This window comes from Spea bombifrons, chromosome 3 (genome assembly GCF_027358695.1).
Source record: "Spea bombifrons isolate aSpeBom1 chromosome 3, aSpeBom1.2.pri, whole genome shotgun sequence".
Lineage (NCBI taxonomy): Eukaryota > Metazoa > Chordata > Amphibia > Anura > Pelobatidae > Spea > Spea bombifrons.
Window position 1 is genome coordinate 46,737,572 of NC_071089.1, and position 144,179 is coordinate 46,881,750.

A 144,179-nucleotide genomic window follows, 5' to 3' on the forward strand; every position below is an offset into this window, starting at 1 on the left:
TGCTGCACTAATTCTACCATCAGCTTTTGTCAAACTTTATGGTAGTAATTTCAGAGGCCGGTTTATACCTAATAACAATAGCTAAAACAAGTTAAACATCTTATCAGTATTAACAATACAATTATGTTTTGTGTTTTTCATAGTGTAGAAAGTGAGTTACGTGGCAGTCCACATCACCTGGGGGGGGATAGTGCCATCTTGTTTACTTAACATGTGAGTTCTCTGTGGAGCTGGGATGCTGTGGTGTCTCGCAGATCTCAGTCTGGCCAGGTATAACATAGTGAATATGGTTTTGGCAACACGTTATTTGCAGACTGGGGTGATATTTCTTTGTTTTCCAGCCATCAAAGCTGAGTAATCTTGAAAGATGATGACTTTGTTCATATTTCAGGTCCGGGAATTTCTGATATGCCTGGAATATTTTAACTTTGTCCACAGAGTTTAGCAACTTGATAACTTGCTTTGGTCTACTGGTTGTTGTTGGTTGATGTGATGCACCCTCTCTATTTGCAATGACCAGGTTCAGATGAAGAGCAGTTGAGAGCCATTTCTGGAGCATAGGAAATAGTGTTTGTTATTTTACTTACTCAAGGATTCCCACAACGCTTAGGTTATGCCTCCGGCTTGCTGTGTCAGTAAGCTCTTCTGTGAAGAGGTCTTCTTTTGGAGAGGAGAACCGTGAGTCATCACTTGGTGGCTTTGAGAATGAAAGGATTTTTGTAGCATTTCTTTAGTGGTGGCTTAGCTGATGATTTTTTTTAAAATGTTCTGCCAATATTTATCCATGCTTATTTGAGTGTTGGATTCCATAGTAGGTATTTGGGTAGTATTTGTTTAACTTTTTATTTTTGATGTGTAGTAGAGACCGTGTGCACAAGATTCTCCTGGGGATGTTTGTGTTGATGTCCACTGTGTAATCCTGGTGTCAGCAGGTAAGTTCTTTTTTTGTGTATTGTGTTGGTACCATGGAGTAGCGATTGTCTGTTCAACACCCCACTAAAGGGCTTTACAACCTACTATCAGGACCATATATTGTAAGAGAATAATAGCAGTATTGTCGTCTTCTCACCCCACGATAAGGCTGTATGGCAAACCCATTGGGTCTTGGACTGTATTTGTTCAGTGGAGTTTCTCCTTCAGAGTTTAGTCGATTGGTTATAAAGTAAGGATAATACATCATTTGAGCAGACTTAGTGAAGAATGTGTGCACACGAGTCTCCTAGAGACTTGGGTAGTAATGAGTATTCAGATCAACGTCCATTGTATAATCCCAGAGTCAGCAAGTAAGTTGTTGTCTATTTTGTATATTGCACTAGTGCAGGTATTAGCCATAACTGCCCCTAAATTAACCCTAAAGACCCCATTAGCCATAACTACCACTAAATTAACCCTAAACACTCCATTAACCATAACTGCCCCTAAATTAACCCTAAAGACCCCATTAACCATACCTGCCCCAAAATTAACACTAAAGACCCCATCAACCATAACTGCCCCTAAATTAACCCTAAAGACCCCATTAACCATAACTGCCCCTAAATGAACTCTAAACACTTCATTAACCATAACTGTCCCTAAATTAACCCTAAACACTCCATTAACCATACCTGCCCCAAAATTAACACTAAAGACCCCATCAACCATACTGATTTATTAGGTAATTTATCTAGAGTACATGCAATTAATTTAGGGGCTGTTATGGTTAATGGGGTCTTTATGGTTAATTTAGGGGCAGTTATGGTTAATGGGGTTTTTATGGTTAATTTAGGGGCAGTTATAGTTAATGGGGTCTTTAGGGTTAATTTAGGGGCAGTTATGGTTAATGAGGTCTTTAGGGTTAATTTAATGCTGAGGACTGAGGGTTAATTTAATTAATTTAATCAAGTTAACTTAAGGTGCAGTTAGAGGTAAAGGGGGGCAAACTAAGGGGAATCTAAATCCTGGGGTCAGTGAAGATTAATCCTCTGAGGTTCTCTGACTCATTCTCTGAACGATTCTCTGAATCATTCTCTGAACAAATTGAATCCCTGAAGGATTCTCTGAACAACTCTCTGCCTTCAGTGACATCACCAGAGTAGTCAGGCAGGAGGATTCATAGATTCTAATGAAAGGGGCGGGGCCAATCATCAGTGACTGCAGGGAGGGACTGGGAAGTGGCAACTCCTGTGAGTCACACTGAGTGATCTGAAGAATTGGATCATGAATCGGATCATTTTTTTAACGACTCAAAATGATCCGATTCACTTTACTGATCCAAACTTCCCATCACTACACATCAACTTTGAGGACGCAATTTTTCACTTGCTGCCTAATATATCTCACCCACTGACAGGTGCCATGATAACAAGATTATCAGTGTTATTCACTTCAGTCAGTCCACAGTCAGTGGTCATTATGTTAGGGCTGATGGTGTTCAGAGGCATATAAGAGATGTTCCATCAGACAGACACTCATTTCCCCAGTCACTTTAGCAATAGAAAACAGGCAGGGAGTGTAAATGCTAAGCAAAACAAATATGAGACACTCAACCAAGAACAGGCAGCCCCTTCATAGCCTGTCCCACGGTGCGTCCTCGCCTGGGGGCATCTCAAGTTTTAATTGTCTTGTGCAATTAAAAAAAAGAAAAAATCTCCATCATCATATCAGTCTGATGATATTAAATATGGTAAAACTACGCTTCTTGTCATATCCAGCCAGTTAGTTAGGACACTTACTTCAAAACCATTAGGAGCTCTAGAGTTTAGAAAAATCTGTAATCCCAAAAGGGAAAGAAAGAGAAAGATGGTTCTGTTAAAAATTATTTAATACAAAAAGAGAAACAACTTCAAAAGTGCATATCTTCATTTCCATAAACGTGTGTGGAAGAAAATAGCAATTTTATACAAAGAAAATGTATAACACATTACATAGAGTAATGAATATGAAAATCAATGTATTGAAGGTTGAACAGCATGACCGAGGCATGCATGATAATTCTTTTGACTTGTATATCTTTTTAACTTCAGGTGGGGAAACGATCAAGCCTTGTACCTGTAATAGAAAAAAGAATGTGGCTGAATATTGTCTGAAAAAAAATTTGCTGGAGTTTTACTTGAAAACATACCCCTCAACCTAGGTACCAATTTTTCACATTTGATAATAAACACCTTGAACATGCATGAATATTACAAAATTCATATTTTAATTGATTAAAGTCTTAATGCTCAAATCCTGCCGCCTCCATCTGAAAAACATCTCCCGAATCCGCCCTTTCCTCACACAAGAAACCACCAAGTTACTAATTCACTCCCTTGGGATATCCCGCCTGGATTATTGCAACTCCCTACTAACCGGTCTCCCCTTCTCCTGCCTTCCACCGCTTCAATCCATCCCCAACACTGCAGCTAGATACATTTTTCTCTGCCGCCGTTCCTCGTCCGCTGCTCCACTATGCCAATCACTTCATTGGCTCCCCATACTCTTCAGAATAAAATGTAAACTTCTGACCCTGGCCTATAGAGCCCTCAACTACTCTGCACCCCCTTACATGTCTATCCTCCTATCCAAATACACCCCTACCCACCCCCTTCGCTCCTCTCACCTCCTGCAGCTATCTTCTACTGTTGTTACCTCTTCCCACTCCCATATTCAGGATTCAGCAAATGGACATCAAAATAAACACCAGTAAACCCAAAAGTACTTACAATACTGACTGCACCACATAATAAACTTCTGTTGTGGCAAACACCAGTTGGAGCTTTTCCCTTAATATTATAAGATAATAACCACTAACAGCTCAAATGCAAGAGACCATTTTGTTTTCAATTAGTCCCATGAGAGTTGAATTGCTTGCTTGAGAGTAAGATTTTAGTGCGTATTTTTTTCCTTTAAAACTAAATCTGCATTTTTAGATGGGTCACTGAATTGATACGTGGATATTGAGAACTTTATTAGCCTAAATTACTGGTCATACCGCAGGTCCCTGTACAGCCTTGGTGTCATGGAAATGTATTCCCACATACATTGAAGCGTACTAATATCAATTTATATGGTGCCATCATATCACGCCGTGCTGTACAATGGGCATTAATAATATTCGTAAAAAGTAGTGCATCACCTAACAATTTAGGCTTAATATTTCTTTTGTTAATATTCAGGTACTTGATGTTTTTTGATTCAGTACAGTAAGTGCTAAGCTGGTAGCTTTTACTAGAAGTCAGTAGTACATTATGTTTTACATTACATCAATCAATAAATTCAATTAAATTCAATCAAATTACCTCTTGAATATATGTATTGTAAGAAGCACTGCATAAATTGTTGGCACTGTATAAAGAAAATATAATAATAATTCTAGCCCTAACCAAAAGTATTTAAAGCATTCATTGTTCCTGATTATGTTACTCTAGTCTAGGACATTGACTTGACTTGAATCTGTATGTATTAAATCCTTGCACAAAAAAACACTGTGATAGTATAGACAGTCATCTCCAAAATCACCAGGCCTACATATAGTACATCAAGAAACACTTCTCTTTTGTTTGTGGAGTGATGTTTGATCATATTCTAACGCTATTGCCCAGACAGAGTTTGCACCTGTACAACAAAAAGTGCTCTAAGTTAACCTAAAAAAATCAATATTGTGGCAAAATACACTAATACAACCATTTTCTCTTGTTCATTTATTAAAATGCTGCACAGCAACCTAATCTGCAGAACTCACACACGTCATTATAAAGAGGCTTTCAGGCATAGCAATGCTATGTTTTTACCGATCCAGTTTTTTGAGACACCTTTATATTATGCACTTCTAGGATGTTTCCTGGTTTACTAGCTGGGTGTTTTTTAATACCGCTGCTTGAAAGCAAGGTATCAATTAGAGATGTTTCTGATGAAAAAAATACCAACTATTATGAAATGCTAGTAATTTGAGGAGTCTGAGGATCTTCTCATTCAGAAAGGTCACTGTTATGATCTCATGGGTAAACAGTGTATAGATTTAGGACGTGTTACAGATAAACATACCATCCATTCATCATTGTCATGCTTTGAACACCTAACATTTATTTGTATTTGTCGAACACGTTCGTTAAAAGAATTCCCTTTTTTTTTGGACCACTGGAAAGTGTTCATGGCATCGGTGAAAGTAAGGTTGTTGTACTTTTTAGGGCTCTTGATGATGAAAGGCCAAGAACTGCAAAACAACACAAAAGTTTATATTTGATTTATGAAACAAAGAATATAAAAAAAACTTTAAAGATTTATAATTAAAAGTGAGTAAACATTTATATCAATATATTACTGAGTTGTAAATAAGCTAAAAACTTTAATATATGGGTTAAACTGAGGGATATTCAATCAAAAAGGGACGTTGTCAAGCTTATGCTGGCCCTAATTGCAGACCATACAGAATTGTATCTTAATTCTAGGAAAGGGCAGTCTCAGGCCTACTGTATGCACCCCATGGTTCTCCAGGTATCTCCACCTGTAATGGCCTTTCGACCTGCATTTTTATGGGTTGATGGGGCCCAAGCTGCTCAATATCACCAAAGATGGGTGCCAAAGTAGAAACACAGGAACCTCTCTACCTCTTATTGGTTGCCTGTTTAAAGAAAACTGCCAATGAAAGTGCAAGGAATAAACAAGCAATTAGTATCTAATGTGATATGACAGCTATAAATAGGAAGTGCCTCGCAGAGCTTTGAACCCCCTTTCTCTGGCTCTTATTATTTCTTGTAAAAACTTACGTGACAGGCCTGTAAATCTCCTTCACACCAATGAAATTAAGTTGCTCATTAATTTCAGGAATGCTTTCACATCGTGCAAGATTAATTCTTGGATAATACATTAAATAAGAGAGACACATTTCATCTCTGGTGCTCAGTCCACCCTGAAGAAATATATTACAAATAATTAAAATTTGTATTTATTATGACTTATCCCTGCCTAAATAATATTCAATAATTATTGTGTAATCAACTCCACTGGGTAACAAAATAGATCACTGCATTTTTTTTGGTTATTTTCTCTATTGTTTTCTTTACCATATATAACTTTTGGAAGGTAAAAAAAAGCATGGTAAACATAACACAATATAGAATTTGTAAGTGTGCTAGTGCTTACCCATGTCATTGTAGTTCGTTCTTTTGTGTTGTATTGGCATTCTGTAATTAAATTGTCTCCCTGGATAGATAAGTAAAATGTTAGTTAAGTTTTCAGCGTGAAATGGCAGCAGTGGCGACTCTAGAAACAATATATAGGGGGGGGCACACAAGATATCACAGTCAAACTGGGGGGGCATTCATAATTTCCAAAAGTAATGTGCTATGGAATTATACTTTTGTTATTGGGCTAAAATAATACTTGATCATTCAACATGGGAAGCCTGAAGCCACAATTGAGTGTGACTAATCCTTGAAATAAATATTATAACACAATAAATAACTTTTCCACTAAATGATTTCAGGGCCTTGAACGTTTTGTCCCCTGAAGTCACTACAACTTCAAGAGGGCATTTTATCTCTGGATAAATATAAATTAAATAATTCCTACTGTAAGTTAAGTGCCAGGAACAGATGACCAAACACACACACCAACACAGGCTCTGTCACACCAACACCCAGACACACACACCAACACAGGCTCTGTCACACCAACACTCAGACACACACACCAGGACAGGCTCTGCGACACCGACAACCAAACATACACACACACATCAGGACATGCTCTGCCACACAGACACCCACACACATCAGGACAGGCTCTGCCACACCCACATCCAAACACACACACACACCAGGACAGGCTCTGCCACACAGACACCCACACACATCAGGACAGGCTTTGCCACATCCAAACACACACACACCAGGACAGGATCTGCCACTCAGACACCCACACACACCAGGACAGGCTCTGCCACACTGACAACTGAACACACACATCAGGACAGGCTCTTCCACACCCACATCCAAACACACACGCACGGACAGGCTCTGACACACTGACACCCAAACACACACCCTAGGACAGGCTCTGACACACTGACAACTGAACACACACACCAGGACAGGCTCTGCCACACCAACACCCAAACACACACTAGGACAGGCTCTGCCACACCAACACCTATACACACACACCCGAGGACAGGCTCTGCTACACTGATAACCAAAAACACACAAACAGCAGGACACAATCCACGTCACAGACGTCTGCATCAGGATGGATTTTTCACACTGCATTGTCGTTTATACCCCCCTTAGTGTTTTTGCCCCTGCTGCCCATATATATTAATATTAGCCCCAGTTGCCGATAGCAGGTATAGATCAACACATTAACACACAAAACAAGCTTTGCATGGTTAGATCAACTGAAATTCACTTGTGATCTCAGCACTGAAGGTATATATCAAGTAAACAGAATCAGACATACAAATCCTGTATTTGCAGGTATACAATAGTATATGAAACGTAGCATTGCAGGTATAGATCAAATAAATACATGGAAGCAGCATTGCAGGTATTAATCAACTGAATAAGACATACAAACACTGTATTTGCAGGTATACATAAATAATGTATGGAAATATATAGATATGGATCTACAGAATAACACAAAAACCCAGCTTTGCAGGTAAAGAGCAATTGGAATTCACATAAAAACACATCATTAAAAGGTAAATTTAAAACCCCCTAAATTACAGGCATAGATCACAGGTTGCACACCCCAAAGCCAGCCCTGCCGTCCACACTGCCCACACAGCAATCACACTCCTATCATACCCAGGCAACCAGTAAATGCTGGTAGCTAGGCATGATGGGACTGTGCTTGCTGTCAGCAATCACACTCCTATCATGCCAGGTCAGCCAGTACATGCTGGTACAGGGTGGCTGTAAGTGATGTGTAGACCCCATACTGCTGGCAGCATCAATACACAAGGGGGGCAGCTAGCTAGGTTTTAGCATGTACTGGCTGACTTGGCATGATAGGAGTGTGATTGCTAACAGCAATCAAAGTCCCATCATGCCTAGGTTCCAGCACTTACAAATCCAACCAGTAAATGCTGGAACCTAGACATGATGGGACTGTAATTGCTGTTAGCAATCACACTCCTATCATGCCAAGTCAGCCAGTGTATGCTGGTACAGGGTGGCTGTAAGTGATGGGCAGACCCCATACTGCTGGCAGCATCCATAGACAAGGGGGGCAGGTAGCTAGGTTTCAGCATGTACTGGCTGACTTGGCATGATAGGAGTTTGATTGCTAACAGCAATCAAAGTCCCATCATGCCTAGGTTCCAGCACTTGCACATCCAACCAGTAAATGCTGAAACCTAGGCATGATGGGACTGTGATTGCTGTTAGCAATCACACTCCTATCATGCCAAGTCAGCCAGTACATGCTGGTACAGGGTGGCTGTAAGTGATGGGCAGACCCCATACTGCTGGCAGCATCCATAGACAAGGGGGGCAGGTAGCTAGGTTTCAGCATGTACTGGCTGACTTGGCATGATAGGAGTTTGATTGCTAACAGCAATCAAAGTCCCATCATTCCTAGGTTCCAGCACTTACACATCCAACCAGTAAATACTGAAACCTAGGCATCATGGGACTGTGATTGCTGTTAGCAATCACACTCCTATCATGCCAAGTCAGCCAGTACATGCTGGTACAGGATGGCTGTAAGTGATGTGCAGACCCCATACTGCTGGCACCATCCATAGACAAGGGGGGCAGCTAGCTAGGTTTCAGCATGTACTGGCTGACTTGGCATGATAGGAGTGTAATTGCTAACAGCAATCACAGTCTCATCATGCCTAGGTTCCAGCACTTACACATCCATGCTATCACACACACACTCATTCATTCATATACTCATTAATTCACAGATTCATTCCCTCAATCACACATTCTCATTCAAACTCCCTCCCCACCCCTTACCTGCACTGCAGCTCCTGGACGCCGCTCACAGACTTCAGCAGAGGGCGCGGCCTCCCTCTGCGTTCTCTGGTAAAGCACAGAGGAAGCGGGACTGGAGCAGAGTCATGTGATGTCACGTGAACTCTGCTAGGTTCCACTTCCTCTATGCAGTACAGAAGACCCTCCCACAGGTAAGTAGCAGGGCTCGAGGTGCGGCCCGCGTAAGATCGGTTGCCTTGGCTGCCGATCTTACTCGGGCCGCACCTCTCTCTCCTCTGAGTTAAAAAAATAAATAATAATAAAAAAAGACGGGATCCAAATTCGGCAGGGGGGCAACAGGGGGGGCAAGGATTAACCTGGGGGGCAATTGCCCCCCCTTGCCCCCCTGTAGCGACGCCACTGAATGGCAGGATTCTGCATTACTGTAAAGTGACATGATTAGATCCTTACAGGTAGAATGACTCTTTCTTCTTTTAAGTACTGGAACTCCTGAAAGTTGAAGTCAAACTCATTATCATAAGCAAGTAGTTCCAGCTCCTCTCCGTCCCTGAAATGGCGTGCCTGGATAGCTTTTCCTGCAATGTGTGCATGTAGAAGAACTGCAAAGACATGGATCCCAGTTGGCTTTTCGTCGTTCAAAGCCTGAAATGATTTAAGTAGGTTGTCATTGTATAACTATTATATAATGTTATTATTTTAACGTTGTGCTGCAAAGTAAATTCTGGCACAAAGCAATATACTGTTGTACTGCATTCAAATTAGTTACATGTACTTTATCCACATAATTTCCAGTTAACATTTATTCTTTTGTATAGAAAATATGCTCAAATGACTTGTGTCATGTGTAAAGTAACCAAAATTACTTTTCTCCCTTACAAAAATAATGCTAAAATATTTAAGCAAAGTAAAAATTAGGCTCCTTGTGCTACTATTAGGACTTGTGGGATTATGGGAAATGAAGGAAACATTACATGAAATGCCATGACCTTGTCTTTGGTGGATGAAGATGTCAGGAGTAGAAAACAAATCTGAATGATTTATAAATGGTGAATTCCAAAACAGTAATGCCAGTACAGATGGTGTGATGGGGATATGGTAGTTGCAGTCTGAGGGCCTTGTAACTAACTAAAGGAGTAAGGACATTGAGAAGGTACGACAGAAGAGTTTGTATTGTTTATAAAGGAGGCACTGCTCCATATGATTGAGGACTATAAACTGCTCCATACCTTTGCAGGATTAAAAATGCAATTATTCCATCTTTCTTGGCTTAATCCTTCTATGTCGAGACAACAGCATTTTACAAGTCCAATTATATTCAATGTAATAAAGACAAGCTTTAATATTAGGGCCTTGCAGGGTGCAGAAGCAGAGTTCACCACAATGGGATTAGTGTCCTAGTGATTTTCCCCTTGTACCTGAAAACTGGCCACTGGGCCCCTTCTTACCGCCGCTGCTGATTGTATGCGTCCTGTGTGATTGGTTGTTTGTATATAACGCTATCATATTCTCGGCCCATTAAGTTTCTAATTTGATGCTTTTGTTTATATCTGATCTTTGTATTCTCTACGGGCCGTTACAGATATCTCTGTATTTATTTATATATTGATGTGATATGAATAAAATATCTTATTGAAAAAAAAACAAACAGAAACTGATACAGTCCAATACTCTGAAAGCCAGATGGCCAAAAGGTGATTGGGAAAAGGTAGACAATGCATTAAGCAAATAACCTATAATAATTAATTATTACATTTCGTTTAGAAAATGTTAATGTTCATACCTCTTCCAAACATTCCTTAGTGCAGTGGCCCTCGGAGGTGAACAGAGACATTCCTGGAGGGATCATGTGATAAAGACTAACCCAGATGCCAGTCTCTAAAACACCTGCGTCATATTTTCTTATATTTGGAGTGTAATACATCCGTATTCCTGAATTATCCCTTAAACCTACAAAGAAAATCACCGCACGTTGAATAATAAAAATACATTTATATAAGTATAAGTCTGATCAGTAAAAAATAAAACACAATACAGTATTCCAGGGTTTAACATCCCACCTAAAGAGGGGCTGTCTGTCTTCTTCTCTTTTACCCACCAGCTCCAACAGATTCTATAACATTATTACAATTAACAATATCAACAAACAACGTGAACGGATATACAGGCCCTTCCTCTTGTGAGCCTACATTCTATTAGAATATTGAACTTCATAACTGGGTTTTATTGGGTTTTTGTTAATGGATAAACATTCAGGAAATAAAGCGAATTCCTTTGCTACCAATTGGATTTCTTTTGTCCCCCACTCCCCCGAAACTCTCACACAAGCCAGCACAGCAGTTGGCTGGCGTTAAGAAGACTACACTTATTTACTAGGAATCAGAAGAGCTTTTTGTTCAGGGGCTGGGACATTATAGTGTATATACTAATAATTAATATTATTAAACTGAAGATTACAAAGTTGAAAGGTACAAAGCAGTAAACTTGTGCACGACAAGCAGCATTTTTGTTTTTGCCGCATTCGTTTTCAGGCTACACATTTTGTCTCTGGGCTGTTCGGCTCACATGAAATTCAGGGCCATTTTTTGAGTTGTACTTGACATTCGGAGAGCATTACCAAAGGGAGAGGTACCTGACACTTTCTTGACTCACCTTCCACCTACAACAGCACCATCTCCAGGTTAAGGAAAAGATCCACACTCTGTTTTACACTGCAGGAACAGCTGCACTGCACCAATGGATACGCACAACTAGAAGCATGCAGTGCGACTCAATTTATCCAAAAATTTGACTAGTGTGATTACTTGATCCCTCAGAGTAAAGAAGGTGATATGACAGCAGTAGTAACAGGTCACTGCAGTAGGACACTGGCACATATCCAGCCCCACCGTACAGGACACTGAACTTCCCTCAATATTAGAAAAATATTTTTAGGGATGCACCGAAATGAAAATTCTGGACGGAAAGCGAAAATGAAAATTCAGGATTCAGTTGGTCGAGACCGAAAACGACCCCCCACCTTTATTTAAAAAAATAACTGCACTTAAAAAATAACTGCACTTAACAGCAATCACACTCCTATCATGCCCAGGTTCTAGCATGTACTGGTTGCCTGGGCATGATAGAGTGTGATTGCTGTTAACAATTATTTATATATATATATATATATATATATATATATATATATATATATATATATATATATATATGTACATATATATATATATATATATATATATATATATATATGTACACATATATATATATATATATATATATATATATATATATATATATATATATATATATATATTGTTATTTAATTATTCTGTCCAATATTGGTGTGTCACTTACTTTTTGGTTTACACACCAAAATTGGACAAAAAAAACAAAAACAACAAACAAACAAAAAAAAAAATATATATATATATATACGCTAACAGCAATCACACTCCTATCATGCCCAGGCAGCCAGTACATGCTAGAACCTGGCCATGATAGGAGTGTGATTACAGGTTCCCTATGCCATGCTATCACACACACTCATTCACAAACATTTGTTCACTCAATCATATACTCATTCATTCCCTCAATCACGCATACTTACTCATGCACCCTCCCCCAGCCCCTTACCTGAACTGCATATCTCTCACTCGCAGACTTCTGCAGGGACCCTGCTGCTTCCCTCTGTGTTGCTGTGCGAGCAACTTCTCTTGTCTCGTCCTCAGGGGAAGAATGAAAGGAGCAGAGTCATGTGGTGTGCATTCACGTGACTCCGCTGGGTTCCTGCTTCTCCTTGCCAGTACAAGAGACGCACTAATGCACAGGTAAGCAGCCTGGCCTGTGAGGACGATTATTTTCAGCTGGTTTTTTTACGGAGCTGGCTAGTCCGACCCACTACCTCCGCTGACTTGTGCTCCCTTAGCCTGGAACACCACACTTTCCCCGGTTTCCCAGTCACTAGCCGAGACTCAGTGTAGGGTATAAACCAAAACGAAGACTAATTTATTTCTCACACACAGGACTGGATATATCCAGCAAAACACACATTAACATAAAACAAGATATTGGGATACAAACTGCCCCCTTAATCTGCCTCCTAGAGACAACAGGGGCAGTAACGGGATTAACAATACAATAGGGTCCCAATCTCCACTATCTATTGCTGGCCAGGGATGGCCGGGGTAAATGTCTGTAGTAGTGGAAATGGGGGGAAGGGGGGGCAACATAATAATGCACCATGTGGTGGACTGGTCTGATATTAAATAAAAACAATGGCGGTCACTCCCTGCTTGCAGATCTTGGCTGTCTGCTGGAGATAATCCCCTCAGCAAGTGATGGGATAATATACTGCTGGGGGTAGCCACAGAAGCCTTTACAAACCCAGGGCCCATAGTCAATAGGGAGGATGCTGGCAGTCAGGCCTCTCCAGTGGTCCCAGTGATGGAGGCTTCCGTCACAATGCCCTTTTCGGCCGATATATTTCGGCCACCAATATATCGGTGCATCCCTAAAATGTATCCCTCAGAGTAAGGGAGTAAAGAAGGAAACTGAGCTGCAGCAGCACAGGCAGAGCAGGACACAGGGCAGGCACAGACAGACTGAACCCCCCAGTAAGGAATGGCATTGAGGCACAGGGCATGGAACAGAGCAGGACAGGATAAGCACTGGCAGACAGTCACATCTAGCCCCAAGACTGATTCTCCCTCCATATTGGAAAAAATAAGAATTGATCCGCTAGTGTAAGGAAGGTAAATGAGGATCAGCAGCAATAGTAGTAGAGCACTGGGCCTGGGCAGGCAGTGAGAGATAATAGGCACACACAGTCCTTCGGAGCAGGACTGAATTTCCCCAATATTTTAGATATGTAAAGAAAAGGTTCCCCCAAGAGTAAGGATGGTGAAACAGAAGCAGCAGTAGTAGGGCACTGACCCTGGGCAGACAGGAACTGGCAGATGAGCCAGGACTGAATTATAGTTATAGTGTCTGGTTTTATCTCCAGTATTTATTTATCAATGAAGAATAATATATGATATGATAGAAAGAAAATTAAAAAAGTGTAACTTGTTCACAAATTAGAGGTTTGGCTGGTAGCATAAATGGGCAACTATCTTAATCAACTAAGGAAATAACAGGAACAGAGCAGTATTTAATAAACAACTGAAATGCACCATGAGCAAGCAATCAAATGCCTAATTGTGTCACAATTATATTATTTTTGGTGTTGACTGATATGTGAACACAAGGACTGTCTGATACAGTCACTATAAAAGTGGTATCTATAAATTATATACATACACTACTACAGTAGTACACCACAGATTCTCCAATGCACCGCACACCACTCAATTTTCTGCACTAATAACGTGTAGTATGGTAGGTGAGCAATGAGCATTAACCTCAGCCTCTGCTAAGCTAACTGTCACTCTCTCACACGTAAAGTCTCCTCAGTTACAAAAACGCACCAAAATGGCTTCTAATTTTTTTCAGGACAGTACATTGGACAAGAGTACATAACATAAATGGAGCTATTTAGTATATATACACATGCCATCACAGCAGTGTTTTCTGGGTATGTTAGCATATGTATCTCGGTATGTTAGTGTGTGCATGTGTCTGGGTATGTTAGTGTGTGAATATTTTATGTGTGATTGGGTATGTTGGTGTGTATGTCTGTATTTTAGTGTGTGTGTGAGTCTGGATATTTTAGTGTGTGTGAGACTGGGTATATCAGTGTTTATGTATGTGTCTGGATATGTTAGTGTGTATTAGTGTGAGTGTATGTGCATGTGTTACTGTGTGTTAGTGTTGAATGTCTAGGTGTATTAGTGTCTGGATGTGTTTGTTAGTGTCTGAGTGCATTAATGTATGTGCATGGGTGTGTGTATTAGTGTATGTGTGTTAATGTGAATGTCTGGATGTTTGTTAATATGAATGCCCCTCCCAATGCCAAGCTCTGGATCTACCCCTGGACTTACCGTCTTGATGCGATGGGTTATCGTAATGAATTTCCATTAGAACATATGTAGGATCAGTAGGTAAGCCTATTGATAAACCAACATGAGGTGGATATGTGAATCCCTGCAAATGAATAATCAATAAAAAAAATCAACATGTGCATTTTTAACCCCTTAAGGACCGGGCTCATTTTTCGTTTTCTACCCTGTGGGACCGAGGCTGTTTTGACACTTTTGTGGTGCTTGTGTTCAGGTGTAATTTTCTCCTCACCCATTTAGTGTACCCACATAAGTTATATATTGTTTTTTTCAGGACAAGATGGGCTTTCTTCAGATACCATTATTTTGATCGTATCATCTTATTTACTATAAAAAAAATAAAAAAAACATGGTGAAAAATTGAAAAAAAAGACATTTTATGACTTTTATTTGAAAAATCTTTTACTCACCTAAAAAAGCAAGTAAAAAAACTAGCTAAATAGATTCTACTACTTGTCCTGAGTTTAGAGATACCCAATGTTTTTATGTTTTTTTGCTGTTTTTTGTACGTTATAGGGCAATAAGTACAAGCAGCGTTTTATGATTTCCAAATCTTTTTTAACAAATCTGGTCAGTCTGCCTCCATCTCCTCTTTGGAACATCTTTGAAGCCGGTTAACTCAATTTAACCCCCTCAAACCATATATTTTTGAAAACTAGACACCCCAGGGTATTCCAAATGCTGTTATTTTAACCCTTTCCATGCACCAATTATACAACTACACTTTGTCAAACTTTGTAATAGTAATTTTTTTATTTTTTTTTCCACACAAATTGTACTTTAGTTATAGATATACAGGTTCTGGTATATGTCACTATCAAACAACCCCCCAATATGTGTTCAGGAACATCTCCTGAGTACAGCGATACCCCACATGCATGGGTTTGTCAGATTGTTTGGCTGGTAAAAGGCTACTTTTGGGGCATGCGTAATCCAGGTGGTCATTTGGTCATTCTGCCTCCATCTCCTCTTTGGAATATCTTTGAAGCCGGTTAACTCAATTTAACCCCCTCAAACCATATATTTTGGAAAACTAGACACCCCAGGGTATTCCGAATGCTGTTATTTTAACCCTTTCCATGCACCAATTATAGAACTACACTTTGTCAAACTTTGTAATAGTAATTTTTTTTCACACAAATTGTACTTTAGTTATAGATATACAGGTTCTGGTATATGTCACTGTCAAACAACCCCAATATGTGTTCAGGAACATCTCCTGAGTGCAGTGATACCCGACATGCATGGGTTTGTCGGGTTGTTTCATATTTAAAATGCCACATTTGGGAAGTGCGCTTTTTTTCTCCATTTTGGTCAGTCTGTACCTATGCCCTATCTGTGAGCTAGGCCACTCCAATTTACCCCATCAGCCATTTTTTTTATATATTAGACACCCCTTGGGTATTTGAAGTGCTTTTATTTTAACTCTGAGATTTTTGAGAAATTTTAGCACTTGCTCAAAATAATAAACTTTATTTTTTTATTTTTTTTATTTTTTTAATACTTTTTTTATATTTTTTTTTACACATTGTGCTGGTACTGGATGGTTCATCTAGTGACATCACTGCATAATTATTTTTAAATGTTAGCACATTTTTTTTTTTCCATTTTTTTTTTTTTTATTTTTTTTTTGAATATTTTACTAATCACATAGTGATTAGAAAGCTGGGCTCCATTGACTTGCATGGTTGAATGCAGTACCTGTATTCAACCAGCAAGTGGAGCCAGTTCTCTAGAGGGTCTGGAGACCCTCTAGCGAACTTTTTCGTCTTTATTGTTGTAGTTCCCGGGCCGCCGCCATCTTACTTGATGGCGAAGATCACCGGCAGCTGCGGCTGTGACCGCTCTCCGGAGCGGTCACAGCCCACCTAAAGGTAAGTGTTTGGTGTCGCTGGATGCCTCCTGATCGAGGCATTCCAGCGACACCATTTAAGTTTAGGAGGCGATCGTTGATCGCCTCCTAAACGCTTTTAAAACGGGCGTCCGCCGCCATACACTGTATGGCGGCTGTTGACGCCGCGGGGAGGGGCCAGACATGGCCCCCGATGCCGATCTCGGCCTTGCTGAATGCCTCGACATCGAGGCATTGCAGCAAGGCCGTTTAAGCGAAGAAAGTGATCCTTGATCACTTTCTAAGCTTATTTAACTTTTTGACGGTTCAGGACCGTCAAAGGTCATTTAGTGACCTTCTTGTCATGACGGTCCTGAACCGGCAAAGGTCGCGAAGGGGTTAAAAAAAACTTCTTCTAAAGCGCTATAAAATGTTGAGACAAGCAGAAAGGGAAAGACAAGCTCACTTTTTTTATTCATTAGCCACTGTTACATGGGATCCCCCATTTGCATAAGTCTGATATTTATACTCAACATATAATATAAATCTTACAATACACATGGAATCATCAAGTATTTCATGATCTAGCATCGCTATATTAGTGCAACATCATAAATGTAGAGTGTGTAAATGTATGATATTTTCATTCATGCTACTAAAGTTTCCTTTGAAGGCGTTAGAGTTGATCTTTGGCCAAGATCTTATGAGACAAATATAATCTGCTTTTGTTTTGTACACATCAATGTCACTTAGTATGCTAAACAAAGCTTGAATTATAAAAGTTTTTCTTACTCCCGGGTGCCAACAGAACTAACTTAATTGATTGCTCTAAGTAAGAAGTGATAGGCATTACGTCATATAACTGCCTAAATAACAAATAATCTGAAATCTTTCTTACCATATGGCATTTCAAAATATGAAAGTTACACCATAGAAGATTCCTTAATAATTAAATTGTTTTAGCTTGATAGATCCTGCCTTGTATACTTTTTTTTTTTATATGTATGATTGTTCTACTGTTTAAATATTTAACTCCCTAAGTGCTCCCACCAATTACTGTTTCACTTAGTATGGTGCCTATGCCTGATTCTTGTATCAAAACTTAATAATTAATAATAATTAATAATAATAATATGTCCCCGAAAGGAATAGAAGTTCTGTTGTAGACCTGGAGTAGGGCGTGAAGCATATGACATTCACAATTGCCCAACCAGAATGTATTGCAGCTACAACACACATAAGAAAGTCTGAACTTACCTCTCCACCAATCGCCCATGCAAAAAGCACAGTTTCACATGTAAGAAAGATGTCTGGCATGTTAGGATGGTAACATTCGTGCCCATAGTCTAGCACTGCATTGCTGGCATTTCTATCACATTCATACAGTAAAATGTGATGTACTAAGTTCTCATGACCCTTTTGGATCAGTGGTTCAACCTGATAAGAAATAAGCATTTCATTCAATTACACTGAAAAGCTTTTACTACAGACAAAAAAATATTATATTGCCTGCAAAGTATAGAAGAAAATAAGTCAATTAATGCATTTCAGACAGTCATATATTATTTGGTTATAATCAAAATATTTGTGAATTTGATCTATTTAGGTATATAGTTGTACCGTGTTAGCCACAGGAAGAGAGAAAGCTTTCTAGGTCTCTTCTTGAGGCATCTTATAATATGGTAAAGTAGGCATAATATACCTAAAGAAGAGACCTAGTTAGTCTTTAAAGGCCACAATCCATTATACTTCAGTTAGCGAATAAAAGGTATCATCATCATTGTCTGTATAGTAGTCAAAATTGTTTAAGAATCACTGGGAGATATGGTGTATATTACGGTAATATGTTTGAGCGCGATAACAAATCTACAATGTGTTTTTGAAGAGAGTATCTCATATTTTCATGTGATAACACTGAATAAATGACACTCTGCTACAATGTAAAGTAGTGAGTATACAGCCTGTATAACAGTGTAGATTTGCTGTACCCTCAAAATAACTCAACACACAGCCATTAATATCTAACATCTAGGCAACAAAAGTGAGTACAGCCCTAAGTGGAAATGTCCAAATTGGGCCCAAAGTGTCAATATTTTGTGTGGCCACCATTATTTTCCAGGATTGCCTTAACCCTCTTGGGCATGGAGTTCACCAGAGTTTCACAGGTTGCCACTGGAGTCCTCTTCCATTCCTCCATGATGACATCACGGAGCTGGTGGATGTTAGAGACCCTGCGCTCCCCCTCCTTCCATTTGAGGATGCCCCGCAGATGCTCAATAGGGTTTAGGTCTGGAGACATGCTTGGCCTTCTCTGACAGCCGGGGAAGGTCTGCACGATGGACGCAGACGACCCCCGCTGCTAACCGCACCTCCTTCCGGTTAGCATTGGGGGTTGTCTGCGTCCATCGCGCAGACGTTCCCCAGCTGTTAGTGATCAGAGTTCCCCTCACTGGGGAATTCTATCTGACAGCCGGGGAAGGTCTGCACGATTGACGCAGACAACCCCCGCTGCTAACCGCACCTCCTTCCGGCTGCAGCGGAAGTTGCCTACGCGAATCGCGTAGACGTCTACACGCTACCCGGACAACGCACCGGTCAGAAGCACCGTTTTTTTGGGGGGAGGGTTAAATGGGGAAGGCGTTTCTGTAGGCAGAGTGCTCTATGGTTAAAAGGCATATCATGGGTCACAGTGGCATATAGGGGGTTTAAGTAAGGCATTTATGGGGCAGAGTGACAAGCCTGGGTGCAGATGTGCAGAACTGGGGGGCAGGTTGGAAAATATATCATAGCTTTTATTAAAAAAAAATTTACATAGTTTACATGAATTAACAATTACTGGTAAAACTTTTTTCCTATATTCAGGCTTTTTCTTTTTTTCCTAAATTAATATTCAGATTTTGGGGGGTCGTCTTATAATCAGGGTCATCTTAAAATCAAGCAAATATGGTAAATACCTTCATTCTATAATAGATGTAAAATTTGCAGACATAAATAAAAATGAATCACCACAAGTGGGAAGAAATATAAGCAATACATTCACCCAAAAAACATTCTTTAATAGACAACTAAACACAAAAGAACCAGTGAATTTATGTGGCATAGATGATTAAGGATTTTATGATGATATGCTGTTGGCATAGTGAGTACATGAACAGCTGCACCAAGTATACGCTAAAACCTGCCAAGTCCATATGGGAGATTACACAGAAGGTTGGAGAATAGCAAGGGTAAGATCCTGTGGGACTTCCAGATATAGACAGCCAATCAATGTGACATTGTGGTGGTAGACAAGGACCAGAAGACAGTGGTGGTGATAGATGTAGCGGTGCCAAGTAACAGCAATGTCAGAAAGAAGGAGTGTAAGATGCTGGAGAAGTAACAGAGCCTGAAGGATGAACTAGAGAAGAGGTGAAGGCCAAATTGTTCCTAGTGGTCATAGGAGCACTCGGGGATGTGACCCCTAAGATGAAAGAGTAGCCCCAACAGATTCCAAGAACAACATCAGAACACTTTGTCCATAAGAGTGCAGTGCCAGGAACAGCTAAGATACTGCACAGAACCCTTAAACTCCCAGGCTTCTGGCAGATGACCCAATAGGGGTGAGAAGGGAATATATATATATATATATATATATATATATATATATATATATATATATATATATATATATACACATATACACAGCAAAACATGCAAAATGTTGCATGTTAAAATACCTTTATTTGAAATGGAAGATAAGATAAACTCTGTATTTACACATACAACAAGCACAAGCAACTTTGGTCCTTAACTTGTCATCAACTTAAAACCAGACATATGATCTATAGAAAAGGAACAGAGACAAAGGATAGAAAATGAAGAGTTTGGTATTTTTCTTCTAAATCATGCCCTTTTTGTGAACTATAATTATATATTCAAGAACTATAGAGAAGCAATAGGATACTGCAATGGGTAAAACACAAATCCTTTAATAATGTTGCTTGAAAAAACACCACCCACCAAAAACAGAGGCACCTTTGTTTCATAGCCATTGATGTCTTTCAGTATTCACCTCCCTAATATCTGCACGTGAATTCATGTTCTAATGATAATGGCCAAATCAAAGCGTTTGGCTATCTTTTTCATCCTATTCATGTTTCTTTCAACTTTTTAAAACGTTATTTGTTCCCTTTTAAGGCTCGAGGGTTAACTCTTTGAAAGCCAAAAAAGCAATGTAAAGTAAAACAAAGCATTTACCCAAATAACACACATTCTCCTGAAGGAGGCCAGCTGCCTTCACCTGTGCAGCTGCTTTCACCCCTCTAGGAAGTACAGACATCTCGTTTTCCACTGGACATGACAATCAGGACACCTACTGTAAGACTAATTACTCAAATCATGCTATCTCTGATTCATTATTGTCTCTTGGAATCTAAGCATTGGGACACCATATAGTTAAGGTCAATAATTCAAATTAGAATTTTATTTAAATTCTTAACACTGAAGGATTGCTAGCAAATTAGATTTTTTTATTTGGCATTTGGCCTACAATGCCGGATTTGACACTTTACCTGCAACATTTACATATTGCATAGCTGAACTGGAGAACAAAATCGTTCCTAGAACTTTAAGGTTGGTATATATATAGACATACGGTACATTCTAACTATACACTCTAATATTCTCACATCACAGGAGCTGCACAAATTCTGCCAGGAAATGGGCTCTGCTCAGCCTAGTTAAATTAGTAGGAAGGGGAAACATTTCAATCACAAAACATTTGCAAAAATCAAAATGTTACTTGTACTCTCTAGTATTTTACACAAAAAACTATTAGCAGACACATTTATTTTTTCTCGCATCTGATGATTTAATCACATACAATGAATGTAATAAATAAAGTATTAAAGGAACAATAAATGCATTTATTAGGATAATCTGACTGCCCATGTGTAAGAAGATTCATTCATTTGTTAAAAATTCAACATTATATGTTTAACATTTTTTTACTTCCTTTACCATTCATGCCTACATTATTTTGGTGAGTGTTCAATGGAAGATGTTGTCCTATATTTATCAAGACAAAATAGGAGCAATTTTAATGCACAAAAGAACAAAAACATTACCTTGGCTTTTATGGTGATAGCTCCATACATACCATTTGCTCTAGAGCTTACTTGATAAATAGCCCGGGTATATTACACAGTTCTAACCAGGCTTCGCTGCTTCATTAACAGCGTGTGGTGATATTTAAAACTGGTGTTATTTCGTTATATTTACTAGAATATTATAATAAGAGAATTGATGCAGTCCATGATTTGATTGACATTTGGGCAAAGTATTTCTAAAGAAAGCTACATAGTATTAACATATTTCAGAGATGAATGGGGTGCATTATTCAGATAATAGATGGCTCTTTCCTGATTGTGACTCATAAACTATGAATTCTTTATGACTGCCTAAACAAGAACAGTATTTCATCCAAGAAAACCATCTATATATCACTTGCTCTGACTTCCTGTATGGTCCTGCATGTTGTGAGATCCCATTATCCAATTTTAAAGAAATATATATTCACACAGATTTTATTTTAGAACTGCTTATACATAGTCTGAATAAAGAAAAGAAGATTATGATCCATAAAAAGAGTGAACACCATGAATCCAAGCAGTAACACAGCCCAATTTGGAGTTTTGTTAACCAATGTCCCGTGTGTGTCCATTTATATTCCCCAGTAATTTTCCTCTCTTTTTGCCAGGTATCAAGTTACATAACAGTTTTATGGATAGACAAGTCTCTTCATTTTTTATACCTTGCTTCTTTCCTTGACCCCATGCCTCCTTTCATCCTTGTCCCTGCTAGTCCCTACTTTGACCTCTAACCTATGTAGTCATCTAGTGTCAACCCTCTGGCATATTCTTCTCTTCCTTAAAGACAGCAATTGTTAAAGTAACTCTCATAAATAATATCTCTATCTTTAATAGTTACCCATTGAACCCACGCCTAAGGCATCTAGTTTGCTCTAAAAGCATATCAATTACCATTTACCACAATCTGCTTGTTACTTAAATTACCCATTGTGGTGTTAAAACACAATCCCATAGCTCAGCACTGAACTTACCATGGAAATTATGTTTTTAAATGAGGATGCCATTAATTTATTTTGCCCTTTTGAATATTTTTTCCCCTATACATTGACGGATTTGGGAAAAACAATGATACATTTTTCTTAGTTAAGGAATTTGGGCCAATTTTCAACTAATTTTTGCTGCAAGCTTTATGAGGATTTGTATTGAATTGTGTTTCATAGAGTCACCTCTGCCATTGAATCCAATTTAATATATCCTGGCAACTAGAGAAACAGGGTTGAGGAATAAAATTATTAGGACAGCAATTTGCAGGAGTAATCTGATTTGGAACATTGTTGATACCCTAGGCCTGACCCAGGACATTGCTTCAGCCTCTCCAGGACTCACCTCCATGACTGCTGTCTTTTATTGACACATGCTCCTGCCTCTTAAGGACCTGGCTCCATATACAGTATACTATGGAGGCTGTGTTGGCTAGGTTCAGTTCTAGAGTTTAGAGAGAGTAGCAGTACACCAGTGTAGCAGTACACCAGTACAGCAGTAATTATTATTATTTATTGTTTTATACAGCACCATCATATTCTGGAGTGCTGTACAATGGGTAGACAGGACATAACAAGTAGTACATAACATAACGATTTGACTTAAAGAAACAACAGATGAGGAGGGTCATGCTCAATCGAGCTTGCAATCTAGAGCTACTGCCCCCAAGGCATGCCGCCCTTAGCCATAGAAACATAGAATCTGATGACAAATAAGTATCATTCCGAATTCATAGAAGATGATGGAAGATAAGAAAAGTAAGAGATGGGGAGAAAGGGGTGTAAGGGTTGTGTATATGTGTGTGTTTGTAAGCTAGCTTGTGTGTATGGGCAGTGTGTGTGGATGGGTAGTGTATGTGTATATACGTGTTTATGGGCACATGTGTGTAAGGGCAGTGTGTGTGAATAAATATGTGTGTGTTTGTAAGCTGGTGTGTATGGGTTGTGTATTGGCAGTGTGTGTGTGTGTGTAAGAGCATTATATGTATTTGGATGTTTGTAAGCTGGTGTGTGTGTATTTGTGTGTGTGTAAAGGCAGGGTTGTGTAATGGCAGTGTATGTGTATATGTGTGTTTAGGGCAGGTGTGTGTAAGGGCAGTGTATGCGTATATGCGTGTTAATGGGTAGGTGTGTGTAAAGGAAGCGTGTATGTGTAAATGTGTGTAAAGGCAGTGTGTAAGGGCAGTGTAAATAAAATCCCCTCTGTAAAAATAATAGGCGAGGGGCACAATTTTCTATTCTTGCTTCAGGCGCAAAAGGGGCTAGCTACGCCTCTGAGTGTGAGACAGTCAGTGACATTGACAGTGTTACATTCAGCTCATTCAAGTCCATCTATCTACCACACTGCAAGTGTAGTGTAGTGCAGGAAATTCTTTAAAGTGGGGTGGATTCGAGAAGCTTTATAACTACATTTTAGAAAGTTTTTTCCCGCTCTTTTTTATAATAATAGGTTCATTTATTTGTGGGCTGTTTTTCCATGTTAAAATACATTTAGAAGCCAATTCTCCAAATATTTTCCCATTAAGATGTGCCTTAGTAATACACTTATCCTACTAGCAAAGCATTTTATTTTTGGATGACACAAAACAGTAAGCTCTATTGGTGACAAATTAAGCAGGGCAGGGGACTGTGCAATATTTGCAGTGTTTGGACAACACAAATAATAAATCAGAAAATACATTGGTGGCAAATTAGGCAGGGCTTGGGACTTAATTCCATCTTCACTTGTGTTTACAATCAATTTGGAAGTGTCTGTGAGATGGAAAGATTCCAGTTTTTAGTGGATTGGGCAGAGGCGACGGCAGGTGTGTACTATAAAGTAGTCAGATGACCCCTGGTATACCTGTCCAGGTAGGCTGAAGACTTCTTGCCAAGAGTGAGCAATACAACCAGCTGGCAAACATCCTGGCTGTAGTAGTGGTAAAATATTCTCCACCCCACCTACTAATGTGAGGCACATTTTAGCCACTACCAAGAACTCACAGAGGGGTACTTTTTAGATGTCTTTGCGGGATCAAAAGCAAAGATTTCTTGTAAGCTATTCTATGGTGAACTTGGAACAAAACAACTAGGACCACTGCAACCGTCATATCTCATACGAATAAGAACATTTTTTTGTATATTATCTATTGTGTATAATAATTGCCATTATTACACTTCCATATAATATAAAGCTGTATTAAGCATATGTATATCTTATATATGTTTTGTCAGGAGTGATTATACACTGTATTTGATAAATGGGTAATATTTTTTTTTAGTTAACCGTTTCATTTCTGGTCAACCACTCTACATTATTCCTCACACAAGAGCACATTTGAAGGGTGAATAATGGAGAAATGTGTACAAATTTGCTAAATCACATGATTAAGCTTATTATAATAATTAACAAACCTTCAGACGGAGCCCTACATCACATTTTTAGCTCATAGCATTTAAGTTTACATTTTATTTATTAGTTAGGATTTCTATTTTCAGCTTTGTTATAATAAGGAACATCTTTTTTTTTGGAGAGTTTTAACCCATGGAAGTAAATTGTAGTGATTGTCTATAAAAGTTTATAGAAAGACAAAGAAAGGATAATTTTTTGCTTACGATTATTTGTTTTGATCACTTTACGTTCACAATTATTTTGATCAATTAGTACTCTTCTTCATATTTACTAAAAGATGGCACTAACTTATATTAATATTTTTATATTGAATTTATATTAATTTTATTTATTTTGAAGGAATTAAACAATTTTATTGTGATACTTATCTGTGTACCTATTTTATGTATTGTAAACATATACTAAGAAATTAACGTTTTAAATCACCTTTTAATGTAAACATACAGCAGATCTGGAATATATAAATAAAATTTAGGAAAGTATTTAATTATAATTAGTGGATTGCTTCAGTTATAAATATGTTATTTCAATACTGAGTTTCCATATGGAAAAAGTTGATAAGCATCAATAAGCATGAGGAAAAAAGCCCTTATTGTGTGTGCAGTCATTGACTGTCCTGTCCTCTGGAATAGCCAGTAGCTGGCATTATTCAAGTTTGTTGAGCTATAGTCCATTTGACTTTTATAGCATACTGTAACTTTCCAAATACTGACACATACTTGTCTACATTCTTGTCTAATAAGCTCCCATCTCCCTAAGGAACAATATGTATGCTAGTAACAGACTTGTAATTATAGATCACATTACACTGGAGTGCAACACTAGGACATGGATAAGTATTGGAATCAGTTTTTTTTTTTAGAAAAAAAAATCAGAAACTAATTTTGCAGAAGATTTGTAGTAAGAATTTGTGTATCAAGTAAACAATTATTCTAAATACATTGTACACCAAGAAATGAAATGTTTAACAAAATATTATTTGAAATACTTAGACAGCCAGGTCCTACCTCCTGTATAATCTGACATACCAGTCTGTTCAGAGAGTTAGCATTACTATAACAGTTTGCTATGGCAAAGTATAAGGAACGTTGTATACAAATAGATAAGCATGAACATAGTATTTTACATATTAAACATACACTGATGCTTGTTTATTAGTATGCTAACTACATTCCTACCTTTTCAAAACACTTATCAAAAAATGCCCTATTGATGTAACCTTTGAGAAATTATGGTCACAAAGTGTCATAAAATGTATTTAACAAACATTGGTTTACCAATGATACAAAATAAATGCAAATATTATACAAAAGGGCGCTTTAGTAATATGTCATAATATATTCATACCTTAATAATGTGGTGCTTCTTGTTCATTGGTGGCATCTTAAACATTTGGCACCAATACGTTGTGTCTTTATGTGGAACAGGCACCTGTCTTGAAAAAATATGCATATCTTCAATAAATTTGATTATGGTAGAGTTGGTGATTCTGGTATAAAGTATTACTTGAAAACATTGCACTTCCCATAATGCAGTATTTCTACAGTGATCCTCCATTGTACACGTGTGAAATATCCAAAGTAAAGGCTGATTTACAGGGGAAGGGCAACCTCCAAGATTGTAGCCGAAAGCCTGGGCACAGGTTAAATAAACTCAGATATTCTTCCCAGGATTCAAAGTGTCGCGGTCCCCAATATTTCCTTAATGACATCACAGGTTTAATGAATAAGCCCAAAAAAATGTACAAGAACAAATTGTTAAGTCTACATGTACACACATACATCTCAATTATCCCTTTTTAAGAAGAACAGTCCCTTTTTGGACCAAAATTCTTCTATTCTCCCCTAATGTGCCTTTTTTCTAGGTGCTTAGGACCTTAGGATGTCTGGTGGGTGTGTCACAATGGTCTACAGCCCTAAATGTTACAATAATTTATATTTAATCAGTATACGTCTTTATTTTAATGTATAAGATTTTGCTTAAAAAAATATAGTCTGTTACAAAAATAATGATCAGTAGGTTACAATGTCACATATCAAAATTATTGGCAAAGCCCTGCTCACTACCCCTGCCTCTAACCACATCCTCGCAACATGCTTGGGAACTCTTGAGGTTTGAACCATTACTGCTTCCCCCTGATATCCAGGTTATTTTTCCTAGTTTTCCAGGTAGGGAAATAATTTTTGACCTCTCCTACTCCCCACCCACTTAGGTGCTTTCCTATAATTAGGCTTGCCCTCTAGCTCACCCCACCTATCACAAAGATACTCTGTTGGAGGAGTTAGCTTTCCAGGTACCCTACCACAGGAAGGTCCCAGGCATGGCTATAAAACATGTGTCTCTCTTTGGCCCTTTAAACAAATGTGAGATATTCCACCAGTGGTTTTTAACAGTAGACATCTGGCATGCCAAATTAATTTAAGTAAGACTATAGCCTGCCAATTTGATACTACCGGTATTATACTAGCAATTTTACAGTGTACCCTTAACCAAAGCTTCCTATTGTTATGTGATCTTCAACATTTAAAAACTTGTTCAACCAAAATAATTATTTGTATTGTTGTGTTCAGGTAATAATGGATCTGAAATTTGTAAGTGTATCAAAAAAAAAACCCCTGCTTATTATTCAGTAGAAAGGATGGTGTCTACAGTAAAAACTTACGTCTGCATTTGTGAAATTAAAAAATGGGGTTTCCACAGACACAAAGTTGCTTTTCTCAGGGTTCAGTAAGCGCAAGCTCTTGCGACCGCAATTTGATCCATGGTATGTAGGTCCAGTAAGTCCGATGTCATTTCCATGATAAGCCCATATTACTCTCACGGTGCTTTCCTATAATTCAAAAAAATATCGATTTGTCACAAGAATAAAACATTTTAAATGTACTATATGACAAAAATATGTGGACATCTCTCCCAATTAATGCGTTTAAGTGTTTCGGACAAAACGCATTGCTAAAAGGTGTATAAGATCAAGCACAGTCGAATGGATCATAGTAAGAAGCTCAGTCACTTTAAACATGTTGGAATCATAGGATGCTAGCTTTGACACAAGTGAGTTCATGGAATTTGTGACCTGCTAGATCTGCCCTGCCTCTTGTAAGTGGGGCCTCCAACCTCTGAAGCAGTCCATACTGCCTCTGGAAGTAACATCAGCACAATCACTGGAACTGAAATTGGTTTTCATGACCAAGCAGCTGCACACAGGCATCTACAGCATACAAAGACAATTTAGACAATTGTATGCTTCCAACTTTGTGGCACCAGTTTGGGGAAGGTTCTTTCCTGTTCCAGCATGATCCCTCTGCGATGGTCCATAAGGACCTAGCTTCACAAGTTTGTTGTGGAGGAACTTGAGTGACAAGGCCCTGACCTTAATCCCACTGCATACGATTGGGATGAACTGAAACAACAATTGCAAGCCAGGCTTTTTTTATCCAACATCAGTGCCTGACCTTGCAAATGCTCTTTTGGCTTAATGGTCACAAATTCCCACAGTCCAAAATCTTGTGGAAAGCTGTTATAGCAGCAAACTGGGGGCCAACTCAATATTCACGCCATGGTTTTGGAATGAGATGTCCACCAAGCTCATATGTGTGGGATGGTCAGGTGTCCACATACTTGTCATATAGTTTACATTTCCCTTTATGTCTCTGGTTTGATCAATATGTTTTATTAGAAAGAAACCTACTGTTATTGTTTTGTCATTAAGGTCACATGTATGCAGAGCTCTGCTGAATTTTACAATAGTATGAGTGCCATTTTCCATTGCGTATTCAAGGTTATAATCCTGCTGTGAATCTTTATGAAGAATTCTGTTACCATCTGTAAAATAGTCCTAATAAAAAAAAAAAAACAGAAAGAAATTTGCGTTAAGAAAGTGCAAGAACAAAACAATAATAATAAGCATTGCTATAAACCCCTTATACATTTTGACATGTCAAATTCTAACATTTTACTGTGTATTTTAATGCGAAGGTGAACCAGGAAGATAAGCAGCATGATGAGATGATGCAAAAATTTACACCATATGGACAAATGTTTAGGAGACACCTGACCATTACACTAATAGGGACTTTTATGATATTGCATTCTAAATACATAGACATTAATATATAGTTTACAGCTATAACAGCTTCCACTTCAGCATACCAAGACAATTGTGGACAATACTATACATTTCCAACTTTGTGGGTGTTTGAGTTTGGTGTGGAAGAACTTGACTGGCCCGCAGAAAGCCTTGGCTTAATCCTATCGAACACCTTTGATATGAACTGGTACGGAGATTGCAAGCCAGGCCTTCTCATCCAACGCCAGTGCCTGACCTCACAAATGCTCTACTGGATGAATGGGCAAAATTCCCACAGAAACACTCCAAGGTCTTGTGGGAAGCCTTCCCAGAAGAATGGAAGCTGTTATGGCTGCAAAGGGGGGGACCAACTATATATTATAGTCTATGTGTTTAGAATGTGACCAGCCTAGAAAGAGAATTTGAAGCTATTGTAGTGACTTGATTGCAGAACTAGAAAGCTTCAAGTCACCACCCGAATGAAAAAAATGGGAGGAGGAACTAAATTCGGATAATTTACTAATTGCAGGAGATAAGTGGATAAGGGCTTGGAACCAAGTAACGAGGAATACAAACTGTTTAAATTATTTCAAAATAATAAATAGATGGTATATGGTGCCACAAAATAAACCTTTTAGTGAAAAGTACCGTATTTGATCGATTATAAGACGACCCTGAATATAAGACGACCCCCCCCAAAATCTGAATATTAATTTATGAAAAAAAGAAAAAGCCTGGATATAAGATGACCCTATAGGAAAAATGTTTTACCAGTAAATGTTAATTCATGTATACTATGTGAACAAATATTTTTAATAAAAGCTATGATTGAGAAGAATATTTTGTTTTTATTTCCTTTTTTTTAACCTGCCCCCCCAGTTATGCACATCTGCCCCCTGGCTTGCCACTCTGCCCCAGAAATGCCTTATACCCCCTATATGCCACTGTGCCCCACGATATGTCTTTTAACCGTCTTAATGCCACTGTGCCCCATGATATGCCTTTTGACCCCCTATGTGCCACTCTGCCTCCAGAATTGCCTTATACCCCTATATGCCACTTTGGCATTTAGGGGGTTAAAAGCCATATTATGGGGCAGAGTGGCATATAGGGAGGTATAAGGCATTTCAGGAGGCAGAGTGGCGTATAGAGGGTTAAAAGGCATTTCTGGAGGCAGAGTGGCATTACGGGGGTTAAAAGGCATTTCACAGAGCACTCTGCCTCCAGAAATGCCTTATGCCCCCCATTTAACACCCCCTCCCTCCTCCAAACTTACTGGAGCTTCTGAGTCCCCGGTGCGTAGTCCGGGCAGCGTGTAGAGCTCTATGCGATTCGCGTAGACAACTTCCGCTTGAAGCCGGGAGAAGGTGCGGTTAGCAGCGGGGGTTGTCTGCGTCCATCGTGCAGACGTTCCCCGGCTGTCAGAGATCACGGGGAACTCAGATCTCTGACAGCTGGGGAAGATCTGTGCGATGGATGCAGACAACCCCCGCAGCTAACCGCACCTCCTCCCGGCTGCAGCGAAGTTGTCTACGTGAGTCGCATAGAGCTCTACACACTGCCCGGACTAAGCACCGGGGACTCAGAAGTACCGATAAGTTGGGGGGGGCAGGAGGATCCAGGTCCCCTGCATCGCTGTGGGGGATCTGGATCTTAGTCTCATAGTCAGACCTAGTTGAGGTCTGATTATAAGACGACCCTGATTATAAGACGAGGGGTATTTTTCAGACCATTTGCTCTCGAAAAAACCTTGTCTTATAATCGAGCAAATACGGTATATGTTGGAAATGCGGAGAACGAGATGGATCTTGGAAACATATTTGTATAAAATGTAGCAAAGTAGATGAATTGTTAACAGCAATCACACTCCTGTAATGCCCAAGCAACCAGTACATGCTGGAATCTGGGTATGCCTGGGCATGATAGTAGTGTGATTCCTGTTTACAATTATATAAATATATTAATATTGTTCATTATTTATTTTTTGTCCAATTTTGGCGTGTTTTGGGGTTTTTTAAAGGCGTGTGTGGGGGGGGTCATTTTCGGTTTCGGTCAAGCGAATCCTGAATTGTCGGTTCAGAATTTTCATTTCGGTGCATCCTACATTGCAACTCACAGTAATTAATCAAGGATTTATCCACAGTTACACAAAGTAACTTCTCTGGTCAGAGGATGCCCTCCATACAAACCGACCTGGAAACGCTCCATTCCTATCATGGTCATAAAAGCAGAGATACTGCGTCTTGTGCTGCTACAGTGATATACATATAGACACAAAAAGTCATAAACATACATACACACATATGCAGCCACATGAATTCAGAATTGTAAAAAAAAAAAAAAATCGTATGGAGTAATGATGGACTTCCATGCAGCTAGTATTAAGATTTGGGAGCTAGGCGATCCCTTGCCATTCTATCAGTGACTCACTGCTAACAAACTTTTACTTGATGAGCCATGTTGCATGAATGAGGTTGTAAAAGTAAATAAATCACTGCAAAGGTGTTAAAAATAATAAATGGGGGGGATGTGAACACCCTTAGCTTAAAACAAAAAAGCTCCATATAAATGAAAAGAAACAGAAACAAAAACAGAAAGGTGATTTGATCTCATTTACAGATGCGTAATGTCTGTATAAGAGAACGGTGGATTAGACACATTTCACTGCTGCCTCTCATATGATTACTTTCACCCCAGCTATTCCTCCATCCTAAATCATTACATGCCAATAGGAAAGATGAAACATAGAATAACCAAAAAAATGTTTTTTATTGTTTTGACAAGGGGATGCCCAACACTTAGTGCCACCCATGAGTTTTTTGCACCGGTCTTTTATCCAGAATATATCTCATAGTTATAGTTGTTAATCTCTAAATGCCTGGGAGAGAAGATTAGTGAATGACTATGTTATAAAGATTATAATAGTAAATGGCCATTAGGTGCAACCAGTCATCTCCTCCTGCAAGAAAAGCTTACTTGGCTTGTATAATGCAAAAAACATCAAGACTATTTAAAAGTCACCTTGCTGATTAAAGCTGTACCCTTCTTGCAGGAGACTTTTAGTCAATTTTTATAGTAACCACATACCTGTCTCTTCTGAGTCACCATAATACCAGTGCCAAGATTTTCTACCTTGTTTTTGTAAGAGGTGTTGTTATTGGCAATTGTTCCCTCACCACAGCTACAAGACATTAAAACAATACAATATTTTTTATACTACATACTAGAGACCAGTGATTTCTCCACAGTATTGTCTGAACACGTTTAGATTTTGTTAATGTATAAGCAACCACATTGAAAAAACTGTGCCTCTGGACTATACCGCCTTCATCTTGCTATCAACCCAAAATCAAATGTTACAGACAGGCAACAAAGGCATATACACCTAAACTGCATTGACCAATCATATCATCACTGCTCATCATCTAAATCAATCATCATGACCTCCTCCATCATCCCTTCGATTTCTATTTTCGTCCTACTATCCAATCCATTAGAAACTATGATTTCCTAGCCACTTTTCTCTATACCATAATCTTAGCACAAATCATCATGTCCCAAAGTATTTACAGGTTCTGTCATATATCTCTTGTTAAGATCTCACATTACTGCTAGTTTTAGTTGATATCTGTTCCATTTGTAGTATTCCTGTTTTTACCATAGGGCTAACAAAGTCTGAGTTTCATGGCCATGAGACCACATATCTCTAATTGACTTGGAAGTCATGTCCTGGGTCTCAAGTAGCTTCATTGCTGGGAGATATATAGTATCCTAGAACAAAGTAAATATAAGGCAGGCTTCATGCAACATCAAACACTGGCGCACGTCTGTCCAGCAGTCTTCAGTCAAGATTTCTTTACGGTTGCAAGCATAATCCTGCAATATAGCTGTATATTACCAGAGCCACATTCTGAACTAATTTACTCTCTGGCCTAGTAAGGGTAGATGATTAAGGGTCTGGATACAAGAAGAAGCAGCCAGGGGTCACAAAGCAAAACATTTTGCAAAATCTGTCCACATGGAGTTGGATTTGCCACCATACACCTTTAATCCTTGGGACAGGCCACTACACATGAAGGACACTTTTTGGCACTGCTATGAAGGACCAGTAAGCAAGTCTGTGTTAGTAGGGAAGAGCGTTAGGGATGTCTCCATGGGCTTCCTGAAACACTAGAAGACCTTAATTAACGTTGATTGATATGTTTTAGCCTGTTGACTGCCCCTATTTTTCAAATTTTTGCATTATTTCTAGCAGTACATTTTAATCCATTGTAAGTACATGGAAATATCCTAATGTTTAATATCACATGTTGCACATTCATGTTTTATGTGTTGGGTCAAGTGTGCCCTTCTAAAGCCTCACTCATACTGAAGTCATGTCCTCTCTGTCCCTGAAGCCCAAATCGATGAAAGTACACTACCAAGAAATGAACCAAAATCTAAATTCAACAATGGAAAGCTAAAATGTTCACTCAATGAGTTGGCTGCTTTTGGGCAAGAATGCAAAGGTGTTGAAGAAAAAAATATAGTTCCTATTACTCCTTACTAATCTTGGCACTGAATATGTAATTAGATATAGGTTGGAATATCCTTTAAAATAATAATAATTACAGTAAGTGAATAAAGTGTGAGAGAAACTAGTTGTAGAACACGTATTTATAAATGGACGTCTACTAAAACATGTCATTGAATGAAAGTTATTTAGTATAGTTAACATAGATAAAGAAGAGGCTAAAGGCAAAATTACATTATTTATTATTTTACTCCTATCAGTGTATATTCAGCCAGACCACAATATCATGTCAAAGTCATTCAGCTCTTTGCTAAGACTAATCTTGCAAGTAAATAAAATATAGGCACATTGTTTTTTGCATTTTATCTTGTCATTGCTTTCCATATCTTTTTTTCCAGTTAATTGTACATTTAAGTAATTTTTTTAACATACTTAGCAGATATTAGCCTACACAGATTTAATTATTCAAGTAACAGATTTTGAAACTGGAGATTTGTAATTTAACAATAATAAATAAAGCACTGTTCCTAGATGTGATCCTGAATGAGTATATAATTTTTTTTAAGTTGCTCTTTACTTCATTTTTCTTGAACTGTGAATGCATAGTTATTTACCACAGCACTTCCCATTCAATTAAATTGCTCTCTATGGGAAATATGCTTCCATTCCAGAAACAGCTGTACTAGCTCTTTAGCCTTCATATGAATTTACTTTCATGTTTCCGCATGTTTCCTTTTATCTCTGAGATCTTAGAGAACATCATGGGGAAGCAAATAATGTTACTTGTCATCCCAGTCCAGATGCCCGTTGCTCCCTTTTCCGAGACAAGAAGAAAGCATTTTGATAGTATTATCCCCAGGAATACAAAGAAGTAAACTGCCAAAGGGAACTAAAACACATGACAAAGAAATACAAGTACAGTGTTCATACAAACAAAGCCTAAGAGGATATATATTGGGAGCTGCATTTTCTAACAAATTAACTATTAACCCCTTTGCGACAATGGTTGATTTTATATTTTGTACACTTCGTGATAATGGCTGTTTTAACATTGCTGCGGTGCTTGCATTTAGCTGTAATGTTCTTCTTTCTCATTTACTATACCCACACAAGTTACATATTTTTTTTCAAAAAGAAGGGCTTTCTTTAGATGCCATTATTTTGATTGTATCATCTAATTTACTATAAAAAAAAATGTATAAAATATGGTGAAAAAAAATGAGAAAAGGGACTTTTTTCTGACTTTTACTTGAAAAATCTTTTACGCATCTACAAAAGCTAATGAAAAAAATTCTAAATAGATTCTACTATTAGTCCTGAAATTACAAGTACCCATTGTTTTTCGCATATTGCTATTTTGTCATACTGCCTCCATGTGCAATTTGGGACATCTTTAAGGCGGGCCACTTCAACTTACCCCATCAAACTATGTCTGAAAACTAGACACCCCATGGTATTTAAAATGGTAGCATTTAAACTCTTTCCATGCACTAATCCTACTACCAGCATTTGTCAAACTTTGTGGTAGTAATTATTTTGCGTTTTTTACACCTACATTTTACTTCAGTTGTTAATTTACAGCTATACAGGTATATGTCACTGTCAAACAACACCCCAATACGTGTTCCCCCCGACTAACCAGTGCTTCTGACTCCCTGGTGTCTAGTGGAGGCCAGCGTTAGTTCCACCTGGGCTCCTATGACTGAGCACTGGAAGGTCATGTGACGTCAGTGCTCAGTCATAGAAGCCCCGGCGGGCAGAAGTGCCAGCAGTAGCGTCCATTGCTGCGGGGAATTCTCCTCTCTGGAAGCCGGGGAAGGTCTGCGCAATGCGCGTAGACAACCTCCACTGCTGCCGGCGCTTTCTCGGGGCTCGGTGATAGAAGCCCTGATGGAAGTGCCAGCAGCAGCTGAAGTTACCAGACAGAAGGATCCGGGTCCCCTGCAGCACTGCGGGGGATCTGGATCTTAGTCTCATAGTTAGAACTCTATTTGAGGTCTGGTTATTAGACTACCTCGATTATAAGACGAGGGATATTTTTCAGAGCATTTGCTTTGAAAAAACCTCGTCTTATAATCGAGCAAATACGGTATTTAATTTGTGGTGGTATATAAACATATATATTTATAATCTACAATGTATCCATACCTATTATGTAACTCAATATTCTACTACATTACCTTGTATTTTATACACGTCTATTTACTATATGGAGACATAAATGGCATTCTGGTATGGAATATTTTGCATTTTCTTTTTTTTTAAAAAAAAAAGCTCCAGGATTTAGGCTATAAAATGCTCTTAGTAAAGAATTGGGTTAATAGCTGCATAATCTTCTGAATTAGAAATCTTGGCTATACTCATATATTTCCTATATATATTTGATGGTTATCAAACTATTGTTTCCTTTTTCACCATTATCCTGCATGCGGTCCTGATTTAATAATAAATATCCATAACCTCTATAATTTTAGAACAGAAGCCATGTGGTGTTTGCTCGTCTGCACAATTAATACTTACAGCTGCAAATATAAAATACATACTTGAAAATAAAATCAGTAGTATGTGTCTAGAAATATTAGGGTCAATGACAATTAGTTCACTATTAAACAGCTCCATGTGTTTTTTTTTTTCCCTAAGGAAATTCTAAAAAAAAGCCTAAAAAAAAAAAAAAACAGATGAAAGTTATCTCATAAAAAGAGTAGAAAACAATGGAAATATGCAGTATCCAAATCAAGCGAAAACCAAATGAAGCTTCTAAAATTCCAAATCACAAGACCTTGAAAAATGTAGTGAAATTTCGAGGGAATGGAGCATCTAATAAAATACGTATTGAATTTTACATTAATGTTGGGATAATTTCACAACAGAATAAACAAATTGTTGTTTGGGAAGTGAATGGAGAACAGTGGGTGTGAGTTATCATTTTAGATATTTTCTGTCCTTACCCTGCCTTTTTATTTTCTTAAGACCCCTTAAATCCTTAGGAAATATTTTATATATACCTGGAAACTCTCTGGGTTTGACCCGGAGTCTCAAGGTGAAGCCCTGCTAGGTGTCCAGGTCAGTTTCTTATTTCTCTGGGCAGCAGAGTGGTGTTTGGCCATGCAAGAAGGACATCATTGTGTCACCATATATGAGATACGCAGGGACCATTTTACAACCACATATTCCATACATGCTTCACACCAAAATAGTTAAACCTCTTCCTGGATATGATCCTCATCCTTATTATCCTACACACTCCCATGTAAATTTGCATGAGAGGAGGCATCACAAGCCCCATTTTTGCATAAGGGTATCTGAATTATGATTCCTGGATTGTATAATGTTTTTTTAAAACAATTTAGTAAGTAGTGAGAAGTTCATATGGGTGAAAATGCCTTTTATTTTACAAAACCTCATTTTGTTTAGTAATCATATTGAGTGAATTTATCAGTTTTCCTTCCGGTTTCATTGTTGCTTCAGCAGATACCATATTACGGTACATGGTAAATTCCTGAACCCAGTAGTTGATTTGTATATGCTTTTGGAATTCAATAAAATAATAAACATACATTAGCAGATTTTGCTCACTGCAAATGAAGCTGCCAGGGTAACGGTCCCAATCTCAACACTCTCTTTACCCACTGTACAGCGCTGAGTAAGATGATGACGCTATATGAAACAACAAATAGTAAGTTGTCACAACAGTGATGAAAAGTGGTAAAACATCACGTCTCTATACTTAATTAAAACTTAAAAATGCACATCCAAGAAAATAGGACAATGATTGAAAAATCTTGAAAAAATTTAAAGCTGAGCACATATTAAAGTAAAGCCAGTTTTCTTCTCCACAAAATCTCTGGGTGCTATTGTACTGCTGCTTTTGAACCTAGAACTGTGTACTAGACCTCTTGCTTGACATTGTTCTTGCTTTATCCCTGGATCCTGATGCCTTGAGTAGTCTGCCTTGACTACGATCCTGTTATTACTTTGCTGTCAGTGGCGCCTCCAGCTTTCATATTTAGGGGGGCACAAGGGGGGACAGGGACCAAAGTAGGGGGGGGCAATTATAAAACGCTACATATACACTATATATACACTGTATATATGTGTGTAATTATATATATATATATAATGTATATATACACATTAGACATGCATTTTTAACTACATAATATGTACTTATCTCTTTGAAGTCAATACTATGATTGAAATATGATTTCAAAATAGCAGCTGAACTGGCAGTTAGTTTTTATTCTTTAATATGAGCCCCTGCTGCCAATAGATATTAATATTAGCTAGGGATGCACCAAAATGAAAATTCTGGACCGAAACCGAACCCCCCCCCCCACAAAACCACAATTTTATTAAAAGTAAGTAACACACCCAAATTGGACACTTTTATGATTGTTTACAGCAATCACACTCCTATCATGCCCAGGTTGTACTGGTATGCCTGGGCATGATAGGAGTGTCATTGCTGTTAGCAATCATATATATATATATATATATATATATATATATATTATTTTTTTAAATATTAATATAAAAGTGTGGTTAACACACCAAAATTGGACCCAAATTGGGCCCAAAGTGTCAATATTTTGTGTGGCCACCATTATTTTCCAGCACTGCCTTAACCCTCTTGGCCATGGAGTTCACCAGAGCTTCACAGGTTGCCAGTGGAGTCCTCTTTCACTCCTCCATGACGTCATCACGGAGCTGGTGGATGCCTTCTCCTCCCCCAACCTTCCGTTTGAGGATGCCACATAGATGCTCAATAGGGTTTAGGTCTAGAGACATGCTTGGCCAGTCCATCACCTTTACCCTCAGCTTCTTTAGCAAGGCAGTGGTCATCTTGGAGGTGTGCTTGGGGTCGTTATGTTGGAATACTGCCCTGCAGCCCAGTCTACGAATTCATTGGAATTCATGGTTCCCTCAATGAACTGTAGCTCCCCAGTGCCGGCAGAACTCATGCAGGCCAAGACCATGACACTCCTACCACCATGCTTGACTGTAGGCAAGACATACTTGTCTTTGTACTTTTGTGAGATACTGTATATAATTGCTAACAGCAATCACACACCTACATGCTGGAACCTGGGCATGATAGGAGTGTGATTACAGCCTCCCAATTCTTACCCCCCCCCACAAACACATTCACAAACATTCATTGACTCATATGCTTTCCCTTAATCACGGATACTTGCTCATTCACCATATCCCACTGTCACTAATGGCTGGCCAGGAGGTGAATCCACGCTGCAGTACTAGGAAAGGCGCCCCCAAGCGGTGATGAGAGGCAACGCAAGGCAGACTTCAGATAGACGAAATGGCAACCAGGGGTCCCAAATAATGCAGGAACATGGTAACAGATACAAGGATCAGGCAAACGGATAGTCGGGGTCACAAGCAAAGGTCAGGGCAGACGGCAAACAACGGGTAGTCAGGAACAAGCAGAGTTCATATAACCAATAGACAAAATACAATATAGAACACTAGTGAAGGCAAACTAAGCACTATCACAGGCAAGGGATGGCTGTAAACTGAGGGTTTAAATATCCCTCCACTCCTAGATCCTCCTACACACCTAATTAAGGGGGAGGAGGAAAAAAAAATAAAGGTCCCTTTAAGACCTGGCATGAATATTCATGAGATATTGAGGCGCGCGTCCCGTCTAGATCTCTCGATCCACACGGGGGCGCGCATCTAGCGGCAGGAGGAACCTCGCAGCGTTTCCAGCGAGCGGGACGAGCAGGGGGCTGCCCGCGCGAGCTGCGTCTCGGCTCCCTTGCTCGAGGACACAGCGGATCCGTCGGCAAGGTAACACCCAGATCTCAACTGCAGATCTCTCACTCGCAGACTTCCGCAGGGACCCTGCTGCTTCCCTCTGTGTTGCTCGCACTCTGTGCAAACAACTTCTCTTGTCCAGCACAGGGGACAAAGGAACGGAGCAGGGTCATGTGACTCTACTGGGTTCCTGCTTCTCCTGGCCGGTACAAGATACAATTATATACAGTATATTTTATATTGAAAACAAATTGGACCACAGGAAAGCATTACCTTGGGCTCCACGCTCCCTAGCATGCAATCACTCCCTCTGCTACCACACCAAAAAAAAGAAATTGACATACAGTATTCCCTCTTTCTGACCCTACCGTGACATTGATAGGTCCTCTCCCAGAGTCTTTGTCTCCTCATTCACTAAACCACACATCTCTTTTACATACTCCCTGTAGTTCAGGTATAGATCAAATAAACAAATGTAAACAGCACATGCATGTATAGATCATCTGAATAAGACATAAAACTCTGTATTTGCAGGTACACATAAATAATGTATGGAAACATAGCATTGCAGGTATAGATCAACAGAACACACAAAACCAGCACTGGAGGTATAGATCAATTGGAATTCACATAAAAACTCAGCATTAAAGGTATAGAAACCCCCCTGAATTACAGGCATAGATCACAGGTTGCACAACCCAAAGGTCAGCCCTGGCATCCACACTGACCAGCACCCAAAATATACATAGAACGTGACATATTTGTCCCCAAACAGCCCAGCATGAGTCAACTTTGTCACCAAACAGCCCAGCGTACGACATCTTTGTCCCAAACAGCCCACCCTGTGCCATCTTTATCCCATAAACACGCTACCTGTGCTACATTGTTCCCTTGTCACTCACTAATTCACCCAATAATTTATTCTCGCACACAAATGAATGCATTCTCACAAATTAATTCTCACTCATTTACACAATTCATAGACACATTAATTCATACTCTCATTCACACATTAATTAATTTATTCTCTCAATCATTTACACAATGCATCCACACATTAATTAATTGTCTCACTCATTCTGACTCTTTATTTCAATTTCCCTCCTTTCTCACCATCTATCCCGTCCCCCCTTTGGAGTTCACTTACCTTGCAGAGGCTTGTGGTGGGAGCACAAGGCCTCTGTCTCACTGCTCTGTCACGGTGCACACTGCTTTAGTGGTGAGTGCCGGAATAGGACATCATATTCCGGCGCTCAGCATGAATGCCTGCACTGCGACTAGGACAGAGGGCTCGCGGAGGAGAGTGAGGAGGCGCCGAGCTTTTGCTGAAAACTTATTCCTGAGCGACCACCTGGCGCCCCTCTCTCTCCTCCACATCAATCAGTGATCCCTCGTGGCTGCAAAAAAAAAAAACGGCGTTTCAATTGGGGGGGCACATGGTGGAGCACAGCAGGATGTAGGGGGGCCATGGCCCCCTCCTCCCGAAGCTACTGTGTACTAGGTTATACCAACTCTGCATTGTGGGCCCTAATCATGACACCTAAACCTGGAGTAACAACCCCCTAAAGCCCCTTATGCCTTCTGTTCTCTGTAAGTTAATCGTTGTTTGGTGCCACTGATTTTCCAGTCACCTTTCTTTTTAAAAATTCTAATTTTCACTTCTCCGTTCTATGTACACATAGTATTATTTTTCACCCTTCCCTGAGTGTCTTTCACCTGGATTTCACTCATCTTCCCTAAATGAGTCCTTAAACTCTCATACATACTTAAATGCACAAATTCGCTCATGCTCACACATTTACATTTCATCACATTCATTATATAAATAATAATTCACCCTGAATGTACTTTAAATCTCCAGAAGATTTTGTATATTTTTAAAAATAATAAAACGCATGCATATAAAATGCAGCATTTTCCCCTTTTTTAATTGGCACGAGATAGATCAAGTTATTCAAATAATTAGGACATTTTATAAGATATGCCCGAGGGTCTGAAAGTAGAACTAATCCTTCCGTGGGAAAATACAAGTAACGTTTTTGGTTTTCGGTTTTCAATTTAATTCATAACATCAAAATATTGCTCCATAGTTTCAGGGATTCAGCAGCAGATAGGAATCTCGACTACCCATTTCCCTGTCTGCAGCAAAACCTCAGTGCAAATTTATGTACAAGGCATGTCTTTAACACACAGCTACAGAACAAGTATAAATGCCTAACCACTCCATCTAGGTCACCATATACTTTAACAAATTCCTTCATCCAAATCATATACAAAAGGTATTATGAGATGTGCTGGTTAAGCTTTGTATGCATTGTCAGACATTTTTGTCCCTTAAGTCTGCTCTAAATTGCTTGCTATGTTTTTGGGGTATTTTAAAATGTCAATAAGCAAACCTTATGTATATTAAGGTAACCATTTTGTAAACCTTACTTTTAAGGAATTACAGTAAGGTGAGAATGCAACAGTACTTGTCAGGCTCATCATATCTCAGCCCTTACTGGATGTTGGAGTCCAGTGCGCAGGAGTGTAAGAACACGCACAGTAATATACACAAACGAAACAAAAGCTGAATGTTTGAATATAGTTATATTAAGCTAAGCAGATACATCTCACCAAAAGATGAGGAGGCATATCAAGTTTACAGACTGCTTAGGAGTACAAAGTTAGAATAGTCCAGTTAAGAATCCAAAAGGGTTTGAGATAGGTAGCAAGCAAAAGGGGTAAATCCTATAGGCAGTCCAGGTAAAAAAAAAAGGTAACAGGCTGGCAAAAGGGTAAATCCAAGAGATAGATCCAGAGTCTGGCATGAACTATAGCTCCAAAGTACCTTAATGAACTCACACCTCTGTTACTGAGAGGCAGGGAAATAAAGCATGTCTACTAGGCCAGGTGTGGTAATGACATATGGCTTCAGGTGAGGCTTCATAGCAAAACCAACACAGCTGAACATAACTACACACAAAGGACAGGGAACAAGGCAAAGAACACAGGGGATGGAGTGAGGAGCCGAGATCCTCAGACACTTCTCCTTTAAGCAAGGATAGGATATCGCAAACGGGACATAGGGAGAGGAGGGAGGAACTGAGATCCTCAGATGTATAAGGGGATGAGGTCAAAGGTACTTAAAATACAGATACACAAACAAAACAGCAAACTGTGGAGAGGAGATCAACTCCAGGCAGACATCTTAAAGGGGCGTCCAAGCCTGGCAGTTTGTAGGGCTGGGGCCGAATCCTGACAGTACTTTTTGGATTTAATGAGCTCCTGTGTAGTCAAAATGGTAAGCATCGGGAACTTGGGTAGGGGGACTCTTCCCTTAACTAAGTACTTGTTTTCTTTTCTTTTAATGGTTTTTAAACAATGCATATGAAAGCACTTACATTAGTTGTTTGGAGGGCCTGGTGCACTGTGGTTAAGCAGAGGTGCAAAATTAACTTAATACGACTACTTTTATAGAAGGCTGAAAGGAGGGAAGAGCAGCATGAGGAAATGTTCTCACTTTTGTTCCCAATTTTAGTTTCTGCAAACTACATGCATAAGAGCTCAGTGCACATGAGACATCAATGAATAAATCTGAAATCTAAGCAATGCTGAATGCTAATATCACCCCTAACATCATCAACATTACAGTTTTCAACCTGGAATCTCTCCCTAATGGGCTTCCGGTAAGTATCTTAATTCTCTGGGTAAGGGAGCCATGTATGGCCCCCTCACTCACCACCATGGCCCTGACCCACACAGGTCTTGTCCTACCCAGCCAGATCCTGCCAATTCGCTATCCCTTTAAAGTCAAACTGTGACTAACCATGCCCTGCTCACTTTCCACAGCCATACCCCTTCATATCCTCTATAACATCCAGGAGTAGGCAGCTAACCCTGGGATTTTCCCAAAGATGATGAACACTATTTTGTTAAATAATTTATTTGTGTGGATGCTCTGAAAGCTATCAATGCTATCTAGCATGTGGTAGAACCAAATATGTAAGACATCTAATCTCATGTTGCCAGGGAGAAGAAAACAACTGTTTGAAATAAAAATCATAGAACAAGTGTTTAAAAAAACAAACAAAAGCATATGACATGCTGTGTGGTCTAGCATTTAACCCCTTAAGCACCAGGGTTATTTTACAGTAGGGGACCAGAGCTATTTTTGTGGTTTTTATGTCCTTCAAATTAGTCTACCCACATAAAATTATATTATTTATGAATACAATTTTAAAAATGCAGAAGTAAATTGTACACAGCTAGTGCAAAAAAAATATCTGTCGTAACTCGCTTGTAACTTGCCCTGATTTGGAAACCACCCTATATGCCAATATGATTTTCATTTATTTAAAGTTTTTTTTGTTTTATTTTTGGGGGCAGATCTGCTGTAGACAAACTGCTCAGGTTATGGTGTGGTTAGCAACAACGGTGTACCTCTGATCACAGTGATGTGGTTGCTGTTTAAACCAGTGATGTACCATTTTTTTACGACGTACCTGGTACGTCATTAGTTGCAATGAGGCTAAGAACCCTGATGGTTTTTAAAAACGACATGCTACATGGGGTTATAAAAGTTAATTTAATGTTTTAAAGTGCTGTTGTTACCATAGAAACTATATGAATATGCTGATTGGACCATTTTCAAAATGTCATACTAGAATCTCTTATAGAATCCAGTTCTGTTTTTCTCTTTTATATTGTTTTATTGTTTGACTTTGGTGTTTTTTTGGTTTTAAAAGCATATATGAATGCATCTTATTCAGTCACATATTCAGGGTAGATCTACTAAAAATGTATCCCTTTATTTGGACTATCCATTATGATGCAAGACATATCTTTAATTGTACATCTATATTTAGATTAATTATGACACAAATACTACGTCATAACATATAACTAGCATATAGAAAGTAATAAAGTAGTTGTCTGTTTAAAATTGTCAGTTGATCTAAAATAGTAACCTAATATCAGAATGTGTCTTCATCAAAGGGTATTAGATTAGAACTATTGTGACAAGAGACAAAAGAGTCAATAGATTTTCTGCTGTGTAAATACTTGACTCTTTGGATAGTGTTCCCATTGCTAGACTTTTTGTTAAACTTGCAGACACTTTCATTTTGTACAGGCTTTTTGTTAAATCTTAATTTGTATTATTTTATTTCTTCATTGACAAATAGCTGAGCAAGGATCGATGGTTTTCATTGAATTACTTCTTTGTTAACTACTTATGCATTATCTCTTTATACAACACCGTAAGCAGATGGTGGGTGTTAATTTAAACAGTGAGATGGTAATAATTCAGATACTTAAAGATGTACTTCAGGCTTCTATGTCTTGCAATGGAAGCGCAACACCTTGGAAAGCATATAAAAGCCTCTGTTTTCTTGTTGACCAAGTACAGTAGTGAATTAAATTGCTGGTATGCAACATCACATTTTAGCACTATTTGTTACGCATTAGAAAAGAAAATGCACGATCAACATCATTATAGGGGTGGACCTCATGTCCACTAAGGCCCCTTACTGAGAACTTATTTAAGAGGAGCAAGAGTACATGTCGCAACCCCCCCAACTATGGCATTATTAAGCCCCCTGACAAATTCCCACTGTTTGCAATGATTTTGTGGCCTTTGCGAAGGAGAATCAGAGAAAGATTTCCATTTGTCTGGTCAAAAGGAAAACAGAAACCCAGTTCTGTGACATATGATATTTATTAATATGATCAAAACGCGCATTTCCTCGATAGTCAATGGCTAAGATATGTAAGTTAATAGTCTCACCTGCAAGTATGGCTTGCCTTTTTCCACTCCACCGATTACTATGTCAGAACTAGCCATGGCACCGTTTGGAGAGAAGCCAAACCCTACATAACCTAAAGTCTCCACCTGCAGTAAGAAGGTTATTGTCTCCCCTTGGTAACTCCAATGTATGTTGTATTTGCCTTGCCCATCCAGGACAGCACTGTGACTGTAAGAACGCAGATCTAGACTTAGAGCTTCAGCAGCCAAAGAAAGGACAAGCAGTAACACAGGCATCTTCTTCTAATGTTTCCTCTGTAATAGAGAGATAACAGACTGGAAATATTTTTTTCTTCAATTCAGTCCTTTCCCTCCCACAGAACTTAACTATACCCAGCACCTCTAGTCCAATAGTATGAACTCTGGAGAACAGGGGAGGAGTGAAATGTGAAGAGTACCGTGTTGCTGTGGGGCTTCTTTGTGGAGCATATCCCTAACAGGAAGAAATAAGCATGGCTCTGAGGTTTAGCTAGTAAACTAAACTCTTTAATACCCTGAGGGGAAGCTGCCTTGACGCGCAGTGCATATGGCATGCTGTTACAAGTGGGTACTACTCATCTTTGTGCAATAGATTTTTTTGTCTTTGTATTATTCCTGTTTGCCAAATATAAAGAGTTCACTCAGACCTCTGGAGCTGCACAAACTGAGCTTGCTTTATTCACATTTTAAGTACATTAAAGTACATTACTACTGTCTTACCCCCTCTTGTGGTTGAAAGGAAAAAAGCAACCAACTATGTTAAGAGATAAGGATTGTAATAGAGTTCCACAAAAAACCTTGAAAGAAAATTAGATTGGAATATGACTGATATATATATTTTTTTTGTTTGGCTGCTGCTATATACTAACAATATTAATTCCAAAGCTAAACCTCTGGTCATTCCTGCACATTCCAGGATGTGCATTTGATTGCTTGCTCTTAGGAACATTTCGACCAAAGTTGGCAAGTTCCTCCACTATAATGTACATTTCAGTGGATAAAGAGACTTTAGAGAAAAGTCACTGATATAATTTTACATCGTAGAGGATCAGTATAGCTTTTCCTACAGCAGAAATTTGTTCTGGGTTGGGCCCTCACAAAGCACAGTAAAGTGAGTTATTATTTATTATTTTATTGCACTTGGCGCCAGCCTGGCCAGGCATAACTTACTTTACAGTGAGTTTTAAGTGAGTTTGTTTTTTGTATTGCTTATTGATTGTCCTTATTTTAGTTTTGGATTTATTTTTGGATATACAAATCCCAGTATTTATATCTTTATTGTTTGTCTATATTGTTTTTTGTTTTAAATGTATGTTTAATATTTTTTTTTTGCTTTTTAATATCTTTTTTCTATAATAAAATATATATATATTTCTATATTCATATATTGCTTGAGCGCTGTCTTCTTTTAGTTAATTCTTTGTCAGCACAGGTTTTCCCTAACCAAGTGGAACACCATACCCCTTCAGGACTAGCTGCTTTGTTTGCAAATATCTACATATCGAATACTATCTACTATTTTTCTTCTTCACACTACTTCCACTGATACAGATAAGATTGGTAATTATCACTGGATGTTACTACTAAGAGTCCTATTTTTGAATAATAGTTGGGTTTTTTTACACTTGATTGGCATTCTTTATATACACATATATATATATATATATATATATATATATATATATATAATATTTTTTCTATTGTATTTAGAGCCATCATATTTCATAGAGTTATACAACAGTTGAAATTACAACTCTCCTGTGAGCTCCCTTTATGGAAGAGACCAAAAAAAACTATAGACATTATTTTATTATATTTTATTTACAGAAACATATTCCAACCAGACGGTCCTGTTGTCCTCCAATGTTTGTATGTTTTCTGTATTTCTCAAATTTCAGAGGAAGTCTGGTTTGGCAGAGCTCCTCTCTCTGTTCTCTCTTTGATTCCCCTCCCCACACCGTAGACATTTTTGTTTATTGTTTTAATTTTAAAAATTAACTCCTAGTGAAGAGACAAGTGCTGTGTGATACTAAAATTTTAAGAATATAACCTGTATTTATTTGAGAAATTCAGTAGCATATGGATGCTCAGAGGACCAAATGGTGCTGCCTGAAAGAAATAAATTGCTGTTCTTTAGCAAATCAAAAACTGATTTACTAATGCAACAATCTAAAAAAAATCCTGGGCATTTAGAGCCCTTAAAATTGTAATGTTCCTTCTGGCAAGATCCAGGCACTAAAAAGGGTAAGGCCAGTTACACAAATTCATCTTGACCATGAAATACTTGGTTTTGGAAATGTGACAGGTTAATTACGTAGCTTTGGTAAGTAAAGTTATCCTAGGTTTGATTTTCTTATTTGTTCCTAAACGTGATCCCTAACAGCAGGAGCTCAACTAGTGCAACATCTAAAAGTGGAAATTCTAACCTTTATGCATTTTCATGTTTGGATGTAATGCTGCTATTTTGGATGTGTGTTAATTTTGTTGGCTTTTTGGGTGCAAAAACCCAACAAACATTTAACCTCCAACCCCTGGTGTGTTCTTATCCCCCTTCAAACATGGTCTCAACCCTCCCATTTTAAACAAGTCTTCCCTAGACCCCACATTGCTCACCAAATCCTGTCACCTTCACTGGTGAAATGGCTCTCAAATGTGTGCTTTAACCACACAGGAGTGTACTAAAATGTTAAACAGTTCCCTTTGTCATATCCCACCTGGATTATTGCAATTCCCTACTACCCCACCTCCACCTTTCCCCCCCCCTCATTCACCACTCCAATCCACCCTGAATACTTCTGCCAGACTTCTTCTGGTGTCCAATGTGCCAGTTCCATTGGCTCGACATACAGTCTAGAATTCAAGTTAAACTCTTCACCTACAGAGCCCTTAACAACTTGTATCTCCAAATGTTTTAACTACAGTAGAACCTGCACCTCTTCTATTGCTCTCACCTCTTCCAGATGCATTTCCAGGATTTTATATGTGCTGTAATATTTTCTGTAAATCTACACCCCATTCTGACGGACTCTTTTCTACTTACTTTAATTTTAAATTACCACTAGAAACCCACATAATCCGAGAAGAATACAAGCTACACTCAACCTGCATCCTGATGGAACATCATGTACCTCGATACTACTGACTTCTTCACATCACCACTACAATCAAATCATCACAGGCTTTCCTCCTCAGCCCCCTAATAGATTGTAAGCTCCAAAGAGCAGTTCTCTCTTTGCCGACTACGTCTAAACATTGTATTTTGTCAATGTTTATTTTCACTGACCCTCTATTATAAAAAGTGCTGTGGAATATACTGGGGTTCTATAATATGAAATTTATTGTAATAAAAATGCATTCATAGATCTATTGTTTGACATGACGTTTGTTTCATTTCCACACCTACAGTGTAATACAATGCACTACCTGTAATACAATTATGATTTTTTATAAAATGTCTCAACTTTTTTTCTTCATAGTTTTAATATTGGCTTAGTTACAGTTCGTTTACATTCTACCATATGTACATATTTTTTAATGGGGGAAAAAAATCTACAAGCTCAACAACAACCTTTTTCACATATCAATTTTCTGCATAAAATACACATTTTGTGTGCTTTACACTTTGTATTATTCTCTGATAATATCGTCATAGAATAAGCGCAAACATAGGATAAACATGGCACATATATTTTATAAATCTTTTATAACTCCATCACACACAGTGTTTTGCACAGTCACAGTTGGATGGGTTAATAAACTAGCAATAGCCATAGATTTTAGGTTTCTTAGCCCCGTGTTAAACTGATAATTTACTTGACTTGTTGTATCAGCGGAATTCAGGCATGTAATTCATAGTCATACAGTCCCCGGTGGGGGTCGCACAGCTAAATGTGGTTACTTTACATGTCATAGCTAATTATATATTTTTACAAAATGGCATTTGATGGCTGAATTGGCAAAAATCATTCCGTCAGTATAGGCATCATATCAAATTTCAAACAATACAAAAAAATCATTCTTGGATTACCTAGTTTCTGTTGGCTGCATGCATACTATAATCGGCTAATTCGCTTTACAGGTGAATTTCGTAATTAAGAGAAAGTAAAATTAAAAAGCGAGAGAAAAAACCCCTGTAAGAGGGTCAAATTAGCAGAGTATTTACATTTCATGAATGTTCTAATAAAATTGTATAGGTCTTATTTTGTGTCAACACTTAGTACCTAAAGAGACTTCTGTTGTGATGTTACACTGACACTTAGTGGACAAATCAACACTATGTAGCCATTTATTGGATACTGGGAAAAAAAAAACTTGTAGTTATATATACTTTTTCTTCTTTTTTGTATATTAAAATAAATGTTTTATACTTCCTGTTTCATAAAGAAAGCCACCAATCACACTCTCTAGAATGTTAAGCAAATAAACCTTGGCAGATGGCACTAAGGGGTAAGATGTGGAAAGATGCGATAGATACATATAGAAACATATAATACAACATACAGGATGGAAGTTTATTGAAATACAGGATAAATGATCGAACAAGAGGTCATAATCTAAAACTAGAGGGTCAGAGGCTTAGATGTAACGGAAGGCACCTTACTGAGCGGGTGGTAGATAATTGGAACAGCCTCCAAGCAGAATTTAAACATGCAAGGTATACCCATATGATCGGGTGCTACAGTGTGTGGGCACCAGCTGGATATGCCAGGGCCACCTCATCATCCTCAGTCTGGCCCTGTAATACTCTAGAGAGGGAGGTTTATCAATAGCCATTGCATGGAAGGACATGAAAAATAAGTGAATTTTATGCTAAGATTTAATTGCATAAAAATAGAAACATTCAATGCTTGCTTTTGTGTCATATGGCAACTGATTGAAGAATTATTTATGGAAACGTTTTGGTCGTTTAACAGTCCTATGAATAATGTTTCTAATTTTGTTATACAAGAGTTACATTTGGGAGCGTTGGCGGAACAGCAACTTTAACACTCAGGTCAGCATAATCCAATGTTAAACACCATTGCATGCTACATCTAACTAAATCTGCTCCTGAATTTAAAAGGAACAAAGATCATTACTGGTATTTGTAAAAAAGTTAGAAACAGTGCTTCAAGGAAATCAAGACTTCCGATAATTTGCCAGGGATTGCTGAATACAGGTTGTGCTTAGCAGTGGCTGCATTTCACAGTTTGCACTTTAACTTACTTTACTGTCCGAAGAGGATCATATATAACTACATACAGCATAATAATAAACCCTAAATCAAATTAATCATGTCAAGGATAGGTCCCAATGGAATGAAAAAAAAGTTTAAAATACACACGGAAATATTAGTTTAGCCCTCTGTAACAACTTATGACATCTGAAACCATCAAAGCTTGAATGAGTCTATACCCAACATCCCTAAAGATATCATTTTTACCAACGACTAAATCTTCTATTGATCCAAAGCAAGCTATACCCATTTTTTGCATCCATCACTAAATGATTCCTCCTGGAATAATCATATTCTGACAGTGTCCAAGATTGTGCTTATAATCTATAAACCCATCTATATCTATGGAGGGCTGGCACCTCCTGGCCCCTGGGGGGGGCATATAACGAACTAACACACATCTACTTGAACTATGGGGTCATGTTGCTCTACGTCAGGCTGGACCTATGGGGAATCAGCACCCACCTGGGTATATGTCCCTGTGTAAACCACACATCAATACAAGCAAATGCGTGAAAAAGGGGGGAAAGAAGGAGTGTGGAAAACCAATAACACAATTTATAGTTACGGCTGAAGTCAACTGTAAATATAAATTTAAATAACCCTATGGGCAAAATCATAATAGATCATTGCTCAATAGCAGACTGGTGTATTGGGTGTATACTGAAGTACAATAAACGATATATCATTTATATATATATATGAAATAGCAGTTACATAAATGGTTTACATAAAACAAATTAAGAATCAGTATGTACTAGCAGAAAGCCCCAACTGGAAGACAACACACAGGTATTTGTGAATAAACCAAATTACGAAGCTTTATCTGCTGCCTATTCAATACTTCACATCAGATGGTTTTAGTGGCACTAAAAAATGTTGGACTCCTAAAATCCTGGAAAATCCTGTCGTGCAAGGGGTCCCAGGTTAGGTATACGTCAACCAGATTAACAACGTTCACCTTTTTGGCCTCTATAACCACTTTTTACAGTTTTTAGACGAGATCAGGACATTTTTTGTGTATTTCAAGTAAGGTTTCTAGATTTTCTTCCTCTTTGTTTTGGTACGAAACGTGTCTACTTGTCTATGTTTGGTTCCACTTTGTCCCATAACCGTGAAGATATTATTAGGCAGTACAGACACAGCTGACTTCTAAATGGTCAAGAGACCGGCTTCTGCTGAGAACATCAGGGACAAGGCAGCAGACGGAGACAAGCAGCAGCTTTTTATATAAACTAGTCTATGCAATTTCTTCTTTTACTTGGGTATGGCTCTTTAAGTGTCAACACAAAAAAAGGTATATAAACCCCTTTAGTTTTGTGTATTCTATGAGATGTTTCAGTCAATTTCCACCTTTACAGTCACATACCTATTTGTTCGGAGTAACTTTTGCAAGCAAGAAATGTTGTTGCTAAACCACATTTTTGACTGTTCTTTCTTGTTTTTGGCTTACTACCAGGTCCTGGTCAACACATTTACAGAAACGGGCTGAACAGAAGATAAAATAGGTCAGAGGAAGGTCTGGTCAAAAGGTAAATGCAGCCTAAAGTGATTGTAACTATATGTGGAGTGGAAGGCAAAGTGCATGAAAAAGCCCTAAAGTAATGCCCTAAAAACTTTAAATCAGAGTCACACTTGTAATTGTGGCTGTCTGCACTCCCCTGGTAACCGTATCTGCCTCCATATTTAATTTAAATATTTAATCCCAATAATGCAAAACATGTAGCCATGTACATTTATTCCCGTCAGACTAAAATGTATGGGGCATTCTGCTATGTTTAAAACAGGTTGAAAGATTAAGATTAAGTGATCGCATGCCTTTGCATTTGAAAAATAAGACTGGGTATTTGCTGTGTGTCCTGTAAGCTAGCCCAGGCCGTTTTATATATATATATATACATGACACTGACCAGTAGCTAAATCAAAGCAACTCATTCACAACCAAGATGTACGTGATTTCTTTTTTTTGCCTTCATCGATTTGAAAGAATGGGAGCCTCTAATTTCTTGTTAAGTGTTGTACAAATATCTGGACAGTATTAGATGACTATTATTTAGTGGCTCCCCAGATAATCAGTCCAATAACCGTTGCCAGCACAAGCAGTACTGCAATGATGATGCAGATCTTCCGCCTTGACTTGCGCTATAACAGAAAAGAAAAATAATTTTTATGAATGAAATTCCATGTGCAGCTAAGAATGTAACATACTTCTCCTACCCAATGTATTTGTGCTATGGCTAACCAGCATAATATTAAATCTTTACGGAAAACAAGAGGGATATGGGGGATTGTAAGAACAAAGTTCTCCCTCAAACATTAAAGTTTGCATGATAATAATAAACTAAATTCTTTAGGTCTAACACCAGATGGGAGGGACTGGGTGGAGATCCAAGTGGGTGGGGAATAAGTAGATGGGAAAGATGAACTTAAAAAAATAAATAAAAAAAAGAAGGTCAGTGTAATTGTGACCAAATGACTGTAGACACAACCTGCCAAGCCCACATGTGATTTTGTCCTCATTGGTTGTTTAATTGCCCTGCCCCTTCACTGCCATTGGCTAATTTACATAACTGTTCCATTAGTTACTATGTGTTCAACCCCCATATTCGGACTGATCAGTTGTTCTCAAGTTCTTTTTGTCATATTCATCCTGTTAGTTTGTGATGACATAGTGTTTCATTATTTGTATACATGATTTTGCACAATGAATCAGTTTTTCTGTTTGAATCTTCTTTAACCAAGTGTCAGTGAGTTCATGAGTTGGTCACATGTTCTCAAAAGACTACATAGTCATGTTCTCAAAAGACTACATTATTTGCACCATTTATCTCACAGTACAAATCTTAATATTATCATGTAGTTAAGAAAGCAAAATGGAAAGAATAAAGTGTACGTTATAATTACCTGGTACTCTGCTGCCCTGGCCAGTTGCTGGTTTGCTTGCTGGACGTGCACATCTGCATTTTCCACATTGGCCTCTATGCTATCTGAATGGTTAATGATCACATTAAGAGATTGTTATTTGGATTTGAGAACTCTGGGCTTTAATAGTAAGTAATACGATGAAACATAATAGTATTATGCGGTTTATTTATATAAAATTTAAAAAAATGAAAAGTCTTGGTGTGCTTTGTCACCATAACCACCCAAGGGGATGATCCAACCAGCAAGAATATTGTTGGTCATTATGGTGTCCCTGTTGTCGGTCCATATAGCATTAAGGACATTTTTCAAACTTTGTACCAAAATTAGTTTTCACATGACTCCCAACAGCATTTATATTAGGAGATAAATCTTTAGGGCTAGCTAAAATACAACACTAATGATTAATGTATATTTGGACAGGATGGATTAGTTGGCACTATATAAATAAGGGAAATAACAGTGATAATAATAATATAATAATTATAATAATAACAGAGGGATGCTAGGCTTGGTGGTGCCTTGTCAGACATATTGCAGTTCTCTATTTAATATGCAGCTTTTCGTTCAAGAGGATACCTTTTCTCGGGCCAACAGATAAAACGACTGCATTTGCAGAAGAGATCACTAAAGTTCTAACAGAGTTACATTGCCCATGTTAGCCCAAAACACGTATCTCCGGCTGAAGACTCCAACTTCTCTTTGACTAATATGGCTATAGCCGTTTTTCATATTATATATACACACAATCAAGTACTCTTAATAAATAAGAATATAATCAATCACCAAAAGACACAGCCACTGGAAAATTTATTCAGGCTATTTTTATTTTTTCCTATAATTGGATCCATATTATAGGCCACAGTAAAACAAAACAGAAAATATAAAACTAAAGAAGATCAGTAGAAGACACTATTTTCTGAATGCTGCAATGGAACTTCCTATGTAATTACAAAACTTACCTATCATATCTCCCTGTTCATGGACCATCATACCCAAGTCTTTAAATATTTCATTTATGCCTCTGATATCCTCCTGCAAGAATAATTACATTACGTTCAGATCTGAAAAAATACAACAATCCATTAGAAATGCATGGATATTTCACACAACCAGTTTGTTTTCTCCAGTCGATATCAAGGCATTACAGCAACACCGTTTGAGAGAAGAAAGTGATCTAAGACCGCTCTCTATACCCGTTTAACCCTATGAAGTGACCGGCGCGTCAATTGTGGTTAAGGGAATGCTGAAGTGTTACCACAGGTCTAGGACGCCAAAATGCTAATACTAATATACAATCCCATCAAAAAACCCACCTCAAGCTGTTCTATAGCAGATTCTCTTTCCTCTATAATACGAAGGTCTTCTTCTGTTATTTCTTCTTCTTGCATTGTTGCCTGCGATAGACCCTCACTGACAAAGTAAGAAAACGTTTTAGTCAAGGCAAGTATTCTTTACAGACATTCAACGTGACTTGAGCTGGATAGCAAGACTATTAACCATACTTAAGATAGAAAAAATATTAGACAAACTGTTTTCAGAGGGAAAATCCTGCAAAATACTCAGCCATGTAAGTATCAGGATTCAGACTATATGATGTTCACATGTATATTCTGCCCTAGCAGCTGGGTTCTAGAATGAACCTAGCCAAAATCTGTCTATGGCATTGGCACACTCGCAGCCATTGTTTTACCATCCTGAGGTTTCAGTATATGCCATTAAGTACATAAGCTATCCTAAAACGGCACAAGCAGAAACTGTTAAAAATCAGAACAAATACACTACTTGGAAAAAACAAAAAACAAATGGCTTACTTTTCCCAGTTGACCAATGTTCCTTCCTTGTGACCTTCATCTGGTAAACCTCCCTAGAATTTGGCAGATGAAATTAAACAATTACTTGTGTGTTTTTACACTCACACCATCATTTTCCAATGTTTAAAAGCAATTAAAAGGTATGTTACTGAATGTTTACTGTGAGGATGTTTAAAATATCAAATAAAATATTTATTTAGTTAAACTATACACTATTTGCAAACCGATGACTATCCACCAACGTCTTATCTTTTTTCTGCTTACGGAAGAACATTATAATTTACAGCATACTTTCAGACATGGTAGGCGAGTGATATACTTTATTAAGCCATAGCCACAGTTAATATACATTATTAATATGTACACTATATAACCAAAAGAATGCAGACAACTAACAATCACACCCATACGTGAGCTTGTTGTACAACAAACTCCAAAGCCATGGGCATTAATATGGAGCTGGAACCCCCTTCGGGGCTATAAGAGGATCCACTCTCCTGGGAAGCCTTTGAACAAGATCTTGCAGTGGGTCTATGGGAATTTGTGCCTATTCAGCCAAAAGAGTATTTGATGTTGTATAGGAAGACCTGCCACAAAACTGGAAGCATACATTTGTGGCTGAAACCCAAACGCAATTGGGGGGAGTCTACATACTTTTGGTCATATAATCCATCTTACTGCTCCATACCTTGTAAGATTTGAAACACCCAAAAAAACAGATGTGGTTGGGGGCGGGCGTCCAAGTACTTTTGGTCATATAATGTATCTGACTTCTCCATACCTTGTAAGATTTGAAAAAAATGTGGCTGGGGGCGGGGCAAAACTTTGCCGGGCCTTTCTATGTGACTTTATTGAGTAAAGCGTTTTATAACGTGTTTTATTCACAGAATGTAGTACATAAATGGATAATAAAGAGGTTCCTGTTAAGATACATATTTGTGAATTTTTGATCTTAGGTACAGAGTGATGACATCCATTTCGACGAAAGACTAATTCCTGTACTTGAGTCCCAAAGAGGGCCTCTCTCTCCTAATCAGTGACACTAGGGATGCATGTGTTTAGTACCTCGATTTATCTTAAAATTATAGATCAAGGAATAAACATCAACTTACAGATATTCGGGACCCTGCGCGAACTCTGGCTACAAATTCTTTTTCCTTTTCAGCAGCCCTTCTTTGAATTTTCTGAAAATTTGTCAGTGTTGCAGTAAATTCATTCACAAGTCGATCTTTCTGCAATTTTCTCTGCCTCTTTAAAGAAAAATGAAATAAATAGCATTAGCGTGTAGATTATTATCTTTTATTTATATAGCGCCAACAGTTTACGCAGCGCTTAATACAATACATATATTCAAGGGGTATGACAAGACAAGAATTGACAGACTAAGACAAACCGATACATTAGGTGGAGGAGGGCCCTGCTCGCAAGCTTACAATCTTGAGGGAACTACCGTATTGGTCCGAATATAGGCCGCACTTTTTCCCCCCACTTTAAGTCTTTTTTTGGGGGGTCTAGCGCCCGACGCCCGGGACATGCAGTTCCGGGCGCCGGGCAGGCAGCAGGGTTAGGATACAGATCCCCCGCAGGTGCAGGGGACCTGTATCCTACTCTCCGATGCGCTCTGACAGCCTCCCCTGTCGGCACTTTTCACGGGGGGAGTGCCGTCACGGGAGATTGTCTAGGCGCATCATGCAGACGTTCACCGGCAGCGGCGATGCGCGCGTAAACAACCTCCGCTGTCGGCACTTCTGCTCGATGTGCTTTAACAATCTCCCCACGGGGGGAGTCCCAGCAAGGGAGATTGTTAAAGCACATCGTGCAGACATGCCAGCAGCGGAGGTCGTTTACGCGCATCACCGCAGCTGGTGAACGTCTGCACGATGCGCTTAGACAATCTCCCGTGCCGGCACCGGAAGTTGTCTACGCGTATTGCGTAGGTGTCCCCTGCCGGCCCCGCAAGACACACGGGAGTCTGCTTTGGTAGGTCGTGTGTGTGGGGGGCTGGTCACATCTCGGAGGGGGGGGGCAGAGTGGCAGTATATATCGGGTGGAGTAGCAGTATATATCAGGCGGAGGGCAGAGCGGCAGCATATCTCGGGGGGGGCAGAGTGGCAGCATATCTATTCTACTTTTTTTTTAAACTAAGAAAAAAATTTCCTTAAAAAAAAAAAAAAAAATCACCTAACTTTAAGGGTGCGGCCTATATTCGGGTGCGGCCTATATTCGGGTGTGGCCTATATCCGAGCCAATACGGTAATTAAAAAATGACCTAAGATAATAGTCCAGGAACAATAACATCCTGGAATTCAAGGTGGGTTACTTGGAGTTGATTTTACATTTTGCTTTAAATACACAATCTGACATTTTACATACCGTATATTCCGGTGTATAAGACGACTGGGCGTATAAGACGACCCCCAACTTTTACAGTCCAAATATAGAGTTTGGACTATACTCGCCGTATAAGACTACCCCTCTACCCAGCGTACAACAACCAGCCAATCAAGGCAAGCGATGTACCTTATCGGTGATTTGATGACATATACATACATGCATTGCCCTTACACACACATATATAATATATATATCTATATATATATATATATATATATATATATATCTACACATATGCCGGTCCACACATACACCTTTATACACTGCCCTCACCACACACCCCTGCCTTTACACACACATGTATATGTATATTATATATATATATATATATATATACACACACACACACACACGTATGTGTATATATATATATATATATATATATATATATATATATATATATATATATATATATATATATATATATATATATATATATATATTAGGGCTGAAACAACTAATCGATAAAATCGATAATAATCGATTATGAAAATCGTTGTCAACGAATTTCATCATCGATTAATCGGATCGATTTTTATCGATTATAAAAATAGTTTTTTTTCAGAGCAAATGCTCTGAAAAACTCCTCTCTTTATATAATCCGACCTCAAACAGAGATCGGATTATAACACCGGAATCCAGATCCCCCGCTACGCTGCAGGGGACCTGGATTCCCCTCACTGTCGGCCGGTCTCTCACTTCCGTCTCTCTCCCCCTCCCATCTGCCTCCTCCCCCTCCCATACACCGCTCTGCCTCTCTACCCGGCAACGTTATTGCAGCTGCATAGAAGCCACAGTGTAAGTGAAGGGCAGTAACGGAGTCTGTCTGTGCGATGCAGACCCCCACCGGCTGACAGAGAATCATCCTCTCTGATAGCCGGTGAGGGTCTGCATCGCACAGACAGACTCCGTTACTGCCCTTCACTTACACTGTGGCTTCTATGAAGCTGCAATGAAAGTGCCTTCAGTAACGGAGCCGTGTAGAGAGGCAGAGCGGTGTATGGGAGGGGGGAGGAGTCAGAGCGGTGTATGGGAGCCACCCTCCAATACTCTGCCTCTCTACCCGGCTCCCTGGTGTCTTGTCAGAAACGGAGGTTCACAGGAGGCAGAGTGGAGTATGGGAGGGGGGAGGAGGCAAAGTGATGTATGGGAGGGGGAGGAGCCAACGTGATGTATGGGAGCAGGCAGAGTGGAGTATGGGAGGGGGAGGAGCTAGAGTGGTGTATGGGAGGAGGCAGAGTGGAGTATGGGAGGGGGAGGAGCCAAAGTGATGTATGGGAGGGGAGGAGGCAGAGTGGTATATGGGAGGGGGGGAGGCAAAGTGATGTATGGGAGGGGAGGAGCCAAAGTGATGTATGGGCGGGGGAGGAGCCAGAGTGGTGTATGGGAGGGGAGGGGGAGGAGCCAGAGTGGTGTATGGGTGAGTTATAGTGGTGTATGGGGGGTATTATGAATTTTTAGGGCATATAGGGGGTATAAGGCATATGGATATTAGGCATATCAGGGGGCATAAACATATCTGGGGGTAAAAGGTATATCGGGGGGCTCAGTGGCATATAGGGGGTATAAGACATCGATATTAGGCATATCAGGGGGGCATAAAACAAATCTGGGGGTAAAAGATATATCAGGGGGCTCAGTTGCATATCACTGGCATATAAGGAGTATAAGGCATATCAGGGGCACAGTGGCATATCAGGGGGCACAGTGGAATCTGGCATATAAGAGGTATAAGGCATATATGGGGGCAGAGTGGCAAGCTGGGGGTCAGATGTGCATAACTGGGGGCAGTTTGGTAAATAAAAAAAAATATGAAAAATAGTTAACATATGAATTAATATTTACTAATAACTTTGTATTAAAACCTAGTTTGAGAAACACCGTGTTTGGGTTCTTGTAGCTTTTATTATTATGTCAGTAAAATAAGAAGGTGAATAGAGAGAGGCCATTGCAATAAAGAGATGAAAGTGTAAATTGTACGTTTTTTATTGCAATTTTTCTTCAATTTAAAATAATGTATTTTTTTATCCGATTAATCGAAAAAAATAATCGGCCAACTAATCGATTATTAAAATAATCGTTAGTTGCAGCCCTAATATATATATATATATATATATATATATATATATATATATACACATATATATATATATATACATACACACACACACACACACCAGTGTGTATATATATATATATCCCCATCTCTTACCTTATCTTCTGTCTTCTTTCTTCCATCCAGTTGTGAGAGCCCGAGGTCTGGCACTTCAGACCTCGGCTTCCTTGCTCTCTAATCACTACGCGCCGTCTATTGATGCCGAGCGCCGGGACATGACATCATCCCTGCGCTCGGCATCAATAGCCGGCGCCTAGTGATTAGAGAGCAGGGAAGCCGAGGTCTGAAGTGCCAGACCTCGGGCTTCCCTGCTCCCTCATCACTACGCGCCGGCAATTGATGCCGGGCGCCGGGACATGACGGCATCCCTGCGCTCGGCATCAATAGCCGGCGCGTAGTGATTAGAGAGATTGGTGGCTTCGTGGGAACCTCCGGCTTGGTAAGTACCCGGCGTATAAGACGACCCCCCACTTTTAAGAAGATTTTTTGGGGTTAAAAAGTTGTCTTATACGCCGGAATATACAGTATTTTGCTTATGTTTCTGAAGCGTTTTTGTAAAACTGATTATTGAGGCTCAGTTTCAAACCAAGTAGCAGGGATGATAACGGGAGGCAAACAGACTTGAGTTTGACATGCAGCAAATAACAAAGATTGGGACTTAACTTAAAGGGGAACACTCATTATTTTGTTACTACTAGTATCAAATTAAAATATGTTTTCAAAAACAATGTGACTTTGAAACAGTTCTAGTTTTTGCATAACGTTAAGGTTTTTATTACCTGTATTATCTACTACACAACCACTCTGATGCCTTTTCATATTGCCTGTGTTTAACTATAGAATGGCTCGTTGTTGATGACCCAGCTGGACACTCAGACTAATGAAAGTCTATGGAGGGACAGACTTTAACAATCAGCTCAGTGCGGTGTTTAAGCAGGGAAATATCACATGATGGCAGTCCCCAGGAGTGCAGATTAAGGAAGTTTATTGGAACAAAATGAAATAAAACCAGGTTCTGTCAAATCTAGCCTACATTATAATGATCATCTTTTATGTATTAAGCACCAAATTACGCAGGGCTGTACACACATAAATATACATTGATACATACAGGCACACCAGGAGATTTTCCCTTTAAGAATACCATCAATATAATATGAAACTCTGCTCGGAGATATTGTGGTTTCCTGATATGGTAACTCAAAGGGGGAACTTTTCCTCAGTTTTCAGCACAAGTAAGTTACTGAAATTATCTACAGCCTGTGCCTTTTCTTTATATAGTCATAAAACAAACAGTTTATGAGAGATATTTAGTTTAAAAGTCAAACAGATTGCCAGAACCCCGTGGCAGAGCCAATGTTATGAAATCAATTTCCTGCCCTGATGTTCCCTCCCTTTTCTTCAGCCCATTCTTGAAAAGGCTGTATGAACCGATCAATAACAATTAGCAAGTTAACAAGGCAGAGATAAGTTAATGAGGAGGAATAATCATGAAGACCCAGAGAATGTAAGAATGTTAAGATTCCTTCACCCATAGTAAATGCATAATGTAAAAACACCATTACATAGGTTTATAGGTTTACATAGGCCACAACCACAAGGAATTCTGGGTAGGCAAATGCAAATAAGGTCAACAATGGTCACCTTTTGCCTCTATATCCACTTTATACATGGATCCCTTGAAGGTAAATGCCTTTAGACAAAACCCGGGTAAAAGCCGATCATTGTTGACCTTATTTGCATGCGCCTACCCAGAATCCCCATGTGGTTGTGGCAGCACCATGGGATTTCTTCTGGCCTGTCTGGTAGATGTGGATGAGTGTTCAATAATACTTCTACTACCATATAAAAAATTGGCTACCATACAATTTAGACATAGTGAATCAGTTACTTTAAAAATATCTATATATGTCAGGAAGGGTAAACACCAAAGTAACATTATCGCAATTTGGAAAAACACATTTTTTTTCTCCCAACAGAAATAATAAGAATACAAACATAATACATTTTAAAAAAATCAGTTATCTACCTGATCACTTTCTGCAGGCAGAGAAGCAAAATCTTTCAAGCATTGGTCTGTTTCTTTAGCGATCTTGTTTATGTACTGTATTTTCTGTTGTCTAAAAAGAAAACAGAGGTCTTTGAGAACAAAAATATGATCTTATCACAGTCTGACTTCATTAAAGCAATTCTGCTGCCCGTAGTAAGAAAATGTCATTGTTTACCTAAGAGTTTTTAAGATATAAACGGATGACAGCATATTGGAAAATGAGCAGCTAGTCAATAAAATGAGGTAAAATGCACCTTGTGAAATCTCAAAATAAAAAGAACCATAACAGATGTCATTTTTAACCCTGGTTTATGTAAAGGCAAAATCTATTACTATGTTCTATATATGAGAAAGAAATAGGATTCAGGATAGTCTGCCCCCTTTGCAATGAATCAGACACATGAAATGATCTAGACAAAATGCAAAGTCACATCGCTATTATGGTACATAACAGATACACCATTGTATTCTTTCCTCAAATGAAAAAGTTTTATTCACAAAACACAAAAACATTTGCATATTTTTTTCTGGTGCTACAGCAATACACACCTATGCCATATTGGAGAGTACTTTTGGAGTAACAACAACAACAACTACTACAGGATAAAAACTATTTCTAGGTACAGATTTCTAGGCTCAATAATATTTTACGTAGCAGAGGGTGCTCTGATCTATCACCGCGTTTTTGAAAGATAGCATTCGCTACATTCTCGTAGCGAATGATACATTTGAAGCACGCGTCGGGGTTTATTTATTTGATTTCCTTTTTTCCCCCCTCTTTCTGATGACCGATAGATCAGGGCACGCTCTACACAATACGGGGAATATTATTATTATATTATGAGTAACTAGTTTCATTAGAAGCAGGCAGGCTAAGATGTAGGAAGAAGCAATAGGATGGTTATTCATACATAGTGTCTGTTGCCAGGAATCTTTGGTTGAGCAGTGACTGCCACAGGATTGATACTTTGTATTCATTTTATATGGCATAGATACTATTAAAAGTTACGTTTTATGGCAGGATTTTAGACACTTGTTTGAGGTAGGTTCTTATAAATCTGTACCTAGAAATAGTTCTTATCCTGGTATTTGTTGTTGCGTTGAGGTAGGTTAATATTATGGTTTGATTGCCCTTTAGAATCCTGCATTTATTTGGTTTAGTTTTGAGCCCTTTCTTTATGGTATACAGATTTATAAGAAAGAAAGAAAAAACAAACAAACAAAAAAAAAAACGTTACATTCTAGCATTAATAGAACCAACACTTACAGTTGATTCCTTAGTTCTGGAGTGTCTTGTGCTGTTCCAAGTTGATTCACTATTCTCTGGATTTCAGAAGCTAAAATTAAGAAAGGAATTGGAATTTTATGAAATGTTTAGTTCATAAGAAACACAACTGTGTCTGACCTCTTGCGGGTAGATATGTTTGAAATAGCACTCAACTCATGACCCAGCTTGCTTTTACGCACTAGCTTAACAAAACAAAGGAGAACTTGTCCATCCTTATTCTCCTTCCAATTATTACTTGTTTAATGATGAAACCCGACTCGGTAGCTTTTGTTACTTGACTACCCTTGTCATATGATATTATACCACCAACTTTCCTTAAGGAATAAACCAAGGAAATACAGTCCATGGGTTTGTCTTGAATGGTTTCTTTAATAAGTATAGGGTTCCTAGAATGGATATATAAATGTTTTCACAAAAGCTGGCGTTTGCAGGAGAACTCAACATTTCACAGGAGTACAATGTGCATTGTAAGGGGCTACTGCCAACCCGTGTCTCCTACAAGAAGGGCTGAGCATACCAGGGTCATCTCCTCATCCCGTCTTGTAGAAGAAACTTACTGGGATTAGCCCGTCATCATGGGTAGTGAAGGTGGTGAGATTTAGGAATTAGCACCAACATTTTAAACTAATATCACAAGTTCTTTTACACACACATTTTACAAGGATATAACCTACAGTTCTGTGTTATCTTCTGGATGTTTGTCGATATCGTCTGAGCAAGCTGCCCTGCATCTCGTCCAGAATTGTAAGACATAGCTGCAAAATTGGAACTTTGTTCTTATTAGAAATGGCCAGGCCGATTATACCGACTGCCGTCCCACACGTACCTGCGGAGAGAGCAAACGTTTAAAACTCAAGCAACACCTTTAGAGAGGGTGGTTTCTAAAATCTCACATCAACAGTTCAAGTACCTTCTGGATCGAAAAAGCTTTCTTTTGGAAACTTGAAATACTTGAAAAACGGTCTGCCCACACTCAAGTCGTTCCTACACTATTCTTACACTCAATGTTATATGTCACTTTAATCTTGTGGGATTTTATATGTAATTTACATCAAACTTTATAGTGGACACCTCTGGTTAGCTTTAGAGCTACATACCTTTCAATGTGGAAACCTTGGATTTGGAATTTGGGTACCTAATACAGCTCAAAATCATTATCACAGAATCAGATAGTAGACGGCATTACAAAAACTTTGAGGAATTTTAGAAAAAGATTTAAATTAGATGATAAAAAAAAAGTTCCTACAGAAGTTTTATTACTTACTTTATTTGAGTTATTAGTAAATGGCCCCCACTAAAGGTAGTATTATAAAGTTGCATTGGGAAATTTTTTTTTTATCAATATTCACGGGGAAAACTAAAACTAGAGATCTTAAATAGATAAGAAAAAGAAAGATAACTATAGAGGAGAGGAAACAATCAATACTGGGGGTAAGAACGTATATTCATAAAGTAAATTTATGGGAAACTCAAATGGTATTATACTTGGGATGTTATATCCAAATGTAATCATTCCCAAAGCAGTTTATGTTGGATATGTCATTTAGCAAAAGGGACTATTTCACATATGATTTTCTGAGATTTTCTGGATTTTGTAATATGCCAATATAGCTACGGACTTTGATATAGGGTATTATAAAGCTTTCCTTAAGTAGACATTATAAGTTATATTTGCAATCTAAGGTATCCTCTGCAAATAAAGCCCTTTGGTATTAATATAATTGGCGCAACTGGATTTTTTGGCACGGTGATAGAATTCAAGGGGGATCCCGAGAATAGCTGAGATAATTAACCACGTTGATTTGCAAGCGGTCATGGAAATCAACGATTCTAACATAACAAATCAAACATTTAAATATCATTGTATATGGGACCCATGGAAAATTTGGAAAGAGCAGCGTCCATTGTCACTATAATTTTGTTGGCAGCCTTATTCTAAACACTAGGTTAGGTCGGACAGCATTTCTTTTTGTATGATTAGTTTGTCTATTATGTATGAAAATAATTTTAAAAATTATATATTCCTGTGGATATCTCTATTACACACTGCTGTCCATAATCTTTGTGTTTTAGTACATGCAAAATTACAGAGGAAACAAACACATGAAGCTGTACGTATTCTGTAAGAAAAGGCAGTAAATATCAGTGGTGATTGTGTCATTAGTTACTATAATTAACCATAAACCCAACCAAGTAGAACAGAGTTAACACAGTTCTGCTTTCATGCACCTGCTGAACAAAGTCAATGAAGCAAAAGCATATAACGTTAAAAATAACCAGTTTCTTTAAGTTTGATGTATAACAAACAATTAATGAACTTGCACACATATATATATATATATATATATATATATTATATATATGCGTGTGTGTCTCTACACGCATATATATGGATCTATGAACAATTTTGCTTGAGATAGATATATTTGCATGTTTTATATGTTTACAGCAGTGCTATTATTCAGCATCCAGGTATTTTTCGATTGCAGCCACCTAATTCTGCTTTCTACGTTGAGCAAACTTTTCCAGATTTTACATATGGGGGTACAAAGTTTTAAAGGCTGCTTTATCGCCGTGGCAACCAAAGGAGAGGTCCAATCAGCAGCACCATTGCACTGGTTGCTATAGTTCTTATAGCGGTTAACTAGGCCCGTATATGAACTGAAGCCAGATCCGTAAAAACGTACAGTAAGTTTATAAAACTGAAAAATATAGTATTCAAGTAACATTTCTGCTGAAAGGCCTTGGCTCGTGGCATCTAGAATGAGCTGGTAGTCCGCAGGGTCACACCAACGATAACCTTGTTCTTGCAGGGCCAGGTTCGGTACTTTTTGTAACGCATTTAGCAAATTCCTATAATTCAAACAATTATGCACGGTATACGTGATCCTGAAGCTGAATTTAAAAAGTGGGTTTATCACCATTAGCAACTACAAAAAAAATGAGAAGATTCCATTGGTTGTCATGGTGATATAACCACGTTTGCCCCAGAATCACTTTTTATCCATACAGCCCAGTGCACTATTACATCACATCTTGACTTAGCAATTAAATTCACGTTACGGGGGGGGGGAGTTCACTTTTATTTACAGAGTGCATGACTAATATAATGGTTAACAGGGTCAGGCAGGATGAGGATGATGGGCGTTGCTGTGCACAGCAGTCGACTACAGGTTACTACGCCCTAATGGGAAGTGAAACCACGGAGTTCTAAACTAGGCTGTAACGATTTGAGAGCGTAGTAAATATTTTTAATAGGTAACCTGCCGTCCTGCAGGACACTCATTCTAGTCTTATAAGTCAGTATTCACTACAGTGAGCGGGTGACTGGGTGTCGCGTATTCCATTAACAAGCTGCCCCTCCTGTCCATCACATGACTGGAGTTCAGCCTTGTTATCACATGGGAGGCTCCCGACGCGATTTATACAAGGAAACGCAAATATATAACATGAGCAATAGATTCCGTGCGCTGGTAACGAGACAGGAGCATTAAGTGCATTTTAATTCGAATTAAAATGTCATCAATTCAGAATCAGCACCGAGAAGGGCCGACCAGGCTATTGTTTTCAGACTGTACAGTGTGTAGAAAGTGGGACTGAGAGAAAGAATGCGAGCCGGGTGTCTTCCACGGACAAAGTTACAATCACATAGGTGGGATCCCCGAGCACCTGCTATTACGACGGGGAAGTCAGTGTTTTTGCGCACATCTTATTCTCTCGGATTGGACGGGGCTAAAACGCGGGATGTGAGGGTTTGGCATCGCTGACAAGAAGCAAGAGCATTAATCCCAATAAAACCCACCCAGCAGCCTGCGTGCCCCGCCGCTGCTGTCTCATACCTGAGTGCGGTGGCTTCCAGTCTCTCCAGCGGCCTCAGTCGCTTCCTCCCAGCCTGACAGTTCTGCACATACTCAGTTCTCAAGCAGGGAGGAGCCTGTGACCAGCTGATTCCTCACCCTCAGAACGCCTTCATTACTAAGCGGCTGCATAACATCTATCTATCTATCTATCTATCTTCCTTCCTTCCTTCCTTCCTTCCTTCCTTCCTTCCTTCCTTCCTTCCTTCCTTCCTTCCTTCCTTCCTATCTTCCTTCCTTCCTTCCTTCCTTCCTTCCTTCCTTCATTCATTGTTTTCTTTTTTGTGCCACCAATATTGGTGGACCACCTTTGATGATTCTGATATTTTGGATACATTCTACAGTTTACTTCCCCTTTTTGTTTTAAATATGGTTTGCCTTATAAAGAAAAAGGATCCTAAGGAACTACAACTCCCACTTTTTTAAGAACTTAGGCCTTAACACCGTTGCTCCCATATTCCATAAACTCATCTTTCCTAGTCCTTTTTCTGCAATCCTTACACTAGTGTGGCTGGTCCATCCCAAACAATGGCACTTTTATCTCTTGTGTTATACACCCACAACCCTCTAGATTGTAAGCTCATTTGAGTAGGACCCTCCTCGCCTGTTGTTTCTGTAAGTCATCTTAAGTTATATTATATACTACTTGTTATGTCCTGTCTGCCCTTTGTACAGGGCTGCAGAATCTGATGGTGCTATATCAATGAATAAATAGTAATATACTAAAAGAGTCTGAAAGTTATGATGGCTATATTAAAAAGCAGTTGGAATACCATAGATTGCTTGTCACTCATGCTACACATAAACTTGCAAAACTGGTCCACTGCTAGACATGTGTTAAGGGTAAACAATACACACAAACCGAGCAATAACAAATAACTACTACTAGACTTGGGCACCAGGGGGCTCTTCGTCTTCGTGCGCGTATTCCGCAAATATTCGCCCGTTCCTGTCTTCTCTTTGGGCGAATTTTTGTGAACATTCTTCTTGCTCGTTTTTTCTTCGTTTTTTCCGGTTAAGGGGTTAATACGGGGTTAACGCGTACCGCAGCAGCTCTGGCGCCAGGAGTTTAAATGTCCATATGAGTAACTCTATTGGTCGCCAGCAGGGGGCCTCCTGCTGGTGACCAATGAGCACACTACCATATATGGCTAATATATTCTCGGGCAGAATGCTGCCCTCTATTGGTTAGATACATTGAGTAGCATTGTTCCATATGCTTGAAATCCAAAGTTATTATGCTACTCAATGTATCTTACCAATAGAGGGCAGAATGCTGCCATTGCAAAATTGGAAAGAGCCACAACTGGGTTTTTTGTTGCCTTCTTTTGAATGAACAGCAGGAGATAAACAGACATGGGAAAGGCTGAGCTTGATGGACACATGTCTTTTTTTCATCCTATCTAACTATGTAACCCCTGGGGAAGATCCAAGCCTCTGCTGGCTCCTCGAGCAATCATATGCGCCGAAGTGGCTCCTGTTGGCCACCTGGGTTTGCCTGCAGCAGTGTTCCTACTACTGTCTGAATAGCAGTTTTGTGGGGATGTAATAGTACACCTTCTGTTCTTAAATGTTTGAACATTAGAGCCCCACATTTTTATATGTATTGAATATTTTTGTAGGGAGAATGGAATAATTTTAAACATAGTTATGGAGCAAATCTTTTGGAAACCATCTATGTGTTCTTTCTCATGCAAGAGCCTTTCAGTATGCATAGTTAAATCTCTGGTACATCTTTAAAGAAACTTTACTGATTACACCCTATCAGAGCCAAGTAAATACAGTGAAAATTTGAAAGAAACCTTACACTGGGTAAATATCTCTGTTTGTCCTCCAAGTATGCTACTGTTACAGGCTTTCCTACGAAATGTAGGTAATGTGGTGGCTTTTTTTTTCTAAATGCTTTGATCTTTTGTCTGTGACCTCAAAAATTGTTATGGCTGCCTAATTGAACCTTGCATTTCATTTCTACCTCGGACACTGCTGCCCTTTTGACTTTTTAATCTGCCACAAAGGCAGCTCTATATTTTACAGATGAATAAACAGATAATACAAATAAGCCCTTGTCTGACATTACCACATTATATAACACAAGCTAAACACTTTTCTTATTTTTTCTTTTTTTCCATAATGTCTTACCATAATTAAATATATATTTTTTTTTATTATTGTAACCTACAATGTGTTCTGTGACTAGTCCCATGACCTCAACTCAACACATATGCAAAAAGGCAGTGGGTCTGCATAGGAGTTATTGTCTGAGTAAGGAATGGGGTAAGCCAATTAGGCTGAACTCAGATTTATTACCATAAGTATGCTAACATTGTTTATTTGCAATGCTGTACCCCTATTTAGTTACTATTTTTAGTTCTGGCCCTGTCCCAATGAGCATGCACCTAACATGGTCCTGCTGCTACTTACCAATCTTTGAATTATTTATAGGTCATATAACAAAACATTTCCAGCATGATTTCTGGATTAAAACCTCTTGTTCCTCCGGATAGATACCAGAAACACTACAGAAAAATAAGGTGCTGCGCAAAATTTACAAAAGGCACCCCAATATGTGTGAAAATGAAACAGTACTTAAATCTAACTAAATGGACTCTTCAGTAAGTTCCTCTGTTGGAAAGCCCATGGAAGCCTCTTCTGGGGAATGGAGCTTCTTCCTTGTACCGTTATAAGAGAATAGTATAACTTTAATAACATTTTTTAAAAAAGTTGTATCTTACATAGGAAAATACTTTAAAGCTCCTTTGGAGAGGAATGGGGTCGTGCCGTGCTGTAGTAGTGACAGTTTGATTCTCATAAAATTCCTTTGTGTCCACTTCCTCAATGGGCGTATTCAGCACAATGCGTTTCACCAATCGGCTTCCTCGGATGCCCCTAACAGCTAGTCTGGTCCTGCTGCTACTTCGCAGTATTTGGTCTTATAACAAAGTATTTCCAGCATGATTTCCGGATTAAAACCTCTTTTTCCTCCGGATGGATACCAGAAACAATGTATAGATAAAAGATTATTATTACAGTTTGTTTATAGAGTCCAGGCAGGTGCTATTATAATAAGCAAAATTAACAATAACATAAAAATAAACCATATAATAAACAAATAGATTACATACAGATGCCCCTCAATTTAAGATGGCTCGACTTCCAATGTTTTGATTCAGTATGTTTACAGTACAGGTATAGTACATGTAACAATATGTGAACTGGACTTACTACCGTATTTGCTTGATTATAAGACGACCCCCCCAAAATCTAAATATTAATTTTTTAAAAAAAGAAAAAGCCTAAATATAAGACGACCCTATAGGAAAAAAGTTTTACTAGTAAATGTTAATTCATGTTAACTATGTAAACTGTTTTTTTTTATAAAAGATTAAAAAACTATGCCCCCCAGTTATGCACATCTGCCCCAGGCTTGCCACTCTGCCCCAGAAATACCTTATACCCCCTATATGCCACTGTGCCCCATGATATGCCTTTTGACCCCTATGTGCCACTCTGCCTCCAGAAATGCCTTATACCCCTATATGCCACTCTGGCATTTAGGAGGTTAAAAGATATATTATGGGGCAGAGTGGCATATAGGGAGGTATAAGGAATTTCAGGAGGCAGAGTGGCGTATAGAAGGTTAAAAGGCATTTCTGGAGGCAGAGTGTCATAAAGGGGGTTAAAACGCATATCTGAGTGGCATTAAGGGGGTTAAAAGGCATATCATAGAGCACTCTGCCTACAGAAATGCCTTATGTACCCCATTGGATCTTAGTCTCATAGTCAGACCTCATTTGAGGTCTGATTATAAGACGACCCCAATTATAAGACGAGGGGTATTTTTCAGAGCATTTGTTCTGAAAAAACCTCGTCTTATAATAAAGCAAATACGGTATATTCATCTTAAGATAGGTTCATCACAAGGTAACGTATTTGTACTGGTACACAGATGGAAAAGCTTACATTTCATCAAAAATGAGAGAAAAATGAAACAGGAGGTAAGGCCAGACTTGCTGACAGGTAATTTGATTATCGGAAGGGTCATACAGAAGGTAGGGTGTGAGGAACAGAAAGTTTCCTGCAAAATGCAGATTGTGTGGTACTGACTATTGTATATTTCTTTGACCAGGTTGTTATTACATGAGCATTTAAGCTTTTAAGTGCCAACCACTGGATGGGATACTTGACTATCCATCTCCACCCTGGTCTTCCGGGTAGCTGGTTATTATTTTTCTGTTCAGAACATAAAAGAGGGCACTGAGACCTGTTTCCATACAGTGGTATATATTTAGGCTCTCCTCCTTTTTATTGTCTTCTTCCTCCAATTTGATTCACCTAGAATTACCGTACCCGTACAGGTACGTACCCTGATATTTTCTCTGGCAAGGCATTTTTGGAAAAATCTTTTGGCATGCCTTATCAGCCCTGGCAGTGTTCAGCTGGAATGCAGCATTCATTGTATCCAAAAGGGACATTTGGTCCTGTGGACGATGGTCAAAAACCTTCCATTAACAGGATGAGAAAAACTCCTCAATGGAGTTGAGGGAAGAGGAGTAAGGGTCAAAGGAACAGGACATCATCCTCGAATGGGCATCAAACCAGGCTGTGACTGCACGGGAATGGTGGAATGTCACATTGTCCCATGTGATTACATATATTGGCAAGTGGTCTCCCACCTGTCCCCTTTCTACCTCTGGCACCAGTCTTTCTTGCAGGTCTTCTAAAGGTGTTGTAGGGGCCAATCTCACATTTATGCAGGAGTGCACCATTGTTGGAGATTGCGGCGCACATGGTGATGTTAGCTCCTCTTTGGCCCGGCATGGTAACTGTGGCCCTTATGTCAATTATGGGTTTTTTTCGCGCTGCCTTTTCGCCCAATTGAAGCCAGCCTCATCAACGTAGATCATTTCATGTGTGACTTCATTGGCCTCCAAATCCATGACTCTCTGAAACTAATCAGACACAGTGTATGTAAATGCTTTGCTGTATACCTATTGTATGTCCTACTGTAGAGGTTTATAGAGTAGTTTACTGCAAAAAAAATATAGTTACATATAAGAGGCCGTAGGCATACAGTAACTGTAATACATGGTAAAAGTAGTAGGAGAAGCCCTTATACAATATCCTACCTGTTCATTTCTTGAAAACTCTGGACAATGGATGCCACTGCGTCCCAGCTAAGATTTGGCTGTACTCGTTCACCAGCCTCTCTGTATGATAGCCTGTGGTAGCCTGATAGCCCTAACCACTCTTAACAATTCTCTAAAATGTGTTTGGTTGTTTACAGATATTCAGTGAACCTTAAAAAGGAAATTTTGTTACAGGAGAAGATCGAGACTATTAGAAAAGTTCCTTTCAACTCCCTCCTACACCACTCAACACCACTCTCTCCACTCCTACTATACTACCTGCCTTTTCCCCTACAACCGAAGAAGAGATAGCCACTCTTCTTTCTTCCTCTCACCCAACAACCTGTCCCCTCGACCCCATCCCTTCACACCTCACAAAGTCTCTATGTCCATCCCTTGGTCCATCACTTACCCACCTATTTAATCTTTCTCTATCATCTGGAACTGTACCATCTGCCTTCAAGCATGTGCTAATCACACCAATTCTAAAGAATCCTTCCTCAGATCCCGTCTGTTTGACTAACTACCGCCCTATCTCTCTGCTTCGGTTTACCTCTAAGCTGCTTGAACGGATTGTGTACAATCGCCTCATTAACTTCCTCTCCTCTAATTCCCTCCTTGACCCTCTACAGTCTGGTTTCAAACCCCTTCACTCTACTGAAACAGCTCTAACAAAAGTCTCCAATGACTTGCTCTCTGCCAAAGCAAAAGGTCACTACTCTATTCTAATACTACTGGATCTCTCTGCTGCTTTCGATACTGTTGATCACCACCTTCTCCTAGACTCACTTGCTTCTATAGGCATTGGAGATACAGCTCTCTCCTGGATCTCCTCATATCTGTCTAACCGTTCCTTCTCTGTCAACTTCTCTGGCAAGACATCATCACCCCTTCCACTTTCGGTTGGTGTCCCCCAAGGTTCAGTCCTTGGCCCTCTGCTGTTCTCTCTTTATACTTCCTCTCTTGGCAAACTAATCCACTCATTTGGCCTCCAGTATCACCTATATGCAGATGATACCCAAATCTACCTGTCTTCTCCTGATCTCTATCCATCTCTCCTGTCCTGTATTACCAACTGCTTGTCTGCTATTTCTTCATGGATGTCACAACACTACCTGAAACTTAATCTTTCTAAAACTGAACTCATTATCTTCCCTCCCTCCATCTCCACTCCACTACCTGAATTCTCTATCACCATTAACAACACGACTATCTCTCCTACTAACCAGGCCCGATGCCTTGGGGTCATCCTTGACTCAAACCTCTCCTCCATCCCTCACATTCAGTCCCTCGCCAGATCCTGCCGCTTGCACCTAAAAAACATCTCTCGTATCCGCCCATTCCTCACCCAAGAATCCACAAAAACCCTGGTTCATTCCCTTATCATTTCCCATCTTGACTACTGCAACACTCTTCTGGTTGGCACTCCACTGTCTCGACTCTATCCTCTACAGTCTATCCTAAATGCTGCTGCTAAGCTCATCTTCCTTGCACGTCGCTTCTCTTCTGCTTCCCCCCTCTGTGAAACCCTCCACTGGCTCCCAATTACCTTTAGAATTAAATTTAAGATCCTGGTACTGACATATAAGGCCATCCACAATACTGCTCCTCCGTACATTTCTGACCTCATCAGCAAATACTCTCCTACTCGTTCCCTACGTTCCTCCCATAGGCTAAGGCTTTCCTCCTCACTCATCACCTCTTCCTTTTCCCGTCTACAAGATTTCACTTGAGCTGCCCCATATCTCTGGAATCTACTCCCAAGGAACCTTCAGCATTCTCCCTCCCTCCCAACATTCAAGAAACATCTAAAAACCCACTTCTTCAGAGAAGCATACCATCTTAGCTGCTAGAACTTCCTTGTCATCGATACAACCACCACAATACCTCTCACCCTTTCTCTATGCCTTATGTTTGTCACCCCATTTCCATCTAGCTTGTAAGCTTGCAAGCAGGGCTCTCACCACCAAATGTATCGGTTTGTCTTAGTCTGTCAATTCTTGTCTTGTCATATCCCTTGAATTTATGTATTGTATTAAGCGCTGCGTAAACTGTTGGTGCTATATAAATAAAGGATAATAATAATAATAGATATCTCCCATAATTGCGTCCTAAAATATTGAGTTGTAATATTTAAGAGTGGCCAGTAGGTGGCCCCAGATACAGCACTTTGTAACACACATAGGTTAAATCTAAATAGGTGGGAAAGTTTATTTGCAACAAGTTTACACAGCTTAGACTTAAAACAGATGCAATGGCTTCAATATACAAAATGTAAGAATACACATAAAAATATAAACCATATTTTCACATAAAAGTAAGCAATACACATATATCAAAAAAAGTCCCTGAATTCTTTAAATATTTTGAGGATTTCATTTCCTCTTCCTTATGATTAGGTTATTTCAAACTTAACATTTTTTCAGAGGTAACTAAATTAACAAATACTCCTTTAACAAAATGGAAATAAATTAGATACATTTCCAACATAAAACAGTTACCAAATATTTCATATTTTAAAATGCATATAATCCACATAAAACTGTTTAATCTCTTGACAACCAATGACGTACCAGGCACGTCACGAAAAAACATTCAATTAACGACCGCTGACATAAAAGCAAGCAGTACACATATATCAAAAAAAGTCCCTGAATTCTTTAAATATTTTGAGGATTTCATTTCCTCTTCCTTATGATTAGGTTATTTCAAACTTAACATGTTTCGCCCATTTTTCAGAGGTAACTAAATTAACAAATACTGCTTTAACAAAATGGAAATAAATTAGATACATTTCCAACATAAAACAGTTACCATATATTTCATATTTTAAAATGCATATAATCCACAAAAAACTGTTTAACCTTTTGACAACCAATGACATACCAGGCACGTCACGAAAAAACATTCAGTTAACGACCACTGACATGCCTGGTGTCACCCGCTCCCGTGGATCCGCTGTCCCCCGTCGTCCTGCGTCCGTCCGCTCGGCTCCCGGCTCGCCGCTTCACTTACCTCGTGGCGAGGTCAGGAGGAAGCGTCGGCTGGGTGCTCGGCGTTGCGGTCGTGCTCCCTCTGCTTGACACGCGCGTAACTGCAGCTAGGTTTAGCTGCAGCTGCCGCGTTTTGGCAGGCAGGGGGCACGTGTGACGTCAGCGTTGGGGGCGTGGTGGCTACCGGCGCCAAATTTAAAAACCCAGAAGCCCTGTTACCGGTACCCTGGTGTGGTCTTTTGCTGGTTATTGCTACTGTGCGTTCTATGAATTATCTGACCCTTTGGCTTGTCCTGACTACCCTTTGCTCTACGATTTGGCTGTGTTTGTCTCTACGTGTATGACCTGGATCGTCTGACTACCCGCTTTGGATCTGACCCACCTTCTGGCTGACTACCCGTCCTGTGTATGACCTGGATCGTCTGACTACCCGCTTTGGATCTGACCCACCTTCTGGCTGACTACCCGTCCTGTGTATGACCCCTGGCTCGTCTGACTCTGCGTTAGTTTTGCCCTCCTCCTACATTACTTTGGTGGAGATCTCTCCAGCTGTACCCAGAGACTATCTACCTCTCCATATCTACCTACTCCGGGGCCTCCTCACTGTTGGGATCATCGAATACCTGGGGTTGCGTCTCTGCGCACTCCTCCAGGAGAAGAACTTCTGCGGTGAGTGCTCTGGCTTGTGGTAGACGTGACACCTGGCATGTCATTGAATGAGCTTTGAAACCAATCATAGGTCACTATCCTCGTTATAACGGTGTTGCTGTAATGCCTCGATATCAAGGCATGCAGTGTTTTGTTTCAATGTTTCACATATTTCATATAATATATATATATATACACACACTAATGGTATCTAAAGAAAGATCTTCTTGTCCTAAAAACAAAAATCTAACTTGTATGGGTACACTAAATGAGAGAGAAGACAATTACAGCTAAACAGCAACACAGCGACTGGCACGAAGACACAAACAGCCAGGTCTTTAAGGGGTTAAAAACACATGGTTGCTATATAATTGTGTAATAATTTTTTTAAAAAATTCTAAACTTTTCTTATGCATCATATAATCCACAAATACTATTCATAAGGTAAGCATTATATCTTAAGTATCCCTGTTAAATACAAATTTTACATTATATTACAATTATATAAAATTTTCACTCAAGATAGAGTGATATGAAGAAACTAAGAAAAATGACTGATTATTACCTTTGTATGAGTGTATGAATGTTTTTACACATACTTTTGTTTTTTCACTCCATAGATGTTTATCCTATAAGGCGTTCCCTATGGTCTACACATGTTTTGTGACGGTTAGGTGTCATTAGTTATGTAGAGTCAAATCAACAGCATTAATTGACGTACACAGAAGGCTATTTTCACACAATGTCCATGGGATATCACTAAAAATGGTTAATGAGACCCAGAGGCTGCTATTTGCCAAGGACAATTTAATGGTATAGCATAAACTGTGAAAATGTTTTCTCCCTGGATTAACACAGATCATTGTACTGACCAAAAACAGCCCCGAAGAACTGAAGTGCTAAAAACATGGGTTGGGGAACTGCAGCTACTGCACAGCTCATTATCTTAATATTAGTACTGAGGTCATTGTTTTAAATTGAGGTGCAAACAAAGATATAGTGATATAAACATTTTCTAAAGTTTGTTTTGTCAGTAAGGTCACAGTGTTTTAATTACAGAGGAATAGTCAACTTAAAAATTATCCTTAGCTCTAATTCCTAAACCAAAATATAACACACTAATCATGTTTTTTATAATTTACTGCTTATGTACTTGTATAACTGGCTTAACTGTTGAACAGCCTTATTTTCTTTAATGCGACATATCGACGATGTCATCTTGCTGCCACATAATATGTTTTTAATTGCATTTGTGATAATAGCTTTACAAACAAACTATACAGTCCCATACCTCCCAACATTTCAAAATTCAAAAGAGGGACACTTTTTTTAAAATCTCTGTCACAGAACTCACTATTGCAAGCAATTGCACTTTATAATGTCGCACTTGCGTCACCACTAAAAACATTGCACAGTCATGCATATTAAAAATAACCAACACATTGAATTGAATTCTCATGAGGCTCAGTCAGACATGCTACTTCCATGATGCTGGCATCATCGGAAGTGCCATGGAGCACGGTGGGGCAATTGCCTCAGGCGGCACTTTTGAAGAGGCGGCACTTTACCGCCCCAAGGCGCCCCTCTCTCTCCTCCGCTTTAAAAAAAAAAAAGTGCTGTTGTCAGTACCTGCTCGGAGCCCCTCTCTCTCCTCTGCAAGCCCTATAGCTCGGTCTCGGTGCCGGCTTGTAATGCTGAGCACCGGAATATGACGTCATTTCCGGCGCTCAGCAGTAAAGTAGCAGGCACCGTGGCAGAGCAGGGAGACTCGCTGCAAGACTGCTGAAAGGTAAGTGAAGTACAAAGGGGGGGATAGGGTAGATAATAGGGAGGGAGGGAGAGGAAGGGTAGATAATGACCCCTGGCGTTGGCAGGGGGGGCAGCATTTTAAACTTCGCCCCAGGCAGCATTATGTCTTGGGCCGGCCCTGAGTGCAGTTAACAGTAGATCGGGACAAATCAGGACAGTTGGGGGGCATGCAGTTCTAAACAATCTCTAGCAACTAGAAACCCAATGGCAGTTTGCGAAAAAAATGGGCACATAGTACAGGAAGTGTGTAACAGATTCCTGGCTGGACTTTTAGGGTGGTTTCAATGCAATATTCCGCAAATCATGAGGAACTTGGGACATTTTACATGAAATGCCCCGAGTTTACATTCTGAGCTCCTGAAAAAAGGGACATTCCACCAGTGTCCTTTTTAAGGGGGACGTTCAAAGTATTCATGCACTGGGGTTCATGGGCTGGTTAAGGAGATCAGAGGATCTCTCCTGAATGCCCACAAGCTGTACAATTCATTAAGGTCTGTGCTTCTGCACTCAGCTCCCTCCAACCTTGCAATGTTTCGGAGCAGAACGCTGTAGCATGATGTCTATTTTGGGGAGTAGCTTAGTGTGGAGGGCTAGTCTCATGTGGATGCAGGGCTAGTCACACAAGGGGTATGCACAGGAAAGTCAGAGATAAAGTTGTCAGGGGCGTGGGCATGGCCAAATGCAGAGAAGGAAGAAACTGGCCCGGAGATCCTGGGAAGCAGGGCTTCATTCACAGACTGTGGGTCAAACTTGGAGAGTTCATGGGTGGGATGATGTCATATCCCTGTACAATGGTTCTAAACAATGCAAGATAAAACCAGCTCCTATTTTGGAGGTCCCTGGCGGCATGTACTCACCTGCGTCAGACGGCTGCGCGGGAGGCAGTGATGCATGGTTGGAGGTGGGGCTTGTAGGATGCTGGATTTAAAAGAAACTGTTAAGCACAGACACCCTGTTGTGGTCCTGCTATTCTGTTTTCTGCCCAGTGATTCTGATGCTAGCCTCCTCACTTTTGGGATCATTTAAGTCCCTGTCCGCCTAGTTTGGAGTCCAACTTCTTGGTAGGTGAGTTGGGGCTGAATAACTTTTCCGCTAAGTGCTCATTCGGCAACAGCGAACATGACATTATCTCTATTGTTTGATTCAGGAAGAAGTCTCAGAAATATATAGGTGCAAGAAAAAAGCGCAAGCAGGGAAACATTAAGTTCTACTTACCGAGAGCTTCTTTTCCCTGCCAATCCCTGGTGACACTATGAGAGACTCCTCCTCCGTACCTGAGATAGGGCAGGACTCCAAACATTTAAAAGGCCCCTCCCCTCCTAGCACCCTCAGTGAATATCAAAGACCACACAGGAAAACAGAATCGCTGCAAAAACAAACATTTATTGAAAGGAAGGGAGGGAACAAAACGTGTCACCAGGGATTGGCAGGGAAAAGAAGCTCTCGGTAAGTAGAACTTAATGTTTCCCTGCCATCCCAGGTGACACTATGAGAGATATAACAAAGAAGAAGGGTGGGAAACAAAGAAACTCAGGGGGAAAACACCGCCCCAAGAACCGTACGACCGAACAGGGCATCCTCCTGAGCCATCTGATCGAGTCTATAATGTCGAACAAAAGTACTTAGAGATCCCCACGTAGCTGTTTTACAGATGTGTTCAGGCGAGACAAGACATCGCTCAGCCCATGAAGTGGAAACTGCGCGGGTAGAGTGGGCACGAATCCCCGGAGGGGGAACCCCGCCAGCTGCTGTGTAAGCTAAACAGATAGTAGACACAATCCATTTCGCCACCGTACGTTTAGAAATGCCAAGACCTCTACTGGGACCAGAAGAGGCTACAAACAAACTAGATGATTTGCGCACAGGCTGCGTGCGTTCCAGATAAATAGAAAGACATCTTTTTAAGTCCAACGTATGGAGCGCTTCTTCTTCTGCCGATTGAGGGGACGAGAAGAACGTAGGCAACACAATTTCTTGGTCCCTGTGAAACGCCGTCTGAACTTTGGGTGAGAATTCCGGGGGCAAGGCGAGGATGACCTTATCCGGAAAAAAACGCAGAAACGGTTCTTTCATAGAAAGGGCCTGGAGTTCACTGATACGCCTCGCAGAGGTAATGGCCACCAGGAAGGCCGTCTTCAGAGACAACAGGTGTAGGGACACTGATTGAAGAGGCTCAAACGGTGGCAACATGAGCCTGCGAAGGACCAGGTTCAGGTCCCAGGGAACCATCTTGGAGACAGGGCGAGGACGAATACGCACCATAGCCTTAGAGAAACGCCTGATGATTGGAACAGAACTCAAATCAAAGCCAAGTAAGGCACTAATGGCAGCAATCTGAACCTTGATGGTAGAAGGCTGAAGTCCATGGTCAAACCCCGTCTGCAAAAATTCCAGAATAGCAGCTGGAGAACACTCTGAAGGAAGAATTTTCCTGGATCCACACCAGCTACAAAACTTCTTCCACACTTTAATGTATCTGATGGATGTGACCTTCTTACGACTGCGCAGAAGAGTTTCCGTAACCGACTCAGAGAAGCCTCGAGACCTCAGAATTCTCCGTTCAACCTCCAAGCCGTCAGCTGAAATACCGCAGGATTTGGATGAAGGAACTGACCCTGGTGAAGCAGGTTTTCCCAGGCCGGGAGCCGTAGGGGTGGTGCGTGGCTGAGTGAGACTAGGCCCGCGTACCAGACACGTCTGGGCCAGTCCGGGGCAACCAGTATAACTGATGCCCGGTCGAACTTGATCTTTTGCAGAACCTTGGATATCAGAGGCAATGGAGGGAAAACATAGGCGAGGTTGAAACTCCAAGTCTGAGTGAAGGCATCCACCGCCAAAGGCTGGTCCCGAGGATTGAGAGAAAAGAACGCCGGAACTTGAGCATTGTCCCTGGAGGCCATGAGATCTATCTCGGGCATTCCCCACCGTTGGACAATCATGAGGAAGGCTGCCGGATGCAAAGCCCATTCGTGGCTTAGAACGGGAGTTCTGCTTAGAAAGTCGGCTTGGGAATTCAAAGCCCCCTGAAGGTGAACCGCAGACAAAGTCATGAGACGTGATTCTGCCCAAAAGGAAATCCTGAGAGCTAGACGCAGTAGGCGAGGACTTCTTGTACCCCCCTGCTTGTTGATGTAGGCGACAACCGCCCGATTGTCGGAACGAAGCAGGATGTTGCCGCCAAAGAGATGCTTTTCCCAGTGATGAAGGGCATTCTCCACCGCCAGCAGCTCCAGGCAGTTCGAGGGTAGGAGCTGAGTGGCAGGCGACCAGAGACCTTGAGCAAAGTCGTCCCGATAAGTTGCCCCCCAGCCTGTACTGCTTGCGTCCGTCGTCAGGAGCTCTTTGGATGACCAGGCCCATCGTCTTCCCGAGGCCAGAGTATCTCGTAGGAGCCACCAGGAGAGGGATGCCTTGACATGCGGAGGAAGACGAACCAGTCTGTCCAGGGCGAATGGGTTCTGTTCCATCAAATGAAGAATATGGTTCTGAAGGACCCTCATGTGAGCCAGGGCCCAGGGAACTGCATATCTTGCTGAAGTCATCTTGCCGAGAAGAGACATACACCGCCTTAGTGGACTTTTTCGTGCAGAAAGCACCTTGCAGGTTAGGGAATAAATACCGCTGATCTTGCTCGAAGGAAGAAACGCTTTTCCTTCGCAGGAATCCAGGCGAAGGCCGAGGAACTCCAATCGTTGAGAAGGAACTAACTTGGACTTCTCCCAATTTAGAATCCAGCCGAGATCCTGAAGCGTCTGGACCACCCGGGAAAGGTGAGACTGCAGGAGAGTCGCTGAATGCGTGTGAATCAGCCAATCGTCTAAGTAAGGGATGACCGAAATGCCCTGACGTCTGAAATGGGCCACCACCACTGCAAGGAGTTTTGTAAACACTCTGGGGGCTGGAGACAGTCCAAATGGCAGGGCTAGAAATTGAAAATGATTGATTCTTGAACCCCCAGGAATAGCTATCCGCAGAAACCGATGATGGGAGGGATGCATAGGAACATGAAGATACGCATCCTTTAGGTCTATGGAGACCATGAAGTCCTGAAGGTTTAGAGAGTCCAGTGCTGATCTTATGGTCTCCATCTTGAACCTTAGGAAACGAAGGTGACGGTTCAGGAAACGTAGGTCTATAATGAGACGAAACCCCTTTGGTGACTTTGGAACCAAAAAGACCCGAGAATAAACTCCTTGACCCTGTTCCTGCCGGGGCACAGGAATAAGGACTTCTGTATGTACAAATTGATGGACAGCAGACAGCAGGAATCCCCGCTGTTCCAGGTTCTGAGGAAGGTGGGAGATCAAAAACCGGTCTGCAGGCTTGCTTTCGAATTGCAGTCGATACCCCTGGGATATGATGGATCTCACCCAGGAATCCTTGGTGATGAGGAACCAATAGTCCACGAAATGCCGAAGTCTTCCTCCCACCGGGATGACTGACGAGTCATGCAAAACCTTTGGGATCCTGGGCCGCTTTGGGGAAGGCGAACCTGTCGTGTCTACCTCTCTCACGATGGAATCTGCCCCGGAAGGCATGCTCCCTTGCAGGGCGAAAGAAACCGGAACCATAACCCCTGGACTGGCCTGGAAAGTATGGACGAAAGGACTGCCTCCTCCTGGGAGCAGTTCTGCGTAGAGGCATCCAATGTTTATCCCCAGTCGTCTTCTCAAGCAGGGACTCCAGCTCCTCGCCAAACAGAGACCCTCCTTTAAAAGGGATATTTAGCAGTCTGTTCTTTGAGGCATTGTCAGCCCCCCAGGCTTTAAGCCATAAGGCCCGTCTGGCCGCCACCGAAAGTGCAGAGGCCCTGGCTGACATCCTGACATTTTCAACCGAGGCATCGCAGAGAAAATCCACTGCCAATTTGAGAGCAGCAATGTTCTTGAGGATAGTTTCTCTAGGCGTTTTTGCCGCAACCTCTTCCTCGATCTGTGACAGCCAGATTTTAACAGCTCGAGACACTGAGGCAGATGCTATACCAGGTTTAAAAGCAGCAGAGGAAGCTTCAAAAGATTTCTTAACGGCTGCTTCAGCCTTCTTTTCCATCAGATCCGAGAAATGAGAGCCATCCTCCAGCGGCAAGGCAGTCTTTCTGGAAACTTTCATCACCGCGGTGTCAACCAGCGGAGTTGCACAAAATTTTTCAAAGTCCTCCTCAAACGGAAAGAGGCGTTTCACCCGCCTGGACAGGTTAACCCTCCTCTCTGGATGATTCCACTCCTGCTTAATGATGTCGGATAAGGCAGGGTGCACAGGAAAAGAAGGTGACTGCTTGGAGAAGCCGGCAAAGAAGTGATCCTTCTTAGGCGTCGCTGTTTCCTCCAAGTTCATGGCAGACTTTACCGCAGAAATGAGAGTATCAATTTCTTCCACCGGGAACAAATAGGAACTTTCCTCTCGGATTTCACCTTCCTCAGAAGAATATTCCTCCAGCTCAGGATAATCAAACTCGGAGTCAGAAAACTGCTGGTAACCCAGGAGCGATGGTTCCCGAACTGCCGGAAGATGGGAAGGAGCAGGAACCGATTGACGAAAGGCCGAAAAGGTGGACTGCATCTCCTCCTTAAGCCAGGCCAAAAACTCTCTCCCACCAGAGGCTTCCGAATCCGCAACGGACTTTAGACAGGCAGAACAGAGCTTTTTCTTAGCATCCTGCAGAGGCCTGTGACAACCAGAACACTGCGCATGTTTTGATTTAGTTAAAGCCTTTTTTGGTCTCTCCTCAACAGAGGGAGGCTCAGAATTATCTGGAGCAGACATAATCAGACAAAATGCAACAGCACCGTCAGAAAATATATAATAACCCATTGTCAACTCACCACACCGCTTAAATAGCTCCAAATCAGGCTACAAGCTGCAACAGCAGCAAATCTGGCGCCAAAATTTTGAATTGAAACGAAAACGAGGCTCGGAACGCATACCGGACATGCCTGGCGAACCGAGCCGGAAAAAGCAGAGACGCCATCTTTAAAAATGCTGAGACGCCGAGCCGCGGCGTCTAGGAACAGCGAACGGCAGTGGAAGCAGCGGGGAGCTGAGGGAAGGAAGCCGGACGGATCACCGCACAGCCAAGGTAAGTAAGCGCCGGGCCGCGCGGCACCAGCCACAGGCTAAGGTGCAGAGACTACCCCCACCCGAGGGGGCTTAGCCCTAGGGAGAAACGGCTCAACCTAGAGCCGAAATAAAATAACAAACGGGAGACGAGTCCTCCCTACCTGATGTAGGGCAGGAAAAAACACTGAGGGTGCTAGGAGGGGAGGGGCCTTTTAAATGTTTGGAGTCCTGCCCTATCTCAGGTACGGAGGAGGAGTCTCTCATAGTGTCACCTGGGATGGCAGGGAAAATCTAGTAATTAAAACTTCGTGTGAGAACTATAATTATGGGACACAATTTAATTTAGACTAGATATCTTCCTATAAATGTAACAATTCATATAATCCATAAAATGTGGAAGCAAACTTGGCTAGTCTAAACGTTACTGTGATTTCCATTTCTCCTTCTTCTTATGTTTAATAGCACAGAAATTCTTTAGTTAGTGCCATTACAAAATCAAACTGGCTTTATTGAAAGCAGGAAGTATTTGTTAGTACACTTGATGTCATTGGTAGTAGGGGCAGCCAATCTCATGTATGCTATCTGAACATTGAAGTTTTTCTAGCATACATTGGCTGCTTTTTCAGTTACCTTATTGAGAGTGCTCCAGGTTCATTTGGTAAAATGCGAAATCACACAAGCTGGACTGACTATATATTTTTTCATTGGCTTCTCTTTAAAGGTCAGATTACTCAATGACATTCGGCACCATCAGTGGGCATCTCAATCAACTAGCTGAGACTGGACACTGATGATCACACATTCTGCCTTCTAAACATTAAAGGGGATCAAGTTAATATTAAAACAACCAGACTTGACAAAACTGCAGGAGCAGTGTTGTCAGTCCCTATGAGAATGCAGCATGTATCTTACAAAGTAAATGCTGCTTTCTCAAAAACATCAGATAAATATCGTACAGTATGGCGAAGGCATAGATCAATCTCCCGATTATACCTGTGTTGATACATCTATTGTTTATAGTTTATTCACAGTTTAGTGCTTTTTTTAAATTTAGAATGTATTATAAAATCCTTGGCAGATTACACTGTTAGCCACTTGAGACCTGCAATACAGGGGGATTCATCAGCAAGGTAGGAGGAACTATTTATCTTCCCTTGGATGAGTCCTCATGAGATTCCAGCTAAAATAATAAAATGGTCATCATTGTACCTCTTCTTTCTTGCCTATGCGAAAATCTCCAAGACATTTTTAAGATATTGACCATTCTGTATTGTAAGTATTGCTTGCACATCTGGCTAGATTGTTTACACAATGTGACTGCCTTGACACATTAGTCTGTATTTCTGTATGAATAATTTAAGTGCACAATGATTTCTTTACCCTTAAAAAGTATACCTTTTTTCTTCCCTAAATTTTGACATTAAATACCTATTTATACACAGGGCTTATATTTGTAAATTCTACCTTCCATTTGCCAACACCTTGCAATCTTTAAAAGTAGAATACTGGGACATGACATTGTATCCCCGTGTGACATCTCCAAATGGCTCATGGTTACCACTGCCCACAAAAGCAGGACAGTAGGGCAAATCAGGGGGGCACGGGAATCAGACTTAAAAAGGAACATTTGAGACTTATGGTAAAATGAGGATTGTGAAAATGCAGCATCATTGGAAATAGCCCATACCAATACCAATACAGTAAATAAAATCAGAATTATTTTAGTGGTAGCACTTTATAGGATCAGTCAAAATCAAAACAGCAGACAAGCAAACGGTGCCTAGAACAGCAAGAGAACAGATAACCCCTTAGGAAAGTGGATGGTTCCACATTCAATTTATAAATACATTAGTTGATTCACAAGTTTCCAAGAAATATAACCTTCTTGTTTGTCATTTCAGAAGTTCTGCTTAATCCTTTTATCGTACAAAGATATCCTGAAGTTCGGATGGACAAGCCAGAAAATCTGGTATGTTCTCAATATGGAAACGCTTCATTTTCTTGTCCAAACGACAGGACTCTTTCTGTGCGTCTTGCTATGTACACCTTCATTTGTGGTTCCATAAGTATAACAATCTTTGGCAATTTAGGTATAATCATTTCTATTACTCATTTCAAGGAACTACACTCACCAACTAACTTTCTCATTCTTTCCATGGCCGCTACAGACTTTCTCTTGGGTCTCATCATAATGCCATATAGCATGGTGAGATCAGTGGAACGGTGCTGGTACTTCGGAAGTTTGTTTTGCAAAATTCATTACAGCTTTGATTTGATGCTCAGTGTTATTTCCATTTTCCATTTGTGCATGATTGCCATTGACCGTTTTTATGCAGTGTGCGACCCTCTTCATTACCCGACAAAAATGACCACCTCTGTGATCAAAAAGATGGTATTTTTTTGTTGGTCAGTCCCTGCTATGTTTGCATTTGGGGTTGTCATAACAAACTCACATGCTTCTGGAATAACTGGATATGAGGAACTGGTTGCATGCTTTAACTCGTGTCCAATTACATTTAACAAATTATGGTCTTTAATTATGTTCTTTACTTGCTTTTTTGCTCCTGGGTCTGTAATGGTTGGTATTTATGCTAAAATATTTGTGGTGTCTGAAAGGCATGCAAAAATCCTAAACAATGTTACAGGGTACACGTCAAAACAAGTAGCCATTCAAATATCCAATAAAAAAGACCGCAAAGCTGCCAAGACCCTCGGCATCGTTATGGGTGTGTTTTTGTCATGTTGGCTACCGGTCTTTATAGTCATTTTAATTGACCCATTTCTAAATTTTTCTACTCCAGAAGTGTTGTTTGATACTCTTAACTGGCTTGGGTATATTAATTCCACATTCAATCCAATAATTTATGGGTTTTTCTATCCGTGGTTTAGAAAAGCTTTGAAATATATTGTTTTGGGTAAGATTTTTAACCGAGACTCAAGCATAGCAAATATATCAGAGATTAATTGAAAGCAAACAATACTGTACATACTTAAATAAAATGTGTGTTTCATCTATGTTTATGGATGAGGGAACCCGTGCTGTAGGTAAGAAATAAAAAAAAAGAATATGTCTTGTGTCAGTTAAGTTTATGAATAAGGGAAAACGTGTAACAGGTTTTTTTTTTTTATCTAGAAGTAAAAATGAAAAAGAGGAATCTGAAAATGAAAAAAAAGCTCTAGGTTTTAATGTACAAAGTACCCTCAGTAAATAAATATATTTACTCCTGCTCTTACACAAGGCTGTCCCTACACACACATAAATTCATACTGTTGCCCATACGCACACACATATTCATGCTTGCTCTTACATACATCCTATCATGCCCTTGACCTTACGCTACCAGCTTTTTTCTTTTTGTATCACTCTTTTATTTTTCTCTAAACCTTTCCATTTCAATTATTTTTTTTCCTTTTCTCTCAAACATTTTCCCCCTTCTCTCTTTCTCCCTACCTGAGTTAACCCTGAGTGGTTCTGTGGTGGGAGCTAGAGGTCCATTCATACACACCTTCGATTCTTCCTTGCACTGAACCAGAGGACACCACAAGGGACCAATGAATTAAAGGTCTGTATGAACAGACGTCACACTGCCTTTATTTTAATCCGTTTGGAAGGAGATCACTAATCCTACTCCTCTAGCCTCTTACAGTTCAGTCCGCCTCTGAAAAACCACCTGCAGGGGATGGACGCCACAAATTGCGATGACACCTGTGTCTGTGTACGGACACTTTGCTTTGAGTTAAAATAAACAGCCCTTTTACAGCATGGACTCTGGAGAGCTACTAGCTTAGACACGAGTAGAAATATACAGAAGCATTTTGAGTGTCTAGAAGCTGGTAATAATTTTGAACAGCATTTTTCTGTTAATAAAAACTAAATATTAAGCACATCCTTGAAATGCTTTATCTTATGAATATATTATTAATATCAAATTGTGTTACAAGCTGCAATGCAATGAGGAAAAATATCCTTTGGAGTGAATAATCTTTTACTGACTGTCAGACTAACATTGCGGCATGTACCTTGATCCAGTTACGGCTCTGTTGTGGTATATATACCGATCAGCTTTCACCTAGAAATTCCCCTTTAAATCTTGAATGCATGATTTTTGTCAGTTGCTGTTAATTCATATAAACGATATATGGCATTTATTTCCTAGTCTCTTTATTAATACATTTCTTTTGGTATGAATGTATTTCATAAGATCTATAATGCATACCGAAGAAAATGTTTGGCCATGAACAGAAAGTGAATGCATGTTTTCATAATGAATGTATTAAATATAAACAAAAGATAAATAAATGTATTAAATATAGCCTTAAGAAATAATGTATCTTATAGGAATCAATTTAATCCTAGTATGATATTGGCAAATTTAAAAACACAAAGGGGATTGCGGTTCCAAAAGATTGCCTGGAGTTAGCAGTTTCTTCTTGGTTTTCACAGCATATTTGCCATTTCACACAATAATCATTATACATCATCTTCTATGGATATATTAAAATAATACTATAGTTTACGGCCCTTCAGAACACTTCACTATTCTGGTTTTTATATTAAAAGCATATGTTCATGAAGCACACATAAATGGTGGGAACAGTTTACAATATGTGTGACATAAAAGCAAACATAATTTTCAAACTGAATGTTGGAGATCCAGTAGACTAAATCTAAAATGTTCACAAACTGTTCTATAGTTTCAGGAACAACAGAGTTTGAACTAGAGACTTTGAGCATGGGAGGTTGTCTACCTGCCCATGAAACCACCAGGAGGGTTTCACTGCCCCCATGTCCTCTGGGCTCCTGGACCAGTTTCTGTCACACAACTCATTCATCTACAATTAGTGGCCTTTAAAAAGTATCATGTTTTACCCACAGTGCAGGAACACTGTATCCTGGTCCCTGGCTACTAAACTGTGTTTATCTTCTAGTTTTTGTACCTCTTCTGCTTACCTGTTTATGATTCCTAGTAGTGTTTTTGGCCACACTGTCGTCTTGACCATTTGATACCTTTTCTGAGTTTCATTATTACCTGGGTACAGATTCTGCCCTGGACCTTTTGTATGTTCCAGCCTAGCCTTGTGGTACAGTGCTCTGGCACCTCTACTCATATGTGACATTAGTTAGTATTACTATGATCTCTCATCTTTAGCCTGGTGTCTCTTCTACCTGTTACCAGGTCAAATTTAGAGACTTGACAGTGACACCTGTCTGCAACCCTTTGCTTCAAACTTTTCTAGTTCACCTGCAGATGGTGCCTGAGGGGAAGGCTCAGGTAGCAGCAGATAACCTCCATCAATCAGATAATTTAAAACAGCTGCCTCTAGTTTGAGATTCAGAAATCCAACTCCCCTGAGTAGAGGTATAACATCCTTGGATCCTTACACGGAGACCCCAACTTGGTCTTACACTCCCAGCCATGACATACACATACTGAAGTTTCCTTGTCAAGATCATTATCTTGTTCAGGGAGTTGGGCAGATGGTTTAAATTAAATAAGCTTTTTTAAATGTTGTTTTTTTTTTTTTTTTTTTTTTACACAATTTCCATTTACTAATTGACTATTAATATGAAACAATATAATGCTTTATAAAAAGCATGTTTTTGAAACATTTACTCAAAACATTGGGTGAATCCCTAACACACCTCCAGTCAATTATCATGTGATATAACTACTTTTAAGTTTGCTTAGTATGTATTAAAAATATTATTATAACCATTACTGGAAAATTCTGATTCTGTTTGGACATCAACTCATAAGTCCTTTTCTCTTTACTCTATTTTTATTGTAGTTGTAAGTCTCCACGTTTGGTCCATTAATTCATCTGGCTGGAAAGGCCACTGCGTTGTCTCCTAATATATATATAAGGGATAAATCTACAGTCCTGAAAAAGAAGGTTGGTATTATATCTGAGTGCAAATTTGTTCAGCATTAACCACTTCAATGCCTCATTGAAGGTGTTAACACAATCAAAGCTGTGCTGCTATAAAGGACCAGCATGGAAAGAGTTACAACATAATGAATAGTAATTTAAAACAAATTATTCAACAGCACTGACATGGACATCAAATTTACACTCTGTCAGTCAGAGAAACAGAGGTCATCCAGATAATAAGGTTTATACAAAATAAACACTATGTTACTATCTGATCACTGATTAGTGACATTTTACTTATTATTAATGTGTCAATATCAGTGGCCTAAACTTGTCGCTTACAAGTGACCGGATAGTGGTTAAATTTTTTTTTTTATTTTACAGTATTTATTTTATTTTTAACAGCTTTTAACCTAATAAATTGCTATCTGATCAATTACTGATCAGTGACCGAATCTGGTTTGTGCGTATTATACACAAGTATTTTTTCTTACAAAATTTAGTGTAAAGTTATACCTGCGTATTATACCTGAAATTTTACAATATGTATTTGGAGCAGTTCCATATTGCCATTCATTATTATAACATTTCAGGATTATGTCACATGAGCAGGGCCGGCCCAAGACATAATGCCGCCTGGGGCGAAGGTTAAAATACCGCCCCCCCCTTCCGACGCCAGGGGTCATTATCTACCCTTCCTCTCCCTCCCTCCCTATTATCTACCCTTCCTCTCCCTCCCTCCCTATTATCTACCCTAGCCCCCCCTTTGTACTTCACTTACCTTTCAGCAGTCCTGCGGCGAGTCTCCCAGCTCAGTGCCGGGTTGTGATGCTGAGCGCCGGAAATTACGTCATATTCCGGCGCTCAGCATTACAAGCCGGCAACGAGACCGAGCTAGAGGGCTCGCAGTGGAGAGAGAGGGGCGCCGAGCTGGTACTGACAACTTGGTAAGCGAAAACCACTCAGTGCCCCTCTCTCTCCCCCACTTTTAAAAAAAAAGGCGCGTGGGGCGGCAAAGTGCCGCCTCTTCAAAAGTGCCGCCTGGGGCAATTGCCCCACTCTGCTCCATTGTAGGGCCGGCCCTGCACATGATCATATATGTCTCTTTTATTGACAAATGTCAGAAGTTTATCGATTTATTTAGGTCTACAAGACAGTGAGACATCTAATGTTGCAGCAGAATGTATACAGTTGTCAGAGAATGTTTTTGTAAGACATTGGTTTTATATTTTAGAATATGTGCATTCCAATGACTGATTGTGAAAATAATTCTACTATTCAAAAACTGCAAAATTATTGAAATATCCTTAGATCCACATTACATCACATCAGTGGCAGTAAAGTATTTCCCATTAAATCAATGGGCACATGATTGACAACTCAAGCAGTCAATCAGTGACAGAAATGTGCTCTCATTGAAATAAACGGGAAAGCGTTAAATATGCACACTGTGGTCTAAACTGGAGTCTGCAGTATCCTCTATGCATGTGAAAAACGAACCACACGAAAATTTCATATGTGTTAAAGTGCATATCATGGCTGGAGTGCCCATTTAATATACATAACTGAATTGTACATATAACACAATACTACCATTTTTCAATAATAAAATAATAATTTAAACCACATAGAATATATTTGCGTTTGTCTAAATATTCCAAATTAAATCACTCCCTATTTTGCAGAACAATACAAAACGTGTACCCTGAGGTAATCTTAAACAATCAACACATTACAGAACTTGGGAGTTTAAACAAGTTGGCAGGATTCTCCCTGATTTTCACAGATTTGTAACCTGCTGGGAATAATCTCTGTGTATAAAACCTCTTCTTGTGAAGCACCCCTGTCCAATCTTCCATGTAAAGCTGAAGCTGTTTTGCCGTTCAGTTGACCAGGTATGTGCTGGATTTTTTTGGTTACAAATCTTTGTTATGGCTTCCAAATAAATTACCAACTGTCCTCTCAATGAACATATATAAGTGTAAATCAGTGAACATCATTCACTGATTATAGAAATTCTTTGAAGATTAATACATATTCAACAGTTTTTGAATCATGTATTAAATTCCTTTATCTTATATTAAAATGTTCTGCTGTACAGAAAATTAGGCCACAGTCGACAAGTTTAGAAAAAAAAGACTGTCTGTGAAGGAATTAAATAAGTCAGTGGTCCACCCTTCATGGAAAATCCACGAATCTGCAACACATGTAAATGTGATTTGCATTATGCAACAATTTAAACATGCATGCGGAAGAACATACATTTTGTTTATTAGAAGATATAGAGTTTTTATATAAAAAAATATATATTTTGTGTGTGTGATTTATAATTTAAGAACTGAGTTAATTAATAATTTATACATTTTGGCAATTAAAATAATTTATTCTGTAATGGTATAGTATGGTGAGGTATATTTTACAAAATAACATGTTTAACCCTCTAAGCAGCTTATATTTTTTATTTAACTATATTCCTTGTGGACAATACACAAATGTGTTTTTCATTCCTAGAAACATACCCTAGTCTTAATTCTTTCCATGGATACATTGAAAAAATAGAAATGTAATTGCTTTGAGTGTAACAGGATAAAATCAGTTAACTTACTGTATTTTAAGAAACGCTTATCGGTCATAATTTTTTATTATTAATGTGTTATATATATATATATATGTATATATATATATATATATATATATATATATATATATATATTGGTACATGCAATATGACAAACTAAACGTGATGGAAAAAATCTATACATTAGGTAAAAAGGGTTCTGCACCCAAGCCCATATTATTACTATTATTATTATTATTATTACTACTACTGCAGAAAATTAGTAGTATTGTTAAAATAGAAATTATGTGAATATCAAAATGGAAAAATAATAAAACAACAATATTTCTAAGTATATATATATATATATATATATATATATATATATATATAATAATGTTAGTTGTTTTTTTTACATGATTTTGTGCCATACTATTGATTCTGGATTACTACAGTTAAACACAGTTTATGACTGTGGTGTAGAAGCTTTATAAGCATCCCATTATATTTTTAATTTGGCAAAAAAATATATTTTTCTTAGGCTGCATGCATTTTTTTTTTAAATTATGGTCATTATGGTCAAAAAAAAAAAAAAAAAGGAAATTCTCCATTTGAGCATTAACATGTGTATGCTCTACTTGGAGGATACTGTCTGAATTATCAGATACTACTGCGGTTGCTAAGCACTAATTATTTTGTTTTCTTGTTTCAGTGATTTGAATTGAACAGAATCATGAATTATTATGTCTGGGATGATCTGAACATGAGTTATTGCTTTAACCTCGTTAATGGCTCCTGCCCGAAAGTCAACATACCTCTTTTGAGATTTTCAGTTATGTGTTTTGTCATGTTTGTGGGTATAATAATGACTATTGTGGGAAATCTAATGGTGATTACTTCAGTTGCTCATTTTAAAGAGCTCCACAGCCCAACCAACTTCCTCATCTTATCCTTGGCTATTACAGATTTCCTTCTTGGACTGGTAGTCATGCCTTACAGCATGATTCGATCCGTGACTTCCTGCTGGTACTTCGGAGATTTATTCTGTAAACTACACAATAGTCTTGACATGATGTTCTGCACAACCTCTATATTTCATCTATTTTTCATAGCTTTAGATCGTTATTATGCAGTGTGCCATCCACTACACTATTACAGAAAAATAACAATTCCTGTAATAGGCGTTTACTTATTTATTAGCTGGTCTTTTCCTTGTGTTTATTCATTTAGCCTTGTTTTGTCAAATGTGAATATGGAAGGTTTAGGAGACAAAGTGCACTCGCTCTCCTGCACTGGCTCTTGCGCCCTTTTGTTCAATAAACGTTGGTCAATATTTAATACTTTAATATGTTTCTATATTCCTGGTACCATGATGATTGGCATTTACATTCACATATTTTATATTGCAAGAAAACAGGCCAAGATGATACAGGGTCAACCAAATTATATGGAGTCAAATACTAAGAGTAAAAATTCCTTGAAAATAGAGAGTAAAGCAGCAAAAACATTAAGTTTGATTATGGGAGTGTTTATTTTGTGCTGGCTTCCATTTTTTATTGTGGCTTTAGTAGATCCCTTTTTGAATTTTACAACCTCTGATAATATAAACAATGCTGTTCTGTGGCTTGGTTATTTTAACTCCACAGTTAACCCTATCATCTATGCTTTGTTTTACCCATGGTTTCAAAAATCATTTGGATTTATCATAAAAGGCACTATATTTAAGGCAGACTCCTCTTCTTTACACGTGCTAAGTAAATAACTTCAAAAGTCACATGATATGAAAAAATACAGTTATGTTACTGGTTTCTACCAAATACTTTTTTTTTTTAATTAATAGTACAGCTTTTTGGATTTACTGGAGGCTATTTTATTTTTTATTAGAAGTAAATAATGCATTGCTTAATTATACCTGTTTGAAACATTGGAATCACTTTAATTACGATTATGTTTAGCCATGAACAGAACGTGAATGCATGTTTTAGTAATTAATGTATTAAATATAGCCTTAAGAAATTATTTATCTGATAGGAATTTATTCAATGCTAGTATGATATTGACAAATGTAAAAAAAAAAAAAAAAGACAACATGTAAACACACAGGGGATTGCGGTTCCAAAAGGTTGCCTGGAGTTTTCACAGCATATCTGCCATTTCACACAGTGATCATTATGCATCATCTTCTATGGATATATTAAAATAATACTATCGTTTATGGCCCTTCAGAAGACTTCACTATTCTGTTTTTCAAATAAAGACCTATGCACATGAAGCATACATAAATGGTTCTTTATAATTTGTCATTTAGCACATTTACAGTATTTAAAATTCACAGTATTTTAAATGTAATATAAAAGTGTCACTGCTCTCAACCTAAATCAAACGTTGCTTAACACTATCCACAGTATAAGTATACCTCATATCGGGAACAGGTAACAATATGTGTGACTTACTTAAACTTAATTTTCAAATTGAAGGTTGGAGATCCAGTATACTAAATCTAAACTGTTCTACAGTTTCAGGAACAACAGAGCTTGAACTAGTGACTTTGAGCATGGGAGGATGTGTAGCTCCCCATGCCACCACCAGGAGGCTCTGTACTTGTAATCTCACTGCCCCGTGTCTTTTGAGATCCTGAACCAGTTTCTGTCACACAAGTCATTTGTTTACAATTAGTGGCCTTTAAAAAGTATCATGTTTCACCCAGAGTGCTGGAACACTGTATCCTGGTCCCTGGACACTAAGCAGTGTTTATCTTCTAGTTTTTGTGCCTCTTCCTTCGGTTTACTGCTTACCTGTTTATGATTCCTAGATGTGTTTTTGGCCACGCGCTCGTCTTGACCATTTGATACCTCTTCTGATCTTAATTATTGCCTGGTTACAGATTCTGCCCTGGACCTTTTGCATGTTCCAGCCTAGCCTTATGGTACAGTGCTCTGGCACCTCTACTCATATGTGACATTAGTTGATATTACTCTCTCATACCTCTCATATTTAGCCTGGTGCCTCTGATACCTGTTACCAGGTCACATTTAAAGACTTGACAGTGACAACTGTCTGCAACCGTTTGCTTTAAGCTTTTCTAGTTCACCTATGGTTGGTGCCTGAGGGGAAGACTCAGGTAGCAGCGGACAGCCTCCATCAATCAGAGAATATAAAACAGCTGCCTCCAGTTTGAGATTCAGAACTCCAACTCCCCTGTGTAGGGATATAAACATCCTTGGATCCTTACACGGAGACTCCAACTTGGTCTTGCCGTTTTCTTAGTATTCTGTTATGATCATTATCAAATATCCATTAAAATTCAGTAGGTTGGGCATTTAAGCTTTCTTAAATGTTGCTTTCTTATATATCTTTCATTTACCAATTGTCTGTTATATAAAACAATAAAATACTTTATAAAAAGCATGTTTTTGAAACATTTACTCAAAACATTGGGTGAATCCCTAACACACATACAGTCAATTATCATGTGATATAAAGACATTTAAGTTTGCTTAGTATGTATTAAAATTATTATTATTATAACCATTACTGAAAAATTCTGATTCTGTTTGGACATCAACTCATATGTCCTTTTCCTTTTACTCTATTTTTATTGAAGCTGTAAGTCTTCCCATTTCTTCCATTGATTGATCTGGTTGGAAAGGTCACTGCATTGTCACCTAATATATAAGGAATACATCTACAGTGTATTTGTTTTGGCGGGGGGTTAGGAGTTTAGGTTAAACTGCCCTTAAATGAAGTAAGCAACATTTCAAAACATATACAAAAACATACCACTGTAAACTCCCGGGTATAATTTGCACAATTTTCAAGAGTCACTTCAATGCCGCATTGAAGGTGTTAACACTTGTGTCTTCGGTCCCCACAAATCATAATTAATGCTGTGCTGCTATAAAGCACCAGCGTGGAAAGAGTTACAAAATAATAAATAATCATTTTTTTAAATCAAATTTACACTTTGCAGCAGAGTCAGAGAAACAGAGACCATCCAGATAATAAGGTTAATAAAAAATAAACACTATGTTACTATCTGATTAGTGACATTTTACTTCTCTGATTATTAATGTGATTCACAGGTCAATATTAGTGGCCTAAACTTGTCACTTACAAGTGACCTGATCAGGGCCGGCCCAAGACATTGTGCTGCCTGGGGCGAAGTGTGAAATGCTGCCCCCCCCTCATATGTGTGGTGTATAGTCCCCTCTATAGTACCCCCCCTGTATGTGTGGTGTACACCCCCCTCTATAATGAAATCAGCAATTGTGTTTCACAAGCTCCGAAGAACCAATTTAAGTTTCCTTTTTCATAATATATTCAGATTGAAATAGAGTAAATAACACGATACCTTCACTTTTCTTCACACTGATTTCTGGAGTTTTGCCCTTTGAAGTGACTAGAAATTCAGGAAGGCGTTTCATCTCTGGATAAATAAAAATTACAAAGTTCTATTTATCCCTACAGTAAGTAAAGTGCCAGGAAACAGATAACCAAATACACACCAGGACAGGCTCTGCCACAACGACACCCAAACACACAAACCAGGACATGCTCTGCCACACTGATACCCAAACACACACACCAGGACAAGCTCTGCCACCGACACCCAAACACACACCAGGACAGGCTCTGCCACCGACACCCAAACACACACCAGGACAGGCTCTGCCACCCGACACCCAAACACACACCAGGACAGGTTCTGCCACACCGACACCCAAACACACAAACCAGGACATGCTCTGCCACACTGACACCCAAACACACACACCAGGACAGGCTCTGCCACCGACACCCAAACACACACACCAGGACAGGCTCTGCCACACTGACACCCAGACAAACACACCAGGACAGGCTCTGCCACCGACACCCAAACACACACACCAGGACAGGCTCTGCCTCACCGACACCCAAACACACACACCAGGACAGGCTCTGCCACCCGACACCCAAACACACACCAGGACAGGTTCTGCCACACCGACACCCAAACACACAAACCAGGACATGCTCTGCCACACTGACACCCAAACACACACACCAGGACAGGCTCTGCCACCGACACCCAAACACACACCAGGACAGGCTCTGCCACCGACACCCAAACACACACCAGGACAGGCTCTGCCACCCGACACCCAAACACACACCAGGACAGGCTCTGCCACACCGACACCCAAACACACAAACCAGGACATGCTCTGCCACACTGACACCCAAACACACACACCAGGACAGGCTCTGCCACCGACACCCAAACACACACACCAGGACAGGCTCTGCCACACTGACACCCAGACAAACACACCAGGACAGGCTCTGCCACCGACACCCAAACACACACACCAGGACAGGCTCTGCCTCACCGACACCCAAACACACACACCAGGACAGGCTCTGCCTCACCAACAGCCAAACACACACCAGGACAGGCTCTGCCACACTGACACCCAAACACACACACTAGGACAGGCTCTGCCACACTGACACCCAGACAAACACACCAGGACAGACTCTGCCATACTGACACCCAGACACACACACACCAGGACAGGATCAGCCACATCAGGACGGGATAAGCTACTAAGAGCATAAAAAATGTTTTCCACATTGCTGCTTGTTGTGTGTTTGCCACCTTTGTGTATCTGTGCCCCCAGCCAGGCCCCTTTGTGCATTTTGCCCCAACACACCCCTGTCTATTGATTTATTTGATGCCCCCAGCCCCACCCATGTGTATTACCCCCCTCCCCTTTGTGTATAGATTGTCCTAATCACCCTGTTGTGTACTTATGCCCCCAGACACCCTCTAGGGGCATGAATATGTCTATCCATGACTCCATCCCTCCGTCTATCACCTCAGTTATTTATTTATTTTAAAATACTTACTTTTTCTGCTGGCTTTCTTCCACTGACATGCTATTCTCCCTCGAGATCTTTTCCTTGTCACGCGGTGACGAGCAACTGTTCTGCGTGAGCCCGTCCCCTTGAGCGTCATGGCGCATCTTCGAGGGGGCGGGACGAAGAGCCGAACTGATCGGCATGCAGGCAAGCCAACCGCTTTCAAATTATTATACGGAGGCGGTTTTACAGCGGATACGGTTTTTTAAAACCGATAGCCAAATCGGATGCGAAAAAAAAAACGGCACTTGGGGCGGCAAAGTGCCGCCTCTTCAAAAGTGCCGCCTGGGGCAATTGCCCCAGTCTGCTCCATGGTAGGGCCGGCCCTGGACCTGATAGTGGTTACATATTTATTTGATTTTACACTATTTATTTTATTTTTACCGGTTTTAACCTAATAAATTGCTATCTGATCGATGATTACTGATTAGTTAAGTCACTGATCATTGATTAGTGACACCAATCATCAGTCACTGATCTAATCTGATGGGTGCATATTATACACAAGTATTTCTTCCTACTTTAGTGTAAAGTTATACCTGCGTATTATACATAGGTGCGTATTATACCTGAAATTTTACAGTATGCATTTGGAGCAGTTCCACATCACCACTCATCACTATAACATTTCAGGATTATGTCACATGGGCACAGATGGCTCTTTGCTTTACATGTCAGAGGTTTACCGATTTATTTAGGTCTACAGGATGTTTTTTTATGACGTTTTATATTCTAAGATATGTGCATTCCAATAACTGATCGTGAAAAGTATTCTACTATTCAAAAACTGCTAAATTATTGAAATATCCATTGCTCCACATTGCATCATCAACAGGAGGGGTTATTCTTGTGAAGGACTTGTTAAGCAAGGATCATTTGATTGTAAAGAGGGTTACGTGGAGTGGCAAGTGAAGATTCATATAGATTAAAGGAGGCAGTCTAGTGTCCCCGACACCTCTACTAAGAAGAAGACATATTAGAGTACTCTGTGAGCACTTTAATATGCACTCTTCCAAAACGGAAATCAAATAAAAAATAAAATATTAACTTGACACAAACAGTCTGCCAATTTTTTTTCTTCCTCTATGATTTGAAATCTCTTGCCACTGATAGCCTGCTTAAGCTTTCACTCATTGGCAGTAAAGTATTTCCTATTAAATCAATGGGCGCATGATTGACAGCTCAAGCAGTCAATCAGTGACAGAAATGTGATCCCATTGAAATAAATGAGAAAACATTACACATGAGCACTACGGTCTAAACTTGAGTCTGCAGTATCCTCTATGCATGAAAATTTAAATGGCAATGCAACTGTCATGTGTATTAAAGTGCATATCATGGCTGGAGTTCCCATTTAATATACCATATTTGCTCTTATATTCAAGGTCGTCTTCTAGTCAGACTTCAAATAGAGGTCTGACTACATGACTAAGATCCAGATCCCCCGCAGAGCTGCAGGGGACCCTGATCCTCCTCTCTGGCAGCTGGCGGACAACCTCCGCTGCTGCCGGCACTTCCTCTGGGGCTTCTATGACAGAGCGCCGGCGTCACATGACCTTCAGGTGCTCATTCATAGATGCCCCGGCAGAAGTGCTGGCAGCAGCGGCTGCCCCACTAGACAACAAGGAATCTGAAGCAGGGGGGACAAGTCTAGGGAAGCACTGGTAAGTCGGGGGAGGGTAAGATTGGCATATGGGGTTGTATAAGGCATATTTGGGGGCAGAGTGGGATATCAGGGTGTATAAAGCATATCTGGGGGGCAGAGTGACAAATAGGGGGGTTAAAAGGCATATCTGGTAGGCAGAGTGGCATATAGGGGGGGTTAAAAGGCATATCTGGCAGCCAGAGTGCCATATAGGGGTCTATAAGGCATATGTGGCAGATCATCGTTTACACGTGAATTAATATATACCAGTAAAGCATTTTTCCTATAGGGTAGTCTTATATTCAGGCTTTTTCTTTTTTTCCTAAATTAATATTCAAATTTGGGGGGGGTCATCGTATAATCAGGGTCATCTTATAATCGAGCAAATATGGCACATAACTGAATTCTACATATAACTCAATACTAGCATTTTTCAATAATAAAATGATAATTTAAACCACATAGAATATATTTGTGTCCGTCTAATAATTGCAAATTAAATCATGCTCTATTTTACAAAACAGAACAAAACGTGTACCCTGAGGTAATCTTAAACAATCAACACATTACAGAACTTGGGAGTTTAAACAAGTTGGCAGGATTCTCCCTGATTTTCACAGATTTGTAACCTGCTGGGAATAATCTCTGTGTATAAAACCTCTTCTTGTGAAGCACCCCTGTCCAATCTTCCATGTAAAGCTGAAGCTGTTTTGTCGTTCAGTTGACCAGGTATGTGCTGGATTTTTTTTTTTTGGTTACAAATCTTTGTTATGGCTTCCAAATAAATTACCAACTGTCCTCTCAATGAACATATATTAGTGTAAATCAGTGAACATCATTCACTGATTTTAGAAATTCTTTGAAGATTAATACATATTCAACAGTTTTTGAATTATGTATAAAATTGCTTTATCTTATATTAAAATGTTCTGCTGTACAGAAAATTAGGCCACAAAAAAAGGCTGTGAAGGAATTAAATTAATCAGTGGTCCACCATTCATGGAAAATCCTTGAATTTGTAACAGTGCAATAATTTAAATGTGATTTACATTATGTAACAATTTAAACACATGTGCGGAAGAACAAGATACTTTTTTTCGATTGGGAGATATATCGTTTTAATTTAGAAAAACAATATATGTTTTGGTTGTTATTTATAATGTAGGAACTGAGTTAATAACAATTTATAATTTCTGGTAATTTAAATAATTTATTCTGTAATGGCATTGTATGGGGAGTTATATTTTACAAAATACAATTTTAACCCTCTAAGCAGCTTGTATTTTTTTATTCAACTATATTCCTTGTGGGCAATGCACCAAATGAACATACCCTAGTCTTAATTAGGAACAGGAAAAAATCAGTTACTTACTGTATTTTATTAACATACATTAAGAAATACTTATAGGTTATTAATCCCTCAGCATTATTTTTTATTATTATAAGATAAAAAGGGTTCTGCACCCAAGCCCGTATTATTACTATTATTATTATTATTAATAATATTACTACTACTGCAGAAAATTCAATTGCAAGCACATTTCTCCATTTGTCAATTTGGCTGTATTATTAAACTAGAAATTATATGAATATCAAAATGGAAAAATAATAAAACAACAATATTTCTAAGTATATATGACATTTTATAATTGAATGACTATTTTTACTATGTTATTTTTTTACCTAATATTGTGCTGGACTACAGTTAAACACCGTTTATGACTGTGGTGTAGAAGTTTTATAAGCATCCCATTATATTTTTAATTTGGCAAACATATATATATATTTTCAATTATGGTCAATAATAAAAAAAAAGGAAAATCTCCCTTTGAACATTAAAGTTTGTATACTCTACTTGGAGGATACTGTCTGAATTATCAGATACTACTGTGGTTGCTAAACACTAATTATTTTGTTTTCTTTTTTCAGTGATTTGAATTGAACAGAATTATGAATTATTATATCTGGAATGATCTGAACATGAATTATTGTTTTAACTTAGTTAATGGCTCCTGCCCAAAAGTCAACATACCTCTTTTGAGATTTTCAGTTATGTGTTTTGTCATGTTTGTGGGTATAATAGTGACTATTGTGGGAAATCTAATGGTGATCACTTCAGTTGCTCATTTTAAAGAGCTCCACAGCCCAACCAACTTCCTCATCTTATCCTTGGCTATTACAGATTTCCTTCTTGGACTGGTAGTCATGCCTTACAGCATGATTCGATCCGTGACTTCCTGCTGGTACTTCGGAGATTTATTCTGTAAACTACACAGTAGTCTTGACATGATGTTCTGCACAACCTCTATATTTCATCTATTTTTCATATCTTTAGATCGTTATTATGCAGTGTGCCATCCACTACACTATTACAGAAAAATAACAATTCCTGTAATAGGCGTTTACTTATTTATTAGCTGGTCTTTTCCTTGTGTTTATTCATTTAGCCTTGTTTTGTCAAATGTGAATATGGAAGGTTTAGAAGACAAAGTGCACTCGCTCTCCTGCACTGGCTCTTGCGCCCTTTTGTTCAATAAACATTGGTCAATAATTACTACTTTAATATGTTTCTATATTCCAGGTACCATGATGATTGGCATTTACATTCACATATTTTCTATTGCAAGAAAACAGGCCAAGATCATGCATGGTCAACCAAATTATATGGAGTCAAATACTAAGAGTAAAAATTCCTTGAAAATAGAGAGTAAAGCAGCAAAAACATTAAGTTTGATAATGGGAGTCTTTATTTTGTGCTGGCTTCCATTTTTTATTGTGACTTTAATAGATCCCTTTTTGAATTTCACAACCTCTGATAATATATACAATGCAGTTCTGTGGCTTGGTTATTTTAACTCCACGCTTAACCCTATCATCTATGCTTTGTTTTACCCATGGTTTCAAAAATCGTTTGGCTTTATCCTAAAAGGCACTATATTTAAGGCAGACTCCTCTTCTTTACATGTGCTAAGTAAATAACTTCAAAAGTCATGTAATATGAAAAATTATATTTGTGTTACTGGTTTCTACCAAAAAAAATCATGTTATTAGCATTGTGATCTTTTTTTAATGCAAAATTGTATGTGATTAAATAAATAAGGTACATTAATTCCATATTTAGTTATAAAACTGTTAATACTACAGTGAAGACCTTCATTAAATTGTGTAAAAGAGACAGTAGAAAAATCAGTTTGAATAACCTGATTTCTCTAGGTTTCTCTAAGGGATAATTACTCAGTAATCATTAAGGTGTCCAAAAGGGCATCACAATATTTGCCTGAAGCCTGCAAGAAACTTAATATTACCATGCACAAAAAATGGTTAGCTAGGTAATCCTCCTTCAGATATTCAGTCTGTGATCTTACTAAATCTGTGTAGTGTAGCAATTTCATTTCTAATACGATTTTAAAAAAATATATGAATTCACAATTTCCACTATAAAAAAAAATAAAATAAAATATGATGAAAAAAAAAAATTTAAAAAAACTTTTCCAACTTTATTTTTTTTAAAGGATGTGCTGCCATCTTGCATCCTGGAGTGAGTGTTCGGTGTCACTGAATGCCACCGTTTAGGAGGCGATCGTTGCGTGTATGGCGGATGTTGATGCCCCGGGGAGGGGCCAGTCATGGCCCCTGATGCCGATCTCAGTGTTGCTGAATGCCTTGACTTTGAAGATCACTTTCTAAGCTTGTTTAATGAAATTACGTGTCAGACACGCCTTTGGTCGTTAAGTGTGACGTGTCTGACCCGTCAATGGACGTTAAGGGGTTAAATAAATACCATTTACAGCATAACTCCCATTACTATATACTGAGCCAGATATTGACAGTAGTGCAGCATATCCCCTATCACTATACGGTAAGCCAGACTTTGACATGGTAGGACTCTGCCCCTAAAACAGCTTCCCCATGCCACAGCTGCACCTAAAACAGCCTGCCTGTGCCATCTCTCTGCTCCTAAAAAAAACTGCCTGTTCCACTGCTGCCCTTAAAACAACCTGCCTGTGCCACCACTGCCCCTAAAACAGTCTCTCTGTGCTGCAGCTGCCCTACAATAGCCTGCCTGTGCCACCGCTGCCCCTGAAACAGCCTGCCTGTGCCACCACTGCCCCTAAAACAGTCTCTATGTGCTGCAGCTGCCCCTAAAATAGGTCCAGGCCTATGAGGTCCCACAGCGTTGTGCATAACTCGGCTGGGAGACCATCACTACCCGATGTCCTGCCCCTCCAGCGGCAAGGGGGCATCAATAGCTGCTTGGCCTGCATGTTCAATGGTGTTAGGGATACCTGATCAGCTGTGGCCGGGTCTGTGTCCTTGGGAGATCTCGATAGTAGTCCGCGACCACCTTCTGGACCTCCTCTTTCCCCTGTCGTACCACACCTTGGCTGTCTCTCATTTCCCTCAGGGGCATGTGCGGAGTGGAGTTTCCTGAAAAAGAAAGCGTTACCGTTCTCACCCTTTTCCAGGTTTGCTTGGATTCCTCCTCAAAGTGCCTTTTCAGGCCCCCTTTAGTCTCCTCCAGCTCCTCGTCCACATACCATCCGCACTGTTGGAGGGTCAACAGGGACTGCAGCTTGTGTTGCAGCTGTCTCAATTTCTTCTTCCTCTCACACACCTGCATTCTGCCGTTGGCCTTTGGTAAACTCCCACCACTGGGCTACAGTTGGGAATAGGTAAATAGTACTGACAGAGTTCGCATATACAGATCGCAGCTCGTCCACGATATCATGCTTCTCTAACAGGGCACAGTTCAGCTTCTAGGTGACTGGACCGGGAAACCCTTTGCCCAGGACACACTGGAGCCAAACAGCCCTGTGGTCAGAGAAATAGCAGGGCACCATGAAACACTGCTGATGATCTACTGCTCGAGAGGGGAACATAAAGTGCATCCGGGAACGCAAAGAGCCACCGGGGTGGCTCCAGGAGTAGTTCACAGAGCTGGCCCCGATGGAGTCCATAGCGTCCCTTAAAGAAGCCTCTGTAGCAATCTCTCTGAGCAGTCTCGAAGTCACGTCCAGACCCGTCGCATGACTCGAAGTGCGCCCTCTTTCCCCGATTGGGCAGTAGAAGTCTCCGCCCATCACTATGGCCCTGGTGGTGGTCAGCTGTGACCGCAGGTTCTAGAGTAGTTCCAGGCATTGCTTCTTTTCTGGGGAGGTGTGCACGGTGCTGAGCCGGACTGGCTCCCCTGCCCAAGATCCGTCCACGACCAGGAGTCTGCCTAAAACCAGCTCCTGTACAGTGTCCACCATGAAGTTGCATTCTCAGATCACAATGGCAACAGGACAGGCTGTGGGGCCATTCCCTGTATAGATGACAATATGAGCGAGGGAAAGGTAAAGCACATTCCTGCAACGTGTACACTTGATCTTAGCCAAAATGCAGAGAAGCAATCCTTGAGTTTCACACTGTTGTAGCCAGTGGAGGATGCAATAAGCAAATATCAATATCACATTGAATTTGATGCCCTTTTAACTTATGAGTCTTTCGGAAATATGCCTGCTGTCAATCCATGATTTTAAAGACGTGCTCAGCCATTACCTTTAAGAATTGAACATGTTTATTTTCTAAATAAACAGGAGAACAAATAACTTATTTTAGAGCACCTGAAATTTGTGGCAATAGCTAGTCAAACTACTATGTTGACGTGACTGCTTTCAATGAGTTTATTCAGTTTACTTAACTGTAAAATGTAGTGACAGATCCACTCATGTGACAAGTGCAATTTCTTATCAATATGATTATATTTGAAACATTATTCCCCATTGTGCTACTGTTAACGTAGATATTGTTAGAAGTAAATTAAATCATTTTCTAAATTTGATAATTGGCTTCAGTAAATATAAACTGTTAATTATTGATAATTAATTTTATACTCTTCTACAATTTGAAAATCATATAGCAAAATGGCTTTTTATATCACAATATATTTGCTTTATTTAACAAACGTCCGGAGCTAAAACATTACTGTTATTGTAACAAAGTAAAACATGAGATTCTCACTTAGGTCCAGAAAATGAATGTAATTGTCGAGTTACATAATTAACGTAATTGTGGCATGTGCCCTTATATTCCATGGGGAAGACTTGTAATCGTCTGAGGAAACCTTTGTGTATGTCGCATCCTGCTCATTTCCCAAAGGGATTCAAGTATCTCGACATATATAAACAACTACAGGTACTTCTGTCCATGGACCTCAAATCGGGACAGTGAGAGAGGCAAATATATCCTATGACCAGGTATGTGATTTCTATTGCATCTCTTAATGATCTTGCAATATAGAACTGGAATATCATTTTTAAAAACAAATTGTCCAAGGTCAATCGCTAACCCAGCAGTCTCATTTATAGATGCCATTTAAAAATGGAAACAACTCAGCCATCATAATGTGATCATTGTAAAGATATTGTGCCATACTGCACACTTTTAGTGCTTTACAAATAAATGAGTAGTTATTGCAAATTTGAGTGCTCTATAAATACATAATTAATAATTACTAATTAATTGAGCAACAATTTAATGAATATTGTGTTTATTTTACAGTGTACAGTTCTGTAGAATGGGATGGCACTTTATAAATAAATAAATAAATGTCCTTTAAGCGATATAAAGCTAAATAAAAGCAGGCAACATACTTGCTGGATGTTTACTGTCTATTTCCAGTAATCATGTGGCATTAAACAACCTAATAAACAAAGAGTTAATGGATCAGTGGTGCATTTAAATGCCTCATTTATAAGTGACTACCAATTGTTATTTAGACAGTCATTGGATTTAGCTACCTAAGATAGATGTGTTAATCATAATTGAGTTGCACATCTCAGTGCACTATTAACAAATCACACATTTTACCCCCAGTAACTGATTCTAGCTGTTTGTCATATGTGCTGTATAAATTATTTTTCAGGCACTTCAATACCTGAATTCATTATCTCAGAGGAAATCAATTGTCATTTAACTTTTCAATCAGTTTACCATGTCCTGCATAGAACACATGCCTGTGATAGGTGATGGTGTTTAGAATTAAGTTACACATATGCTTAGAAAATTAGTGATGCAGAATTACTTTTATGGGATGCAATATCATAACATGATAAAAAAAAATCAAAACACCAAAAAAGGTTCCCAATGCACATTTTATTATTTTTGACAGCTGGAAACAAGGTATTTTAGCTTTAAATCTAAATTAAAAACCTCACAATTTATATTAATATAGCTCTGAAAAAGTTGCAGTGGGTGAGTTCCTTTAAAATGAACAATTGAATCTCACCACAGTTAAATGGCATAGCAATACAATTATGCCACTCCGATCTAAATTTGCCCTATCCATGTACAACTCCATTTATGTAACTTGTTTTTAATCTAAATGGTTGTGTCTCTGAAAATTGAGCATTGATGAATTCAGTACAAATGGGAGCTTGTATGGCACTGCATATCGTATTAGGCACAAATGGTGCAAGTGAACTAACATTTTGGCTAACAAATCCCAGCAATTATGAACAGCAGATTTTTATTGATTATCTTTATAGAACGTAGCAAAGCCATTGTGAGCTGAGACAATCCTGCATAATTAACAGTGAGATTAAATATATAGCCTTACCATAATTTAGACACATTTTAAAAATCCTACCTGCTGTGGGCGATCTTGATTTCCCATGTTTATGACACATGATTAAATCGTTTCTGGAACATGGGCTATGAAGGCAATATAAAGTTTAATTAACTAAAATATGGATTAGTTGGAATTTTAAAAGGAATAAACATTTCCTGTGTATAAAGATAATGAAATACTAGGGTTCGATATGCTAACCAAATTTTCATCCTTTTGTTCCCTTCCAGTGATTGCTGTGTTTTAACCAAATCATGAATTTTTCTGATTTATGGAATAAGCAGAGTACAAATTATTGCTTTGATTTTGTTAACGGTTCCTGCCCGAAGGCCAACATATCTCTTTTGAGATTTTCAGTTATCTGTGCTATAATGTTTGTGGGTGTAATTACCACAATTGTGGGAAACTTAATGGTGATCATTTCAGTTTCTCATTTTAAAGAGCTCCACACACCGACCAACTTCCTCATCTTATCCTTGGCTATTACAGATTTCCTGCTTGGACTGGTAGTCATGCCTTACAGCATGGTCAGATCTGTGACTTCCTGCTGGTACTTCGGAGATTTGTTCTGTAAACTACACAGTTCTTTCGATATGATGCTCTCTACAACCTCAATATTTCATCTATTTTTTATTTCTTTGGATCGTTACTATGCAGTGTGCCACCCACTTCACTATTATAGAAAAATAACATTTTCTGTCATAGAAATGTGTTTATTTATCAGCTGGTCCTTCCCTTGTTTTTATTCATTTGGTGTTGTTTTATCAAATGTAATTATGGAAGGGTTAGAAGACAAAATGCTTTCCTCCTGCATTGGGTCTTGCATCCTAATTTTCAACAAATATTGGGCAGTAATTTCTTCTTCATTGACTTTCTTTATGCCGGGTACTATAATGATTGGCATTTATATTCACATATTTTCCATTGCAAGAAAACATGCCAAAATAACACATAGCCAACCAAATTACATGGGGTCCAATACTAAGAGCACAATGTCTCCTAAAGTAGAGAGCAAAGCAGCAAAGACATTAAGTCTAGTTATGGGAGTTTTTATACTGTGTTGGCTTCCCTTTTTTACTGCAACTGTGGTAGATCCTTTCATGAATTTCTCAGTCTCCGAAGATCTATACAATATGGTTCTGTGGCTTGGATATTTTAACTCGGCTGTTAACCCAATCATATATGCTTTGTTTTATCGATGGTTTCAGAAATCTTTCCGATTTATCATAAATGGCACTATATTTAAGAAAGATTCTTCTTCTTTAGCCATGCTATAACATTTTTACATGCAATATATATATATATATATATATATATATACACACATATATATTTGTTCACATTAGGCATTTAAAATATTTGCCTTTACCCTAATATATATATATATATATATATATATATATATATATACGGTATATATATATTTGTTGTAGTTCTGGTACAGTATATGGAAGCACCTGCATCCCACAGTAAAAGTAAAACCAAAAGAAAAAGACAAACAGAAAATTGATTTGCATTGGATAATGACATCTAAGAACTCGTGTCCCTCTATGAACAAGCATGTTTTATTTAATTAGAAAATATTTTACTAGGAAGAATACATTAAGACATCTATTTTTTCCATGTATAGCCTAGAGACTGAAAAGCAAATATTATTCAAATAGCATGTGGAACAACTATTAAGAACTACAATACACTGGATTTGGGAGCCAACTAACACTGTATAAATGGCACTATACAATCGCCTACATTCACTCTGTTTACCTAAACACACTATTCACTGTAACTCATAGTAGCAATACCTTTGTATATTTTACTTTATGTTTATTCACTATTGTGTTTTTTTTATTATTATTTTCAGTTGCAAAAGTCACAGGCCTGAAAGTATTGTATCTGTTGATGTGTTAATATGTTTGATATGATGTACCTCTTATTTTATATACTGCAATAATTTCATACCAAGTGTTTTTTATCATATCACGACCTTGATGGTACTGTAGAGATACAATAAATGTTTTGCAGGTTATGCATACATCAATATTACTGTTAAAAAACTTTTCCAAACACAACAAATTTAAGGGACATTTAAAGGCTATCAGACAGTATGAACATTATGGAACAGAAATCTAAATGCTTAAACTTTAAACGTCTAGCAGTCACTTCAATCATGTGTAATAATTATGTATGCTGAAAACAAAGTAACATTTCTACATGGTCTGGGTTTTAATTTATGAAATGTCTGTGTGAACAAACCAGGCTTGACTAGCCATTTGGCACACAGTGCAAATGCCTGTTGGGCTGTTGGTTAACAGCGCCATACACTCAACTGATCTGCCGCTCAAGTGGCAGGTAGGATGCTCCACTGAACGACCAGTGGCTGGATTGCCCATCCATAGTCTATGTGAGCATAAAAACATCACGTGTGACTGTGCACATCCAGCCACCGCCCGCACATATGCCATGAAATGGCTGCTTGCCTTAAAGTGCCAAGGTCGCACCCACAATCACCAGTCCACAGGCCAGTCCTCATTTTTGAAATGTATATATTTTCAGTACCAGCAGAAGACATATGCATTTACTGTATAATTGAAATATAAACTGCATGTTGTTGATGATTTATATTTGTGTAAATCTAAAATAAATATTATGCTCACATTGAATTATGACAAATAATGGAGTTGATACTTGAATTGACAGTAAGAAAAGCATTTACATAGCTCTCTGATACTTTGACATTGTGTTATATTCCTAAGTTACATCAAAATAAAGCATAACAAAAAACATGATCTACAATTGATTTTAAAAGGTAAAGCGTATTTTACCACTAATTACAAAGTCACCTTATGATGGCATCCGTCAAAGCAAAACCTTGCCTAGCAAGCTGTGTCAAGAGACCTCCCTCTCCTTGTACCGTATGGTGGATCTGAATGTCTGAGTCTTGAGTGTGAGACATACTAGCAGTGGCATCTCCAGCTTTCATATTTGGGGGGGCACATGGGGGGACAGGGAGCAAAGTAGGGGGGGCAATTATAAAACGCTACATATACACTATATATATATATATATATATATATATATATATATAAATATGCTTTAGACATCCTTTTTTAACTACATAATATGTATGTATTTCTTTGAAGTAAAGACCTTGATTGAAATATGATTTCAAAATAACAGCTAAAAAATATTTTTCATTCTTTAAAATTAGACCCTGCCACCAATATATACTAATATTATACCCTGCTGCCGATATATATAAATATTGGACCCTACTGCTAATATATATATAAATATTAGACCCTGCTGCCGATATATATTAATATTAGATCCTGCTGCCGATATATATAAATATTAGACCCTGCTGCCGATATATATTAATATTAGATCCTGCTGCCGATATATATTAATATTAGATCCTGCTGCCGATATTTTATTAATATTACACCATGCTGATAATATATATAAATATTTGCCCCTGCAGTCAATATATATAAATATTAGGCCCTGCAGCCAATATATATACATATTAGACCCTACTGCAAATATATATAAATACCGTATTTGCTCGATTATAAGACGACCCTGATTAAAAGACGACCCCCCAAATCTGAATATTAATTTAGGAAAAAAAGAAAAAAGCCTTAATATAAGACGACCCTATAGGAAAAAAGTTTTACCAGTCTATGTTAATTCATGTAAATTATTTTTTTTAATAAAAGGCATGATTGAGAAAAATATTTTGGTTTTATTTCCTTCTATTTTCCAACCTTCTCCCCCCCCCCCAGTTATGCAAATCTGCCCCAGATATGCCTTTTAGCCCTATATGCCACTGTGCCCCATGATATGCCTTTTGACCCCTATGTGCCACTCTGCCTCCAGAAATGCCTTACACCCCTATATGCCACTCTGGCATTAAGGGGGTTAAAAGACATATTATGGGGCAGAGTGGCATATAGGGAGGTTTAAGGCATTTCAGGAGGCAGAGTGGCGTATAGAGCGTTAAAAAGGCATTTCTGGAGGCAGAGTGGCATAAGGCAGAAATGCCTTATGCCCTCCATTTAACACTCCCCTGCCCCCCCCAACTTACCGGTGCTTCTTACTCCTCTGTCATGCAGCCGGGGCAGCGTGTAGATGTCTATGCGATTCGCGTAGACAACTTCTGCTGCAGCCAGGAGGAGGTGCGGCTAGCAGCGGGGGTTGTCTGCGTCCATCGCGCAGACCTTCCCCGACTGTCAGAGAGAATTCCCCGCATTTGCTCTGAAAAAAACCTCGTCTTATAATCAAGCAAATACGGCATTAGCCACTTCTGCCAATATATATATATAAATATTAGACCCTGTTGCCAATTTATTTTATAATGAAAAAATTGGACCCTACCCAAGCATTTCCTTGGGCCTCGCTCCACACTCCCTAGCATGCAATCACTTCCTCCGCTACCACAAAAAATATATATATTTGCCACACTGACTGCAGATCAGGGGAAGCCTGTGAGTCAGTGCAGTCTTCCCTCCTTCTGACTGCACTGTGACATTGAGAGGTCCTCTCCCCGTAATCATCCCTAGAGCCCCTTTGTCCCCTCATCCACTAAACCACACCTCTCTTTTACTTACTCCCTATAGTTCAGGTATAGATCAAATAAGCAACACATGGCAACAGCACTCCAGGTATTGATCAACTGAATAAGACATACAAATCCTGTATTGGCAGGTAAACATAAATAATGTATGGACTCATAGCGTTGCACATAAAGATTAACAGAATACCATAAAAACCCAGCTTTGCAGGTATAGATCGATTGAAATTCACACATAGATATAGTATAAAATAAGGTATAGATAAACCCCCCTAAACTATGTGGCCAATTCACATTGGCCACATAGAACCTGACCAGCACCCAAATTACACACACAGGACGTGACATTTTTGTCCCCAAACAGCCCAGAATGAGTCAACATTGTCCACAAACAGCCGAGGGTATGCCATCGTTGTCCCATAAACACGCTACCTGTGCCATCTTTGTCCCATAAACACCCTGCCTGTGCCATCTTAGTCCGCAATGCTTAAACCAGGGCTTGACAAATTTTGCTTTGAATCTAGGAGCCAGCTAAAAAAAGTAGGAGCCAGGATTTTTTTTGCCCTACACTCACACTTTGCCCCAGCACTTTGCCCCACACTTACACTTTGCCCCAGCACTTTGCCCTGCACTCACACTTTGCCTCAGTCTCACACTTTGCCCCAGCACTTTGCCCTGCACTCACACTTTCCCCCAGCAATTTGCCCTGCACTCACACTTTGCCCCAGCACCTTTACCCAGTACTGCACATTGCACTCGCACGTTGCACTTGCACGTTGCACTCGCACATCTCAGATATGCACTCACTCCAAGTAGCAAAAAAGTTTATGCGGGCAGCAGAACTTTCTTAATCCAAGTGCGTCACATCCGGCGCTCACCAAGGACACATGACTGCGGGAAGGCATAGACTGCAGAGCGCGTGGCAGAAGAGGAGAAAAGATCACAGAGGAGGTGAAGCAAGCCGACAGCTTAATAATGAATCGATCATTCGGCTAATCGATAATGAAAATCGTTGACAACAATTTTCGTTATCGATTATTATCGATTTTATCAATTTGTTGTTGTAGCCCTACTTCAGATGCAGCTAGGGATGCACCAAAATGAAAATTCTGGACCGGAACCGAAAATTGAGGATTCACTTGGCCGAAAACCGAAACCGAAAATGACCCCTTTTAAAAAAACAAAAAAAACACACACTTTTAATAAAAGTGACACCCCAAAACTATACAAAAAATCAATAACAATATTAATATATATATATATATATATATATATATATATATATATATATGAATGTTAACAGCAATCACAGTCGTGCCCAGACATACCCAGGTTCCATGATAGGAGTGTGATTGCTGTTAATCATGTATATATTAATATTGTTATTACTGTTACTTACTTTTAATAAAACTGTGGTAGACACTCCACTCCAAAATTGGACACAAAATCAAAAACAATATATATATATATATATATATATATATATATATATATATATAGTACATGCTGAAACCTGGGTATGCCTGGGCATGATAGGAGTGTGATTGCTGTTAACAAAAAAAATATATATATATATTTATATATATTAATATTGTTTTTGATTTTTTTGTCCAATTTTGTCCAAAAATTGGACATGCTGACTTGGCATGATAGGAGTGTGATTGCAAACAGCAATCACACTCCTATCATGCCCAGGCAACCAATACATGCTGAAACCTGGCTTGTGTATTGATGCTGCACATCACTTACAGCCCCACTGTGCCACGCTCCTCCCCCCACTTACACAACCATGCTATCACCCACACTCATATGATGTCATATTCCAGCGCTCAGCATGAAAGGCCAGCACCGCAACCAAGGCAGAGGCCTCACAGAGGAGAGTGAGAGGCGCCGAGCGGTTGCTGAAACCGTATTCCTGAGCAACCGCTCGGTGTCTATCTCTCTCCTCTGGCTGTGCAAAAAAAGAAGATGGCGTTTCAATTGGGGGGGGCACAGCATGATGAAGGGGGGGCATGGCCCCCTCTGCCCCCCTGCCGATGCCACTGCATACTAGGAGCCAGTTTTTATGTAATTACTGATACTACTGACAGGACATCAAACACCTTGCGCATGCCTGATAAATTCATTAGCAGCAGGTGCCAGCATGAAAAGATCAACTTGTGCACCAATAAGCTAATTAGCATAACATTAAACTCTCAGGATTGTTGTTCCAGTCTCTGGGTGAAGGGGCAAGGTGGTTTTTATCCCTGCTTGATTTCATGTTACTAGATTAAGTGTATCTTTAAATAATGATACGTTAAGGTTTCCATTAGGACAGGTGTTGCATCCATTTGAATCTGCATGATGGGCCATTAAAGGTTAATATTTTTAAGAGTCTCAAGGTCAACTCATTTAGAAAGGTATGATAATTGGAGCCATTGGCAAATCCAGGGGGCCAATTACCCTCCCCCCGAGATAGACTAAGGCTCACAAAGCAAGCTGCCTCAAGCACAGGCTGAGGCTTTGTGGGGTCAATGAGCTGCGTGTATGTTAGTGTCTTTCTATGGATGTTAGTGTATGCATATGTGTTTGACTGGGTATGTTAGTGTGTGTTTGACTGGGTATGTTAGTGTGTTTCTGAGTAAGTTAGACTGGGTGTTGGGTATGTTAGTATGTTAACATGTATATCTGAGTATGTTATAATGGGTGTCTGGGTTTGTTAGCATTTATATCTGGGTATGTTAGTGTGTAGACATGTGCCTTTGCGTATGTTAGTGAAAGTGTGTCTGGGTATGTAAGTGTGTGTCTGGGTTTTGTATTGTGTGAGAACAGAGCCGTGGCTAGCTCCTTTTGCACCCGAGACAAGAATGGAAAATTGTGCCCCCCAGCTATTTTTTTTACAGAGGTTGTTTTATTAACACTGCCTTTACACACACATGTCCATTAACACACATACACAAACACGTTACCTTTACACACACCTGCCCATTAACATGCATTTACGCATATACTGCCCTTACACACGACTGCCCATAAACACACATATACACATACACCAGCTTAGAAGCATACAACTACCTACACTGCCCTTACACACACACTGCCAATACACATACACACACACACACACACACACACATATATACACATACACTGCCCTTACACATGACTGCACTTACACACTGCCCCACATACACCTGCCCTTTAAAAAGTATATACACATACACTGCCCTCACACTCCCTTGCCTTTACACACACATACACACATACACACACACCAGCTTACAAACACACAAATACTTACACTGCCCATACACACACTGCCCCCCCACACTGCCCATATACACACACTGCCCATATACACTAGTGATGGGAAGTTCGGATCAGTAAAGTGAATCGGTTCATTTTGAGTTGTTCATTGAAATGAACCGATTCATGATCTGATCACTCAATGTCACTCACAGCAGTTACTACCTGCCAGTCCCTCCCTGCAGTCACAGTGACAATTGACCCCACCCCTTTCTGCTTTCCTGTCCCTCCCTGCAGTCACACTGACAACTGGCCCGTCCCTTTCCTTACAGAGTCCACACTGCTCAGCAACTCATCTCACAGTAAGTATAAAATAAATATTCGGGCTATTGAAAGTTAGGGGAGGTGGGGGTTAATTTAGGGGCCGTTATGGTAAATGGGGTGTTTAGGGTTAATTTGCGGGCAGTTATGGTTAATGGGTGTTTAGGGTTAATTTAGGGGCAGTTATGGTTTATGCGGTCTTTAGGGTTAATTTACGGGCAGTTATGGTTGATGGGGTCTTTAGGGTTAATTTAGTGGCAGTTATGGTTTATGGGGTCTTTAGGGTTAATTTACGGGCAGTTATGGTTTATGGGGTCTTTATTGTTAATTCTGGGGCAGTTATGGTTGATGGGTCCTTTAGGGTTAATTTAGGGGCAGTTATGGTTAATGGGGTCTTTAGAGTTAATTTAGGGGCAGTTATGGTTAATGGGGTCTTTAGGGTTAATTTAGTGACAGTTATGGTTAATGGAGTCTTCAGGGTTAATTTAATACCGAGTTCATGATTCACAGACTGAACTGTTACAAATGAATCGTTCAGTCTACTGAACCAATTCTTCCGGATCGTTGAAAAGAATCGGTTCAAAAGAACGATTCGTTCATGAACCAGACATCACTAATATACACACACACTCTGCCCATATATATACACACACACATACACAGCCCTTGCACACACACCAGCTTACAAACACACACATATACACAGCTCTTACACCCTTTTCTCCCCATCTCTTACTTTTCTCATCTTCCATCATCTTTCATCCTATGGTGGGAGCGCGGGGTCTGTCACTCCAGGCCTCTGCTTTAGTGCTCCCTCATCTCTATGCGCCAGCTATTGATGCAGAGTGCCGGGTGACATCATATCCTGGCGCTCTGCATCATTTGCCAGCATGTAGTGATTAGGGAGAACAGAAGCCGAGGTCTGAATTGACAGACCTTGCGCTCCCTAATGTTGAGCCTGTTAGAGGGGGATTGTGATAACCCCAACCAGCTCTGCTCATCGGACACCTCCTCCCCAGACCATTTCTGATGGTGCCTGGGTGCGCCTGATGAGTAGGGGCAGTTGGGGTGAGCACAATCGTGCCATTGCCTCGGCAGTCCCCTGAAGACCAGCCTTTCCACTTGCCCCCTCGCCTATGGAATCGCTGCAGTTTTTTAGGGGCTTCGTGGTTAATCACATTGCTGGCAGCAATGTGATTCACCATGGGGCCCTGTTGAGTCCTGGAGGCTGCAGCTGCTGGTCGGGCAACTGTGTGCCCCCTCGCAGCTGTGCCCGAGGCGAGTGCCTCAGTCGCATCACCCTTCCTACCGCCCTGTGTGAGAATGTGTCTTTGGGTATGTTAGTGAGTGTTAATCTGAGAATGTTTGTCTTTGTCTGAGTATGTTAGTGTGATTGCATGTGGGTATGTTAGTGTGTGCATGTGGGGGTTTTATAGTGTGACAACATGTCTCTTTTTGTGTTAGCATGTCTATGTGAGTATTTTAGTGTGTGAACATGTGTCTTTGTCTGAGTTTGTTAGTATGTATGTGTGGGGGCATGTTTGTGAGTGTGTGGGGGGGTATTTTAGTGTGTGAACATATGTCTGAACATATGGTGATGTGACTGGTTGCATTAGTTTGAGTATCTGAGTATGTTTTGTGTGGGTGTCTGGTGTATATGTTAGTGTCAAGTGTTTGTGTGTTGAGTGTGCTGAGTGTCTAGTTGTATTGGTGTGAGTCTCTGGATGTGTGTTAGTGCCCACCCTGAGGTCAGGTTCTGGCTCCACTCTTGATTTGAGCAGTGGTTTCATTTCAAATTGTTACACAGAGGTTATGCTGAAGCATTGCAGATGATAGCCACTGGGTGGCAGTTTATACAAAACAAAAAATACAAACAAAAATGAAAGTTTATTAGATTAACCATTGGATTAAACACAAGCAACATAATTTAAGAACTATGTCTTCATCAGAGGGTATGTCCTGATAAGAAATATTTACCAAGAAACATCAGAACGTATTGTTTAAATCTGTATTGGGGTTCCAAACAGTTTGCAGATGGCTGGTAGTTAATCAGCTTGACCATTTTTTGAAAGGTTAAGTTAGGTTTGGATAGCCTGCCCAGCTCTATAGAGAACAAATATGCAATCAGAAAGGCACATAATCAATGAAATTCTTAAATAAAATGTGGAACTTTTAAGCAAGAATGTTGCGGGAGGCAGCATTTTACATAGAACAAATATATGTATTGATTTCTTGGTAATCTATTGGTTTACACACACCGTACATCTCTTTTTTTATTCTGTCAGGTCTATGATTGTATTGCCACTTCTATAAAGAGACAATTTTGCAGCCTGTATTCTCACAATACCGTGCATTGCTGGCTTCTTAATGACAGATATAATATAACAGTGCTCCCTCTAGAGACTGTCAGCTAGAGTTGTCAATTGACTAGTATTTGACCAACATGACAATTTTCAAAAGCTATACAAAGAAGGCTATGTTCTGACCGCCTGATTTTCCCTCTGACAGAAGAAGCTGTTTTAACCCCTTAAGGACAATGGGTGGTCCCTAAACCCATTGAAAACAATGCATTTTGAGCCCGTACATGTACAGGCTTTGTCATTAAGGGGTTAATCTGGCTCCTTGACTGCCAGACAAAATAGCACTCTCTTCATAGAGCTCTCCTCAGTCAGAAGACTGGATACAATGTACTTAATACATTGACCTAATGCTGGTAGTGGAGCAAAGGCCCTTGATAATGTATATGATGGTGATATCATATGTATGTGTCCCTTTTTTTTTTTGCAGAATTCCCCATATGCATTGGCCACCTCCCCAGCCTGTGCATTTTTTTGTGTAGGAAATGTGTTTTGACCTTCATTCAGCTCCAGAGAACCATCCAGGTGAGGATCTGTTCAGACTCCTGTGCCTAAGCACAGAAAACACACCTTCTTTAAGAAGCCAATCAGTGGCCAGAATAAGCAGACCATGGAGGAGGATGGCAGCTGCAGGGCTGCAGTTTCTATCGCAGGAAATATACATTTTTGAAAAAAAAAAATCTGAAGAACGCATATTAAGATTAGACTTGTGCATTCGTCTTCGGGCGAACATGAAAACGAACACGAAGAGTGCGTTTTCGTGTTCGTTCCGAAGACACGCCGAAGAGAAGACAGCGGTGGTAAAACATAGGGGAAAACGAAGACACACACCACGAAGATCTTTGTGATCGTCATCGTCTTCGTCTACCATTCTTCCCCCCCCCTTCTAACTTACCTTGTCATCGCGGCAGTTCACGGAAGTGGAAATCCGCAGGTTCGCCGTCACGGGTTACAGGGCAGTGCGAATGAGCCTATTGGTCGCCTACAGGGACCCTGCAGGTGACCAATAGACTCACTCACACGGCCTTTGTAAGTTGTAACCCCTGACAGCGAACCTATGGAACCCCTTCGATGCTGCGTTAGATAACGGGAGCGGAAATCCGTAGGTTAAAGGGCCGTGCAAGCGACCAATAGGCTCAATTGCACGGCCCCTTAACCCTTTTAAAAAAAGTTAACCCATAATAAAAGTTAACCCCAATGCTGCAACTTACCCGGCAGATCCCACTGGTCTCCCTGTTCTATCAGTTAAATGTCCGTACAAGCGACTTTATTGGTCGCTCGTACGGACATTTAACTGATAGAACAGTGAGGCCAGTGGGATCTGCAGGGTAAGTTGCAGCATTGGGGTTTTAAAAGTCTGTACGAGCGACCAACAGAGTCGCTCGTGCAGACTTTTAAAACCCCAATGCTGCAACTTACCCGGCAGATCCCACTGGTCTCCCTCCCTGTTCAATTAGTTAAATGTCCGTACGAGCGACTTTATTGGGATGCCATTTCACATGTAATTAATGAGGAAAAAAAACCTCCTGCTATGGGGCAATTATACAGTTTGAGAAGCTTCAATTGTAGTAATGACACATATTTTGTTTAATCCCTCAACTTCACATATATTTTGGAATACCATCTGGCAGGGCAAGGATTATCTAACTTATGTCTGTCCTTCTCCTTTACCACTCTTATAAAAGCTGCATGAACGAACAATTTAAACAAACTTAACAATTAGACACAGATAAATAAATGGGGGGTGGGTGCAAGTACCTAGAAAAATAACATTATATATATATATATATATATATATATATATATATACCACGGAGAATATATATACATTTTGGGTTTTTTGATCTTTTGAGATTTTGAACACAGATAAATTATTTTATTAGTGTATAGAACTGTAAAAATGATTTGGGAAAAGTCTCTTTCCCACCAGTTTTATCTTGGTTGTTTGTCAATATTTATTTAATCACTAACATTACACAGTGTACTTAATTCCCTTTACTCTAAATAACACATGTTCACAACAATTCAGTTCACAAGCCGTTCATGAGTAATGACTGTACACATCCAAAAGATAATACTGTTAGAAGGTATGGTTATTTCCCCCAAAAAATCTTGATGTTTGGTTAGTGGTACATTTCTTTTTATCAAATGTTCAGCCTCTGATTATTCAGAATACAAAATGATTCTTGAAGAATCAATATGGAACACTTTGCCACACAAGATAAGTTTTAGAGCTCTTCTGAACCAGGCATAAAAAAAAGCGTAGACCATTGGATTAAAAGTTGAATTTAAATATCCAATCCACACAAAAGCATCAATAACAATGGGTTGAATCATACCGTTGTGAAATGCATTAATAGCTAAAGAAAAAAAGAATGGGGACCAGCAAATTAAGAATACTCCCATTATTATACCCAACGTCTTTGCGGCCTTCCTTTCCTTGCTTCGAGAGAAATGTTGTCTGCCACCAAGAGTTATCTGGAAGTGCAGCTGGTTAGTTGCATCTTTGATTGATCTTGCTTGCCTCCTGGCTATTATGTATATTTTTCCATAAACACAGATCATAATGAATGCAGGTGTGAAGAATGATACTATTGTGGCCGCTGCCCCTGCAGTTTCCGTGAAAAAAAGGGAACATCCTCCAACACAACTTATTTCGCTGTAATAATATGTTTCTGAGCCTTTAATGTTCAAATCCAGGAATATCATGCCAAAGGCAAAGACAGCAGGGACCATCCAGCTGATCATAATCATAAGAAGGGTATTAAATACATTCATTCGTATTTTATATCTCAAAGGATCACATACAGCATAGTATCTGTCTACAGATATGAAGGATAGATGAAAAATTGATGCTGTGCTGAGCATGATGTCTGTGCTTGTATGGATTTTACAAAATAATTCACCAAAATACCAACAGTTCTCCACGGATCTCATCATGCTATACGGCATCACAAAACTTCCCAGGAGAAAATCTACTGTAGACATGGAGAGAATTAAATAATTGGTTGGGCTGTGCAGTTGCTTAAAGTGAGCAATGGAAATAATGACCGCAAGGTTCCCGGCCACCGTTGCCAAGATAGTGCTTGCCATAAAAATAAACATTGGAATCCTTATACTATTTGACCAGGTATTTTTCTCACATGACTTGTTCACATATTCATAGCAGTACTGAAGCTGCATCGTTTGCGAGAGCTGAGTCCTTCTTGCATTCGTAAAGCAAATGGTATCTAGAACTGTAATGAATTCTAGGGTTGTCGTTGGTCCATGGATTTTTTCCAGTATAGTAAACTGCAGAAAATGTAAAACAAAAAAATATATATTTTAGTATACATAGGACATATTACATTAAATTGTATTTAAAGCTCTCCTGCAGGTTCTGGACTGCACAATGGGGGAAGTGATCATTAATAATAATCATACTTAGACCTCTATTCGCTTCCTAGATAAATGTAGGTGGGAAAAAACGAAAGGGGGCAGTGGGGAATTCTGCATTGCATATTGTGGGCCGTTATCATAATGTTTTCATGGGTGTTTTCCGTTTCTTTTCTTGCGCAGCCACCAGAGGTAACCAGGACAATAAGCAGCATTGCATGATAACTGTCTCCTTCCTATGCTATATCTGGGCCAAATATTCCCAGCCCTCCCCTGGGGCCGATATATGTATAGGTTTTTGACCGGTATTTTGCCAGTTTTGAGAACAGGGAATAAAATGTTTATGGAATTGTGTGGCGGTTGTATATAATAACAGTGCCTCGTATTTAAAATGAAGCAAAATAAACCTGACAGGAATATTCCTACCTAGGTGATATATATTTCCACGGGAATCTTTATAAAAGTAGTAGGTTGAGCAAGGCATTCATGGTAAATCATTTGCAGTGATATTCTCACACGTTTATTTATCAAAACCCAAGTAAACATTAAGGCCTTCATTTAATATAGCATATAACAATATGTTTAAGGGTGACATGATTACTGCATCATAATTCTCTAAGTGCTAGGATTGCAGTTACAGCCATCTGGTACTTGGGGAAATGGATACCCCACACAACATTTCAGTAAAATGTGTAAGGTAAAGGTTATATTTTACCCTCTTATACTGTAAATCATCATTAACATTAAGGATGAGAAAGGTATAGGCTAACGCATGATGATGTACATGTCCTGTGGAAAAGAAAGAAAAAAAGAAACACACGAATAGAGGGAAGAGAGGTAGAGCAAAATGTGAAGAAGACAAAAAAGTGGAAGAGACAAGAAATAGAGGGGGAAAAAGAAGAAAGAGAGAAGAAGATAGAATAAATGGGAGAGAGCTAAAAGAGAAGGGGATAGAAGAGAAATGAAAAAAAGATGAGACGAGATAAAGTACAAATCTAGGTGATATTAGGTCTTAAAGATTTTTAGGGGATTTTAATCTTAGTTCTAACTAAAATATTCTGTTCTTGGATTATGGTATCTGTTTGCAAAAAATCCCTGTTTATATATGGAACATCACAAAATATCTTTAAACTGTTTGTTTGCTTTGGATGGTAATTAACAAAATGCATTAAACAGAAACAACTAACATCTTTCTGTATGATAAATAACTGTTTTTCTTCTTCGTTCACAATATGCTAATGACTGTTTGATTCATTTGACTTATGTTTGGCAGATGCAATATTCCCCAGGCGAGTTAATAATTTATTGACTGCAGGGACATTTTACACATTCACTAATTTCCCTCTTGAGTACTCTTTTGCCTAATTGGCAGAATATGTAGGTTCAATGCAAGCTTGACCATATATTTATCTAAACTAAACAATTTGTGACATGAATATATCTGATGACAACAAATTGTAGTTATTTGGTCCTGGCCTAGCTGGCACACATACCAAGCAAATGCCTGATGGGCCGATACATTATAAGGCCTCTTATCCAGCTGTTTTATAGACAGATAACCATATAATCCCTTTAGGTTGTGATGCATGTTAGATACAAACAGGCACACCCTGCAAAAGCTGTAAAAGTGTAGCAGCCGTGTGTATCCAGTTGCCCTACTCGTGTGATTCATTAGGTGCCTGCTGGCTAAACGCGGATTCATTCTGTCCAGCTGGTAGCTGCATGCCTGGATTTTGTCTGAAGAGCCAGAAAAGCTATGCTGGCCTGGACAATATAAAAGCAGAATTACATTACAATGTGTATTATATTTTTGAAATAGAGGAATATTTGTTACAAAGGATTGGATTTCCTTATGTCATATGGTCATACCTGTAAACTCTTAAGGTTTGGACCAGAGACTCCTGGAATCAAAGTGGATTAGTTGGCCTCTAAGGCATTATACATATTGGATTTTCATGTTTCCCAACTAGGGTCTGCCCACTTCTGCACCTTTCAGTGGGACTATCCCTGCTTGTTAGTGCAGCTAGAAATTTTCTACCATCTCTGACCTTAAACTTTCCTTGATAAGCAAGAGGGTAGGATCGTGAGGGGCCAGTCCCCAAGTAGTGAGCTTCTACTTCTAAAGTGGGTCAACATGGATGATTCCCACTAATTCTCTTCTTTAACAGATGGTTCATATTGAAATAATAGCTTCTTAATGTCCCATGTTTCATGTCAGTGTTACAAATATAGCAACAATATTATCTGAAAGCATGGCATGCAAGATGGATGTTTTGGTGTTGGCAGTAAATTAAAAGAGGGGACCACACTGCCAATTTTTAAGTTGTCAAGGTATGCAAATCACAGGCAACAGGCAATCATATTTGGTACCTCTGTAAAATTGATTGCCAATCCCTTTATTTACTTCCTTATTTCATTATTTTTTTCTCCCACATCAATTTCCCTTTCTTCTGTATCTTCATTAATTTTTTTAAATTTATACGGTATTTTTCTATTAATATTATATTCTATTCTATTTTCTAGTAATATTTCAGTCATTTTCTCTTCCCTTATCTTTTACTCTTTTGAGAAACATAGGCTGAGCAGATTATAGCAGTTAAGGCTGGAATGGACAATTTGGTTGCTGGATTCTAGTGAATGTAAGAAATAGTAGCTCTGGCGATAGGGTATAGCCAAAGCAATCACTGGCCACCTCCTTGGCACCTAAATAGTGCAACCTGTAAAATAAACAAGCATTTAACATTTACCTGTTATTGCCTTTCATCCATGTCAAGTGATGGCATTGTGTCTGCATGTTTAACCCATGGAAATAGACCATCTAAAATATAAAAAAAAATATCCCAACAAAATAAGATAGATGGAATAAGAAAAAGTGGCACCATTTGATGGCAATTTGCATGTCACTATAATAGGTTGTGACCTATGCCAATTGAAAAACTCATACTTCCATTTTGACAGGCTATTGAATACAGATTTGTTATTTTTGAATTAATCTCAGTTGATGTGATTTAAAAATGTGTTGCCGTTAAATGTGAAGTTCAGTAGACAATACTAAATATCTGAACTGGCTATTTTGTCGAAATCTATGCATATGCAAACTCTCTTCATCCACCAACTTGACTGCACTCAATATTTACTGACTTGGCAAAATAATCATGGACAGAATTTATGACTACAATTCCCTAGAAATAACTATGAATAAACCTAGTCTAAAATAGTTTGCACATAAGAGCTGTATAGATAAAATCATTTTTATTGCTAGCCACTGAGAAGCAAAGCAGAATGTCTCGCCAGCAGACCAAGTCAACAGAATGCTCTATATGGCAGCATCTCATTCCTGCCTTGAGTATGTCACCAAACCCTACAGATTCCAAAGAGAAACTCTCTGGGATCATTGAGTAGCTTGTACGCTTAAGTAGCCACAGAAGCTAGTAGAGCTCCTCCACCGAATGGCTACAGTCACTGGGCCTGCAGTCAAACCACACTGCAAATAGGGTGCTATATGCAAGATATAAACATCAAAAGTAGGCTTAATAACATAAGGATTAAAATATCCCTGAAGCAGAAGATAAAGAGGACCTCAGCTGTAAAAGTCACACACTTATTTTCAGAGGCCTAGTACTACATATTTATTTTCAAGGTAAGACCTTGTCCATATAGGTTTCCAGAGAGTAGGAAAAACATGGTCCTAGCAAGTAATTTCAGGACTGCTTCATCCCAATATAGTACAGTATATCCACTAGAAAAATGCAGTGCACCTCTTCAGCGTGTTATTTGGGTTATATAGAGCAGGGCCGCCATAGGATGTTTTGGGGCCTGACAAGCCTTTTGGGTACAAAGGTGACACAGACAATCGTTTGGGTGCAAAGTCAAGTCATTTAGGGGAACTGACAAGCTACATACACTATTTGGACAAAATTATTGGAACACCTGATGATTATACCAATAGGGACTTTGATGCCATTGCATTCATAGAATGCATAGGTATTGATATGAAGTTGGTTCCCCTTCTACAGCTATAACAGCTTTCACTCTTCTGGGAAGGCTTTCCGCAAGATTTTGGAGTGTTTGTGTGTGAATTTTTGCCCATTCATCCATTAGACTATTTGTGAGGTCAGGCACTGATGCTGAACAAGAAGGCTTGGCTTGCAATCTACGTTCCAGTTTATCCCAAAGGTGTTCAATGGGGTTGAGGTCAGTGCTCTGTGCTGGCCAGTTCTAAACACCAAACTTATCCAACCATGTCATTATGGACCTTTTTTTTTTGTGCACCACTATATAGACAAAATTATTGGGACACGCCGCTTCATTTTTGAAATCTAAATTTATGCTAGGCCCAGTGAAGGAAAATCTTTCAGCATACCAAGACCTTTTTTATTCCAGCATGACTGTGCATAAAGCAAGGTTCACACGGAGCACTGTGCATTATCGCCAAACGTCTCAACTTGCCCTTATATTAGTAGTTGATTATATATATATATATATATATATATATATATATATATATATATATATATGTTAGTTGGCAGAGGTGCTTTTAAAAGTCTTAGCTCTGTATGTGTGCCTACCTGCAGTACCACTCATTCAACACTAGGACAAGCACTAGTCATCCACTCACGATTCCCCTAAAGCTTTCATTCGACAATTCTGAAGCACAAAGAGGAAGCAGCCCAGCTTTGTGGCACCTGCCAAGTAGCTGAAGGGCGGAGACCTGGCAGTCTGGTAAGTATTTTTCCTAACGCCAGGTGTGACTTGGTTCTGCTGAAGCTCTGCTAAACCGTTCTACTGCTGCAAAACTGCTTGCCTGTCTCTAAAAACCACCCCTCTGGTGTCAAGACACCCACTCACTCTAACACCATACACTAACACATGCACACTCTAACTTCCACAAACACACACATTGACGCCACATACTAACACACAAACTCACTATAATGCCATATAAAACAACCCCATACTCACTCTAACACCATATATTAACAAACTAACACTCCCTCGTTTGCCTTGTGCCAGGTGCCATGAACTCTAAGCTCCCATCTGACACTCTCATACTATACACTGACACACACTCATGCTAATGCCACACACCAACACCTACACACACTCTAACACCAGTTACTCATGGTAACATGATACACGACACTAACATTAACACACAATTTACCACTATATGCTGGCACACACTCATCAAACACTAACACACACTCTTACCACATACAGCAAGACACACTATACATTTCCACATACTAATGTCATACATTAACACACATACACTAATAATGGATTGCATGCTTTCGAGACTATCTAGGTCTCTTTTTCAGGCATATTATCATCTTCACCAAATTTGCTTCATCCATTCACAAGGGGAGGGAGATTTTAAAGACATAGTATAGAAACGTTAAAGAGAGAGGGGACAGAACTAAAGGGACAGTATAAAGCCCCTGACAACCCAACTAATGAAGACTGTGTAAGTACTCTGTGAGCACTTAATATTAAGTCTTCAAAATACCTCTCCCTCCAAAATTACGGTAAAAAGGCCTACAGCTGCCCTACTCCGTGGTCCAAGAATTCTTGCTGCTGATTGGTTGAAGTATAGCATGTGCATGAAGACGTGTTTAGCCAGATATATCTTCTGCGTGGCATAAAACGGGTGTGGGGAAAGGGCAAATTCATATAGGGGATTCTGCAGGAATAAAAGTTTCCTTCTAATGACCAAAAATCGAGGATTCAATTAGCCACGATCTATTATAGTAACAGAGGGCGTAATAAAGAGGCTACTTTTTCTGGGGATATAATATTATACCCTCTGTCCTTATGCATCTTTCTTATAAAAAGTAGCAGCTAATGGCCCTTCTGTTCTGGCTAGCAATGAGTATCTGCCGGTGTGCATTGCTGAGCAGGACATGTGTTTGGCTAAATGAAAGGCAAAATATAAGGTGACACTGGATATAGGCAAAATATAAGGTGACACTGTACAATGGATGATGTGTATTATTTAACCTGCCCCTTGAAGAAAGTGAATATATAAACATTAATTAACAAGTATTTGACAATGCCCTATCTATAAATCTTTCCCCTACAAATGCAACATGAGCAAAAATGTGTATAAAATAAATATACAACTAAACATTAACAGCAACTAAAGGTGTGTTGCTAAAATGAATTGACATTGCGGCTCTGTATAAATAGCAACACTAGCAAAGGGTAGAGCAATCACCCTATTATGCCAATGGAATGTACATAATAAGAATGTTCATAACCTAGATGTATAATCTTAATATGTTTTTAGTATTAGCTTAACGTGTGCCAATCACAAACATGTTACAATGACAAGTGTATATAGAACATTGTTATTGTCCTGACAACAAGGCAAAGCATCAACATTGTAGCTGTTTTGCCAAAATAAGCAGATATTGTAGAAAAGGACCAAAACTGTGCCTACCTTGCCACCAACACATTCATCAGAAATAGTCCAACTGGCTCCACCACCTGCTTTAGGTCTTCTTATGATTTTTAGCAACAATACAATCTGAATGATATGTGATATGTTTGTGGTGACGCACTCTTTCAATGTGTTTTTAAAAATAGCAGGATGTATATCAAGGCAGCTTGATGGAAAATAAATAATACCTTTCTTTTTGCTAAAGCAGTGCCAAGGTAACAGACATCAGCTATTCAAATAAGGGAATAATGCCACTGGATAAGCAACACCCAGTGCTGGCAGAAGGTTATCCTAAATGAATCATTCCGCCTGGTTTTTGTTCTTGTAATTCTGCTGTGTGTGATTGTGACCAGTTTTAATATACTTTTTTTTTTTAATTTGTCAGTTACGAAGTAAATAACATTTTACTGCTATGCATAACATGGCATTAATCAAAACAATGAATTAGAAATGAAGATCCTGAGTATCTTTTTTTTAAATTTGTTTAAAGATGGAAACATTTCTAATACTGGATTTAGCAAAAAAAAAAAACCCACAAAACTGGGTTTCCTTATTTATGTGGGAACATTTTTAGTCTATGAAGAACACTTAATGCTTGTTCATTTTTGCCTAAAAAGGTCACGTTACTTTTGGATACATCACTGCAAACAGTTAATGAAATGCTTCTCTGTGTTTCAAGAGAATAATGCCTTCCATATTTGCTTGTATTGTGTAGATACTGTACATAGCATAAGAAATCTATTTGTAGGCAGTATATTTTCAGTTCCAAGAACTGAATGATATTCAAATCAAAAGATTTGGTGATGTCTTTAATCAGCATGCATAAAGGAAAATACAACAAATTCAATATAAAATCCAGGCATGTATAATAAATCAATGTATTGAATTACCTCATCATTGCCAATAATTAACCGATATTTTGACTCATATTGGATCTCAACAGGTGCAACTGAATATAACAAAGATTAATTTATTATTATGTGTATTCCCTGTAGCCTAATAATCTGCATAATTATTGTACTGTAAGTAAAGGGTAGACAGGAAAAAATCTGCTGGAGTAGAGTAAAGCTGGATCACGACCACTTGGCAGTGTGCATGATGAACAAAGTCACTCTATAGAGGAGAGTTTCTAGAAAGAAAAACAAGAAAACCATCTCAAACATTCTGCTAGGGGGGATGCAGCAGGGCCATCTTTAACACTAAGCAAAAAAGATACCTGCCCTAAGCCCAGGTCTACCTTAGGGCCAGCAGCACCTGTCCCTTGAACCTCCTGTTGTTATTCGCATTTACAACACCGGCATGCTGTAGGATGGAAGAAGGCTCAATGTGGGTGGTGGCATGCACAAATAGCGTAGTTGGAGGTTTGCCAGCGCACTATTAAAATCAAAGATGGCCCTGGGAAGCAGGTGTTTTTGGCTGTAGTCAGCGCTGCTCCCAAAAATTTTAGATTGTACCAGTCCGGTCATAGTCCTGAAATTCATTAGTGGGTTTTGTATTCTGCAACATGAATCTGTACACTCTTAAGTAGAAATTAAATTGTTGAAACAGTTGTTTATGCCCAGTTTATTCTAGAAAAATATTTTTTTTATTATCATACCAAGAACTGCAGTTTCATTATTTACAGCCTAAGGTATAACATCATTAACTATAATAAGAAATAATAAGGCCCCAACTGTCCTTATTAACATGCTATAGAGATTATCTTTTTTTTAATCAATTAGTGACTCTTCTCAAAGAAAGTCATGCACAATTTAACACCTAGTTAACCCCTTAAGGACCGGCTGATTTTCTTTCTTTGTACCCACCGTGATTGTAGCTGTTTAATGTTTTTGCGGTGCTCATGTTTATCTGTAATTTTCTTCTCTCTTGTTTAGTGTACCCACACAAGATATATATTTTTTTTAAGAAAAAGACGGGCGTTCTTTAGATAACATTATTTTGATCATGTTGTCTAATTTCCCATAAACAAAATATGGTGAAAATTTGAAAAAAGCACTTTTTATAACTTTTTTGAAAAATCTTTTATTCTTCTATAAAAGCTAATAAAAACTTGCTAAAGAGATTCTACTATTTTTCTTGAGTTTAGAATGTTTTATGTTTTGTTGTTTCTTCAAAACTGGTAATCCTTTTCCCATGTCCTATTTGGGATATCTTTGAAGCAGGCCAATTCAATTTACCCCCATCAAACCATATATTTTTGAAAACCAGATACCCCAAGGTATGTCAAATGATGGTATTTCCGTGCACTAATTTTACTACCAGCCTTTGTCAAACTTTCTTGTAGTAATTTCTTGTTGTGGTTTTTCCCCACACAAATCGTACTTCAGGAATACATTTACAGATCCTGGTCATGGGCGGACTGAGACACTTCAAGATCCCGGGCAACAAAAAGTCATGTGCCCCCGGTGGTGATGCCCCTCCCTTAGCCACACCCTATGTCAGGACCCAGGCAAGCAGGTCGGGTAGGAGCCCAGGTGCAGGGGATACTAGGGGTTCTGTCTGTACCCCTTGGTGCATACTGATGGGTAGGTAGATACAGACAGGCAAAGACAGGCACAGATGGAATAGCAAGACTGGAAACAGAATATAAGGGAGCTGAAGCGAGGACACAAGGCTTGTAAGGCCTCAGGCAGGGCAGACAGCAGGAAGCCCACTGGCAGGGCAGACAACAGGAAGCCCACTGGCAGGGCAGACAACAGGAAGCCCACTGGCAGGGCAGATGGCAGAAAGCTCACTGGCAGGGCAAACGGCAGGAGGCCCACTGGCAGGGTAGACGGCAGGAGCCCCACTGGCAGGGAAGACGGCAGGAGGCCCACTGGCAGGGCTGAAAGGCGAGGTCAAAAGGCAATCTGGGTCGGTAGGCAGGCAGCGGTCAAATAGCAGAGTCAAAAGAGCAGTCCGGGTCAGTTACCGAAGTTCAGAAACATGATACCAGGAAATAAACCAGGACCAGACACAGAGCCAAAGCAAATAGGCAGCTGACACTATAATTCAAAGGCCCTGTCTGAGGGGCTGAGCAGGTATATATAGGCAGGGCTCCACTCAGGTAATCAGGCTCAGCTGTCCCAAGCAATCAATAACAGGTGCTCCAGAGAGAGAAGAGTGGCCACTAGTGATTGCAGAAACACATCGCATGGTCCAGGCTGACACCCTATCACAACTACACCTCATCTTGGATAGACATTCAAGCACAAATACACTTACGTAGACATTCAGGTTCACACACACTTATAAATAGTGTGACAGAATGACCTGTCATACAGAGCCCCCAAGGTACTCAGAGATGGCTCCAGCCTGGCTGCCAAACAAAGATAGCACAGGTAGGAATTCCATTGTTTAATTAATCCCATTAATAGGATTGTTGCCAGGGGAATTAAAGGTTGGGTTGTATACATGTATCTGTTTATCTATGTTAATGCAGTTCTGTGGATATATGGGGCTATGTTTTACAACAATAAACTGTTCATTCTTGCTGTACTCAATTCAAGGTAGTTGTATCTACTTACTGGGTACACATAGCAAGGTTCCAGGTGTGTATGCTGACTGATGCTGGAAGTAATTTTGGGTACAACAGGAGGATACATCTGGGTGATCTCTGTGAGTGACTACAGCTCTCTTGATGAACCGGTTACACACACGTTACATCCATGCTCACACGCACTTATACAAAGACATCCATGCTCACTAAATTGCATTCTACGAAGAAGTATGTAGAAGTGTAGATCAATGTGTTGCAGTGGATGTTATCTACTTGGATATTGCCAAGGCATTTGACACGGTTCCACACAATAGGTTAGTATTTAAACTAAAAGAAATTGCTCTAGATAAAAATTCTTGTTTTTGGGTAGCACATTGGCTACAGAGAGTTGTCATAAATGGTAATTTTTAAAGCTGGACAAAGGTGGTAAGTGGTGTCCCTCAGGGTTCTGTTCTGGGACCAATTTTATTCTACATATTTATAAATGATCTTGCAATGTCACTCACTGATGGCGTTTGTGGTTGCTCTTCAGACATTATTTCAAACACATTTCAAAAAACACTATCTCTCCCTTTCTCATAATGTATCCCCTGTCCCATTATCTCTCCTCTCTCATTTGCTCTTACCTTTCTCATAAGCCTGTACCAGTGCATGAGCCTGTACACACGACTGGCCCGGTATTACTCCGTTCCCATCCGCCCTGCCAGTGGGCCTCCGTTCCTGTCCGCCCTGCCAGTGGGCTTACCTGAACCTGTACCTGAGCCTGAACCTGCCATCCGCCCTGCCAGTGGGCTTACTTCAACCTGTACCTGCCAGTGGGCTTACCTGCCAGTGGGCCTGTTCCTGTACCTGCACCCGAGCCTGTACCTGCACCCGAGCCTGTACCTGCACTCGAGCCTGTACCTGCCATCCACCCTGCCTCAGCTCCCGTGTCTCTGCCTCGGCTCCCGTGTCTCTGCCTCAGCTCCCGTCTATCTGGTTTTCCAGTTCTGCTACTCTGTCTGTACCTATCTCTCTGTCACTATGCATAAAGGGGTACAGACAGAATCCCCCGTATCCCCTGCACATGGACTCCTACCCGACCTGCTCGCCCGGGTCCTGACATATGACTTCAGCACCAGTGCCACAATGGAGCAGTGAGACAGATGCCTTGCGTTCCCACCTCAACAGAGAAGAAAAAGTTTGTGAAAAAGCTTGTTTCTAGAGAAGTTTTCAGTGACTGCTCCATGCTCCTCCTCTGCTCCCATTATCCCCATTACTTTTTGTAAGTCCTGTAATGGGAGTTACTACAGACCTCTGTTTCAGTGCACCCTTGTGGCTTCAGAGTTGTGTACCGTGATATTATATCATATCCCGGTGAAATAGACCTCACACAGATTTTATTTTGGGCACGTTAGAGGGAGATCGATGATCATCCCAAACTCCGGAGAGAGCATTTGATTGATTTGCAATGCATCTGTCAGGAATGTGAGGTTGGAGCGTAGCGCAGCGAGACACCAGGTGAACAGTAGATGCAAAGTCAGCATAAGAAATATCAGCAATGGTTTTATTCCACTAGACAAAAGGCATAAACAGTACCGTATAGCAATCCGTGGTCTGGGGTAGAAGAATATCAGCAAAGTCCATAAGCAAGCCAAGGTCAAAGTCCAGAGAATCCAAAAACAGGTATCAGCAAAACGGGTATCAGCAAAGTTCAGGAAAGGTTTTGAACAAGCAAGTAATGATGTATAGGTGCTGTGGGTTTAAATAGTCACCCAAAACAAAGCTCCTCTCACCAGCTCCAGAGATCCTCCCCCCACCTGCATACTCTAGTGAGTGGTGACCTGTCTGTCACTGCTTGTCCCGCCCTAGTCTGTCACTCCACATGTGGCGTTCCTCCTGTGCGGCTGGAGGCTGGGGATGCGGCCTAACATAGGCCTGAGCGGTCCGGGACTGCATGGTTCGCGGACGCGTCCGATGATGCCCCTACTGGACGGAGACCTCCGCAGACGACAAGAGACTGAGGTAGGACCCTGACAGCATCTCATTGTATTTGACACTGCTTTAAAACTGAAATGATTGTTAAAATTTAGGAGCAATATACAAACATAGTCACATTTTTACTGCTTCATACTACGCTCAACAACAAAGCAATGCCTTACAATCTTTGTATGTTTTATTTAGGCTTTTATTACAGATATGACAACTATATTAAGCCTACCCTAAGGGAGTAATTTCCAGACACTGTCTGTGCCCTGTTTGAACATCCTTAACAGATGGTTTTTGCTTATCTTGGCAACAAAACCTAGCAAACAGGACAAGTAGGGCTGTTTATTTCTCCACTTCAGTGGTTATTACCCAGTGCTACCATATGGAACTACTTTTTGATTAATCAAAGTCAAACAAAATCATCTGTTTTTAGATGGTATCATCAATCTGCCTTTTCATTAAAACATAATTTTTAATGTTTAAGTTATGCTGAATGCCTCACATTCTGTCTTGCAGGTAGCCATGTTTTCAGCACTATTAAATAAATATGGATACATGTTGTGAATTATATGCTTTTTATTTTACAGTAATTACAATATTGTGCTCTATGCGTAACAATAGTTGACACTTTCTGCTTCTCTGAATATGTGAGAATAGTATAGCTCCTTGAACTCCCGTACATATGTATTTTATTTGTATTATTTGTATTATTATTCTCACCTGGGCTAGCCTTCAGTTGAAACCCAGCACACATCCATGTTGATGTCATGGAGAGGGGTGTGCGTGGCAATGCAGTGTGATTTTCTTATATGTTCAGTAGACTTGTGCGTTCGGATTAAGACAAACTTGTTTTTCAACGAAAATTAGGCATTTGACACAGTGAGTTTTAGTTGTTTATTAAATACTGTTCTCTTCCTGAGTAGAGTTTAGTTAATTAGGATAGTTGCCCATTTACACTACTAGCCAAATCTGTGATTTGTGGACAACACAAAATATTTTGTATTATCTTTCTATTTTATCATATAATATTCTTCATCTTCATTGATACATTTAAAACCTGTTCCAGAGTAATTTAAGATAGTTGCCCATTTTAGCATTTCAACATAAAGCATTTTTATTATGCTCAATAAATCTAGCATTTTGACTGTGTGAAGTAGGGGTGAGTAGCAGGTGTACTATTTGTTCTGCGAATACAAAACATTTGGAAATGTCTGTGAGAAGGATTAAATCTAGTTTTTGTGAGTTTGGCAGAGCTATCGGCAGGCATGCACTAAAAAATAGTAGTTAGATGACCCCTGGTATACTAGTTCCATGTAGGCAGAAGGCTTCTTGCTTGGAGTCTACTACTAGTGATAAAATCTTCTCCATCCCTCATACCAAAGTGAGGCATGGTTTTAGTGACAACCAAGGACTGAGGGGTCATGTGCTGGTGACTTGGTGGAATCCAGGATGAAGATAGATTGCAAGCTATTTTATGGTGAAGCACAGAATAAAACCAACACTACCTGCACTGACCACAACTGACCTTGATGCTACCACTACAACCCTTGGTGCTACCACTACTGGCAGCACTCTCCAGCACAAAAAAATTGGCAGGCAATGGCACTGTTAGATGATAGCAGCAGATTATTTTGTTTCAGAAGGTAGTGAGCAAGAAGAGGGAAGGGCTACAGCAGGGCTCTATCAGGAGGGGACCTTACTCCACCTTCTACCCAGGTGGAAAAGGATATGGTCATCTTCGATTTGTTTAGATTATGAGCCAGACTTGGAGGAGCCAACTGACACATCTGCCAGCAATAAGCAGCAGCCTGCCCATGCCACAGATTCCCCTACATGTGCTGACAGCACTACCACCACCACCATCACAACTATCACAAATACAACTATGGGGGGAAAAACAACACAAATATCACTGCTACCTCCTCTGGTGGGCAATGCCATAGTAAAGTGTGGGAGTATTTTAAGACTATGGGAGATGGCACTGCGAGGTTCAAGTTGTGTTATAAGGTAGAAAGCAGGGTAAGTACATCTCATTAATTATAGGATGAATCAATGCTTACCTACTACAGTGCAGATTTGCTTCATGGGGAAACTCAATGCAGTAGCGACAACAGCAAACCCACAATAACCTCCCCACACACAAAACTGCAACACGAGGTTTGAGCGAGGAGGTTGTGCGTCGCATAGGGCACTGGCAGTTGGGATGCTTCTGGAGGTATGTGAGGCCGCATAGGCTGGTGTGTTAAGCTGGTCTTTGCTTTGTAGATGGGGTGGTTTGGCTTTTGTTTCAATGTTGGCTGGGGGTTTTCTGGTTTTTATATTATTATTTTTTCTTGATGCAGGATCCGGAGTCTTGGTCTGGATGGTGGGCGACTCTCACGTGTACTGGGCCCTTCGGAGAGCCGCAGTTAGGGTTAAAGGTCTGCAGATGGGCTTCCCGGAGGACCTGGTCCGTGTCAGTTGGTTCAGGGAGCGGGGTTTGTTATGGGATGGTGCTCGTTAAGGTTATGCGGTACCTTCGTTTAGGTGTGGCTCCAGCTGTGGTGGTCATTCATGTGGGTGGCAATGATATGGGTGTTGTACCTCAGCGGGAGTTAGTTTGGAAGATACGTCGTGATGTTTATAGGTTGCAGGTTTTAGTTCCCGGTGTTCGGTTAGTCTGGTCTGAGATGATCCCTCGGTTGTGCTGGCGGCATGCAAGAGATGGTGAGGCGATGGAGCACAGTAGGGGCAAGGTGAATAAGCTCATGGCAAGCTTTATTCGGAAGCACCATGGGGGGGGTGAGGCATGTGGCGTTGGAGGGTTGTCCTTCAGGTTTGTTTTGTGATGATGGCGTTCATCTCTCTGATCTTTTTTAATTGCGGAAGGGGTTGAAAAAAGCAGATTTTCTTTTGGTGGGGGGAGCCCATCTGGCTTAATGTGTCAAGCGATGGGCTCTTGGAGGTAGCTTAACAGGCATCTAGGGGGTGTGAATGCTCTGGGGGAGAGCATTTAATGGGAGGTTCCTGGTAGGTGGTGCTGGGAGCCTTTATGGTTTTTGTTAATTATTTATGTTTGTTGATGTTGTTATATTTATGTGTTCAGTTGGTAGTCTATGCCCTGTTAACACAACGAGCTGTTGGGCCTAAGGTCACGTGGCAATGTGTCAGGGTTCCACCCTACTAGCCTGGACCGTGGATGATTTATTTTGCTGTAATGTCCTGCTGCTTCCACTAGTGGCCACCCTCCCCCTCCCTCTGGAGTGCTCAGGATCAGATTACCAGGTCAGCTGGGTCTGATCACCTGAGTGAAGCCCTGCCTTTATTAACCTGCCCTGCCCTGTAGTCAGGGCCTTTGCATTGAGGTGCATGGACTGCTCTGCTTTGGCCCTGTACCGTGTGCTACCTGCCTGTACCTGAGCTACCCGTGTCTTGTACCTGAGCTTCCCGTGTCTTGTACCTGAGCTTCCTGCCGTCAGCTCACCCAGTGGGCCTCCGGACCAGTCAGCCCTCCCAGTTGGGCTTCCTGCCGTCAGCTCACCCAGTGGGCCTCCGGACCTGTCAGCCCTCCCAGTTGGGCTTCCTGCCGTCAGCTCACCCAGTGGGCCTCCGGACCTGTCAGCCCTCCCAGTTGGGCTTCCTGCCGTCAGCTCACCCAGTGGGCCTCCGGACCAGTCAGCCCACCCAGTGGGTCTCCGTACCAGTCAGCCCACCCAGTGGGCCTCCGTACCAGTCAGCCCACCCAGTGGGCCTCCGTACCAGTCAGCCCACCCAGTGGGCCTCCGTACCCGTCAGCCCACCCAGTGGGCCTCCGTACCCGTCAGCCCACCCAGTGGGTCTCCGTACCAGTCAGCCCACCCAGTGGGCCTCCGTACCCGTCAGCCCACCCAGTGGGCCTCCGTACCAGTCAGCCCACCCAGTGGGCCTCCGTGCCAGTCAGCCCACCCAGTGGGCCTGCGTACCCGTCAGCCCTGCCAGTGGGCTTCCTGCCGTCACCCCACCCAGTGGGCCTCCGTACCAGTCAGCCCTGCCAGTGGGCATCCTGCATAGAGACTACTGCCTTTACTTGCTGGTCATATCACCTGTTACAATACAGTACCTTTCTTCGTATTCTGTTGTGCTGTGTGTTATTTCGCCTGTCCGTACCACATCACTTCCGTCATGCATCGTGGGGTGCAAACAGAACCCCTCGTATCCCCTGCTACTGGGCTCCTACCCGACCTGCTTACCAGGGTCCTGACAGAATGCAAAGGCCAATACAAGGAGTCCGTGGGGATACCTGCAGTACTGGAATTGCTGGCGGAATGTCTTCTCCAGATATGTATATCTGTGCGGACTGTTTTAAAACCCGACCATGGTGATACCAAGACCAAGACAGAAACCAAAAGCAAGAAGGCTCCTAAGAAGAGCTACAAGCGTGAGCCACTTACCAAGGAGGAAAAACAGAAAAGACGAGAGGACAGCCTATGCTATTATTGTGGAGAGGCTGGTCATAGGATTACGTATTGTCCGTTGAAACCAGCCAAACCATCTGTTGTGGTTTATCATATAATATTCTTCATCTTCATTGATACATTTAAAACCTGTTCCAGAGTAATTTAAGATAGTTGCCCATTTTAGCATTTCAACATAAAGCATTTTTATTATGCTCAATAAATCTAGCATTTTGACTGTGTGAAGTAGGGGTGAGTAGCAGGTGTACCCCATTTGTTCTGCGAATACAAAACATTTGGAAATGTCTGTGAGAAGGATTAAATCTAGTTTTTGTGAGTTTGGCAGAGCTATCGGCAGGCATGCACTAAAAAATAGTAGTTAGATGACCCCTGGTATACTAGTTCCATGTAGGCAGAAGGCTTCTTGCTTGGAGTCTACTACTAGTGATAAAATCTTCTCCATCCCTCATACCAAAGTGAGGCATGGTTTTAGTGACAACCAAGGACTGAGGGGTCATGTGCTGGTGACTTGGTGGAATCCAGGATGAAGATAGATTGCAAGCTATTTTATGGTGAAGCACAGAATAAAACCAACACTACCTGCACTGACCACAACTGACCTTGATGCTACCACTACAACCCTTGGTGCTACCACTACTGGCAGCACTCTCCAGCACAAAAAAATTGGCAGGCAATGGCACTGTTAGATGATAGCAGCAGATTATTTTGTTTCAGAAGGTAGTGAGCAAGAAGAGGGAAGGGCTACAGCAGGGCTCTATCAGGAGGGGACCTTACTCCACCTTCTACCCAGGTGGAAAAGGATATGGTCATCTTCGATTTGTTTAGATTATGAGCCAGACTTGGAGGAGCCAACTGACACATCTGCCAGCAATAAGCAGCAGCCTGCCCATGCCACAGATTCCCCTACATGTGCTGACAGCACTACCACCACCACCATCACAACTATCACAAATACAACTATGGGGGGAAAAACAACACAAATATCACTGCTACCTCCTCTGGTGGGCAATGCCATAGTAAAGTGTGGGAGTATTTTAAGACTATGGGAGATGGCACTGCGAGGTTCAAGTTGTGTTATAAGGTAGAAAGCAGGGTAAGTACATCTCATTAATTATAGGATGAATCAATGCTTACCTACTACAGTGCAGATTTGCTTCATGGGGAAACTCAATGCAGTAGCGACAACAGCAAACCCACAATAACCTCCCCACACACAAAACTGCAACACGAGGTTTGAGCGAGGAGGTTGTGCGTCGCATAGGGCACTGGCAGTTGGGATGCTTCTGGAGGTATGTGAGGCCGCATAGGCTGGTGTGTTAAGCTGGTCTTTGCTTTGTAGATGGGGTGGTTTGGCTTTTGTTTCAATGTTGGCTGGGGGTTTTCTGGTTTTTATATTATTATTTTTTCTTGATGCAGGATCCGGAGTCTTGGTCTGGATTGTGGGCGACTCTCACGTGTACTGGGCCCTTCGGAGAGCCGCAGTTAGGGTTAAAGGTCTGCAGATGGGCTTCCCGGAGGACCTGGTCCGTGTCAGTTGGTTCAGGGAGCGGGGTTTGTTATGGGATGGTGCTCGTTAAGGTTATGCGGTACCTTCGTTTAGGTGTGGCTCCAGCTGTGGTGGTCATTCATGTGGGTGGCAATGATATGGGTGTTGTACCTCAGCGGGAGTTAGTTTGGAAGATACGTCGTGATGTTTATAGGTTGCAGGTTTTAGTTCCCGGTGTTCGGTTAGTCTGGTCTGAGATGATCCCTCGGTTGTGCTGGCGGCATGCAAGAGATGGTGAGGCGATGGAGCACAGTAGGGGCAAGGTGAATAAGCTCATGGCAAGCTTTATTCGGAAGCACCATGGGGGGGGTGAGGCATGTGGCGTTGGAGGGTTGTCCTTCAGGTTTGTTTTGTGATGATGGCGTTCATCTCTCTGATCTTTTTTAATTGCGGAAGGGGTTGAAAAAAGCAGATTTTCTTTTGGTGGGGGGAGCCCATCTGGCTTAATGTGTCAAGCGATGGGCTCTTGGAGGTAGCTTAACAGGCATCTAGGGGGTGTGAATGCTCTGGGGGAGAGCATTTAATGGGAGGTTCCTGGTAGGTGGTGCTGGGAGCCTTTATGGTTTTTGTTAATTATTTATGTTTGTTGATGTTGTTATATTTATGTGTTCAGTTGGTAGTCTATGCCCTGTTAACACAACGAGCTGTTGGGCCTAAGGTCACGTGGCAATGTGTCAGGGTTCCACCCTACTAGCCTGGACCGTGGATGATTTATTTTGCTGTAATGTCCTGCTGCTTCCACTAGTGGCCACCCTCCCCCTCCCTCTGGAGTGCTCAGGATCAGATTACCAGGTCAGCTGGGTCTGATCACCTGAGTGAAGCCCTGCCTTTATTAACCTGCCCTGCCCTGTAGTCAGGGCCTTTGCATTGAGGTGCATGGACTGCTCTGCTTTGGCCCTGTACCGTGTGCTACCTGCCTGTACCTGAGCTACCCGTGTCTTGTACCTGAGCTTCCCGTGTCTTGTACCTGAGCTTCCTGCCGTCAGCTCACCCAGTGGGCCTCCGGACCAGTCAGCCCTCCCAGTTGGGCTTCCTGCCGTCAGCTCACCCAGTGGGCCTCCGGACCTGTCAGCCCTCCCAGTTGGGCTTCCTGCCGTCAGCTCACCCAGTGGGCCTCCGGACCTGTCAGCCCTCCCAGTTGGGCTTCCTGCTGTCAGCTCACCCAGTGGGCCTCCGGACCAGTCAGCCCACCCAGTGGGTCTCCGTACCAGTCAGCCCACCCAGTGGGCCTCCGTACCAGTCAGCCCACCCAGTGGGCCTCCGTACCAGTCAGCCCACCCAGTGGGCCTCCGTACCAGTCAGCCCACCCAGTGGGCCTCCGTACCCGTCAGCCCACCCAGTGGGCCTCCGTACCCGTCAGCCCACCCAGTGGGTCTCCGTACCAGTCAGCCCACCCAGTGGGCCTCCGTACCCGTCAGCCCACCCAGTGGGCCTCCGTACCAGTCAGCCCACCCAGTGGGCCTCCGTGCCAGTCAGCCCACCCAGTGGGCCTGCGTACCCGTCAGCCCTGCCAGTGGGCTTCCTGCCGTCACCCCACCCAGTGGGCCTCCGTACCAGTCAGCCCTGCCAGTGGGCATCCTGCATAGAGACTACTGCCTTTACTTGCTGGTCATATCACCTGTTACAATACAGTACCTTTCTTCGTATTCTGTTGTGCTGTGTGTTATTTCGCCTGTCCGTACCACATCACTTCCGTCATGCATCGTGGGGTGCAAACAGAACCCCTCGTATCCCCTGCTACTGGGCTCCTACCCGACCTGCTTACCAGGGTCCTGACAGAATGCAAAGGCCAATACAAGGAGTCCGTGGGGATACCTGCAGTACTGGAATTGCTGGCGGAATGTCTTCTCCAGATATGTATATCTGTGCGGACTGTTTTAAAACCCGACCATGGTGATACCAAGACCAAGACAGAAACCAAAAGCAAGAAGGCTCCTAAGAAGAGCTACAAGCGTGAGCCACTTACCAAGGAGGAAAAACAGAAAAGACGAGAGGACAGCCTATGCTATTATTGTGGAGAGGCTGGTCATAGGATTACGTATTGTCCGTTGAAACCAGCCAAACCATCTGCAACCCATTCACACAAACCCCGTGCCCAGGAACCTGCATGTAAAGAGAATGCAGCAAAGCTGGAGCACACCCTGTCGCTTCCCCAGAATGGCGATCCAAGGGTTAATCAATTCCCGGTACCTGAATTACCTACGTCGTCTGAAGTCATGTCAGATGACCTCCAGACCATGTCTGACGACCCTGACTGGTCTGACATGGATGATGCTTCTTCTGAGGCTGCTATAGCGGACAAACCTGAGAACGAGAACACCATGGCTGTTGGTGCGGTTGGGACCACCACTCCCATCACTCACAGGAGTAAGAACGGGAGACTCCAAACCGCAAGACACTCCCTTGGGGCTCCTGGTTATGTCCTACCAACCAATGGGACAATCGTGCACAGAAAGGAGCTGAAATATTATGAGCAACATCTTCGTGATCAAACACCTGGTAGGCGTTCCTCCATTCCTGTCTCCACCCAGTCCAGTCCCGGTATTGGTCAACACCAGTCAGAGGGATACAGTGTACAGGGGGTATTCCTATCCCCTGGCGAATGCTTGCCTGGTCCGACTTCTGTACTTACCACGACGTTCGCATCTGTGCCACCAGTGGCTAAGGTCCGGAACACCCAGGCCAGCACACCTGAGGCGCTGCCACCAGACCGTGTAGTGGCTTCCAATGGAACTGTCATACGCCGTGAAGATCAGCATGTTTTTGAGGAAGCGCTACGTGCCAGAACTAGGTTGTCCCGCCACAGACGGTGACACTACTGCCATACGCAGTCCTACGAGCACCCAGAGGTTGCTCCTTGCGGTGGGGATATGTCAGGGTTCCACCCTACTAGCCTGGACCGTGGATGATTTATTTTGCTGTAATGTCCTGCTGCTTCCACTAGTGGCCACCCTCCCCCTCCCTCTGGAGTGCTCAGGATCAGATTACCAGGTCAGCTGGGTCTGATCACCTGAGTGAAGCCCTGCCTTTATTAACCTGCCCTGCCCTGTAGTCAGGGCCTTTGCATTGAGGTGCATGGACTGCTCTGCTTTGGCCCTGTACCGTGTGCTACCTGCCTGTACCTGAGCTACCCGTGTCTTGTACCTGAGCTTCCTGCCGTCAGCTCACCCAGTGGGCCTCCGGACCAGTCAGCCCTCCCAGTTGGGCTTCCTGCCGTCAGCTCACCCAGTGGGCCTCCGGACCTGTCAGCCCTCCCAGTTGGGCTTCCTGCCGTCAGCTCACCCAGTGGGCCTCCGGACCTGTCAGCCCTCCCAGTTGGGCTTCCTGCCGTCAGCTCACCCAGTGGGCCTCCGTACCAGTCAGCCCACCCAGTGGGTCTCCGTACCAGTCAGCCCACCCAGTGGGCCTCCGTACCAGTCAGCCCACCCAGTGGGCCTCCGTACCAGTCAGCCCACCCAGTGGGCCTCCGTACCCGTCAGCCCACCCAGTGGGCCTCCGTACCCGTCAGCCCACCCAGTGGGCCTCCGTACCCGTCAGCCCACCCAGTGGGTCTCCGTACCAGTCAGCCCACCCAGTGGGCCTCCGTACCCGTCAGCCCACCCAGTGGGCCTCCGTACCAGTCAGCCCACCCAGTGGGCCTCCGTGCCAGTCAGCCCACCCAGTGGGCCTGCGTACCCGTCAGCCCTGCCAGTGGGCTTCCTGCCGTCACCCCACCCAGTGGGCCTCCGTACCAGTCAGCCCTGCCAGTGGGCATCCTGCATAGAGACTACTGCCTTTACTTGCTGGTCATATCACCTGTTACAATACAGTACCTTTCTTCGTATTCTGTTGTGCTGTGTGTTATTTCGCTCGTATCCCCTGCTACTGGGCTCCTACCCGACCTGCTTACCAGGGTCCTGACACAATGACTTGGTTAATAAATAAAATTGGCTGTGTGTTAGGGACCAGGAACCAGACGGACACGAAACGTAAAATGCAATCACCTTTATTGTAATAATAATAGTGAACAAAGCCAAATCGTGATCCAAGAGCATATACCAAAAGACAAGCCGGGTCAGGAACCAAGACGGGTACTCAGACAAGCCGGGGTTGCCAGGAATACGGAGATCAGCAAAGTCAGGATCAAGCCAGGAATCAAGAGCCGTGAGGGACGTCAGAGAAAGCCAGGTCATGCACAGGAATTCAGGAACACAGAGACAGCACTTGCAGCCGGGAACAACATAAGGGCAAGGAGGAAGTGAAGTTTAGCTGCTGGCTGTGGGCTAGACAATGGGCTGAGTCACAGGAGTGACAGGAGTGTAGCCATGGCAACCCAGCAGGCTGTGTCAGCCTCCAGCAATGCAGCAGAAAAGCAGCTAGACCATAACACTGTTGCCTTTTCAAACCAAGTTTTCATGGTAGATACCGTATTTGCTCGATTATAAGACGAGGTTTTTTTCAGAGCAAATGCTCTGAAAAATACCCCTCGTCTTGTAATCGGGGTCGTCTTCTAATCAGACCTCAAATCAGGTCTGACTATTAGACTAAGATCCAGATCCCCCGCATCGCTGCAGGGGACCTGGATCCTCCTGTGCGGTAACCTCAGCTGCTGCCGGCGTCTATCACCGAGCGCCGGTGAAAGTGCCGGCAGCAGCCGAGGTTGCATACGCGCGTACCTTCCTGCTCCCGGGATAGCCCGCCCACTGCGGGGAAGCAGAGCCGGTTGTGGAGATTGCTGCAGGACCAGGACCCGGCGGCACTGTGCCGTCCCAAAGCAGATCCGGTAGACCTCTTCAATTTTCTGGAGGAGGCGGTGCCTAGCGGGGTCACACAGCGTCATGCTGAAATCCCGTGGGAGCTGCAGCAAGCGCCTGCTGAGGCATCGCGGTGAGTGAAGTGCCTGAGTGGGTATATTAGTGTCTGGGTAGGTAGGTAAGTATCTCGTGGGTAGGTAAGTGTCAGAGTGGGTAGGTAACTGTCTGGGTGGGAAGTGTCTCAGTGGGTAGGTAAGTGTCTGGGTGGGTATATTAGTGTCTGGGTATGTAAGTGTCCCCCTATATGCCACTCTGTCCCATGATATGCCTTTTAACCCCCTATATGCCAGAGTGGCATATAGGGGGTTAAAAGGCATAACATGGGACAGAGTGGCATATAGGAGGGTATAAGGCATGCCTGGGGGCAGATGTGCATAACTGGCGGCAGATGAGCATAACTGGGGGCAGGTTGGTAAATAAAAGGAAATTAAAAACAAAAAC

The 144,179-nt window shown here is 40.4% G+C and overlaps 7 protein-coding genes and 1 long non-coding RNA gene across 8 annotated transcripts; 4 read left to right on the top strand and 4 right to left on the bottom strand.

The window, feature by feature from the left end:
* Positions 1–2,785: 2,785 nt before the first annotated feature.
* On the bottom strand, positions 2,786–45,712 carry MOXD1 (monooxygenase DBH like 1). The gene is made up of 12 exons (XM_053460144.1): positions 45,350–45,712; positions 28,917–29,063; positions 27,891–28,058; positions 26,576–26,659; positions 17,985–18,164; positions 14,879–14,981; positions 10,684–10,850; positions 9,354–9,545; positions 6,103–6,162; positions 5,727–5,869; positions 5,005–5,173; positions 2,786–3,030 (listed from the first exon to the last, which is right to left on the bottom strand). Exons 1-12 carry the CDS (start codon positions 45,602–45,604, stop codon positions 2,878–2,880), a joined length of 1,821 nt encoding a protein of 606 aa, XP_053316119.1. The 5' UTR covers positions 45,605–45,712; the 3' UTR covers positions 2,786–2,877.
* Positions 45,713–49,843: 4,131 nt separating this feature from the next.
* On the bottom strand, positions 49,844–50,376 carry LOC128483143 (uncharacterized). The gene is made up of 2 exons (XR_008351043.1): positions 50,061–50,376; positions 49,844–50,021 (listed from the first exon to the last, which is right to left on the bottom strand). It is a non-coding gene; the product is annotated as an uncharacterized LOC128483143 (long non-coding RNA).
* A 1,239-nt stretch (positions 50,377–51,615) lies between these two features.
* STX7 (syntaxin 7) lies at positions 51,616–67,072 on the bottom strand. Its single transcript, XM_053458851.1, has 10 exons — positions 66,985–67,072; positions 63,820–63,971; positions 63,125–63,194; positions 61,837–61,927; positions 56,410–56,547; positions 55,298–55,350; positions 54,800–54,896; positions 54,446–54,518; positions 53,466–53,548; positions 51,616–52,703 (listed from the first exon to the last, which is right to left on the bottom strand). The coding sequence occupies exons 2-10, from the start codon at positions 63,896–63,898 to the stop codon at positions 52,611–52,613; spliced, it is 777 nt and encodes a 258-aa protein (XP_053314826.1). The 5' UTR covers positions 63,899–63,971; positions 66,985–67,072; the 3' UTR covers positions 51,616–52,610.
* Positions 67,073–85,598: 18,526 nt separating this feature from the next.
* On the top strand, positions 85,599–86,603 carry LOC128483947 (trace amine-associated receptor 3-like). Its single transcript, XM_053460269.1, has one exon. It carries the CDS (start codon positions 85,674–85,676, stop codon positions 86,601–86,603), a length of 930 nt encoding a protein of 309 aa, XP_053316244.1. The 5' UTR covers positions 85,599–85,673.
* A 6,226-nt stretch (positions 86,604–92,829) lies between these two features.
* Positions 92,830–93,828, top strand: LOC128483948 (trace amine-associated receptor 4-like). Its single transcript, XM_053460270.1, has one exon. The coding sequence runs from the start codon at positions 92,830–92,832 to the stop codon at positions 93,826–93,828; it is 999 nt and encodes a 332-aa protein (XP_053316245.1).
* Positions 93,829–101,595: 7,767 nt separating this feature from the next.
* LOC128483949 (trace amine-associated receptor 4-like) lies at positions 101,596–102,594 on the top strand. The gene has a single exon (XM_053460271.1). The coding sequence runs from the start codon at positions 101,596–101,598 to the stop codon at positions 102,592–102,594; it is 999 nt and encodes a 332-aa protein (XP_053316246.1).
* A 4,932-nt stretch (positions 102,595–107,526) lies between these two features.
* On the top strand, positions 107,527–108,501 carry LOC128483951 (trace amine-associated receptor 4-like). The gene has a single exon (XM_053460272.1). The coding sequence runs from the start codon at positions 107,596–107,598 to the stop codon at positions 108,499–108,501; it is 906 nt and encodes a 301-aa protein (XP_053316247.1). The 5' UTR covers positions 107,527–107,595.
* An 11,162-nt stretch (positions 108,502–119,663) lies between these two features.
* Positions 119,664–120,886, bottom strand: LOC128482884 (trace amine-associated receptor 1-like). The gene has a single exon (XM_053458850.1). It carries the CDS (start codon positions 120,884–120,886, stop codon positions 119,867–119,869), a length of 1,020 nt encoding a protein of 339 aa, XP_053314825.1. The 3' UTR covers positions 119,664–119,866.
* Between the last annotated feature and the right edge of the window lie 23,293 nt (positions 120,887–144,179).

Excerpts from the sequence above, each read along its gene's own strand:
- LOC128483948 (XM_053460270.1), top strand. The coding sequence starts at position 92,830 with ATGAGTTATTGCTTTAACCTCGTTAATGGCTCCTGCCCGAAAGTCAAC.
- LOC128483951 (XM_053460272.1), top strand. The coding sequence starts at position 107,596 with ATGTTTGTGGGTGTAATTACCACAATTGTGGGAAACTTAATGGTGATC.
- LOC128483947 (XM_053460269.1), top strand. The coding sequence starts at position 85,674 with ATGTACACCTTCATTTGTGGTTCCATAAGTATAACAATCTTTGGCAAT.
- LOC128483949 (XM_053460271.1), top strand. The coding sequence starts at position 101,596 with ATGAATTATTGTTTTAACTTAGTTAATGGCTCCTGCCCAAAAGTCAAC.
- LOC128482884 (XM_053458850.1), bottom strand. The coding sequence starts at position 120,886 with ATGCAGCTTCAGTACTGCTATGAATATGTGAACAAGTCATGTGAGAAA.
- STX7 (XM_053458851.1), bottom strand. The coding sequence starts at position 63,898 with ATGTCTTACAATTCTGGACGAGATGCAGGGCAGCTTGCTCAGACGATA. Across the intron at positions 63,195-63,819 it reads CCAGAAGATAACACAGAACT|CTTCTGAAATCCAGAGAATA; the intron begins GTAGGTTATATC and ends TCTTAATTTTAG. Across the intron at positions 54,519-54,799 it reads CTGCTATAGAACAGCTTGAG|GAGGATATCAGAGGCATAAA; the intron begins GTGGGTTTTTTG and ends TTATTCTTGCAG.
- MOXD1 (XM_053460144.1), bottom strand. The coding sequence starts at position 45,604 with ATGCCTGTGTTACTGCTTGTCCTTTCTTTGGCTGCTGAAGCTCTAAGT. Across the intron at positions 28,059-28,916 it reads TTAATGACAAAACAATAACA|GAAAGCACCGTGAGAGTAAT; the intron begins GTAGGTTTCTTT and ends TTTGAATTATAG. Across the intron at positions 9,546-10,683 it reads CTAAGGAATGTTTGGAAGAG|GCTTTGAACGACGAAAAGCC; the intron begins GTATGAACATTA and ends AAATCATTTCAG.